The sequence below is a fragment of the Ovis aries genome, chromosome 18, assembly GCF_016772045.2.
Source record: "Ovis aries strain OAR_USU_Benz2616 breed Rambouillet chromosome 18, ARS-UI_Ramb_v3.0, whole genome shotgun sequence".
NCBI lineage: Eukaryota > Metazoa > Chordata > Mammalia > Artiodactyla > Bovidae > Ovis > Ovis aries.
In genome coordinates, this window is record NC_056071.1 from 31,314,608 (window position 1) to 31,456,316 (window position 141,709).

The 141,709-nt window shown below is 47.3% G+C and overlaps 6 protein-coding genes across 27 annotated transcripts in view; 3 read left to right on the forward strand and 3 right to left on the reverse strand.

The window, feature by feature from the left end:
• Window positions 1–14,994: 14,994 nt before the first annotated feature.
• PPCDC (phosphopantothenoylcysteine decarboxylase) lies at window positions 14,995–39,844 on the reverse strand. 21 transcript variants are annotated; one of them, XM_027957171.2, is made up of 6 exons: window positions 39,809–39,844; window positions 35,000–35,205; window positions 20,918–21,013; window positions 19,908–20,036; window positions 16,036–16,204; window positions 14,995–15,615 (listed from the first exon to the last, which is right to left on the reverse strand). In XM_027957171.2, exons 2-6 carry the CDS (start codon window positions 35,180–35,182, stop codon window positions 15,530–15,532), a joined length of 663 nt encoding a protein of 220 aa, XP_027812972.1. In that variant the 5' UTR covers window positions 35,183–35,205; window positions 39,809–39,844; the 3' UTR covers window positions 14,995–15,529. The 21 variants fall into 21 exon arrangements, 20 of the variants coding, with proteins under 20 accessions (XP_027812972.1, XP_042091165.1, XP_060257407.1 ...); XM_042235231.1 differs by having other exon boundaries at window positions 35,000–35,408; XM_060401424.1 differs by having other exon boundaries at window positions 39,783–39,844.
• Window positions 39,845–40,458: 614 nt separating this feature from the next.
• On the reverse strand, window positions 40,459–62,551 carry SCAMP5 (secretory carrier membrane protein 5). Its single transcript, XM_012098681.5, has 8 exons — window positions 62,449–62,551; window positions 60,895–60,953; window positions 48,853–48,907; window positions 47,976–48,104; window positions 45,398–45,554; window positions 44,253–44,354; window positions 43,712–43,829; window positions 40,459–43,447 (listed from the first exon to the last, which is right to left on the reverse strand). Exons 3-8 carry the CDS (start codon window positions 48,857–48,859, stop codon window positions 43,253–43,255), a joined length of 708 nt encoding a protein of 235 aa, XP_011954071.1. The 5' UTR covers window positions 48,860–48,907; window positions 60,895–60,953; window positions 62,449–62,551; the 3' UTR covers window positions 40,459–43,252.
• Window positions 62,552–99,546: 36,995 nt separating this feature from the next.
• On the forward strand, window positions 99,547–100,985 carry RPP25 (ribonuclease P and MRP subunit p25). Its single transcript, XM_004023408.6, has one exon. It carries the CDS (start codon window positions 99,704–99,706, stop codon window positions 100,334–100,336), a length of 633 nt encoding a protein of 210 aa, XP_004023457.4. The 5' UTR covers window positions 99,547–99,703; the 3' UTR covers window positions 100,337–100,985.
• A 13,075-nt stretch (window positions 100,986–114,060) lies between these two features.
• On the forward strand, window positions 114,061–124,686 carry COX5A (cytochrome oxidase subunit Va). Its single transcript, XM_027957175.2, has 5 exons — window positions 114,061–114,252; window positions 118,660–118,776; window positions 120,833–120,954; window positions 122,215–122,337; window positions 124,521–124,686. The coding sequence occupies exons 1-4, from the start codon at window positions 114,147–114,149 to the stop codon at window positions 122,326–122,328; spliced, it is 459 nt and encodes a 152-aa protein (XP_027812976.1). The 5' UTR covers window positions 114,061–114,146; the 3' UTR covers window positions 122,329–122,337; window positions 124,521–124,686.
• Window positions 124,687–134,613: 9,927 nt separating this feature from the next.
• Window positions 134,614–140,325, forward strand: FAM219B (family with sequence similarity 219 member B). Of its 2 annotated transcripts, none has more exons than XM_004017845.5 (5): window positions 134,614–134,828; window positions 135,033–135,120; window positions 135,824–135,901; window positions 136,339–136,387; window positions 138,209–140,325. In XM_004017845.5, exons 1-5 carry the CDS (start codon window positions 134,633–134,635, stop codon window positions 138,371–138,373), a joined length of 576 nt encoding a protein of 191 aa, XP_004017894.2. In that variant the 5' UTR covers window positions 134,614–134,632; the 3' UTR covers window positions 138,374–140,325. The 2 variants fall into 2 exon arrangements, with proteins under 2 accessions (XP_004017894.2, XP_011954076.2); XM_012098686.4 differs by having other exon boundaries at window positions 138,212–140,325.
• Window positions 140,326–140,768: 443 nt separating this feature from the next.
• The window catches only part of MPI (mannose phosphate isomerase), an 8,794-nt gene continuing 7,853 nt past the window's right edge, over window positions 140,769–141,709 (reverse strand). Inside the window, exon 8 of the mRNA XM_004017846.6 lies at window positions 140,769–141,709. This exon is cut by the window's right edge and continues 1,253 nt beyond it. The gene's annotated coding sequence lies outside the window, so the exon portion shown is untranslated.

Here is a 141,709-nt window from a genome sequence, read left to right on the forward strand (position 1 = left end):
AAAAGATAGAGAAGACAGGAACAGGATGATTTGAGGGACTCAGAACCCACCCAAGAGGAAGACCCTCAGTGACAACCGGCATCTGGACCTCAGAGAAGAAGACCTCAGAGAAGAGGTTCCTCTCTGCCGAGAGCAAAGAGGGAGTGAGTCTTCAAGTCTTCCAATAGACTGGAGACACGGTTTTTCAGGACAGCTGTTGAACTTCATGTACCACACCCCATCCCCACATTACCATGCCTCCCACTTCCCTCCAACTCCTTCCTGCTGCACCCATTTTGCTGCTCAAGCCCAGGCCATGGCTCTGTTTCCTGGAGGGCACCATCTCCCAAGGCCTTGAAGCAGGAGGAGACAGGGATCGGCTCCCTTAGGCCAGCAGCGGGGGTCTTGGCCTCCACCCGAGAATCTGTGTGTTCTCGCCTTCCGCAGAACATTCTGCACCAGGCGTCTGACTTCAAAGGCTCCCCGGGGCTGGGTCTGGCCTTCTTCCTTCAGCTATCTGATCCTGCCATGGTGGGTGCTCAAGCCTGAAGTCCCAGGGCCCAGGATGAGAGCTTGGCCAGCCCCATGCTGTAGCCAGTGCCCCCTAGAAAGGGCATTCCATACAGGGAGTTCTCCACACCTGAACCTTCTGCTGGGAATGTGTGCCTCCAGGCCTACACACAGCACACCGGGGCGGCTGGTCACCTGAGCAGAACCAGCACATTCGGTGCTCAGGGCTTTTCTTGCACTCCCGTGACCCCATCGTTCACCTGTCACCTCTCCCGCATTTCTGAGGGGGCAACTGAGCGTATACTCTAAGACACACCTGGGAAACTCGACACCCCTCCATCTAATGGGCCTCAAGGGGCACCTCCAATGGGCCTCACACCGTGCTAGGTCAGGCAGGGAGAAAAACAAACAGCTCCCAGAATGCTTCCCCCTCCTGCAGCTAGCTGGAATAAAAGGCAACAGCTGCCAAGTGTCCAATAATAAAGCTGTGGGAGTCTAGGGGATCGAGCCATTTTAAACGGATGGACCTGAAAATGTTCTCCAGCTTGATCAGGGTCGCATATTATATGCTCTAATTCAATTTAAAAAATCGTGACTGGCCCTAGCCCCTCAAACTCAGCAGAGACTAGACAAGCCAAGTGCAGAGTAGAAGACAGGTGAGAGAACCATTAACAGGGCCAGGTCTGGAGGCAGGTGGATGGCAGTGGGAAGCTGCAGCGGACGTGGGCTGGAGCCCTGGTCAAGAAAAAGGGCAAAGTCTGGGGACTACAGAATGTCAGAGACAGAGGGGGTCAAGAGTGAGCGTTGTGAGGCGTGAGAACCAGGGAAGCCCTCGCTTTAGGGAGATCAGGGTACTCTGGGAAGCCCTGGTGTCCACACAGGTGATGGCGATGGAGGGCAGCGGTTTGCTGGCTTCTCCTAGGTTCTGACTGGGTGAGGACTCCATGATGGGAAGCTGAGAGGTCCAGGGCACTAGAAAATATTCAGCTTTCTGAAAAAGGTGACCTCAGATAGTCCAGCAGCGGCCAGTTCACAGGTCCGAGACCTCCACTATTTCCAATGCCTGGTTTCCCCGAAGCAGTCTAAGCAGGACCGCAGAAGCAGCCTAGAGCCCAGCCCAGGCTAGGCAGGGTCAGCCTCATCATCTGTGTGGCCTAAAACCCTGTGTTTGCGGGACTTGTGTGGTGGAAAGGTGGACACGAAGTGCTCCGTCAATGTGAGGGCTGAATCTAGACCACCCGTCAGGCTAGGCAGGAGCCCTCTCCGCATTTCTGGTCCTCCAGCATCTGCTCCCAGCATAAGGGGCTCACTACCTCACATTTTTCACTCCATTTTTACAATTCCTAAGTTCCAGGATGTTTTTCCCTCTATGGGGTTGAACTCTGCCTCCGGGAGATTCCTCAGAGGCCTAGGATATACGGGTCTCCCCAGGCTGCTCCTCCCTGTATATCCAGTCTGGTACAGTGCGCGGGCTCGTCTATGGCTGTTAGGCAGGGGGGGCCCTGAAAGGATCCTAGCCCTTCGGGTACAGTCTCAGCAAGAAGGAGGAACAATCTCCTCCTTTGACCTGCATGCCATGCCACTATTAATTCAGCCCAAACTTTGGGGGAAGCCAAGTGTCTTGTTGTATGTTCACTTCAGCTCATAAGGGAGAAAGTTCTCATTTCACAGGCATGTGCCTTGGTTTCCCACAGCCAACTACTGTTGGCCCCAGGCCCTGTCCCGTTGGGCCTCTGCTCACGTTATTCCCTTCTACCCACTACCACCAGTGTTCACCTCCCCCAGCTTCAGTTTACTCACCACTAAGCCGGGGATGGTAGCAGTGCGCACCTCACAGGATGATGGATGAAGTGCAAGTCACGTGTGCAAAGGGCCTGCACACAGGGCTCAGCACAGGTGAGTCTCCTCACCTGGAAACTGGCGAGAGGGGCGTGTTCATGGCCCAAGACCGCTAACAGGCAGGTTCTCATCAGGAGGGGGCTCCTTGGCTGCAGGCAGAGCCGTGGCGGCAGGGAAGAGGTTTGGCTCTTACTGAAGGATTCCCTTGGGAATTCTCCGGTCTGGTCTAGTCCAGGACTATCTTTGCTCCCTGATGACCTCAGAGCCCCTTCATCCTCATTCTTCTTTCAGAGTCACGGGGAAAGGGCATACTCTACTGTCTGCGCTTTCTAACCAAGTGAGCAAGGCTCTGAGGCTCGGCTGCACGGGGCCTCCTCCCCTCCCAGGGGGCTCAGGCGCCGCCTCTTGAATGCTGCACACAGGGGTCCAGGTCCTTGCTCTCCCTGCGCCTTGGGCAGCCTGCTCTGTTAGGAAAGGCTTCCTTTCCCTCGTACCCCTCTTCCCTTGGAACTACCACCAGGGGTGAATAAATGGAGAAAGCCTGACATGATCCGAGAAGTCCTGCCGGGCCCCTGACTTGCCAGGTGGGCTTTCTCTGCTTCCTTGTGAGATGTGAGACTACTGGTCAAGGCTGTATCTGGGCGGAAGTGAAGCAGGGGTTAGCCGCGGGCCACCAGAAAAACCCATCCTGTTCTCAAGGGGCTGGAACTTAAGGCAACAGTGAAAGCCCCTGAAGCATCTTCAGGACACATGTAAAGCCACAAATTGCATAATCCAGTACCTGAAATTTCTAACTATTTCAAGGCCAGTGCTGGCCCCACCCACACTGGTAAGCCCCTCCCACCGACTCTGGCCTACTTGGACCCTTCCTCCTCAGACTAAACCGGTTAGCTTTGGGCTTTACCGAATCTGGGTCAAGTGCGCCTTCTGGCCCCAGGCCTTTGTACACACTGCACCCCAATCCTGCCATCCCTACTCTTTGCTACTGCCCACACCCTTAGAATTCAGCCCAGGTGGAATCTCCTCTGGGTTTCCCAAGTGGTTCAGATGGTTAAGAATCTGCCTGCAATGCAGGTTCAATTCCTGGGTTTGAGAAGATCCCCTGGCGGAGGGCATGGCAACCTGCTCCAGCATTCTTGCCTGGACAATCCCACGGACGGAGAAGCCTGGTAGGCTACACAGTCCATGGTGTTGCAGAGTCAGACACAATTGAGAGGCTAACACTTTGGGAACTTCCTCTGAGGTCCTTCCTCACTGCTCAGACCACCCCTGCTGGGTGGACTGTTCTGCTGGGCTCCCTTGGCACCCTAGGCCTACTTTCCTCCATCCCTTCCTCCCTCCCTGTTCCTGATGATAGGGCTAGGCCTTGGTCCAGGACAGTATGTGGAACACAGAATTTGAGAAGTGAATGAATATGGGGAGGTTGTGCATGAAGGAGAGGAAGGTGTATCGAAACTCTCTGCACTTTCCACTCACTTTCCCTGTAAACTTAAAACCGCTCTAAAAAATGAAGTCTATTAATTTTTTAAAGAGATTTATGAATGAAGAAACATGATCAGCCCTTGATTATGCAACATTAACTTGCAGAGGCCACAGGCTACTGTACTTGAGGGAAGTACCCCAGGCTGACTCGTCATCCCGTAGGGCAGGGACTTCTCTTTCCTTATCAGCCCTGCCAGCCCAGGTCTGAGAGCACACGGGTGGTGTGTTCTGACTGGCATGTCCAATTCCCTGCCCTTCCACCTGCGATGCAATGAGTTAAGGAGCCTGCAAAGTCATCTGAAGTTTGGACCGGGCCCTCCGTTGTCTATGTTATGGCTGCTGATCTGTTCCTGCAACGTCAGGCTGACTGGGAAACAGAGCAGGAACTAACCCCAAGGCTCACAAACCCTCCACATGTACGTGACCTTGCAGGCTTTCTGTCCCTGACCTAGAGTATTCCTGCATCCCAAACCCCCACAGTCTCTCCAGGAGCCCCAGGGGGACTGAGCTGGAAGGAAAAGGGGTCGAAGGACCAGAGGGGACAGTCCTGACTCCAGGACACCTACCATTCAATTTCTCAGTGTTCCTGTTCACCAGTCATAGACATGTGGCGACACAATGATTTTTTTTTTTCCTAGAAATTCCGGCTTTGGCCACTGCCCCCTGGAGGTGCAGGAAGATCAGGGCAGGCTGCAGAAGCCTCTGGGGCCTCCACCCTGCCCCAGCACCCCATCGTCCTCAGCCACTGCGCACGTGACGTCCTGGAAGAGGCCACACAGAGGCTGTCACGTGATCTGTCACACTCTGAGACTCAAGCCCTTTCCCTCTGCTTCTCCAGTTGGTCTCTTTCTCTGGTCTTCCTCCAAAGCCCTGAGCCTGGGAGGCAGCATGACTCACAGCAAGAACCAGGACTTGTAGCCAGCCAGATCTTCCCCACTTAAAAGCTGTGGGACCTTGAGAAAGTGAAGTGATGCTTTTGAGCCTCAGTCTGTTCATCTGTCAAACGGGATAATACACTGTCCCTTAGGGATTGCTATGAGGATTACATCCTAAAAGGTAGCTGTGATTTCACAGGGCATGGCTTCTGAACAGTGCTTCCCTCGGGTGCTCTGTGGTAGGGAGGCCACGCATCCTAGTTTTCCCAGGACAGTCCCACTTGATGCCTATTGTCCTGGCATATTTACTGCCCCTTTTCACTCTCAGAAGAGCCTGCCTTCAACAACAAGATTCATGGTCAGCCTACTTGCGCCTCTCTCCATTCCCAGCTCAGGTCCAGGCTATCTGAGCAGCTTCATAACACTTTCTCCTTTCCCTTCTAAGAGGCCATGGCTTGGTATGCAGTTGGGAGGATTTTTATTTCCTTCTCTCTGAGCTTCAGGTTATTATTATTTTTAATGGGGATAGCAATGCCTATCTTGAAGGCTGCTTAGAGGATGAAATGAGATATGGTAAGCAAAGAGAGCTAAAACTACCACACAACTGCACTCACCTCACACGCTAGTAAAGTAATGCTCAAAATTCTCCAAGCCAGGCTTCAGCAATACATGAACCGTGAACTTCCAGATGTTCAAGCTGGTTTTAGAAAAGGCAGAGGAACCAGAGGTCAAATTGCCAGCATCCACTGGATCATCGAAAAAGCAAAAGAGTTCCAGAAAAACATCTATTTCTGCTTTATTGACTACGCCAAAGCCTTTGACTGTGTGGACCACAACAAACTGTGGAAAATTCTTCGAGAGATGGGAATACCAGACCACCTGACCTGCCTCTTGAGAAACCTGAACTTGACCTGTATGCAGGTCAAGAAGCAACAGAGCTGGACATGGAACAACAGACTGGTTCCAAATAGGAAAAGGAGTACGTCAAGGCTGTATATTGTCACCCTGCTTATTTAACTTCTATGCAGAGTACATCATGAGAAATGCTGGGCTGGAAGAAGCACAAGCTGGAATCAAGATTGCTGGCAGAAATATCAATAACCTCAGATATGCAGATGACACTACCCTTATGGCAGAAAGTGAAGAGGAGCTAAAAAGTCTCTCGATGAGAGTGAAAGAGTGAAAAAGTTGGCTTAAAGCTCAACATTCAGAAAACAAAGATCATGGCATCTGGTCCCATCACTTCATGGCAAATAGATGGGGAAACAGTGAAAACAGTGACAGACTTTATTTTGAGGGGCTCCAAAATCACTGCAGATGGTGATTGCAGCCATGAAATTAAAAGACACTTACTCCTTGGAAGGAAAGTTATGACCAACCTAGATAGCATATTAGAAAGCAGAGACATTACTTTGCCAACAAAGGTCCGTCTAGTCAAGTCTATGGTTTTTCCAGTGGTCATGTATGGGTGTGAGCGTTGGACTGTGAAGAAAGCTGAACACCAAAGAATTGATGCTTTTGAACTGTGGTGTTGGAGAAGACTCTTGAGAGTCCCTTGGACTGTAAGGAGATCCAACCAGTCTATTCTAAAGGAGATCAGCCCTGGGTGTTCTTTGGAAGGAATGATGCTAAAGCTGAAACTCCAGTACTTTGGCCACCTCATAGGAAGAGTTGACTCATTGGAAAAGACTCTGATGCTGGGAGGGATTGGGGGCAGAAGGAAAAGGGGACGACAGAGGATGAGATGGCTGGATGGCATCACGGACTCGATGGACATGAGTCTGAGGGAACTCCGGGAGTTGGTGATGGACAGGGAGGCCTGGCATGCTACAATTCATGGGGTCGCAAAGAGTCGGACACGACTGAGTGACTGAACTGAACTGAACTGAAGCAAAGCATGTATCTGGCACAGGTCAGGTGCTAGATAAACAGGAGCACCCTTCCATGGCCTTCCCTCCCTGGTTCCCATCATGCCAGCTTCCTCTCCTCCCCCAACTGTGGGGCTCCAAAGCTCAACTTCTCCACTACCAAAGAGAGTGGATTTCAGAAGCTCCCAGTGACATATGAGCCCCCAAGCCCTGATCTCTCCCCAAAATAAGAAATGATCTTCACCTCCAACCCCAAGCTCCCTGCAGGCCCTAAGGAGCATTCTAGCCTCTCCTTCCTGCGTGCATCCACGTGTTTCTGTGGGTGGCTTCCAAGCCAATCGCTATAGCCGGAAACCCTTCAGCCCTCATCTACCTTGCCCACACAAACAGAAGGCACCTTTGAACTCTCCCCCACCCTTTTCTAGGAATCCAGAGGCTCCAAAAGGAGTCTGCAGGGCCTCCAGTCCCAGTGACCTGCTATCTGGGCCAGCAGGCAAACAGTAACCATGTCACTGTAGCAGATAAAGCTGCCATGAGGCCAGCCTGTTACAGCAAGTAACTGACATGCTCCTAGATCACACCTGGATTAGCAGCTGTCCTCCAAAGGCCGGAAGTTCTCATTTCCCATCTGGGCCTTGCCCTCACAGCCGCCTACTGTGATACCGCTGGCATTCTTTTGCTATTAGACAGCTAGCAGCTCTCCTGGCCTGCTCCTTCCCCTTGCCTTGCCCCAGGCAGCACCAAGCCTGCCTCAAATATTATGGAATATTTTGTTCTACCAGGAAGCTCTTGGTGTAAACAAGCTGTCAGTCACTGGGAGCTGACTCTAGGGCTCTTTGTTCAGAGGCAGTTGCGTGACATTTTGGATTTTTGTGCTGCCCAAGAAACCACAGTGTATGCATGAGGGAAGCTGCAGGATGGGAAATGTGAAGAAGCAGCTGCTAAATTGGGACTGAAAAAAGGTATCTGGTGGTGGTGGTGGTGTGTGGCGGAGGAGGTGTTTCTACAGGTCCCAGGGAGGTAATGCTAACGAGGATGGAAGGTTTGTTCTGCAGCAGCAGCAGTCTATTTGCCAGCAGCTTCAGGGCAGAAAGAAACTGGCTGGGTGAACTTCACTTTCCCATCTATAAAATGGAATTAAATATACTAGTTGATTCTATCATGAGGCTTTGTGTTTAGAGTGCAGTGAAACTCTCAGCAGTATAAGGACCACAAAACGCATACACATAACCCAGATATAATCCATGGCTTCATATGGCTTAGTCCTGCAATGCCAACACACCAGAGAAGCACACACTGGCAAAGAAATTTAAAAGACCTAGTATTCTAGTGATTTCCAGTGGGGAGAGGAAAGTGGGGACAGAAAAGATGGGATAGGGGAAGAGGAGGTGCAAACTGAAACTGTAACTCAGATTGGGACTTGGCTTCATGGTCTTTTAACTGAGATTGCTCCTGGTCTCAGGACTTAATGAAGTTCATGATGTCTCATCACAGAAAGGATTCAGTGAGAGACAAAGTGATAGGTGAGAAGTATTTAGAGAGAAACACACTCTACAGAGTGTAGGCCATCTCAGATGAGAGCAGCGCCAGGATATAGGGTTGTCAGTTTTTACAGGGGTGGGTAATTTTATAGGCTAATGAGTGGGAGGAATACTTGCGCTATTTTGGGGAAGGGTTAGGAGCTTCCAGGAGTTGGGCCACTGCCTACTTTTCACCTTTGTGGTTGGCCTTAGAACTGTAATGGCCCCTGTAGCTGTGTCATGTAGCATGCTGATGTGTTACAATGAGCTTATACCGAGGCTCAAGGTCTAGTGGAAGTTGAGCTTCCAGCACCTTGGACCTATTTGGTTTTAATCAGTTTATGTCGTATCCTTGAGCTATGTTATCCTTTTAAAAGTTGTGCCCTGCTCCCTTCCCTCCTGTTTCAAAACTATAGTGAAAGTTGCTAAGTCGTGTCCAACTCTTTGAGACCTCATGAACTATACAGTCCATGGAATTCTCCAGGCCAGAATACGGGAGTGGGTAGCCTTTCCCTTCTCCAGGGGATCTTCCCAACCCAGGGATCAAACTCAGGCCTCCCTCATTGGAGGCAGATTCTTTACTAGCTGAGTCACAAGGGAAGCCCAAGAATCCTGAAGTGGGTAGCCTATCCCTTCTCCAGCAGATCTTCCCGACCCAGGAATCAAACTGGGGTCTCCTGCACTGCAGGTGGATTCTTTATCAACTGAGCTATCAGGGAACCACAATGTATAAAATAAATAAGCCACAAGGATATATTGTACAGCACAGAGAATATAGTCATGTTACATAATAACTTTAAATGGCGTATAATCTATAAAAATACTGTGTTGTATCCCTGAAACCAATATTGTAAATCAACTATACTTCAATATAAATAAACCCAATCTTTACTTGAGTTTCTTGAAGAACATTAAAGTCTGTCAAACTCACAATCCTCAGCAACCTTCCTCAAAAATCCTTTTACTCCCCACTCCCACCTCCTTGCACCTCTTAGCAGTTCAGAAACTCTATTATGTCAGTTCCCAAACTGTAGCCCACCTTCTGGCCAGCCTGCATGGCTCTGCGGCTCTCCCTCCACTCGGCACCTCTCAGCTCTTCAGGATGAAGTTCCCCAAGTCTCTGCTCCACACTTTCCTTTTTTCTCCCTTTACCCATTACCAGAATTTGTCACAGTAAAGGAGACTCTGGGACCAACCCAAAACGTAAGATTCCTTCCTCTTTCCTCCCATCTCCTCAGTTCTATATCTCAATCCGTTTTTTCCCAAGTTCTACACCACAAAATGCTCAGGAACCATGAGGGCAGGCTGAACAATCCTGAGCGAAAACACTGTGATAAGCTGGTCTGGGGCTGGGTCTTCATTGGGGCGAGCAGGCTTTCTCTAGTTGTGACGTGCTGGCTTCTCCTGTTGCAGAGCAGGGGCTCTAGAGTGTGCGGGCTCAGGGCTCAGTGGTTGCGGCGTGTGGGTTCTCTCATTAAGGTGAGCAGGCTTAGTTGCCCTGCAGCGTGTGAGACCTTGGTTCCTCCATCAAGGATCGAACCAGCATCCCCTGTGTTGAAAGGAGGACTCTTAACCACTGGGTCACCAGGGAAGTCCCAGAGCAAAATTCTTTTTAGTGGGTGGGACTGGGAACCGTTAATAAGTCTTGCACCACCACGCGCACAAGTGTCATTAAGTTCTCCTTCCCCCTACTTGCCACAAGGACTGTGGTTTTAACACTTTCTGTGGTGGTGGTGGTGGAGTTGCTCAGTCGTGTCCGACTCTTGCGACACCATGGCCTATAGCCTACCAGGCTTCTCAGTCCATGGGATTCTCCAGGCAAGAATACTGGAGTGGGTCACCATTTCCTTCTCCAGGGGATCTTCCCGACCCAGAAATTGAACCCAGGTCTCCTGCACTGCAGGCAGATTCTTTACCAACTGAGCTACAAGGGAAGCCAACACTTCAGTCTTGCTGATTTTCCTTCAAATCATGAAGGAAAAAACTCTTTTGCATGCCCCCTTTCCAGAACCATGGGTGTGGCCGAGGCCTTCAGCTCAGCCTGGCTTCCCTGACTTAGCCTCTGGCTTCCTCCCCGACTCCAGTTTCTCAAGTCTCCAGTCTGTCCTGCATGTTCCACGCAGCAGATCTTTATCATACTCCATGCCCACCATGAGGCTGCCCTGCTGTACAGCTCCTGACCCCCAGCACACAGAGCCCAGGACCCCACCCAGGTACCTGCATCAACACGTGGCAGTGTGTCTCCACCCTCTGCCTCTGTTCTCACTACGCTGGCCCTCCAGGGAGCACCAGCCTGAGTGCCACTCCCTCCAAAAGGCATCGCCTGGCTGCTTCTCAGTTCTGAATCACGGCACTTAGAGTCTATGCCACACAGTTTCACTTTTTGTTTTCTCCATCACTTGATTGTTTTAACTGTTTTAAAGCCTTGAGTCTTCTTCCCATAAGACCATTAGCTCTTTGAGATCAGGGACCTCAAAAACTTATAAGGAGCACCCAGGGATACTCAGAAGTCATCTTCCTCTATTATTAGCTCATGACAAGAAAAACAGACCATTTCTACTCCAAAGGCCTTGATGGAAATCTCCAGATAACCCCTGCCAAGTCTTTTGCATCAATTCCCTATCAAGTCATTTTTAAGAACTTCTGGATAAAGGGCAGAGGGAACCCTTTTAAAAATATATGTATTTATGGCTTTTGTGGTGGATAATATATTCATCTGGCTCAAAACTTAAGTCAGCTGCCTACCTTTGTTTCTCAACCACTCAGCTCCCCTGCCGAGAGGCAAACAATGGACTGAATTCTTGTTTTTCAATAGGTATTCTAGCAAATAGATCCTCATTTTCGCTTTTTTTTAAATACACAAGCTAATGTGCAATATATATTGTTCTCCATCTTGTATTTTGTTTAATAATGTATCTCAGACATCTTCCCAGGTCAAACCTAGAGAGCTTCCTCACTGTGGCTGTGTCATGTTCCAGTGTAAGGATGACCCTGATTTATTTAACCAACCAACCTTTTAAAAATGTTTGTGTGTTTGGCAGTGTCAGGTCTTAGCTGCAGCACGCAGGATCTTTGCTGCCTCACGCAGGCATCTCGCGGTACCTGGACTCTCTTGGGGCGCGTGGGCTCAGGAGCCGGAGCACTCTGGCCTCAGTTGCTCCACGGCATGTGGGACCTCAGTTCCCTGACCAGGGATCGATAACCACGTCCCCTGCATTGTAAGGCAGGTTCTTAACCACTGGACCACATCAACCAAACTTTAGTTGTTAGACGGCAAGAGTGTTTCCAGTCCTTTACTACCATATGCAATGCTTCCATAATAGACTTGTTCAGACAAAATGTCACTGAAATGAGAGTTTTCAGAATTGAGAAGAAGCCAGGTGATGCCTTTTGGAGGGAGTGGCACTCAGGCTGGTGCTCCCTGGAGGGCCAGCGTAGTGAGAACAGATGCAGAGGGTGGAGACACGCTGCCACGTGCTACTGTGGGTACTTGGGTAGGGTCCTGGACTCTGCATGCTGCGGGGTCAGGAGCTGTATATCAGGGCAGCCTCATGGTGGGCATGGAGTGTAGTAAAGATCTGCTGCATGCAACATGCAGGACAGAATGGAGACTTGAGAAGCTGGAGTCGGGGAGGAAGCCAGAGGCTAAGTCAGGGAAGCCAGGCTGAGCTGAAGGCCTCGGCCACACCCGTGCTTCTGGAAAGGGAGGGGATTTCTAACTGAAATGAGGGTTTTCAACTTACTAGGTTGGTGAGGGTGAGGAAATGGCACGCTCATACTTTGCTGGTAGGCGTGTAAATTAATATAACCTCTTTGTAGATCTTCCCAACACAGGGATTGAACCCAGTCTCTTGTGTCTCCTACATTGGCAGGCGAATTCCTTACACTGTGCAACCTGGGAACCTTGCCTTTGGGCTACTGCTAGGTCGAACTGTTTTTCTGTAGTCAAATTTATCAGTTTTTGCTTTTATGGCTCCTAGGTTGGGTGCCAAAGGAGCAAGACAGCCCCTCCTTCATCCCCTCCAGCCCCCAACACACAGCTTCTAAAAATTCTGCCTGTACAAAAAGCTTGGAATGACTTGCCAGGTTTTGTGAGGAACAGGACAACTCCTACCTTCCAGGAGATCCCAGTTTCAGGGAGACACAGACTGCCTACTGCAATTCCATAGTATAATAAATAAGACGGGGCACAAGGGGAACCTGGGCTAGGACCGCCTGATCCTGCCTGAGTTGGCCGGGCAAGGCTCTCCAAAGGCAGTGGCATCCAGGTAAATCTGGAGGTGTGTGGGAAGCAGCCAGGAGAAGAATGGTCTTCCAGTGAAAGTGGAGAAGCACATGCAAAGGCAAGAAGCAACAGGCTCAGCCAAGGTTGTCCAGTCTGGCAAGGAGACAGGGAGCCCCGCAGGGCTGGTGTGTGGTAGGGGCGGAGCTAGGAAGTAGACAGCGCCCAGATCACAGAGGGCCAAGAAGACACTGCCTGGAGGTCAGGGGGAGGTGGCAGGGGGACACACCAGCCGTGTGGAGGAAGAGCTGGAGCCGGTCCAGAGTGTAGGCACGGCCTCAGAGGCTTCCGCCTCTTGCCCAGCAGCAGCCACGGCAGCCTAGAGAGACTCCAAACAGCAGCGAGAGTTTCAGACCAAACGTTCGATTCTGCCAAGCTTCCAGAATTCTGTGAAAATCATCAGCGAAGCTAGCACTTTCTCTGAGAAACATGCCTACCCAAGATGATGACAACTTCAAGAGCTTTTTCCTGGGGAAGGCGGTGGTTGTCACTCCCACCTCGGCACCCCGCTGGCAGATGGGGTCAATGCAGCCAGGGCCCTAACTGCCCCCTCCTCTGCTCCAGCGTGGCTCAGGGAACAGGTGGGCTCTCCAGCCCCTGCCCATTCATCCAGATCCTCCTTCCTTCAGAATGCAGGACTGCCACGATGGAGTGGTGGACTCCCAGCTGGTCCACGTCCCTGGGACATCTTCCCTTCTAGTCGACAAGGCTCAGTCCTGCTCTGAGCAGTCAGACAGGCCTACGAACTTCTCTACTCCTGCGACATTTTAAAACAGGCATCTTGTAGCAGGTTTCCTGAGCAACTGTCCTCCCTAAAGGGCTCAGCACAGAGCCTTGCACACAGCAAGCATTCTGCAGCACTTTCTGCTAAAACTGGAAGTCTCAGGGGACGTCCTTCGTGGTCTAGTGCTTAAGACTCCAAGCTTCCGACGCAGGGGGCATGGGTTCCATCCCAAGCAAACTAAGATTCCACATGCTGTATGCAGCGCGGACAAAAAGATCTTTTTAAAAACTGGAAGTCTCGCCATTCATTAGGAGATTGCTGAGGAAAAGGAAGGGTGATGTGGATAGAAGGAAGTTGGAATCCACTTAAACAGAGCTTTTGGACTGCCTCTGGATTTCAGTTATCCAGAGCCTCTCCATACCTGACCCCCAACCCAGCAAAAGAAGTTGGTTCTTTTCTTTAGGGCCCTAAAGCAATTTTATCCCAAAGGATCACTTGGTCAAGTGCTACAGAGATAAAGGCTCTTGGAGGCTGCTGGAGGCAGCCTTGGTTACCACCAGCAGGCCTCCTGTTGTTCAGTCGCTCAACTGTGTATGACTCTTTGCGACCCCATTGGCTGCAGCACACCAGGCTTCCCTGTCTGCCATCTCCCAGAGTCTCCCGGAGCTTGCTCAAACTCATGTCCATTGAGTCAGTGGTGCCATTCAACCACTTCATCCTCTGTCATCCCCTTCTCCTCCTGCCCGCAATCTTTCCCACCATCAGGGTCTTTTCCAATGAGTTGGCTCTTCGAATCAGGCAGTCAAAGTATTGGAGCTTCAGCTTCAATATCAGTCCTTTCAATGAATATTAATGGTTGATTTCCTTTAGGATTGACTGGTTTGATCTCCTTACAGTCCAAGGAACTCTCAAGAGTCTTCTCCAATATCACATTTTGAAAGCATCAATTTTTTGGTGCTCAGCCTTCTTTATGGTCCAACTTGGGGCCCTTCCAAGGCATTTCTACCCTTCAGTGGTCTGAGGGCATGCAGCAGGGGTAGCCACTCACACCAGCCTGGAAGGCAAGAGGGCCAGAAGCCAGCCCCAACTTCAGCTCCAGTCAAACAAGCTCCTCCCCACGCAGCCACCCGACAGCAGTGGGTCAAAGGCAGGGTAGCACAGGACTCCTAGGGCAGAGCTCGTTATCTCTGGAGTATGCTGCTGCGGAGGCAGGCACAGACACCGAGGCCCCATCTCAGGCACAGCAAAGCTCATGAGGACGACACCAGGAAGCAAGGGGCCTGCGTTTCAGGGCAGGGTCCAACCCTGCTGGCTGTGTGCCTGTCACTTATATAAAGTGCACATATGCTTGTGGTCTACGATTTTGTTTTTCCCAAAATGACACGGTCTGTTTCAATAAACGTTAGAAAAGCTCACTGGTATGAATACATATCTAGTTTTAACTTCCATTTTATTTGACATTTACTATGTGAGAGGCAGTGAAAGTATTAGTTGCTTTAGTCAGGTCCAACTCTTTGCAGCTCCATGGACTATAGCCTGCTAGGCTCCTCTGTCCAGAGGACTCTCCAGGCAAGAATACTAGAGTGGGTTGCCATGCCCTCCTCCAGAGGGAGAGACAGTAGGGTGGGCATTTTATACACAATATCTTATTAAGTCCTCTCAACAATTCCATGAGGCTAGGATAATACAGATGAGGGAAGTGAGGGTCAGAAAGGTTGAGCCCCAAGCCAAGGTCCCACTGCTAGCACGCAGCAGAGCTGGGATTGGAACGAGAGGCTGTCTGGCTTCAGAGTCCTTTGCCCCAAACCACCATATGATGCAAGGACTAAGGAGTGCTGGTCAGTTGCCAGCCTAGACCCTTCCCTAGCCTCTGACCTCCAAAACCACAGACAGGCTACAAAGGAAGGACAGTCTCTCAGAAGGTCACTTTTCTTTATTCTCTGTTACCCCAATCTCACAGCATGGTCTGTGGGAAATCTCAAGGTCTGGCCAACTCACAGGCTTCCCTGTGCCCACTGAGGAGCTGAAGCTCCACAGGCCCGGGGTCTCCAGTTGACGCTGTGGTGTCGTTAAGTTGCTCCTTCTAAAAGCAGGTCCCGGGCATGACGATGGATCAAGGTTTCTCGGTCACTCCTGGGTCCCCTTCCCAGAGCACAGGCACCTTCCGCAGCTTGTCCTCTGGCTTGCTGCGCCCATCCTAGGAAAAGGCGGGGAGGAGCTCGGGAAAGCGGGTGTCTCCTGGTTGGAAGAAGCTGGGACCTGGGCCTTTGGCCTACTTTGACCTGGGGCAGGTCATGGCCCTCGGGAGGCTCCACAGCAGGCCCAGGCCAGACCACTACTCAGCGGAAGCAGAAGTCTCACCACATCTTGGCAAAGTCCACTTTCTTCACTGACTTGGCCTAAAAACACCTCCTGAGTTCAGAGGGACGCGGGTGACAGAAATCCTGGGTTCAACTCCGCTGGGAGCTGCCATGCTGGGACAGGACTTCTTTCACTTTGTCCACAATGGTGCCCACCTCAGCCATGGCCCCCAGACCTAGGGAGCAGAGTTCTTCTGTGGCCCTGCAGATGGGCAGGGGACCATCCTCCACTCACCCCTGCCCAGCGCCCCCTGAGTGTGCCACCCAGAGCCCAGTGCTTGAGAAGGCCAGGACCAGGCCTGAGCCAGATCCGTTGAGTCCCATCAGAGACAACCCGCCCCCAGGACAGGCCCCAGGAATGGTTACAGCAACCACCTTGAACTGTTCGGGCTGCACGCCTGGGAGGATACTGGGCACATTACCGAACAACTCCAAGAGGGAGGAATTACCACTTCCATTTCCCAGGTGAGCCCGAACAACTCCAAGAGGGAGGAATTACCACTTCCATTTCCCAGGTGAGAGCGCTGAGCTGGAGGTCACAACGGGCTGGGATATGAGGCTGTGGGAATGAGCTGTGAGCCTGGCCGGACACCCACCTTGGTCTCCACAGACCAGCTTCTTGGCCACACAGGGGATCTCGATGTAGCCGAAGGCCTTGAGCTGGCCCACCTGCTGTTCGGTGATGGGGTGCTCCCACATGGCAGTGTTCATTGCCGGGCAGAAGAGCAGGGGTTTGCTGCGGTCCCAGGCCCGGATGACACAGGTCTGTGAAGAAGGACGGGCGTGCCTGCTGCTCTGCCTGCCACCCCTCCCCAGACTTCCCAACTGTTACCCACTGCTTCCAGGCTACAGCCAGCTGCGGGCCTGGAGTGACTGGGGGCCACTGTCTGCTGTCTCGTTACTTTGAGGATGTGTCTCTGGGTCCCTCCCACCTCCCCCTAGGCTCTGACATAGGGCCCAACATACAGGAGCTGCTCCACTAACGCTGGCCATGGCCCAGCCACCTCCAAGCATACCTCCACTTCTGTGTAGAAAGGGCTCCTGGTGCCCAAGCATCTGTCTTCCCTACAGCCAGCCATACCTCGCAGTGGCTCTTGCAAAGCTGAGGACCAGGCTGCCAGGCAGGTGGGCCCGTCTACCCCACACTAGCTCTTCTTGAGGCCAACTAAAGCATGGCCATGAGAACAGGTTCCACGGGACCAGACCCTCTCCCACGTGCTATCTCATGAGCCCGCCCTGTGACCCTGTAAAGAAGCTGCTGTCCCACGTCACCGAGGGGAAGCTGCACTTCCAGGAGGTGAGCTGCTACCCAGGGTGACACCCAGACAGTGATCTGGGGGAAGCTCTGCACAGCGCCCAAGTCCTCCACTGCCTCGTGTGGTTTCACTACCTCCCGCTGCCAGGCCCCTCCAAGTCACTACCTGAGCAGCTATGAAAAGGACAGACCAGCTCACGGATGGAGTCTTCAGCGCTGTGAGCTTTGCAATCACACGGACTTGGGTTCAAATCTTGCTGTGCTCTCTGCTGTGACTAGCCATGAGAACTTGAACAAGTCCTTTCATGACAGAAGTCTGAGGTTCCTCTCTGCAAAAGCCCTCTCCCTGGGTGGTCGTGCAGATGGAGGGTGAGCATGCTTATAAAGCTCTTTGCACAGGCCTGGCACAGATACAGGCTCCAGAAATAGTAGGTCCTGTTATTATTACAGACAGGCTCCCTGGGCCAGGGGCTGCCTTGGAGGGAAATAAGCTCAGGGGCCCACAGCAGTGCACTCCCCTAGGCTCTGACAGCTCCAGGCACCTCTGCCTGGGCTGTGGGCCCCTCAGGGAGCCAGTGGTGGGCACACTCCTTCCCTGAAGGGGAGCCTGTCCGGGAAAAGAGGGGGAGTCTAGAGAACAATGCCACGGATGGGCCAGGGAAAATGCCTGCCCTCCTCAGGGCCCCTGGCCTCTCCTGCGACAGGAAGGAAGCGGGTCAGCACACAGCTTCAGGCCCTGGCTGCTCGCGTCATCTCAGACACAGCGCTTGTCTCCCCACCAAGTCCTTGCGGTGGGGCAACCCGGCTGTGAGTGGACAGTTTCAGTCCACACTTCCTCTTGGCCCCGTGCCACCTGCTGCTTCTGCAGAAGCCATGAGCATACCTAGAAGAGTCCCCTGACTCCGTGTGAGGTGGGTGGTGGCAGGGCTGGAGTTTCTAAATGCCCTCAAAGCAAAGCACGCCCACCAGAGAGAAACTCAACCCCTCTGTGCCCCATACGTCTCCAGCTTTTCCCATCTCATCACGAAGCTCAGCGCTTCCTGGACAAACCACAGCTCCAGCAGGAACCTTCTGGCAGCAGAAAGACTGAAAGGAGGCATCAGTTCCCACGGTCATTTCTGTCTGGCCAATGCTGTATGTAGCACCTCAGGCTCTGCCCCTGGGAATCCGCTTGGGCTAAGAGAAGGCCTGGATCTGGGATAGGAGACCAGCTGCCAGCTAGACAGGTGACCCAGGGAAGTTATCTCCTCTTTCTGGATCTGCTTGGTTATTTAGCACAAAGAAGGGCCAGAGCCTGAGTGGGCCAGAGGATAGACAGAGATTCACGTCACCCAGGCCCAGGGCCCAGAGACTGGGAACATAGGTTCATACTTAGCACACGGCTCCAGTGCACCCCAAGATCTAGACAGTGTGCACCCCAATTTCAGGGAGAAGGTCTGGAGGAGAGAGGAAGCAGGGCAAGCTCCTTTGGGAGAATATAAGGAAAAAACATCTTTCGAGAGAAAACAGCCACAGACCATGATGACAACAGCTTAAACTTTGTAGGATTTGCGGTTCTTTGAAATACTTGCACCTTCAAGTGAAACCTTTGAGGCAAAGGGCCTCAGGCCTGGTCTTGGGAACATATTCTATTGCTCAGCCAACTCAGTAGAGGGGAACGCCAAAGATTCCAGGGAGCGCTGGCAGGTCTGAAGAAAAGAGGAAAGCAGAGCTTTCGGGAGTGAGCAAGGAGTTCTCAGAGAGTTGGCCCAGGGTGGGGCTTAGCTCCTAGAGGTCAGCGTGCCTTGTCACATCAGCTGGCTGAGGAAAGCCTGGACATTTGGTGAGATGGTGCTGGTTACACACAGTGCTGAGGCACTTAGATGAAAGTGACCAGGAGCCTGACCCGTTCTGATATCCTGTCAACCAGGTACCAGCCCCACCTGGAGGCATTCTTGACAACACGGCCCAAGCCCGCCCTCCTCTGCATTCCCCCACCCCTGTTCCTGCCACACGATCTGTGTCTTGCTCTTCTTCTGACCACCTGTGCTCTAATTCAAATGATGCTTAAATCACTAGCAGCTTCTTTGAGAAGCACATTAAGTACCCATCAACAAGCAAAGAGACTAACCCCCTATCTAAGCCCCCAAAACCTCGACCCAGCTTAGTCAGTCATTTCAGCATATTAAACTCTGAAAACCTTCTGCTGTTAGCGGAAGTAAAATTACTGATTACCTCATACATGTAATAAGCCTTTACTGAATGCCAACTGTATGCCCGATACCGTGCAACATGGTGATTCCATCGTCAAAGGACTGACATACCGCATACCAGAGCACAGGCCAAAAACCCTCTCCTTCCAGACTGTCAGCTCCCTGCGTCCTGTGTGTCTGTCCACACAGGGCCTGGTCCCTGGCAGGTAAAAAAGCTGGAAGAATGAGGGAAGGGGGGTGATACGAAAGAGGTGGGAAGGATAGGGAAAACACCCAGTCTTTCCAGGATGTTCATGTAAACAAAGGCTCCTTAAGGACAGCAGCTCCCTGGAGGTCCTTCAGGCCGAAGATGATCCCCACTCTACACCTGGACTTCTCTTCCTCTCCTCCACCTGGAGCCTCTTGCCCTGTCCCCTTTCTTCCCCTTTAATTTCCACAATTTCAGGGAAACTACCTCTCAGCTTTGTGGTTAAAAGTACAGGAGAGATAAGTGTGCCTGGGAAATGCATGAGGAGGTAAACACTCTTATCTGTTTGCCCCCATGATAGGCAGGTCCTAGTGGGAAGGCAGAGCTAAGGGGGACCGGCAACAGAGCTGGGCAGGGAGGCCAGCGGGAAAGCATGTGGAGGGCAGCCCATGGGCATGAGCACCCAGGGGCCTGAGGGGTGGACACCTCAGAGGGCACTCGCAAGTCAAGTCCGCCCATCAGGACCCAGGCCATCTGGCCACCTGCCAGAGCACAAGTAGGCCAAGTGGAGGGCGGTCCAGGGGACTGTGTTCTGAGCAAACCAGCCCACCATACAGGGATTCCCAGGTGAGAAGACTGTCCAGAAGAAGCCTGCAGCTACCCACTCCAGTGTTCTTGCCTGGAGAATCCCAGGGACGGGGGAGCCTAGTGGGCTGCCGTCTCTGGGGTTGCACAGAGTCGGACACGACTGAAGCGACTCAGTATTAGCAGTAGCAGCAGCAGCCCATGGTGAGCATGGCCCCAGGAGGGAGGCAGGCCCGGCGAGTCACTCACAAGCAAGTTGTCACAGATGCCACTGGCCACCTTCCCCAGAGTGTTGGCATCGAGGGGCGCCACCAGCATGAGGTCCGCCCACCTCCTCAGGTCAATGTGGAGAACTGGGTCGGATCGGCACTTCCACATCTGGCAGGGCGAAGGAAGTGGGGTCACTGGGCCGGCCACTCTCAGGGTGGAGGGAGGAGGGGCCGGAGCAGTTTGAGGGCCAACACAGACCTGGGGCAGTGAGTCAGGAACCCAAGGGAGACCACCCGAACGCCCCCCACCCCAGTTCACTGCCACCCCTTTGGCAGCTACGCTGGTGAACCCTGGCTGCGACACCAACGGCCTGAGAGAAACCAGGCCTGAGGAAACAAACGCCCCTTGTCTCTCTGAGCTATTCCCTTTATGGTTTGGTTTTCAAGAGGACTGACATCTGGCAGGGAAGTCCTGGCCTGTCTGCTTGAGGCGGATGCTTGGGTTGTCCAAGCCAGTGGAAAGGCTCTGGGCGCTGAGAAATGGAGGGGGCGGGGTGGGGGAGACGGGCCAGCCAGAAATGTTCTAGGCTGAGAATGTTTAAAAATGCCTGGCAGGGCACCCCTGTGGGGCCCACACTTGACGTCTGGCGAATCGACCAGAGCCTGCCCCAGCGCGGGAGAGCAGCAGGGCAGCCCGGCAGCCGTGGGAAGTGAGGCGTTCCCGGCGGCCCTGACGCTGGGGGCCACGTGGACGAGGGTGGTGGGAACAGGGCTCCTCTGTGGTTTCATCAGCCCAGATAAGTACAAGGACACTCAAGCCCAGGCACGGGGCCAATGCTGAGCTCTGCCTGGGGTGGGAGGAGACTGCGGGCCTCCTGCAGGCCAGAAGCTAGACAGATGTTTTCCTCATCGCCTCTGCCCAGAGGCCCTGACCGCGGACTTGAGCCTAGCCTGTCCGCTCTGGCCGCCAGGACCACAGGCTGCAGGGAGGACTGTCTTGTCCCGTTGATACAGACGTGAGGGAACCCAGCCCAGGGGCCCAGCACTGACCTCCCATTCATCAGCGTCGCTGTAGAGGGTGACAGGAACATCCCGGGGGCTGTAAAAATGTTTGGCTCTCTCAGTTGTGACCACGGCTACTTCCAGCTGTCACCAAGAGAAGTGTTGGGGCGGGGTTGGGGGGGAGAAGGGAAGAGAAACTGTTAGCAGAGCCCCCAGCCTGGAGGCCACATGGGGCCAGGCCAGGCCAGGTGAGAGCTTTCTTCACAGCCTGGCTGCAGAGAGGGCTTCTCCCTCGGAGGCAGTGAGCCCTGCGTTTGCACAGTTACTTCCGCTGTCACCCAAAGGTCAAGCCTCTCCAGGTGCAGCCGTTTCACTTCCCCATCGGAGGGGCTGCCGAGGAATGAGTCACACAACTGCCCAGCATATATAAAGCTGCAGGCTCCAGCCACTCGGGCAGGGACAGACCAGGGCAGGCAAGAGGGGGCCCCCCCAGGAGGTTCCCGGGTCCTGAGCTCTGGGCTACACCACAGGTCTGCCCTCTGCAGGCCAAGGCACTAGGGAGTCGGGCCCTGCACGTGGTGTCTGCAGCCACAGCCCAGCAAGCAGGCAAGCAGAGTCCCTCCCAGGACTTCTAGGAACAGGCTTCATGGGCTCTTGCTGCAGACAGGCTCCAGGAAAACCAAACCCTAGTGCCCAATACTCACAGGGCAAGAGTGATGGTTACCCTCGAGTTGTTCATTTAGTAGATAAATTAATAACGCAAACAAGGGGGATGGCTAACAGAACAGAAATAGCACATGACAGTGTGAACGACACCAGACCCATTTCCATGACTGGTAAACAGATGCCAGACTAACAAGCAGACAGAGGAAAGGGGCCCAGAAGAGGTGGCTAAGAGGGGAGGGGGGTAGGAAATTACATCTTTGGGGGACATTTATCCAGGAGGGGAAAAAGTCAAGGGTAACAAGGACAGAACCAACCAGGGGGATCACTGGGGACAGTGTCTGGGCCAGAGGTGCTATACTGCCTTGATGTTGCTATTCAGTCGCTAAGTCATGAACTGCAGCACTCCAGGCTTCCCTGTCCTCCACTGTCTCCCGGAGTTTGCTCGAGTTCATGTCTACTGAGTCAGTGCTGCTGCCCAACCATCTCACCCTCCACGGCCCCTTCTCCTCCTGCCCTCCATCTCTCCCAGCATCAGGTTTTTCCAATGAGCCGGCTGTTCACATCAGGTGCCCAAAGTATTGGAGCTTTAGCATCAGTCCTTCCAGTGAATATTCAGGGTTGATTTCCTTTAGGATTGACTGATTTGATGCCCCTGCAATCAAAGGGATTCTCAAAAGTCTTCTCCATGTGGCCTACACGGGGGTTATAAACATTTTTAAGCCAAAAAATATTAGGTTTGCCCAAAAGTTCGTTCGAGTTCTTCTGTAAGATGTTATGGGAGGTTTCACATAGAAAATCCAATGTTCTGGTTTCTCTCAAAAGCTCTGGCACTGCGGGGGCCACGCTGTTGCTTGAATTGAGTTGGTGGTGCTAAGCAATGGCTGCTTTCTTGGATGGGCTATGCCCATGCCTTCTCCACCTAGTCCCTGCCACTTCCTATCATCTTGCCAAGGCTCCCTCTCCTCATTTGTTTCCCACCTTCTGTGGGCTGTGGGACACCGCTCTGCACAGCATCTGAGAGTGAAGCTGGAAGCAGGGAGCAGAAGTCTCAGAGGCAGGCTGTGGAAGAGCTTCAGGTCTGGGCCTCCCAGCCGTGCAGCAGAGCTCGCAGACTCGCCCACCCTCCTGCTCCCTCCTGGGAACCTACCAGCCCCCAAACGTGCACAGAACCTCCTGCTCCTGCTGAGCAGCACGGTCCCTTCCAGGAGAGCCCTGAAGGAGCCTGGACCAGTTCCGAGCAAGGTGGCAAAGGAAAAGGGCTGCTGTCGCCCACAGAATCCAGCCCTGAAGATGTCACAGGACCAGCACAGGTGAAGAGAACGGAAAAAGGCAGGATGGTGCTGAGACTCTTAAGACCCAAGACAGTGATGAGGTAAGGTATGGGGCCAAATAAGTGAGAAGGAACCACAAGAAGAATATATAACTTTCAAACCAGCAGAAGAAAATTCAATCTACACAATAAAGGAACGAGAAAGGAAAAGAAACAAAAAAGCAGTGAGAATACATGATAAGTAGAAAGCATTAAATAAGATGGAAGAAGTAAGTCCTAATAGAATAGCAATTATAGTAATTATATAATTGGCTAAACTCCCTGATCAAGATTCAGACTCTTATATTGGATGTTTTAAAATCCATCAATCACATCAAAATGTCTTAAAAGACACACTTAAAAAGATATATAAAGCTTAAAAGAATAAACATGCAATTAGATACAGTGGATTAAACTGTTTCCTGTCAAAAAGCCCACTGAAACAAAAGCAAAGGGATTTTTTAAAGGTATGAAGACCCAGAACAAAGAGGACAAAAAGAAAAACCCAGCAGTTAAGATATGTTAACACATAATATATGGAAATGGAAAGAGGCATTAACAGATCAGATCAGACAGGACCAGATGCTCTTTTTTTTTTTTAATGAACATTCAGTGAACAAAAAAGAACTCTTGGAAATTAAAAGTACAAATAGTCAAAGAAAAAATTCAACGTAAGTTTAGAAGAAATTTTTCAAAAAGTAGAACATAAAGAGATGGATAATAGTATTAAAAAAAGAGAGAGAGAGAAAATCAGAAGACCAACTTAAGAGGTCCAAAATCTGACTAATGAGTTACTGAAGGGGAGATCAGTAAAATAAGAGGGGTGAAAATTACAAAAGAAATAAAATTAGATTTCCCCAAACTGAAGAACTCTCAGGCTGGAACCATCTGTTCTGCCCACGGGGCTCTGAGAAGGTGGCACGGGGTTAGGCTCAAGGAAACTGGAGTCTCACTTCCCGGCCCCCACCGAGGGTTGGTCAGAGGAGGCTGAGCCCACACCAGCTCTGGAAGCCACATCCTCCTGAATTGACGTATACAGTGTTTGCAATCAGCAAAACCTCAGGAGTTCTTCTCCCCCATGTTGCTGCTAAACCACAAGCCCCAAACTCTACCTGCACTGTTACTTTCCCAAAAGAAGTCCCTCACACTTCCCTGGTGGATTCCACCTTCCCAGAGCTGGCCCACTGTTTTTGCTCAGTCAGTGAAGAGCTAAAATGTCAAACCTGTTCCCCCCGGCCTGTTCTCTGCCAGTACCACCGTCAATAGTCCCAAGACACAAATCCAAATCACGAAAAGAACGAGGTCAAGAGCAGAGGCCTTCCCCAAGGTCCATATGGAGCTTGGCGTGGGAAAGAATCAAGAATGAACCCTGGGCTTCCCTGGAGGTGCAGTGGACAAGAATCTGCCTGCCAGTGCAGGGGACACGGGTTTGCTCCCCGCTCCAGGAAGATTCCGCATACCTTGGAGCAACGAAGCCCCTGCACCACAACTACTGAGCTCACGTGCTGCCACTACTCAAGCCGGTGTGCCTAAAGCCTGTGCTCCAGAGAAGACATGGCAAAAAATAAATAAAAAAGAGAGAGAGGCCAAGGCGATGAGAACTGCACCCTGCATGAGAAAGTGGCCCCTGCTTACCTCAACTGGAGAAAAGTTCACACACAGCAACCAAGACCCAGACCAGCCAAAAATAATAATAAAATAAATTAAATTTTAAAAAAAGAGAGAACGAACTTTTCCAAGTAGGACCTGTAGGTCACCAACCACAACCTCAGCACACCAGGACAAAGCTTGCCCAATTCAGGAGATGAATCACCAAAACTGGGTCAAGTCTCTTCTACCACCATTTATTCTTTTTCAAGTTCAAAAGAAAAAACTGGAAACAAAGTTAGGACTCAAGAATCCCCCACCCTACCCCACGTTATACCACTGGCCTCTGGGACCGGGCGTTGTTTCATTGTTTTTTCCAAATATGTGCATCAGTCATTTCCGTCATTCTGAGTTTTCACTGCAAGCTTCAGGTCACTGGTGACTTCTGGACCATATTCTTGCTTCATCTTTGGTTATTATGTCCTCCTTCCCATTTAACTGCTTTCCCAGTTCCTTCAACAGAGAGCTTCCCTGGTAGCTCTATCAGCTTCCGATCACTGCCTTCTTTTCCTTAAGGGATTACTTTCTTTTATTTCTAAGAACTTCCTGACTATCCTGGACAGTTTGCCCCTTAAGATCACCCCAATTCATTCTCTCTATTCTGAAACTTGAAAAGCTGCTTCCTGAAGAGCTAGTTGCCCTGCTCTCCCCTCTCTCCTAACTCTGCCCTGCTCTCCCCAGGCTCTCCAATCTGCCAGTTCTCAAAGTGAGGACTGTGCCTATGGCCAGCCTTCAGAAACATCCCCAGTCTGGTGATGGCCCTGTTAGGGGCTCCCTCCTCCCTGTCAGCTCTACCCTTCCCTTCCCTCTACGTGCCCTTCACCGTCTCCCCCGGCTCCTGGGGGAGTTCCAACCAGGGGTCCAGGCAGGCCTCCCACCCTGGTCCACTGCTGCTACTCGAGATCTTTCCCTTAAGCTCCTCTCTAGTCTCTCTGGCTACCCTCCCAGGTTACACAGTCATTGTTAGGGAGCTTCTTGGGGTCGATGTCTTTATACAGAGTTATGTGAAGAGTATGTGATGAGCCATCATTCCCAATGGCCCTCCCTTGACCCCTATAAAGCAGCCACATCTCCTTGGCAGTGACCCTGACCCCAGTGTTGTCTGGCAGGCCCAGGCTAGTTTTTCTGGTTTTAGAGGGATGTCACTTGATACGATTCTTCAGTCCCATAGGCTTTGTTCTTTCCTTTTCATTCACTCTGTAAAAAGGTTCTGGGAGCCAAGAGCTAGGCCCTGGGTTTCCATACACTTTTTTTTTTCTTCACAAAAAAGGCATGTCATGTTACCTTCTGAGATACTAAATAACTTGGACTATTCATTCACCCCGACCTTTCCCTTAGCAAATGCTAAGGAGCCTTGGCAGAGCAGAAAACTCCTGAGGACAGGAACCCTCCCTGGCTTCCTCTTACACCCTTCTGGGTCCAAAGAGAAGCAAGGCTGGACATTAAAACAGTTTCTCACACACTTCAGAGTTCCTGAAAGGCAGCTCTGTGCTTGGCCCCCTGGTGACAGCCCTGCCAACAGTTTCTGTCTTAATATTTTTAACCTGAGCCTCTGTGTGATGTGACCAAGGCATGGCCAGGCCCTATAGTATAAGCTGCCTACATTTTGCTTAGCATGTATGGAGATTCCTTTCTGAAACTAGTTGGAAAGTCTGGCGTTCTTTCTCTGTTGAAAACACATCAGCAATCCCATCTGGGGTCCTGGAGAGTCAGGGAGGGGAAATGGGAAACAGAATTTGGGGCAATTCCTCTACTTCTACGGTTAGGTCCCTGGCCTGGCCCAGGCTCCTTCTGGAGCAGGTATCAAAGGGACCTGTGGAAAAACATTTTCACAGCCACAGATGAGATCAATCCCATGGCTTGAATGTCCACCTCCGCTCTCATCTCTGGCCTCTACTCATTACAACCATGAGCTAGATGCACCCTTCCTCAAGTGTAACAATCAAAAATGACATTGTCCAGGGTTCCCTGGGAGGCAAAACTGCCCCGATGGAGAACCACCACTCTATAGAAATCAGCTAACACAATTCTCTGCAGCGAAGAAAACACGTCACATCTGTGCTGTCCAGTATGGTGGCCTCCAGCCACACATGGCTACTGAACACGTGAGGTGTGGTTGGTGTGACAAGGAGAACCGAACTTCTGGTTTTATTTCAATAATTTAAATTTGAATGCAGCTAGCGGCTACTGTATTATATACCACAGCTCTGGTATATATAAGTAGAGAACAGCCCCAGCCGGAACCCCTAGCTGAATGGTTAGAAAAGAGCAGGGATTCCTACAGGGCATGCGACTATGGCTCCACAGGAGACTGACAAGGACTCTCCGAGGAAGCACCAGCCATGACCTGACCTGGCACAAGGCGAGGAGTCCAGAGCTCTGGGGGCTTAGTCCTCTGGCTGTCTTGCAGCAGAAGACCATGACACTGGGCCTCCCAGTGTTGACACTGGCAGTGCCTGGGGCCTAGGGGCCAGCCAAGCAGCTGGCATGACCCTGAGTGTGGGGGTGGCGGGTATGCTGTAGACAAAAGAGCTCTGGGTGCAGTCAGCACATGGGGTTGGGGGGAAGCTATGGAGGAGGAAGCCTCATTAACAAATCCCCGAGGGAGTTCCGGTTGGCTGAGTGGGTGTCCCAGTGGCTCACCATGATATCTCTCCACTTGACAGACATTTACTGAGCCCACTACACACACAGCAGCCAGAGCTGGTAGGGGCTTAGGTGTCTGTCTATCAAGTGGATGGGTGATACATGACCCCTGACTACAAAGCAAGGTGGACCAGGCAGGAGTTCACACCTGCCTGGGGATTCTCATCCTCACGGCTGTGGTTAGGTGGAGTAGAGAATGCCCGTAATCTGAGCTCTCGAGTCCGCTTGCTGATGGTTGTCAAGAAACCTGGTCTTGAGCCCAGTTCTGCCAGCCCACTGGCTGGGGGATCTCGCACGAATGCTTTCTCTCTGGCCTGGTTTCCCTCCTGAGCCAGAAGCCATCTGGACCACAGGGCCTCCAAGAGCCCCTCCAGCTCACTATACCATCCTAACCTTCTTGTGACCCTTACCCTTTCCCACCAGGCTCTGCCATTCTCTCTTCTGCCTCCAAACTGGCCTCTGGGGGAGCTGCTATTCTCGGCACATGGCCCTTCCTGCCATTCAAGTAGGACCAGGCTGCCAGTCTCTCTGTGCATGCGTGCTAAGTCACTTCACTCATGTCGGACTCTTTGCAACGCTGTGGACTGCAGCCCGCCAGGTTCCTGTCCATGGGATTCTCCAGGCAAGAATACTGGAGTGGGTCGCCGTGCCTTCCTCCAGGGGAATCTTCCTGACCCAGGGATCGAACCTGTGTCTCTTAGGTTTCCTGCACTGGCAGGCAGGTTACCACTAGTGCCACCTGGAAAGCACTCAATCCCTCTGCGCACTTCCCTGACTAAAGAAATTTCTCAAGAATGAAGCTAGAGCAGCCAACTGCAGAGGCTCTCCCTCGGGACGCTGTTCTGGAGTATCAGAGAAGGACCCTGGTGCAGGAGCCCAGGGCTGGCTGCCTCTGTGGCCTGTAGAACTCACTCCCCGGGGGAGCAGGCCAGAGAAGGATGGGGCCAGCCAAGCCAGCGGAAGCCCAAATAAGTGCCTCAGAGTACAACAGCTGAACCAGTTTCCACAGCAGGACCACAGAGCAGGCAGGTGGTCCCTGCCTGGAAAGAAAGGAAAACCTCAAACCAGGCCATGTTTCTTCTGCTCTCCTTTCCTCAATGAGAAGTATTAAAAAAAACAAGCATAAAATCACAAAAAACACTCCATGATATCCCCAGCAAAAGCTCCACTGACTTTAAAAACTATAGTAAGTACACACAGAGCTTAGAAAATCAAAATAGAACAGAAAGACGTAAAATCCAAGTCTCTCGTCCTGCCCCCATCTAGCCACAAGGGTAACCACCTCCAGAGGGAAAATCGCAACCAGTTAACCTAGACATGTCAACACACAAAAGGAATACTATATGCCAGCAGCGGGCAAAATTTTTCTATATAACGGCCAGATACTATTTTAGGCTTTGTTACAACTACTCTACTCTGTAGTAGCAAGCCTGTAGCATTTAGTTGTTGCTGTTGGTCTAAGTTGGGTCTGACTCTGTGACCCCACAGACTGTAGCCCACCAGGCTCCTCTGTACTCCACTATCTCCCAGGGTTTGCTCAAATTCATGTTCACTGAATCGGTGATGCTATCTAACCATCTCATCCTCTGCTGCCCCCTTCTCCTTTGGCCTTCAATCTTTCCCAGCATCAGGGTCTTTTGCAAATGAGTAGACTCTTCACATCAGCCAAAGTATCAAAGCTTCGGCTTCAGCATCAGTCCTCCTAATGAATATTCAGCACTGATTTCCTTTAGGATTGACTGGTTTGATCTCCTTGCAATCCAAGGGACTCTCAAGAGTCTCCTCCAGCATCACAATTTGAAAGCATCAAGCTTTCATGGTCCAACTTTCAAATCCATACATGACTACTGGAAAAACCATAGCTCTGACTATATGGACGTTTGTTGGCAAAATGATGTCTCTGCTTTTTAATATGCTGTCTAGGTTTGTCAGAGTGAACAAGCGTCTTAATTTCATGGCTGCAGTCACCATCTGCAGTGATACTGGAGCCCAAGAAAATAAAATCTGTCACTGCTTCCATTTTTCCCCTTCTATTTGCCATGAAGTGATGGTCATAGGCAATACTTAAATGAGTGGGTATGGATGTGTCCCAGTAAAATGTTACAGACACTGAAATAAAATTTTATATAATTTTATGTGTCACAAAATAGTTTTCTTTTGATTTTTTTCAACCATCTTAAAAGGTAAATAGTTTATATTTGTATGGTTTACAGGCCATACAAAAACAGACCACAAGACTGTGGCCAATGGGCCACACTTTGCTAACCTCAGCACCTTGTTCATTTCACCTGTATCCTGAGGACTGCCCCACAGCAGCACATGAGATCCACCCAGGCTCCTAAATGGCTGCCTTGGATTCCATCAAGAGGTTGAACCATAACTGGCCCACAGTTCTACTGCTGGATATTTGGTTTGTTTCCATTTTAAAATTATAAACGGTGCTAAAATGAACATGCTTGTGCATTTAGTGAGCTTCCATATCCCTATAGGGTTCAATCCTATGGGTGAATCAAGGCCTGTGACCATTTTTGGTTTCTCCAGATATTGCCCAACAGTCCTCCAGAAAACCAGAAAAGATTTTATTCTGCACATATGCAGGCCCTCCTCCCTCACTTCTTAACAGTCCTGAACGTTCTGACAGGCATTCTGGAAACTCAACGTTCTCTAAGCCAAAGGTCTGCCAACTTCCTGGGTGGGAGATTTTCCCCACTTTCAGAAATCCTCTTCTGGCTTTCAGCCCTGCTGACACCTGCCCAGCAAAAGCAGACAGAGGTGTCTGTCTTCTCCACAGTGAGGAGGGTGTCAACCAAAGGGCACAAACTGACTGAGCTGACTGCTCAATTACAGGACAATTACAGAATGCAAAACAGCCACAGCCCCTACATCCCAGGACCTTCTCTCAGGCTGTCTTTGGGTCCTAGGCCTTTCTGCCCTCACATCTAGAATCTCCTAGCCCTGACGCCAGGAGAGGCCTTAGAAATCAATCAGTTGATTATCCAGCCCCCACTTTACTGCAGGGATAAGAAAACTGAGGCCATAAAAAAGATCTGACCTGCCCAGAGTCCCAGCGTGAGAAATCCTCTCTGCGTAGCAGCCTCTCTCGAGGGAGGGCTGGCCAGCCCCACCACATCCAACTCCTCCCACCTCTCATACAGGCTCCAAGGCTTCTCTGCAGGTGGCCACTCTGGATGATGGCTGGTGTGTGAGGCAGCAATCCAAATTCCTTCCTACCCCTCACTCCCTCAGTCTCCCTGGTCTGGCTCCAGGTCAGTGGTCCTCCTGGGAAGTCTGAACACACTGATGAATCAGCAGTTGTGAGCCAGGTCTGTAGAATCACCCAGTTCCTTGCCGCCCACAGCCCAGCTGCTTTTGCTAGCTGTTTGCTGGTCAAAATCTAGGGATCCCCAGGGAGCTCAGGAAAGCATGTGAACACATGACTTAGGCAAAGAGTTGAGGAGGACTGCTCCAAGGCACAAAGACTACTCCTGGGGGGTGACTCAGAAGGAGGGCACTGGGGAGATCAGTTCCATCAGGGAGTAGGGGGCAGGGTGGGGGCGAGGGAGGGAAGGCCACCACCCTGGGACCAACACAAGGCAAGCAGGGATCCCCCGAGGGTTACCCACTGGGCCACTCTAGGAGATGTCTACCCACAGGAAGGGAGGGCCGTGGGCCCCCCCACAGCAGCAGATAGACATGGTTCCCCGGCTCCTCTCATGTGGGCTGCCTCAACAACCCCAGCACCCCACACAAGTGGCTGCCCTAAAGGACACGACGACGAGGGAAGAGGAGAGGGTGAAGGGCAGGAAACACACACCGTTAAGTGCTTCCGTGTGCCAGGAGCTGTGCCCAGGCGTTGGCGCAAGACGACAAGTTGTTTCAGCTCTGCCCCCCTCCCCGAGCCTTGACGGCAGCCTGAGGGGATGGGTGACAGTCCTCATCTTTATTTTAAAATGACAAAGGCAGGCCCCCAGAGGCTAACTCCGGGAGTCCTCCCTGCTAGATCACTGCCCTTCTGGAGTTGTTCAGCTTCAACTCCAGCTGGAGAGGGGGCGCCAAGTCCTGTTCCAGATGTGGCCTGTCGGCAACAGAGGCTAGACTAAAAGGCCAGGGGCCGGCTGGAGAGCCTCCCTGCTCCAGGCAACCCTCTCCTCACACCCGGCTAAATGCTGGCCCAGTGGGATGGCAGGAAGCGGTAGAGCTGCCATTTCCCTCTGCTCTGAGGCTGCCCATCTGTTTCCTGGGATAGGACTCCCTGCCCCCATCCGGCCCCAGGCCGGAAATTCACTTGCTCTGGGGCTATGGGAAAAGGGAACTGCATGGCTCCCTCTCTCCCCAGAGGGCAGCGGCAGAGGCTGCCTCCCGCCCTCAAGGTTCTCACTGGGCCAGCTCCTACTGAGGGTTCTGGGCACACGAGGAGGGGGCAGGCCAAAGTGGTTCCTGCCCCACCAGCACCACTGCCCAGCCTCAGAGCAGCCACAACACCCTCCCCTCTTCTGGCCTGACTGGCATCCCTGGCTGCCTGGAGGGTGAGGTAAGGGGGTGACTTTCTGGGTATAAGTTTGTGGAAAGTTTAAAAAAAAAAAAAAAAAAGGTTTCCCGCCCCTGCCTGTGAGTCACGACATGGTCATCTGCAAGTGAGCACTGCCCCCTGCTGGACGCTTCGGGTACACCCACCTGTGTCACTCTGACTTAAGTGCTGAGCAGACATAAGCAAGGAAAAAGCACACTCTGCGCCCTAGCAGTTTCAGTTCAGTTCAGTTGCTCAGTCATGTCCAACTCTCTGCGACCCCATGAATCCCAGCACACCAGGGCTCCCTGTCCATCACCAACTCCCAGAGTTCACTCAAACTCACATCCATCGAGTCCGTGATGTCATCCAGCCATCTCATCCTCTGTCGTCCCCTTTTTCTCCTGCCCGCAATCCCCCCCAGCATCAGAGTCTTTTCCAGTGAGTCAACTCTTCGCATGAGGTGGCCAAAGGACTGGAGTTTCAGCTTTAGCATCATTCCCTCCAAAGAACACCCACAGCTGATCTCCTTTAGAATGAACTGGTTGAATCTCCTTGCAGTCCAAGGGACTCTCAAGAGTCTTCTCCAACACCACAGTTCAAAAGCATCAATTCTTTGGCGCTCAGCCTTCTTCACAGTCCAAATCTCACATCCATACATGACCACAGGAAAAACCATAGCCTTGACTAGATGGACCTTTGTTGGCAAAGTAATATCTCTGCTTTTGAATATGCTATCTAGGTTGGTCATAACTTTCCTTCCAAGGAGTAAGCGTCTTTTAATTTCATGGCTGAAATCACCATCTGCAGTGATTTTGGAGCCCCCCAAAATAAAGCGTGACACTGTTTCCACTGTTTCCTCATCTATTTGCCATGAAGTGATGGGACCAGATGCCATGATCTTCGTTTTCTGAATGTTGAGCTTTAAGCCAACTTTTTCACTCTCCTCTTTCATTTTCATCAAGAGGCTTTTTAGTTCCTCTTCACTTTCTGCCATAAGGGTGGTGTCATCTGCATATCTGAGGTTATTGATATTTCTCCCAGCAATCCTGATTCCAGCTTGTGCTTCTTCCAGCCCAGCGTTTCTCATGATGTACTCTGCATAGAAGTTAAATAAGGAGGGTGACAATATACAGTCTCGACGTACTCCTTTTCCTATTTGGAACCAGTCTGTTGTTCCATGTCCAGTTCTAACTGTTGCTTCCTGACCTGCATGTAGGTTTCTCAAGAAGCAGATCAGGTGGTCTGGTATTCCCATCTCTCAAAGAATTTTCCACAGTTTATTGTGATCCACACAGTCAAAGGCTTTGGCATAGTCAATAAAGCAGAAATACATGTTTTTCTGGGACTCTCTTGCTTTTTCCATGATCCAGTGGATGTTGGCAATTTGATCTCTGGTTCCTCTGCCTTTTCTAGAACCAGCTTGAACATCTGGAAGTTCACAGTTCAGGTACTGCTGAAGCCTAGTTTGCAGAATTTTGAGCATCACTTTACTAGCGTGTGAGATGAGTACAACTGTGTGGTAGTTTGCACTTTCTTTGGCATTGCCTTTCTTTGGGATTGGAATGAAAACTGAACTTTTCCAGTCCTGTGGCCACTGCTGAGTTTTCCAAATTTGCTAGTATATTGAGTGCAGGACTTCCACAGCATCATCTTTCAGGATCTGAAATAGCTCAACTGGAATTCCATCAGCTGCACTAGCTTTGTTCAACACCCACAAAACTAACATCACAAATTGCGTCAAAGGTCATGTGTGGTTCCCCAGCTTGGTCAAGATTCTCTTCTTAACCAAACATTAGTCAGTCTCTTTTGAGCCACTTTGCAACTAGGCCTGTCCCCAGGCTTCATCCTCCTGAGCACGATTCCTGCTGCTACACTGGTTTACTAGCCAGAATCTCACACCCTCGCTATGTGATCAGTCTGGATATCTCACCAGGCTCCTCATTCGCCAACACTCCCTAGACAATGTGTGATCACCTGGGCTGCCTTCAGAGAGAATCAGCCAGGACAGTATGCTAAAATCTCCCTTAGCCTGATGTTTCTTCTTAATTTTACATACATACATACACACACACACACACACACACCACTCCTTGGCTACAAAGCTTCACTTTTCCTTGCTGTATTCATAATTAAACCCAATTCTATACTGAGGTCTAATTTCCCTTATCACAATAGTTTTCCTGAATAAAATCCTACTTCTGGTCTTTCTTTAATACATCAACTGAACAAAACCACATGGGCTGAGGCAGGCTAGGAAGGCTTTTATGTGAAGTGTTTGTGAAGAAACTGAAAGGGCAAGGAAGAGTAGGGAAGGTGGCACAGCCTGGAAGGGGCTGGCCCAAAGGAAAGGCCATCAGGGGCTGCTAGGAGGAACAGACCAACAAAGGGCCTAGGATATATGAAGAAGTAGGGTTATCACTTGTTGGCTTTCACAGTTTTTAAAGCCTTCAACTTCTCCCACAAAAGAATCTGCCCTGGAACCCCATGCTGCTGCTAAGTCGCTTCAGTCGTGTCCGACTCTGTGCGACCCCAGAGACGGCAGCCCACCAGGCTCCCCCGTCCCTGGGATTCTCCAGGCAAGAACACTGGAGTGGGTTGCCATTTCCTTCTCCAATGCATGAAAGTGAAAAGCGAAAGTGAAGTCGCTCAGTCGTGTCCGACTCTTAACGACCCCATGGACTGCAGCCCACCAGGCTCCTCCATCCATGGGATTTTCCAGGCAAGAGTACTGGAGTGGGGTGCCATTGCCTTCTCCGGGAACCCCATACATAAAATTGATCAACGATGAGGTGACCTGACCAAAGGCAAGGGGCTAAGCCCACTACCTCTGGCACGCCGTCGTGGTCTCTGGGCATCTCTGGGCACCTAAAGGAGCAGAGTTTGAAACCAGAGCTGCAGGCAACAAGGAGTCGCTAAGGTTCCAGTGCATTTGGACTGACAGGACAGCCACAGTGTCCAACAAGGAAGGAGGACGGGGCAGAAATGTCCAGGATGGAGTGAAAGCGGGGAGCCCACAGCCACCAGGGGGCGCTGAGAACTTGCCACACTTCAGCTAGCCCTTTTCCACACCAGGACCTCAGGGAACGGAAGGTCAGTGTTTGGGAAGCCGAATCCTCCATTCACCAGTGTTCCTTTCCCAGTCTCCATTCATTCTGTGTCTATCTAATCTAGTTCCTGGTTATACTGTCCCACTCATCTCTGTCTGCTGCATCCCCCACATATCAATGCACACAGAGGACTTTCACAAACACCATGATTTAAGAAAAAGAAAACCCTGTGTACTGCACAAAAATGGGCTGGCCCCAGCACACCAGCTCTCTAATGTCAGAGGCTGTCTCGTAAGGATACTCACATCAGGAATGTCCAAAAGCTTTGACACCAGAAGAGGCAACTTCAGGGCTGCAACACTCCCAGTGACTCCCACGAGAACACGGAACTGTCTTCTCAAGGGTGCAGCAGCTGAACATGTGGCCCTTGGTTCCATGTGGGGTCCAGTGGCTTCGAGTCCTGGGAGCCTGCCAGAATTGGGCTCCATAAAGCTCTGTCAGGATTTAGGATCTAAAAGCAGAACAGGGCACCTGCTTCATTCATACATTCAACCAAAATGTATTGAACACCCTGTGTTAGATGCCAGGCCAGATGCTGGGGCTCCCCAGGGGTCAATAATCCCAGCTTCTGGGAGCAGTTTGATGAGGCCAGACGCCCCTACCGCACATCAGTCTGTCACACTGTAATATGGTCAGTGCCAAGTAGTCAGAAACCTAAAAAAAAAAGTAACATTCAGGTTGAGTTCTGTAGTACGAGGAAGTTTCTCAGAGAAGAAAACTTCACAAGAAGAGCAATCTTGCAAAAGTGAAGAGGCCTGAAGGAGGGTGGCAGGTTTGGGGAACAAAGAGTAGCTTAGCAGTGAGGTCAAAGTGTGACGAGGGGGCAGTGGGGTGGGCAGGAGGTCAGGGACTCCTGACAAAATCAGGTCAAGGACTAAGTGTCAAGGGCAGTGAGGGCCAGGGTGGGTTTTCATTTTAGAAAGACGGTACCAGTGCTGGTAAGAAGTCTGGAGGGCACCTTGGTGGTGAAGAGACTACAGGGGGCAGACGAAGAAGGAGCCGCTGCCATGGGCTGGGCTGACTGAAGACTGGCAGGGCAGGTTCCAGGGGTGCCTATGGGGTGGACCCCTGGGCAACAAAGGGGTTTGGGTGCTCCAGGGAGGGATTTGCCTCTCTGTCCCTTTCCCTGTGGATTAGGTACCACCCTACAATTCCACGGCCAAGAAGAGACAGCATAAAAAGGATAAAGGCCACCGCATGAGATTAGCTGCTTGGTTTCTCCCTCTAGTCCCCAGATGTTGTTAGAAGTGATTGTTTATGATTATATGGCTGATGGATGCATCAAATCCTACACTCTGGCAGGCTGCACCAGCAAAACATACTCATTCCATCAGCAACAATCACCAAGGGTGATCACACCAGGCAAAAGAATTTTGGAAGACACAGTTGCTGCCTTCAGGGAATCTGTGCATGGACTGAGAAGACAGAAGTCACACCTGAAATCATTTGAGATGGGTCCTTCTGTGGGATGGACCTTTCAGTGATCACTGATTCCATTTGGACATCAGTTTCCTTGCCTTTCCGTCACCACTTTCCCATCACCACCACCACCAGCAAGCTCCCTAAATGTCTGACCTGGTTTAAACACAAACCACTAGGCAGGTATCAGGCCTGTGGTAAGTCCTGAACATCTGCTGAATGGATAATCACCTGTACCCTCTGAAGCAGAGCTGGGCAGAGAACAGACACCTGGCCTATGAATAAGGAGCCCTGGGCTCTGTCCATGTGCTCTTGACCCACTGCGTAACCTTGGCTCAGGGTCACTCCCTCCCTGCACATGTCTCTTCATCGAATAACGCAAAGACAGGACCAGGTGATCTCTGAAGCTCCTCCCGTCAGTAACCTTCTGAGTCAATGCGTGAAAGACAAGAGGTAAAGCGGCGCTCTCTGTATCCCGGGACATGTACTCAAAAAGGGTAGAATCAACAAGGGGAAGGGACACCAAGGCAGACCCCGAGGAAGAAGTCCAGTGAGTCACTCAATGGCTACTTATCTGACTGCAACCCTTAAGGGCTCCCTCTTTACTCCGCAGGTCCCTTGGCTCCTTAGGGCCCCCTTGCCCATTATTTACCTTTAAGACTCAGACACATACCCATATGAGCTGAGGACCATGTTTGGGTCGATTATATCACTCTTATCTGGAAGGGTCTCCCAGGGGCCCAGACCCTTCTCAACAGAGGTTAAGCACAGGCCAGCTTCGTAGAACAAGACATCCCCCCAAAGTTCCATTTGTCAGCAATCTCAATCTCTGCTCCACATCAGAGCCTCAGCCAGGGCCATGTTTGCCCACAGCAGAATTGAGTCTACTCTAAGGCCTGGAGAGCTGTGTTGGCAGCTGACAAGGCTAGAGGGCCTATCAGCCAGCCTCTTCCCAGAACTAATCTGTGTGCTAATCAGCATCCAGGAGGCACATTCTCAACTCTCCAGAAAAACCCATCTGCCAAATCCCAAACCTTGACCCTTGACCCTAGCATACAACCAGGCCTAGGAAAAGAGAGATTCCTGCAAAATCAGAAACTGAATTTAAAATCTCCTCCTGGTGGCTCAACAGTAAAGAATCTGCCTGCAATACAGAAGATTGCCTGCAATGCAGGAAGCAGGTTCAATCCCTGGGTCAGGAAGACCACCTGGAGAAGGAAAATGGACAAAATCTCATGGACAGAGGAGCTTGGCAGGCTACAGTCCATGGGATTGCAAGAGTCGGACATGACTTAGCGACTAAACCACCAGCACCAGCACCACCACATCAAACTGATATAATTCCTAAGGAACAGGTTACTGAAAGCAACCAGTTAAATCTGGGGCAGGAATTCATGCTGGTGACTTCAACTGCTTCCCCACAGCAGGTGGTACAGCCCAAGATTTCCTATTAATACTTAGCCTGCTGAGCAATCTTTGTTAAGGACCAAACCCTAAATATCCTTCTAGAAAAGAAGAGGGAGGGGCGATATGTACTTTGGAGAGTAGATGATTTAACCAACATCTGAAAGCAAGGTCAAAATCAGCTCAAACTGCCAGTCCCATTGAGGGCAACAGTTGGCAGGAGTTCTCTATGTTTACTCTCAAAGCTATCTGTAGACAGCACCTCATCTTCCTGAGCTCTGCTGGACTCACAGGAACTCTTGAGCAGCAGAAACAGCTGGTAAGCAGAAAGGCCAAAGGGCTGAAAGCTGTGATTACTGAGCCTCAGGCTCCCGGGGTGCTAGCCATGCAGGCAGCAACATGCATGCAGCCACAGCCAGAAAAATGACAAGTTTCTCTGTCCTTTGAGAAAGACAAGGCCAGACAGATAAAGAGCCGCAACTTGTGGCAGCCTTGTGACGTGTAAGTCTCCTTTTCAAAGAGTTTAATTAGGGCAGAGTTAAGTAAGTTTCCGGAATGCTTGCCAATCACAATACGGGCAAGTGTGGAGCCAGGGCAGAACCAGGGCTTTAAAAAAAATCCAGATTGCGGTTTCAGGCCAGCCCAACCACAAACAGGAGCTGGGGCCCAGAAAAAAGAACTGAATTTGGGTGAGTGGGCAGGGAACCCAGGACTCTCTGGCCTGACATCAAAGTTCCTCACCCCTGGCCCCAAGATTATGCTCTTCACTTATCTCCCACCAGTCAATACAACTCTGCCCAAGTACCACCTGCAGCTCCTGGCAGTAGCACTCTTCCCCCAAACCCAGTCATTAAAAGCAGTGGCACAGCTGCAGGAGCACTTTAAATCCCTTCCTTCAAGGAAAGGCAAGGAACTCTTCAGGGAGAACTCAAGGTCTTGACATTCTGCTAAGACTGCTCTTCTCTCAAACCAGAAGCAGGCAGGCTTGATTCTGCAGCTCCTGGAACCCCGTTAGGCATCCTTCCTCAAGGCCACAAGTTGGGGACACGTTACATTCAGGCTTCCCAGGTGGTACTAGTGGTAAAGAACCCCCCTGCCCTTGCAGGAGACGTGAGACATGCAAGTTCAATTCCTGGGTGGGGCAGATCCCCTGGAGGAGGGCATGGCAACCTACTCCAGTATTCTTGCCTGGAGAATCCCATGGACAGAGAAGCCTGGTCCATAGGGTTGCACAGAGTCTAACAGGACTGAAGCAGCTTAGCACTCACACATTAATATTACATTCACACGCGGAGGCTACTAACAAGGGAGTGATTTGGGAACTGCTACCTCTCAGCCACTAGGAGAGATGAGGACAACTTCTGCTCCAAGGTACCCATCACTTCCCCAACTTGGGAATCTCTCCTGCCTATTACCTGGCACTGGCCTCCAATACTTCAAAGTGCAGCACTGAAGTTCTTCTCTGACAAAATTTGGCCTCACTCTCACTTTTTAACATCATTCAGCACTTTTAGAGTGCCAGAGGATAAGTGCAATATCCCAGGGCTTTCCTTTTTCTGTTGTATCAACTTGTAAAATGGTTTGTGCCTTGGGCCATCCCCTTTCCTTTTTGAAAGTAGGCTCGGGTTTTTTTTTTGTTTGTTTCTTTAAGGCAAGAGGTAAACGTAGGTAACCGATAGGGCTACCTTTTATAAAACTAGATTAAAGGGCCACCTTTTAAACTAAAGGGCCCTAGGCAACTGCAGAAGAGCATAACTCAAGGACGGGAGGGCACATACAGAAATGCACCACTTCATAGTATACCTGTAGCTGATTCATGCTGCTGTTTGGCAGAAACCAACACAATATCGTAAAGAAATTATCCTTCAATTAAAAATAAATTAATTTTAAAAAATAAATGCCCCACTTCAGGGTGGAGCTGGGAACAGGTCCATAGCGCTCCGGACCCATAGACTCCACAGCCCCTACACACACACTGCTACACACACACACACACACACACACACACACACACACACACACAGAAAACCGGAGATCGGCAGCAGACCCGCAGCGGCGAACAAAGATTCTTGGGCACCAATAGGAGAGGAAGGACACAAATGGACACACGCACCCACATACACGGAAACTGAGGTCACACAAAGAGGTCAAAGTCGCCAACGAAGCTTCCCCTGCCTCCTGCTTGCCCCACCACGAGACACCTGCCTCCTCGGTTCCCCCAGCCTCCTCACCCGCGCCAGGCGCGTCTCGGAGCAGCCCCAAATATCGCGGTATCCCGGTCGCCCCTCCCGCTGATTCTGCCTGGCATGCAACTTTACGGCTGCCGGAGGCTGCCTCCGCGACCGCGTAGCCTTCTGGGAGTTGTAGTCAACTTCTCAGCCTTCCAGGAACTGTAGTCCACTCGGGGAATCCCACCAAGAACACCGGTTCCCAAGTTCTTGGTATTTCCTGTGTTCATCTGGGCCTGCCAGTTGTCTGACCTCTTCATCCCCCCAGCCCCACCCACACTGCTTATCACTGCAGTACTTAATACTTTTACTGAGCCTATCTTCTATGTTTTTTGTTTTATTTATTCATTTATTTTTGGCTGTGCCAGGCCTTAACTGCTGCATGCGGAATCTTTTAGTTGCAGCATGGGGGATCTTTAGCTGCAGCAATGTGAACTCAACTCTTCCTCAGGAAACTCAGAACTCCTAACAGGCAGAAGGACTCTGTAGCAATTTCAAGGCTGCCTCAGAGAAAGAACTACACAGAAGTGTGTGACTTTTGAACTCTGGGAATGACAGGCTACAGGCCCATGGACCCACCCTACTTCCATGCCCCACAGCCCATGGCGAGGCTCCACACAGGCCCTCATGAAGACACACGACACAGCAGGACACAGAGGGCCAAATGTTCCCCTTTATTATGGTTCACTCAGTTTCCACAGACAGACACACTGGCTCAGGCAGCTCAACTGCCAGTTGGAGAATAGTCTGTGTTTCCCAGAAACAAGGAGGGGCAGAGGGCACCAGCAAAATGCAAAAGCAGGTCACTGGCCAAAGACCTGAGGATTCCCAGAACTAACCTCAGCCTTCCTGCACCCCACCCTCAAGCCAGACCATCCAGCAGAGATGAACCTGTGCCCAGCCCCCACTTCTGGTTCGGTTCCCTCCCCAGGAAAGTGCATAGATGCCTGGAGACGCAGCATCCCAGGGCCTGGACAAGCTGGGCCACACGCAGGTATAGCAGGTCTTCCGAAGGGCAGAGCCAGGGCGTGGCCATACAGGCCTGAGCCAGGAAAGAGCAAAGGCGGGTAGGACAGGAAGCTGACGGGAAGGAGCATCCAACAGGTCAAGGATGCTGTGCTGGCAGCGAGACCGCAGGCCTCCTGGAGTCACCAAAGAGAGAAAGGGAGAGGGAGCCAGAGGTCTGGGCAGGGAGAGAGGGAAGGGGAGAACCTAGACCTGGGGTCTCTTTTCGGGTACTAGGGGCTGTGACAACTGCTTTCCAAAGAGAAAGTGGTAGAGGAGAGTCAATCACGCTCTGGCCCGAGCCTAAGGGGCCATTAGGAAGATAACTTCCCAGAGGCCCTGGTTCCTCTTATAGGAAAATGAAGTACCTGGAGCTCAAAGCTCAGATAGCACTTGGAAAACCAGGTGCTGGGTTCTAAGCTGGAGCCACCCAGAGTGGCCAGGTGGAGTTTGTTTTTTCAAGCCAAATTGCCCAGGTGGGAGGAGGGGGCGATGAATGAGAAATGGGCAGCTGCTCCATGGGTAAGAACCCACTCCTCTACAGGCCTCCGAGAGAGCCAGGACCTCTACCAACAACATTCTCACAAGGCCTGGGACACAACAGGCCCACAGGCCTCTATCACTTTCCTGGAAAGGAAAGGAGGGGTTCTAATGGGGGTGAGGAAGGGCCAAGAATCAAGCCCAGTAGACAGAGGGGAGCAAGTAATCTCAATATGATAAAAAAAAAAAACCAACACCAGGAGCCAGAGAACTCCCCCCCCCCCACCCTCTAACCTGAAACCACATTCCAGCTATTGTGCCTGCTCATAGGGTTTGGCCCGTGCTTATTCCTAGACCTTGAGTTCAAGTGCCCAGAACTGCCCTTTGCTCAAGAGCAAGCTGGGGGTGGGGGGTGGGGGGGCGGGGCAGGGGGGATGCATGATCCCCTCTCAGTTGGTCCTGCCTACCTTTTCTTCTGAGAAGACTCATCCCTCCAGGACCAGTCCTCTGAGCATATCCCTTCTATCAGACCCAAACAGAACAGCTATTGCTCCCAAGAATCCAGTGGTCATTCAGAGACACCCAGCACCTGCCCAGTGGGCTTGGGTCAATCAGACATCACTCAGAGACCAGTAATTATTTATAGATCCTTTGTTCCAGCTGCACCTTTGGGCTTCCCAGGTGGCGCTAGTGGTAAAGAACCCGCCTGCCAATGCAGGAGACCTGAGTCAGGAAGATCCCCTGGAGTAGGAAATGGCCACCCACTCCAGTATTCTTGCCTGGAGAATCCCATGGACAGAGGAGCCTGGTGGGCTACAGTCCATAAGGTCGCAAAGAGTTGGACACAACTGAAGCGACTTAGCAAGCATACAGCTGCACCTTTACACCTGAAAACTGCCCAGACACCACCCAGCTCTTCAGGGAAAGCAGTGCAATCTGCCCCTGTAGATGGCAGACATCACCTAGCACACAGTAGGGGTAGGGCAGGAGAATCAGGCCACAGCAGCTGCAAGTGTGGGGAGGGACACAGGCAGAGGGGCTCGAGGGGGCTCTGGGAAGTAAAGGAGGAGAAGGCAAGGCAGGGAAGAAAGGACCCTGCCTTACATTTCCATCCCCTTCGGGTCAGGTACCCAGGAGGGCTCCACGTCTCTGGCTGTGTGTCCTCCCACATCAGGGCTCAGGCTCAGCTCCCCTGTCCTCTGTCTGCTTCCCGGATCTGAGAATGGGCTTCAGTCTCAGGAGCAGATACAAGTGGGACCCTCAGCCTGGAGGAAGACGAAGAAATGCCACATGGGGAAGAGAGGAGCCCTCGGGAGGCGAAGAGACCACAGGAAGCAGGAAGAGAGACAGCAGGAAGAGAGAAATGGAGGAGAAGGTTGTGGGAGGTGGGAGGTGGGAGGGGAAGGCAGAGACCCAGATCCAAAGGAGCAAGGGAAGATTCCCTGCAGGTCTCCAACCTCCCTACCAACATCCCCAGGAGTGCTAAATACTGCTGCTTCCCAGGAAGACCAAAACTGGAAACAGTTTCAGCTTATAACCTTGGGAGGGGGCCAGGCTCTCTGCTATGCCTCCGCTACCCCATGACGGGTGCCAGGGCCGAGGTCAGACGGAGCAGCCTGATGGGAGGGTGGAGGGCTGGTTTAGTTCTAAACGTACATCTAGCACCACAACAGAGACCTCCACTGCACACTATTCACAAGGGGACACAGACACAACTACCGCCGCACGGGGCAGCCCCGAGTGCAGCGCACAGCTCTCATGGTGCTGAGAGCAGAGTAAGGGTGCGGGGGAGGGGCAGTACATATACATACATACATATATATATATATAACTCTGATTCTTTGTACAAAGTGCGGGAGGAGAAAAAGGGAAGGGGAACCCTGCTTGGTCACCACAACAGACCCCGTGGTTTGAGCCCCCATCCCACCGGCCCCCAGCCAGCTCTCGGTCGGCTTGGCTGGTTCACATCTCATTGGAGTACGTGTAGCTGGGGGTGGCAGAATACTGAGTCTGCGGCTGATTCACGGCACCCTGCGCTGCCCCCATGGCTGCATTCTGGGCCGCCTGCTGCACGTGCGGGTTCTTCCACGCTCCTGTGGTCCACTCCTCCTGAGCTTTGCTGAAACTCCCCCCGCTGCCCCGGTAGAATTTATGGACCTGTAGGAGGAGGAGCACAAGGAAGGGTTAATCAAGGAGAAGAGGCAGCCCGTCCAGAAAAGACGTGGGAGCCAGAGGTAAGTCACCATAGAAGCCAGTCCCCCCTCCGACCCATGCCCTGTGCACTGGGAGCAAAGTCCATTGAGCCATCCCAGAGTGAGTCCCTGGGAAGACCACTGGGGCTTTCTGTAACTTGGGAGAAGGGTTGTTACAGACCACGGTCCCTCCCAACACCACTCTGTAGCTCTCGAGGTGGCCACATACCATGCTGAGGGCAATGAAGGAAAAGACGGCCATGACCGTGAACAGGACAGTGGGGACGAGCATCACCACTGCTGAGCCAACGTTTGTCCCGAAGAAGGAGATGGTGGCGATCCAGCCGCTGCAGAGACAGGCCAGCTGTGGGGCTGCTTGGCACAGTGACGGGTACCCAGGAGCCGCCCCACTAGAGTAAGGGACCTTCTCATTGTCACAGAGAGAGAGCATATCAATGGATGGACAGGGCCTGTGTCAGTGGTTTAGGAAGAACCCTTGGCTCAGGAAACAAGCTTCTCAGAACATAAGGCTTCCTTCTCTTGGGTTATCTCATGATGCTTGATATCTCTCATCACCCCTAAAAACCACTGTCTTATTCTCCTCTGATGCTATGCTGTATCTACTAAGTTATCCTGAATCCCTTCACACTTGCAATAACTCATGGTGTTCCCACAGGCCAGGCAGCTTAGCCCACAGAAGTAAGCAAAGGACACACCCCAGTTGCCACCCGGCTAGCCCTGGGTCAGTCCCAGACACCCCGGTCTCTTACCAGACACCCCAGCCTGGGATGCCCACAGCCTGGATGATGCTGATGACCAGCTGGGCCATGAAGGTGAAGAAGAACGCCATGAAGCTAAAGGAGCTGTCAGTCCTGCAACAGAGGAGATGGCTCCCGTCACCTGGGTAGAGGGACATGGCTTCCCTGCCTTTAAGACTTTCAAGTCCTTCCAAGTGTGAGTGAGTACACAGTGGATCTTAGTTAAGGGGTCAAAATGGGAGAGCATTTACCCATGGATCTTTGTAAGTTTCCATGTGTTAGACCTGTGTGTACCACATTGCATAGGGAAAGATCTCCTCATGAATGGACCACTCAGTGGTACATGGCTGGCTGGCACAGAAATAGATGGGTCTGTTGTGGCAGGAATAAACAACCCATGTCAAAGGGTTGGACAACCCTACTGGCACCAAGACAGGAAGCTACAGTGGTACACGAGTTGAGGCCCCACAAGATAGAAAGTGCTGTTGGCACAATAATGGATACATGACTGGCACCAAGATTATAACCTAATTGGCACATAAATGGATGGATCCAATTGGCAAACATTAATATTAGAGGCCCAATTGGCACTGAGAGGCCTCCATTGGCACAAAGATTGAAAATCCCACTTGACACAAGGCAGACACCCAGTGGCACTAAGACAGTTAGCCCTACTGATACATGGATGGGTAGTCCCTTTGGCACAGAGTCGGATGCCCTCATTAGCACATAAACAGTGTCAGTGGCACATGGATGGCTTGTCCCATTGGCATGTGGGTAGATGGTCTAGTTGGCACCAAGTTAGCCAGCCCCATGGGTACTGGGATGGGCAGCTAAACCATGACAGGTAGCCCCACTGGCAAAATTTATCATTCAGCTGGGGAATGGAAAACAAGAACAAGTCTGGTCTCTATGTTGTCCCACCCAAGGGTAGAGTGAAGAAGGAAGGACCTAAGAGGGAGGCTCTGACTCCCAGCCTTCTCATTCTGGCTGAGAGTTCCCAGGAAGCCTAAATCCTACCTGGCAGTCTGAGCTGAGGATAAAGGGAAAGTGGGGGACAGCAAAAAAAAAAAAAGTGAGAAAAATATGTAGATAAGAGACAGGGGAGATGGGCAAAGATACAGGGTTAGGAGCTGGGTTCAGCACCCGTCACTTACTTGAAGGCCTTGTAAATGGGCCGAAACCAGCAGACGTAGGAGCAGGGTGTGAAGAGGATGAGCCAGAGAAAGGCGAGGCCAAAGTTGGTGGCTCCCCCGCCTCCGATCAGCCACGCGAGACAGCCCACCAGGTTCACAGCCAGCGTGACGCTATTCACTGCAGACCCAGGAGCACGTAAACAGACACCAGACAGACAGCAGACACGCACACAAACACCAAGGCCCATGCAGAAATACACAAGCACCCATACACAGACATACACCCCCATAACTCAACACAGACCCACAATCAAACACAGGCAAACAGCACAAGCACAGAAAGATACAGACACACACAAACACACATGCAAACCACATTTATACAGATGCGTACCCGCAAGTCACATCAGCCAATACACACACAGAGATACATAAGATACACATATAACATACACACACAGAGGGGTTATAGACTGTAAGAAAGATAACTGGGAGCTCAGACCAACCCCCAACACACACACCCATTCCTGGGGATCTGAGAACTCCAGAGAACAGTCTCCCCCGATCAGGAACTCAGAGTCTCAGCCTAGCAAGTCCTGTTGAAGAGCCCCAAAGCCTCAACCTGGGAGAAATGCTCTTATAAGTATAGCCTCAGTCCCTGGCCTTCCCAGACCCACAGCAATCACCAAGCCCATGGCACAGGAAACCCATCTTCCATCTTCTCTTGCAAGGTAGGGCATGAAAAGCGGAAAGGAAAAGGAAACGTCTCTTTACGTTGTCATACCATCTGCCCCACACTTATATAGGACAGGCAGCAGAGGCTGGGATCTCAGCCTTTCTTTAATCCTATTACGCCACCTCCTCCAAGAAGTCTTTCATTACTGCAGTCTTATTCATCTCCCATCCCTCTGACCTCCTAACAACTTGGGTGCTCTCATGTTTCCCAAAGGACAAATCCCAGCCCATCAACCAAACTAGAGGTTCCCCAAGAGTGAGACCCAGGCTCCTTCTCTTCCACGCCTACATACTCTATAACTAAACCTGTGAATCACTGTATTCCTGAGTTACAGCCAGCAGAGACCTCAAGTCTCCCCATCTGATGCTTGCACTAATACACACCCAGCTCCCTTCCTCCAATGTTGTCAGCCCAAGGCCCTTTCCACTAAGACTTGCTGAACAAGGACGCCCCTGGTGGTCCAGTGGTTAAGACTCCACCTTCTAACACAAGGGACGGAGGTTCAATTCCTGGCCAGGGAACTAAGATCCGATGTACTACAGGGCAACTACTGAGCTCGTGCTCTCTAGAGCCCGTGCTCCACAACGAGAAGTCCTTACACCCCAACGGGGGAAAAAAAGCCCTGCATGCCGCAGACCCCTCATGCCACAGCGAAGATCCAGCACAGCCAGAAATAAAATAAATTTTAAAAAAAAAAAGACTTGCTGAATAAACAAAGGAAAGAAGGCTTAATCTTGGCCTCAAACAGCCAGGCGTCTATGGTCTTGGCTTCTGAATAGAACTCTTTAAGCATCTCAAGCGTTATATACATTTCCTTGGGAACAAAGCATCTGGCCAGCACCTAGTAAGGACTTAGGAAGATATTTATAGCCCTTAAATCCAGCTCCTGGATGAGATCTTCTCAGGGGCAGAGTTCCCAGAGCCCAGCGCCACCGCTCCCCAAGTCTGGCCTGACAATGCTGTCACCTGAGAGGTACACCCCTCTCAGGGCCCCTCACAGTGAGGGTAAGCATTTCTTTCTGTGAGTTTCAGCTGTGTTTCCCTCATCCCTATTTATTACCACCAGATTTCCTGGATTCATGGTGTTCTCACTGATTTTATTTGCTCTTTACATGGAACACTCATTAACCTGTTTTTATTTTGTTTTGTTTTCAGTTTTAGGGTTTTTTTAACCCTGTTTTTCTATCGGTTTACATCTCTCTTCACAGTCCCATCTCTCTCCAGCTCATTTGATCTAGTACCCTTGTTGTAATTATTCTAACATCACAGACCATCAGAAACCAGAGCCTTTAAAACTCTCAACCTCAAAATCTTAGAACCTGAGAACTTGAGCTCTTAACGCACATCCACATGGAAGCGCAGCGATCACTGAGCCAGTACCCTTTTTCCTACAAATGAGGAAGCTGCAGCTTGGGAAGTGGAGTGACCAGCCCAGCCTGGCCACTATATCCCAACTGAACATTCTTTTGGAGCAATCTTCCAGAGGAAGCAAGAAAAACGAGGCTTTGAGGGGAGGATTCCTCTCCAAATCCAGACTCCTGAGGTAATCACCAGAGGTTCCCTGGAAAAACACTCCCATGAGAAGATAAATGAGGAATTGCAATGTAGGCAGAGACCCCTCACACGCACCCAGCTGCTCTGTGATGGGGGCATGAGGAGAGGCTAGATGGGAGGTGATGGAAACTGAGGCCTAGCTGGGGAGTCGGCCCAGGAGAGGAGCCTGCAGGAGCCAGGCAGGGACAGACGCTGCAGGTGAGGCTGAAGGACCCGGGCCTGGGGGCACCCCGTCCCAGTGCCCAGCACCCGCCAGCACCCCCCTCCCCGCTCCCCCATTCTGGAACACCCCCACCCCACAGCACTCACGCATCCAGAGGTAGTAGAGGCGCTTGGTCATGCTGAGATGCTGAGGAGGGATATCGGCCTCGAAGTCTTGGTAGAAACATGGCTTTAGCGGGATGAATTTGGGCAGTGGTGGGAAGTTGTTCACTTTCTCTGCGGGTGAGGCGCATTACACAGTTTCACCCTGAATACTCCCCTCCCCAGTGACCTGATATGATCGCTCTCCCCCTGGCCTGGGCTGCCCTCTCAGCCCCTGCGGCCACAGGCCACTTCACCATCCCCAGCGGCTCTCCTGCTGCCTCAGCTCTCCAAAGTGGCCCTGAGGCAGCGCCACTGTCAGGAGAATAAAAACAGTAAACACCGTCCATCAGGCGTGGACACTGGGTCAAGGGTAGTTCTGGGCAGAAGCAGCAGGATGGTGAGTCTGGAGATGTGGGTTCCAGCCTCCACTGCAAGATTCAGTCATCACCGCTCTCTCCAGACCTCTGTTTATCCAGTGGGATGGGCATCAAACTAGATGGTCCCTACAGGTCTCTCCAGTTCTGAGCCTTTGGAAACCAGACAACCCAGAAACCAGAAGGAAAAGGTCTCAGAGTATTAGAGTGATGGTGACAGAAAGGATGGGGACTGAGCTACCCATGTCACTCATCGGTCAGATGGACAGGAGGGCCAGGGCGTCAGGATGGGCTGTCTCTGGTCCCCAGGTTCAGAGGTCTGACAGACAGCTAGACAGTGAGGGTCTTTGATAGCAAGTCTCGGTGGGGGACCAGGGGAAACCCAGGGGCAAGAGGACCAAAAGAATCTGATCTTCAAAAACTACGGGGTATAAATGGACCAGGAAAAGGGCCACCCACCCTACGTCACTGTCATGTCCTACCCAGTGGGTCCACCCTTCCTTTACCTGACATAATGGCACCCGCTGGCCCAGCGGCCTGTCCACGCTTCTTTGTCTCGAACTGAAAGGAAAGAGGAGTCAGCAAAGGTTGAGTGAGGATCATGGCTCACCCAGCCAAGTACTTCTTTCAGCCTCAGCTGGGCTGGAAACTCCCTGGAGCAGGACCCATCTCACAGAACCACCATTCCACCAGCTCTACCCTTCCAAGGACTCCTGCCCTTGACCTCCAGGCGTAAAATCTATTTTCAGAAAATCCCAGGAGAGGGTGGGAAAGGAACCTGGGAGGCCACCTCAAGCAGGTGCAAGTCAAGTGACAGAGAAAGCGTGAGGAAATTCTATTCTTGACCTTGAACACGGCAGAGCCCTGCCTGGCCTCAGTCACAGGCTGGGCTCTCCTCCCCCTGCCTTTGTCTCCAGTCATTCATTCACTTCTTGAGCATTTATAATCTGCCAGGCACTGGGGAGAGAGCATGAAGAAGTGGTCCCTGCCGTTGGCATGAAACAGTCAATAACCTCGGCCGTGAACAGTATAAAAGAGAAGGATGGCTATGAAACCATGCAGAGCATATATTAGGTGGTCTGGTCTGGGGAGTCAGGAAAGCCGTAAGGGGAGACCTGAAGAATACAGAGGAGTTGCCTGAGGCAGGGCAGCCTCTTGCACAGATCCTGATGTGGAAAGAGCTTCATGCTTCTGAATAAGGGAAAGAAGGCCACTGTGGCCAAAGCAGAGAGTGCGTGGAGAGGGAGCAGGAATGGAGGTGGGCAGGGTGGGATTCTTGAGGCACTTAGGAGGCCAATTAGAAGGGGCTCCAAGGTGGCTCTGGAGTGTGGGGGGAGGGAGGCCCTCATGAAGACTCTCTGCCAGCTTACACCACTGAGCAAACAGTGGGCTGTTTACTGAGAGCCCCGTCATGAGAAGAGCCGCAGGACTCCAGGGAAGAAGAGAAGCTTCATCGTGAACATACAGAGTCTGAGGTGCTGTGAGAACCTCCAGACAGGACAAAGCCTTGTAGGCTTTGGGAATATCTGGGTCATGAGCTTAGCAGGAGGCCTGTGCTGACAGACATCAGGTAATGGTTGGTGAGTGCAGGTGAAGGAAGCAAATGAGAGCATGTTACCAGAAGAGTAACTTTGATAGATAAACACAGATATACTGAAAAGCAGGAAATGGTCTATGGCCAAGCACTAAGGCAATGCAGCATCAAAATTTTGGCAGAGGGACTTGCCTGGTGGTCCCAGTGGCTAAGGCTCCGCACTCCCAATGCAGGGTACCTGGGTTCAATCCCCGGTCAAGGAACTAGATCTCACATGCCGCAACTAAGAGTTCTCTCTAAAAGATGCCACAGACTGCAAGGAAGACTGAAGACCCTGCCCGCTGCAACTAAGACTCGGCGCAGCCAAATAAATAGATAAATAAAAATAGTAAAAAGAAAAAAAAGTGGGCAGAGATTTCTAGAACGTTTAAATCAGGCAAAACGAATCTATGGTGTTAGGAGTCAGGAGAGTGAAGGGAACACAAGCATCAGGAGTGCTGGTCAAGGTCGGTTCCTGGACCTGGGTGTTGCTGACACAGAGGTGTTGATTTTGTAAAAATTGCTCAAGCATACGATTACAATTTGTGCACTTTTCTACCTGTTATACTTCAATTAAGAGTTTGTTTTAAAAGAAAAACAAAATCTGGCTCTATTGAAGTTTAGGCCATCATAATCTTTTGTGGTCCCTTTGTGATATGCAGAGACATTACTTTGCCGACTAAGGTCCGTCTAGTCAAGGCTATGGTTTTTCCTGTGGTCATGTATGGACATGAGAGTTGGACTGTGAAGAAGGCTGAGCACCGAAGAAATGATGCGTTTGAACTGTGGTGTTGGAGAAGACTCTTGAGAATCCCTTGGACCGCAAGGAGATCCAACGAGTCCATTCTGAAGGAGATCAACCCTGGGATTTCTTTGGAAGGACTGATGCTAAAGCTGAAACTCCAGTACTTTGGCCATCTCATGCAAAGAGTTGACTCATTGGAAAAGACTCTGATGCTGGGAGGGATTGGGGGCAGGAGGAGAAGGGAACGACAGAGGGTGAGATGGCTAGATGGCATCACGGACTCGATGGACGTGAGTCTGAGTGAACTCCGAGAGTTGGTGATGGACAGGGAGGCCTGGCGTGCTGCGATTCATGGGGTCGCAAAGAGTCGGACATGACTGAACTGAACTGAACTGAACTGTGATATGAAATCAAATACAGATGTAAAAACCTAACAACATCTACCACAAATGGAAAAGATAGACATGATAAAGACAAGCATGAAATGGTTCTTTTACACAGCTGCATTAACTGTAATACCAAAAGACTGGAAACAATTGACATGTCTATCAACAGCAGACTGGTTAAATAAATGGTACTGGCTGTTTCTCCATGGAGGAGGAAATGGAAGCCCATTCCAGTATTCTTGCCAGGAAAATTCCATGGACAGCAGAGCTTAGCATGCTGCAGTCCATGGGGTCGCAAAGAGGTGGACATGACTGAGTGACTGAGCATGCAGGCACAGTTACTTCTAAAAATACTGATATGGAAAGAGCTCCACAATTACAAGCAGTTGAAAAAATGCAATGCATAGAATAGTTTATGCTACCTTTCATGTTGAAAAAAAATAAAGCAGGGGAGAGGAGAATCAAAGTATTTTTTGCTTTTGTCCCCAGAATCCTACTCTAGTTATTTACCTGCAAATAAGAAACAACAAATACATGTTTTCAGGATGATGCTATTTTACAGTAGCAAAATGTTGGAAGCAACTGTTCGAATAAACGTTGTATATCATTCAATAGAGTAACATGTAGCTGTAAAAAAGAAGAAGATGGTATCTCTGAACTTCTATGGAATGATTTCCAGTATATACTGTTAAGTAGAAAAAGCAGGGAATTCTCTGGCAGCCCAGGGGTTAGGACTTGACGCTTCTGCTGTAGGGGGCATGGGTTTAACCCTGGTCAGGAAACAAAGATGCCAGGAAACAGATAGAGCCACCAGAAGTGGCCAAAAATAAAAATAAAAAGCAGAGTACAAATTATTGTAATTAGAATGCTACTTTTTATATAAAAGAAGGAGAAACAAGAACATGCATTTATAAGTTTGTTTCTGCAAGAGAAATACAGAAAGAATAAATAAGAAACTAACGAAATGGTCGTCCATATGATGGAAGGGCTAGGCTGAGTAGTGAGACTTCTCTGCGAAAAGATTTTTACATATTTTTTTACATACAATGTCTTACATATTCAAAAACTTACACCCAAAAGAAATGAAAGTCTAAAATTGAAATAAACACAGGGATTTTCCTGGTGGCCCAGTAGTTAAGACTCTGAGCTTCCACTGCCTAGGTCCCAGGTTCAGCTGGAACCCAGGACAGGGAACTAAGATCCTGCATTCTGGGCGATACAGCCAAAATATATATATATATATATATATATAGGAGAGAACCACTAAAATTGAAATAAACAAAAACAAATTAAGCTATCTGTACAGCAAATTGATAACACAATCACACAGGAAAAAGAACTGGCCAAGCGGCTTGATCCCAGTACTGTGTTCTCTTAAAAGGATCTATCTCAAGAGCAAAAACAACTAGAAAGAAATCTAAAATCTTAGCAGGTTTACTGTTGGTATTAGTGTGGTGACTGAAACTTTTTGTATGTACCATAGCACAGAACATATGACAGAATGTGTGTGTGTTGTTGGAACCTGGGTTCTCGATGTTAGATACGGAGACAGAATATGGAATATGCAAAGATAAGAAAGAGTCCTGTGATGCTGGGTTTAAATTGGAGGCATCAATATGAACTCATGTCTTTAAAAATATGTGGTTGGTCCCAAGCCAGGACAAAGAAATACAACATCAGCCTAGAACATCTTGTGGTGCCAGAAATAAGCAGGAATTCAATTAATTAGAACATGTCAAAAGGACACCAATTTGAAGGGGCTACCAATCAGACTCTGATGCTGGGAGGGATTGGGGGCAGGAGGAGAAGGGGATGACAGAGGATGAGATGGCTGGATGGCATCACCAACTCGATGGACGTGCGTTTGAGTGAACTCTGGGAGATGGTGATGGACAGGGAGGCCTGGCGTGCTGCAATTCATGGGGTCGCAAAGAGTTGGACACAACTGAGCGACTGAACTGAACTGAACTGAACTGAACCAATCAGCCAAATTTGGGATAATTTAGAGCATCAAAAATAATGACAGTAACATAACATGTTGAGTTTGAAAAATAATCCAAAGTGACACTCATTTTTTAAATGAGGGAGGAAGTAAGAAAGCAAGCTCTTCTTTGCAGAAGAATGCTAGCTATACATGTAGGAGTAACAGAATTAGAAAATCTTCTAATTTTGCAATCATGAATGTCATAGCTGATTCACACAAGGATCCGCAATGGCTGCTAAGTCTTTCACTAGGTGAAAGATTGTTGGGGAAGAAGACAGTCACAGAGTCTCAAAGATGACTTACTAATTACAAAGGAGAACAGGTACTTTTACTGCAAAGAAAGTTGGCAGACACCATCTCTGAAGTGATCAAACTCAAACTTACCAATAATGGGACAAACAGACATTACGGCTTCCCGGTGTGATATACCAGGAGGGGCAGAGCATCACTTATGTAGTATTCCTGCCCCCAAATATTTAGCTTGAATCTAGTCATAAAGAAACAATCAAATCCAAGTTGTGGAGCATTCTATAAACTAAACTGGCCAGGACACTGAAAAAATGCCAACATCCGGGACCTCCCTGGTGGTCCTGTGGTTAAGAATCCATTTGCCAATGCATGGGATATGGGCTCGACCCCTGGTCTGGGGAGATCCCACAATCTGCGGGGTAACTAAGCCCACGCACCACAACTACTGAAACCCATGCGCCTAGAGCCTGCGCACTGCCACAGGGGAAGACAAAGAGGAACACTACAACAAGGAGCAGCCTCCACTCTGCTCAGCTAGGGAAGGTCTGCACGCAGCAAAGAGCACCCAGCGCAGCCATGAACACATAAATAAGTTTTTTTTAATGCCAACATCCTAAAAGACAAAAAAAAAAAAAAAAAAGATAAGGGATTCTCTAACCTAACCGAGTCTAAAGCTATATGGCAACAAAAACTGAGTGTAAACGTTGATTGGATTCTGGTTCAAGGGGGAAACAATGGGATATCAGGAAACTTGAATAGAGACTCTAGATAATATTATTTGGGTCTATGTAACATTTCTTGGGTGTGATAGTGTTCTTGAGGTTATGCAGGAAAATGTTCTTTTTCTTAAGAAATATGTGCTCCAGTGCTTAGGGGTAAAGTGTTGTGATACGTGAATCTTCAAATAGTTTAAAAAATAAGGAATAATGAATAGATATAGACAGAATCCGGAGAAGGCAATGGCACCCCACTCCAGTCCTCTTGCCTGGAAAATCCCATGGACGGAGGAGCCTGGTAGGCTGCAGTCCATGAGGTCGCTAAGCGTTGGACAAGACTGAGAGACTTCAGTTTCACTTTTCACTTTCATGCATTGGAGAAGGAAATGGCAACCCACTCCAGTGTTCTTGCCTGGAGAATCCCAGGGATGGTGGGCTGCCGTCTATGGGGTCGCAGAGAGTCGGACACAACTGAAGCGACTTAGCAGCAGCAGCAGCAGCACAGACAGAATCAAAGCAAATGTTAACAACTGGTGAATCTCAGGGAAGTTACATGAGTGTCCCTTGTTTTATTCTTTCAACTTTAAAGTTTTCAAGATAAAAAGGAAAAATATGAATAATATCAGTTAGGAATGATAACACACTGAAAGAAAAGAATGTGAAACTTCACTATAACACACAAAAGAAAGGCAGATGGGAAGGAAAAGTTCTAAGACAGAAGGAATGATATAATTTTTAAAATCTTCATTTCGTAACCCCTATGTAGAACTGACACACACAGGCAAGGATTATCAATGGCTGCTTAAACCACTGGGTGGAAGACGGCTGGGGAAGAGGGGAGTCACACAGTCTGAGTGTCACCCCCCCCACACCACCACCACATTATTTATTAATCACAAGAGAGAAAAGTTACTTCTATAATGAAAGGATCTGGCAGGCCAAGTGACCAAACTTCTCACACTTGCCTGATTATGGGACAAAAGGACATTTTGTGCTTCCTGACGTGATTCACATAGAAGAACACAACATCACCTATGTAGTATTAGTGCCAAAATGTTTAATCTGAAAATAATTATTATAAAAAAGAATCTGACAAGTCCAGATTGTAGGAAATTCTCCCAGATAAATGTTAATGTCATGAAAGATAGAAATTGGTAGAGGGACTCAGAGAGGAGACTTGCAGGAGATTGCAACCAAGTGTAATGAGTGGTCTTGGATTTTTAAATCATAGCTATAAAGGACATTTTTAGGATGAGTAGAGAAATTTGAATACAGACTGGATAGAAGATATCACTGTTGCTGCTGCTGCTGCTCAGTCGCTTCAGTCGTGTCTGACTCTGTGCGACCCCGGAGACGGCAGCCCACCAGGCTCCCCCGTCCCTGGGATTCTCCAGGCAAAAACACTAGAGTGGGTTGCCATTTCCTTCTCCAATGCGTGAAAGTGAAAAGTGAAAGTGAAATCGCTCAGTCTTGTCCAACTCTTAGCAACCTCATGGACTGCAGCCTACCAGGCTCCTCCGTCCATGGGATTTTCCAGGCAAGTAACTGTTAAATTTCTTAAGTGTTGTGGTTACATAGGATAATACTTCGGTTCTCAGAAGATACATGCTGAAGTATTTAGAAATATTATGTCTTGTCTGCTACTTACTTTCAAATTGTTCTGTAAAAATGTCAGGAAATTTCCTGGTGATCCAGTGGTTAGAACTTATGGCAATCATTTCACAATATATACAAATTATCATTATGTTGTACACCTGAAAGTAATATATGTCAATTACACTTCATAAAAATAGATAAATATTTTAAGTCAAAGAATAAATATATAGTTGCATTTGGCTATATATACACAAAGAGTCAAGAATCTCTAGTAGGACATCAATAAAAAAATAATTGTGGTTCCTAGGGGACAGAGAAACTGCATAGACTTGGAGTAGATGGAAGGAATAATTTTTACTATGTATCTGTTTTTTTTTTTCTCCTTCTTCTATTTTTGGCCACACCATGATGCATGCAGGATCTTCCAGACCAGGGATCCAACCTGTGTCCCCTGCAGTGGAAGCACAGTGTCTTAACCACTGGATGGCCAGGGAAATCCCATTTACTATGTATCTTTATACCATCAAATCCAAGACACCATCAACTTTCAGATCATTATATTATTTACCAAAAGAAAGAAAATAAAACCCACCAAGTTATAAAGATAAGATGCCAAAATTTTAAAGACACAGACATTAAAATGTTTTCAGAAATATCAAAGTGTTTATTTTAGAATTGATGAAATTCAGGACATCTTTTTGAATTATGAATCGTGTAGATGTACTACCTGTTAAAATATATATATATGAAAAGAAAATTCAAGCAGAAGAGCTGGCAAAGAATGAACAGGAGCAGTTGATGAGGCAGGAGGAAAACCAGGGGAGTGTGAAGTCTCCAAAGCCAGGAGTAGAGAGTGGACAGGCGTGACAGCTGCCACTGAGAGGTCCGGCATCAAGTCCGGCTGGACTGAAAACTGTTCAGTACGCTCAGCAACAGGAAGTCACCTGTGACCCCAGCAAGGACTACTCTGGGGGTGGTAGGAGCTGGGCTGAGGGCTTGGGGGTGGTAGCAGCCAAACTATATGTTCATAGTTGAACATGTAAGCTGAGAGCAGGTATAGACAACAATTTGAAGAAGCCTGCCTTGTTAGAGAACAGAAATAGGTTAATACTTGGGTGAGACAAGTGGTTCAAGGAGGGACTATGGCTCAAGGTTGTTTGTTTAGGATGTAATAAGCTTGAGATGCGAAGTTCCAGGGAAGAGTTGCAACTACAATAGAGACAGAGGTTAGTTAATGGAGCAAGCCTTTGAAACAGGGAGAAGCATGGAGTCCAGTGCAAGGAGGTGGGAAGAAAAACATGATGCAAGCAGATGGGGGAGGTCTGAGGCCTTGGAAAGGACAGTGAGAGTCGCACATATCGGCTTCAATTTTCTCTGCAATATGCGAAGGAAGTTTGAGTCTAAAGGGAGAAGGTAAGAGTAGAGGATGTAACTAAGTCAATGGGCAATTATAACACAGTCTGAGAAGTGCTCCAGGAGAGCAAGTACACAAAGCTGTGGGAACCCAGAGGAGCACCTCCCTGGTCCATCCTGGAGGAGCCAGGGACGGCTTCACAGAGGAGGTGATATCAGAGCTGAATCCTGAAGGATAAATAAGAGTTGGCCAGGAAAAGAAAGAACCAGAAAAACATATGCAAAGGGAAGGTCAGAACTATGGCATGGCAAAATTAAGACACAGAAAGAAGCAGAGCACAGATAAAGCCTAAAGTGGAAGGAGTGAAAAAAAGGCAAAAATAGGGCCAAGAGATGGGAGGGGCCAGTCATCCTGGCCTTAAAAGGCCATGAGCAGAATTTGAGCTTTATCTTCTGAGTCTTGGGAGCAACTGAAGGATTCTATTCTTCTTTTAAAAAATTATAACCTCAAAGTTTTTTTTTTTTAAATAAAGTGAAATTATGTTGCTTTTTAGCAACATACATAAAAATATCTGCAAGTTAAAAAAAATCAAAGTCCATAAAGGAGAAAATACAAGTTCTTCCAAAATCCACCTTCTCAGAGGTCACCCCTTTAACAGTCTGACCTTTAGATTTCTGGTTTTTATGTATACATAAGCATATATGTGGAGAAGGAAATGGCAACCCACTCTAGTATTCTTGCCTGTCAAATCCCATGGACAGAGGAGCCTGGTGGGCTACAGTTCATGAGATCGCAAAGAGTCGGACACAACTGAACACACGCACACACACACACAAGCATATTTGGCAAAAATGAGATCATTTTATACATGCTAGTTTATAACCTGGTTTTCTCCACTCAACAATATCTCATGAAAATGTTTCACGTCAATGAATGCAGGTTATTTCAACCTTTTTAATGACTGGTCAACCAGGTCAACAATGTCCCTGGCCACGGAGCAGTCAGTTGTGACATGGGCTGATTCTGGAAATTAGAAGGTCACAGCTTCAGGGAGTGGTGGGGCAGAAGGCAGTTGCCAAGAAATGAGGGAATACAAGGAGAGGAAGAGGGATAAGTCTAGCAGACTAATTTTTTAAAACACTCAGCTGAGACTTTAATATAACACAGAGAATATTAGTGTCAAGAATGAAATACCATACATTAAAGGATTAATAACCATCTCTTGATAGTGAGATTATATTATTGTCTTTCTTTTATCTTTATTTTCTAAAATGTCTACAACAGTCTTATATCACTTTTCTATATCACTATTCACAAAGTCATAGGTTTAAAACAGCAGCAGCTAGAGGAAGACATACAGTGAGATAGGTTTTTCCAGATAGGAGACTTGAGCACATTAATAAGCAGGGAAGACAGTATTGTTAAGGAAAAACAGCAGAGTACTAAAGATACAGTAGAGGGGAAAAGAGCTGACAGACACCGCTATCTCAGGAGACAGGAAGGGCCAGCATCCATAGCACAGAATGGGTGAATTAGACTAGGAGCCCTAGGATTCAAGAAATAGAGAAACACAGGTATGGTTCCAACTTCTACACATACCACTCAACTAACCCTCTACATGAGTAAAGGGGCTTTGGCATAATGGTCCAAGTTTGGACTACTCTTCCCATGGAATAGGATGGGCAGCTGACGGGAAGAGGAAAGTGATGACAGTCCCGAGAAGTGATGAAGGGACAGCTGAGGCTGGAGACCCTCCATGGAAGCAGAATGAGACTATCCTGGTATGTGATGGCCACCAGAAGTTTTCCACATTCTTAGTGTAGAATCCAGAACTGGGGGGGCTGGGGGGTGGAGTGGTCTGCTCTGGGGTGGGACACATGGGCCAATGGCATGGTCACTGAGGGCAAGAGCCGGTTAAAATCCAGGACCATGGAGTCCAGGAAGGACATGGTAGGTGCCATGCTCATGAGATAGAGAAAATGGAAGTGTCAGAGAACTTGAGGTCTCCTTGAGGTCCCAAGGCAGGTAAAGCAGAAATTGGACTGTGGTCAGAGAACAATACTGGGGTTTCAGGTTTCAGAGGTGGCCACATGCCAGCAATGACCAGACTCAAGTGTAGCCGGCAGAAGGAGTAGCTGAAGGAGGCATCACCTCACATGAGACAATGGGATATGCAATGGGAGACTGCAGTCCAAGACTAACGTCCTCCAGGAGAACAAAGAAGAGAGGCAAAAGGATAGTGGGCAACAGCTAGATTGTAGAAGCCTCAAGGGAGGAGGCTGTAACCCTGGCTCCAACCTGACCCCCATCTGGTCCCAGGCTGTCTCCCAAAGGTGTTACAGAGAAGTCAGTGTAGCAAAGTACTGATGGTGGGAAAGCCAGCACTCAGGGCCAGAGCACAGGGCAAGGTTGCCTTGTTTGTAGATTGTTAGCCCAGAAAGAATTTAGGCTTGGGAGGGCTACAGAAGGCTGAGGTCACAAGAATGGAAGGTTCCAGGATCCTCTGCTCTTCTGTCATGGATTAGCCTTTATACTTGGGCAGGGGGAGAGGGGAGCAGCAATGACCGACCTCTGCGAACCAAAGCTCCTAAACTGCAAAAGGAGAGAAGTAGCAATTCATTCCTCAACTGAGAGTCTTTCATAATGTTGGGAGGCACTGGGAGTGCTACATATCCCCCTAAAGATGCAGGGCTAAGGGAACATTTCCTTAGTTATCAGTAAGATAACAAATACTAACTGAAGTTTATTCAAAAGACAGACTATAATTTATTCCATTTCTAACTGTGAAGTTGGGGGGGACAGAAGGTCCCACAGTAAAAAGAGTGAGGTCCACGCCAAAAAGAAGGGAGTCAAGTCTGGCCTCAGATCAGGACAGATACCTGTGGTTTGTTCCAGGGCTCCCTACTCACCAGCATGAGCCCCATGCTTGGCATAGAAATGGTCATTTTCTTCCTGCCCACCCAGAGCTTATCTGCTAAGATGGAAGTTTCCCCCTCCAGCTCTACCTCTGGTCTCCTTACCCCACACCCAATCCCATATCCCCAGTCCTGATGTCCCAGAACTATGACTCTTTCTCAGAAAACACTACTCTCCTGGCATTGCTCACTCTGTGATGACTCTCCAGTTGTTGAGTTGCTAAGTTGTGTCTGACTCTTTGTGACCACATGGACTACAGCAATCCAGGCTTCCCTATTCTTCACTGTCTCCTGGAGTTTGCTCAAACTCATGTCTACCGGGTTGGTGATGCCATCTAACCATCTCATCCTCTGTTGCCCCCTTCTCCTCCTGCCCTTAATCTTTCCCAGCATCAGGGCTTGAATCTTTCTCAGAAAACACTACTCTTCCGGCATGGCTATCACTGTCCTGTGATGACTCTCCAGTAGCCCCTACTGATCTTGTGCCTGGCAATCAAGGCCTTGTGTCAATCAGCTACAAAGCTCCCACCCACCACCTTCTGCTTCTCGTCCACACACTGACCCGCTTCCCAGCTTCATGCTGATCATATTGAGCCATCCTGTCTGCTTCCAGTGACCCTAAACCAGAGCCCTGCCAATTCGTCTCAGCCCTACTATTTTTCTCATATCCCACCTCTTCTGGAAGCCCTTCTAGACATCCCTGCTGTGCCTCCCACTATTTATATTCTGAACCAGTTATTGGGCAACGAATGCTCACTCATTCTCATCCAATCTCTTCCTGGTTCCATCATGGATGGGGCTTCCAGGAGGGACCCAGCACAGAACAGAGCACAGAGAACAAGTCAATCACGTTGTTGCTTAAGATGTGGACACAAAGCAGAGGAGCTTGGAACCTTCTATTCTTGTGACTTCCGCTTTCTGTAGCCCTCCCAAGCCCAGGGGTGGGAATGGAGCAACGGATGCCCTCCCCACAATCAGGCTAACCCCACAGTTCCAAGAACCCTGCTGTACCTCACTTCTTCCAGCATACCTCAGAAACTCCAGACTGTCAGCAAGAACGGAAGGGAAGTGCAGCCTGCAGAGGAACAGCTGGGGGGATGGGGGCAGGGACAGGAAGAGGAAGGCAGAGGGAGAGGGGAGAAAAGGAAGAGGGAGAAAAACTGAGAGTGAAGCTCTAAACTAGAACAAGCAGCTTCCTCAAGGGAGGTCACTACTTAGTCCTATTATTTTATCCCAAGAGAAACGTGCTGGCAAAGAAATGCCCAGAGAGGGGAATCAATTTGTTCAAAGGTGGCCAGCCAGCCAGAGAAAAAGTTAAAAAAGGAACAGAGCCCAAGGTTCCTATCCAGAGCTCCTCTCCCAGGATCCTGCTAACTCTCCATGGCTTTGCTAGACCTAGGAAGACCCTCTTTCTTGTGGCCCAGTGACCAGTCAGTCATCTCTCAGCAATTCAGGCTCACCAAACCCAGATCACATCTCAACTAGCAAGATCTGTGCAGCCCCAAACAAAATCTCCCCGCAAGAACCATTCCCCTCTTTCAGAGGCCTGCCCCTTGAAGACAGAACAGGTGGGGCATAGGCTATAAAATTTTCCAGACTTCCCCACTCCATGGGGGTCAGTCACATGGCTGGAATCACAGGCCAGGCTTCCCAACAGCTATGCTTGGTTCCCTCCTCTAGGCCTTAGTCCAGACCATTCCCGGAAGTGCCCTCTGTTACCTCTCTTGTCATCCAAATCTCACCTCCTGGAAGAGCAGACTCTTGTTCACTGGCTCTTGTCTCCCTTTCTCCTTGTGCTCCTGGTGTCCACAGGAAAGTCTGCCTGGCCCTCCCTAAACCCCTCATCCTGGATTTGGGGCATTACTGGTTTGAACCGCCTGAGATGGCAAATTCTCTGTCCAAGACTCTACTTGGTTCCCCCAGCCTCTAGACTGGGGGCTCCCAGAGGCAGGGACCGAGACGGGTTCCCAAGTATCTCCCTCCATCTTCATGACCGATTCCTGTCAGCGTTACAATGAGCTCCATCTGGGCCCTCCCCATACCACTCGGAAGCCCCGTTGGACCCCACGCTCAAACCAATGCACCCATCCGGAAAACCGGAGGCGGCTCAGACCAGCGGTCCAAAGGCCGGCCGCTTCGGATAGGTGGGGGCTGGCTGGGGAACACAACGGCTCCTCCTGCAGGCGCCTCTTGTCAGGAAGGACCCCCAAAGAGGCCACAGTCACCCGGCCGCGTGCGCCAGGAGGAGGGCCCCAGGAGGAGGACTGTTTGCTGGGAACGCCAGGTGGGCCCAAGGCCCAGGTTCCACAATCCAGGGGTCTGACGTCATCCAAGACCCGGGTTCCCTCTGCGGGAGCCGGGAATGGGGATGGTGAGGGCTGGGGGAAGCTTGGGGCACCCGAAGCATTCTTCCCCCGCCCTAACAGGGAAGGTCACCTCGACTCCACCTCTCCAGCTCGACCTGCCCTCTGCATCCAAAGGTGAAGCGTAGCAGGTACAAAACTGGAGATGGGGTGACCCTCCCTCCACCTGCGCCCAACCTCCCTGCAAAGCCCTTCTCTGGGCCCTTGGGCCCGGGACTCACCCGCCGCTGTCGTTCGGCTGCAGAAAGGCCACCGCGCTGCGCTGCACCCAGCGATGCGGCTCGCAGCCGGCCGCGAGCCGCTCCGGGGCTGGAGACGGGGTGCGCGCGCGCGCTCGCGCACGCGCGCGCCTCGAGCCAGTTCCTCGCGCGCCCGCGCCACCTCGGCCTGCAGCAGCTGCTCTCGCGAGATTCCCGAGCTTCCACTGGGCCGCGACTCCTGCACTCGCGAGAAGGAAGGCCTGGCCGCCCCTACACCTTGCAGGAGCTGTCCGAGGTGCTAAGTTCCAGACTCTGGGCCGGATCAGGTTGTGGGCAGGCACTACGCGCGGACAGGAGCAAGTCGAGAACGTGGAGGAAGAGATCCGGATATGGGAGTCTGGTACCAACAATCAGAGCCTCAGCTTCCAAATCTGTAAACTGGGAGAATAACCTCCCATGCCAGTTCCAGGAGCCTCTGGGTGTACCAGAAAGGAAGAGGGAGAGGGAGCTTCATAAGCCGGAGACTGACGAAAGTCCTTCGGATCTACAGGGCCAAAATTACAGAAAGGGGATAGAGGATGGAAGATTAAAGATGAAACATAAAGAGTCAGAAATGAGACATAGACAAGGAAACAGAAATCCGAAAAACCGACATAGAAAGACAAGAGAAGAGAGCCATGAACATAGAGGCACAGAAACATGAAGACAGAGTCATGGAGAGATTAAGATTTGGAGAGGAAAAAAAGACAAGGAAAGGTAAAGAAGAGAGCATGGTGAAGTGAGAAAGAGATAAGAAATAGGGACAGATAAGCTACATAGAAGAGCAGAAAGGGAGAGGCTTAGAAAGAAAAAAAAGAAAAAAGAAAGAAAGCAAAAAAGAGAAAGGGAGAGAGAAAAAATAAAAAAGAGACTATGAGTTTCCCTGGTGGTCCAGTGGTTAAGACTCTGTTCTCCCAATGCAGGGGGCCCGGGCTTGATCCCTGGTTAGGTAACTAGATCCCCCATGCTGAGACTAAGACCTGGTACAGCCAAATAAATAAATATTTAAAATACAGATTTAAATAAAAAGAGGCTGATATACAGAGATGAGCACTTAAAGTTAGTAGACACTAGGGTAAATGTTATAAAGCCCAGAATCAATGAGAGTTGCCAGAGACCCACTTGGAGAGATGAGACTGGGAGTGAAAGATAGACAGGCTTTCATTGTGAGTGATGTTTTCATATGTAAACCTTCTGTGGGATATCTACAATCAGGACCACCCTCTATCCTACCAGCCAATAAATAGCTCCTGCCCTTCATGGTGCCCTCCACCCACACCATCCTGGGCCTAGAAGGGGGCCTCAGTGGGTGGGAGACACTGTGGGGACTCTTTGCCCAGAATAAGGACCCCATTGTATGGTCTCAGCCTGCTGGGAATGGGGCCTCACTCCCACAGCTGGGTTAGAAAAGGGGTGGGAGTGAAGAAAGGCAGACAGGAGTTAGTGCAAGAGAGGCAAGAAAAGGGAGGGAGCCTCAGAGGCTATGGAGTATTGAGCAGGATGCATAATCTATGCAGGACAGAGGAGTCATGGGCTACAGAGCAAGACAAGGAGATTCTGCTTTTGAACCTGTCCCTGGTTCACTCTCATAATCACTGCCCTCTATCTTGCCATAAGACAAGCTTTAACTGATTTACAGAGTTATGAGAGGACCCAATGAAATGATGAATGTGACCCTGAGGAGGTTATCAAGCATGACTCCTACAGAGGAGATGTTGGGAGTCCATGTGGGCCTTAGGAAATATATAGGGGTTCACACGAACCTCCAGGAGAGGGGTCTGAGGTTGAGCTGAAATCTACAGTGGAGATATTTGGGATCCATGGGAAATTTACAGGAGATACTACGTGATCCATGTGGATCCTACAGAAGAATTGTTGGGTTTCCTATATGATAGCCATAGATGACCTTTCCCCGGTCAAGAGAATTAGAAAGACCTCCTATTTGGCTAACAACTGAGGCAGGAAAAGTGCCAAGGTCCAAAATCAGAAGCCCATCTTTGTCCCAGTAGATTGTACCTTCAGAATCTGGGTAAATAGAAGGAAACAGTGTTTCATGAATTACAATCATTTAAACAAACTTAGGAAGCATCACTATGAACAAAGCTAGTGGAGGTGATGGAATTCTAGTTGAATTATTTCAAATCCTAAAAGATGATGCTGTGAAAGTGCTGCACTCAATATGCCAGAAAATCTGGAAAACTCAGCAGTGGCCACAGGACTGGAAAAGGTCAGTTTTCATTCCAATCCCAAAGAAAGGCAATGCCAAAGAATACTCAAACTACTGCACAATTGCACTCATCTCACATGCTAGTAAAGTAATGCTCAAAATTCTCCAAGCCCGGCTTCAGCAATACATGAACCGTGAACTTCCAGATGTTCAAGCTGGTTTTAGAAAAGGCAGAGGAACCAGAGATCAAATTTCCAACATCTGTTGGATCATCAAAAAAGCAAGAGAGTTTCAGAAAAGCATCTATTTCTGTTTTATTGACTATGCCAAAGCCTTTGACTGTGTGGATCACAATAAACTGTGGAAAATTCTGAAAGAGATGGGAATACCAGACCATCTGACCTGCCTCTTGAAAAATCTGTATGCCAGTCAGGAAGCAACAGTTAGAACTGGACATGGAACAAGAGACTGGTTCCAAATAGGAAAAGGAGTACATCAAGGCTGTATACTGCTTATTTAACTTCTATGCAGAGTACATTATGAGAAACGCTGGGCTGGATGACACACAAGCTGGAATCAAGACTACAGGGAAAAATATCAATAACCTCAGATATGCAGATGACACCACCCTTAAGGCAGAAAGCGAAGAAGAACCAAAGAGCCTCTTGATGAAAGTGAAAGAGGAGAGTGAAAAAGTTGCCTTAAAACCCAACATTCAGAAAACGAAGATCATGGCATCTGCTCCCATCACTTCATGGAAAATAGATGGGGAAACAGTGGAAACAGTGTCAGACTTTATTTTTTTGGGCTCCAAAATCACTGCAGATGGTGACTGCAGCCATGAAATTAAAAGATGCTTACTCCTTGGAAGAAAAGTTATGACCAAACTAGATAGCATATTGAAAAGCAGAGACATTACTTTGCCAACAAAAGTCCATCTAGTCAAAGCTATGGTTTTTCCAGTGGTCATGTATGGATGTGAGAGTTGGACTATCATGAAAGCTGAGTGCCAAAGAATTGATGCTTTTGAACTGTGGTGTTGGAGAAGACTCTTGAGAATCCCTTGGACTGCAAGGAGATCCAACCAGTCTATCCTAAAGGAAATCAGTCCTGAATATCCATTAGAAGGACTGATGTTGAAGCTGAAATTCCAATACTTTGGCCACCTGATATGAAGAACTGACTCATTGGGAAAGACCCTGATGCTGGGAAAGATTGAGGGCAGGAGGAGAAGGGGACAACAGAGGATGATGGTTGGATGGCATCACTGACTCAATGGACATGAGTTTGAGTAAGCTCAGGCAGTTGGTGATGGACAGGGAGGCCTGGCGTGCTGCAATTCATGGGGTCGCAAAGAGTCGGACACGACTAAGTGACTGAACTGAACTGAAACAAACTTTTACTTGACAAGCGTCTGCTGATCAGCTGTGAGAAACAGCATAGTGCAGTGGTTAAGAATATGGGCCTAGAAGGCAGACTGCCTCCCCCTTCCCAATTGTGTACATTTGTGCAAGGCAGTCACCCTTACTGAATCTTAGTTTTCCAAATATGTAAAATAAGGATGATAATAACAGTACCTATGTCTTAGAGTTCCTATGAGAATGAAATGAATTATTAATAACACGTGTAGACATATGTAACAATTGAGACAATGCCTGGTACACAGTAAGTGTCTAATGAGTGCCAGGCTCTGGGGACACCTCTTTCTCATGGTAGAGGGCAGGAGTAAAAAAAAGAGCCAGGGCCAAACCATGCAATAGCGGTTAAAGCTTCTTCTCAGATGTGGTAAATGTCACATCAGCTAACATGCCACTCACCAAAGCATGTCCTATGGCTAAAGCATGGGCAACAGGGAGACTTGCTCCCTCTAGAGCAGGGGTCCTCAATCCCCAGGCTACACAACAGGAGGTGAGCGTTGGGTGAGCCAGCTAAGCGTCATCAGCATTTACAGTCACTCCCCATCACTTGACTTACCACCTGAGCTCAGGAAAATAAGCTCATGGCTCCCACAGATTCTGCATAATGGTGAGCTGTATAATTACTTCACAGTGCAACAAAGATAGAAATAAAGTGCACACTAATTGTGATGTGCTTGAATCATCCCCAAACCATCCCCCATCCCAGTCCATGGAAAAATTGTCTCCAACAAAACCAGTCCCTGGGGTTGGGGACCACTGCTCTAGAGAAAGCAAAACGTGACAAACAGTGGGGATGTTTAATCCAACAGCAGAGAGGCAGGAAGTGACTGGGAATAGTAATCCAGTAACCTATGGGGCCAGCTCCAGGCTGCTTATCATTCCTGCTCAACTATGGCTTAATGAGGCATATCCCCCCAACAATCTCTGTGAGAAAAATCTGTTTACAGGACAATAAACAACTGGGAAGAAAAGAGGACTAGCATTTACTGAGCTCTAAATATACCTGAGTGAGATGATAAACCTCCTGACTACCCTATGAAGTGAATGCTTTTATCCTCATTTTGTAGATAAGGAAAGTGAGCTTCAGAGAGGTAAGATGATCTGCCCAAGAAAATAGGATGGCTGTATCTAAGAAGTGGAAGAACCAGTATCTTTAGGTTGGATTTCCCCAGAAGCAGACACTAGTCTACTTGAGAGACGATCTCAGAAAGCACTAGTAGAGGAGTGGATGAAGTAGAAACAAAGAAATGAAAGGAACTCAATTCAGGGTGCTATAATGAACAATGGGGGTCTCGATTCTGCTGGGGACCTCCAAGACACAGTGAAGGATACCATTGTGTTGTATTGTTGTACTACCAAAGAATGAAGAAACTAGGGTTGAGGGCTGCTCCTGAATTTTCAGACTTTTCTGTGTCTTGTGTGCCTTCTGAGCAGAGAAAATCCTTAAGCAGAAAACCCCGGGAGTTCACATATTGTAAGAATAAAAGAATCTACAAGGACTTCCCTGGTGATCCAGTGAGTGAGGCACCATACTTCTATTGCAAGAGGGTGTGTTCGATCCCTGGTTGGGGAGCTAAGATCTCACATGCTGTGCAGGGTTGCTAAAAATTTATATTTAAACTATATATATATATATATATTTAACCTATACTTACATTTAAATATATATGCAGTAAGAATATTAGAATGAGGATATAGGAAGCTATCAGGAATGGCTAAAGGAGCACTAGTCGTCGTGTCAGCTATAACCAAGATCTGAATCCAAGCCTGACTGACTCTTAAGGCCACATCATGCTGCTTCCAAGGTCACCAATTAGTCCTGTGGAAGTTTGCAAAGTGGAGTCTCCTTTTTTAAGAAAGAGACTTCCCACTCATGCTCCTGGTCTTACAAGATGCCAAGTCCCTGACACTTAATGTAAGGATATATGCCTGATGGCACAGCACTGAGTACGCAGCAACACACATTCTTGCTGCAGAGCCAGGGCAATGTCAGAGCAGTCCAGCCCATCCAGTCTCTACCTAGGTGGGGAACCTGAAGCTCAGAGAATTCACCCTAGGTCTCCCCTAGTGCCTCTCCTCTCTACATCTCCTTCCCATCTCCTCACTCTCCACGTTTGCCTTCTTTCCCCACCCAGACTGGAACCGTCCCAACCCAACCTGCAGAATGGGAAAAAATATTTTTGAATCATATATCTGATAAGAGACGTGCATCTAGAATATATGAAGAATTCTTACAACTCAATAATAAAAAAGACAAACAATCCGCTATAAAATATAAAAAGAATTTGAATAGAAATTTCTCCAGAGAAGATACACAGATGGCCAATAAGCACTTGAAAACATGCTCAATATCATTAGTCATCAGGGAAATGCAAGTCAGAATCATCATGAGACACCATTTCACACCCACTAGAATGGCTATAATAAAAAAGGCAAATAATAACAAGTACAACAGGGATGGGGAGAAATTGGAACCTTTATACATGGCTGGAAAGACTGTAAATGGTGTACCGCTTTGGAACACATTTTGGCAGTTCCTCAAGGAGTTAAACTGAGAGTTACCATTTAATCTATCAGTTCTATTCCTATGTATATACCCAAGAAAAATAAAAACATATATTCACAAGAGACTTGCAAATTCATTGCAACTTTATTTGTCGTAATTAAAACCCGGAAGCAGCCATCAACAAGAAAATGTATAAATAAATGATTGTATGTTCAAACAATGGAATCAGAAATACAAATGAATGAGCAATTAATAACTACAACATAAGTGAATCTCAAAAACATTATGTTGAGCAAAATAAGGCAGATCAAAAAAATACATACTAGGGGGCATTCCCTGGTGGCCCAGTGGTTAGGACTCAGCGCTTCCGCTGAAGTTATCCCGGGTTCAATGGAGAAACTAAGATCCTGCATACTGCGAAAGCAGCCAAAAGAAAAAACAAAGAAATACTATATGATACCACTGATAGGAAGTTCAAAAACAGGACAATTAATGTGACAGCAGAAAAGTGGTTCCTGGTTGGGGATGGGGGTAGACTGACAGGAGAGGGATGCAAAAGAAATTCTGGGTGGTGGAAATATTCTAGATTTCGTTTGGGGTGATAGTTATCAGTTCAGTCGCTCAGTTGGGTCCGACTCTTTGAGACCCCATGAATCGCAGCATGCCAGGCCTCCCTGTCCATCACAAACTCCCGGAGTTCACGCAAACTCACGTCCACTGAGTCGGTGATGCCATCCATCCTCTGCCGTCCCCTTCTCCTCCTGCCCCCAATCCCTCCCAGCATCACAGTCTTTTCCAATGAGTCAACTCTTTGCATGAGGTGGCCAAAGTACTGGAGTTTCAGCTTTAGCATCATTCACACAGCTGATCTCCTTCAGAATGGACTGGTTGGATCTCCTTGCAGTCCAAGGGACTCTCAAGAGTCTTCTCCAACACCACAGTTCAAAAGCATCAATTCTTCAGTGCTCAGCTTTCTTCACAGTCCAAATATCACATCCATACATGACTACTGGAAAAACAATAGCCTTGACTAGAGGGACCTTTGTTGGCAAAGTAATGTCTCTGCTTTTCAATATGCTATCTAGGTTGGTCATAACTTTTCTTCCAAGGAGTAAGCATCTTTTAATTTCATGGCTGCAGTCACCATCTGCAGTGATTTTGGAGCCCAAAAAAATAAAGTCTGACACTGTTTCCCCATCTATTTGCCATGAAGTGATGGGACCAGATGCCATGATCTTCGTTTTCTGAATGTTGAGCTCTAAGCCAACTTTTTCACTTTCCACTTTCACTTTCATCAAGAGGCTTTTTAGTTCCTCTTCACTTTCTGCCATAAGGGTGGTGTCATCTGCATATTTGAGGTTATTGATGTTTCTCCCAGCAATCTTGATTCCAGCTTGTGTTTCTTCCAGTCCAGCGTTTCTCATGATGTATTCTGCATATAAGTTAAATAAGCAGGGTGACAATATACAGCCTTGATGTACTCCTTTTCCTATTTGGAACCAGTCTGTTGTTCCATGTCTGGTTCTAACTGTTGCTTCCTGACCTGCATATAGGTATCTCAAGAGGCAGGTCAGGTGGTCTGGTATTCCCATCTCTCTCAGAATTTTCCACAGTTTATTGTGATCCACACAGTCAAAGGCTTTGGCATAGTCAATAAAGCAGAAATAGATGTTTTCCTGGAACTCTCTTGCTTTTTCGATGATCCAGCGGATGTTGGCAATTTGATCTCTGGTTCCTCTGCCTTTTCTAAAACCAGCTTGAACATCTGGAAGTTCACAGTTCACGTACTGCCGAAGCCTGGCTTGCAGAATTTTGAGCATCACTTTACTAGCGTGTGAGATGAGTGCAATTGTGCAGTAGTTTGAGCATTCTTTGGCACTGACTTTCTTTGGGATTGGAATGAAAACTGACCTTTTCCAGTCCTGTGACCACTGATGAGTTTTCCAAATTTACTGGCATATTGAGTGCAGGACTTCCACAGAATCATCTTTCAGGATTTGAAATAGCTCAACTGGAATTCCATCACCTCTACTAGCTTTGTTCGTAGTGATGCTTTCTAAGGCCCACTTGGCTTCACATTCCAGGATGTCTGGCTCTAGGTGAGTGATCACACCATCCTGATTATCTTGGTCGTGAAGATCTTTTTTGTACAGTTCTTCTGTGTATTCTTGCCACCTCTTCTTAATATCTTCTGCTTCTGTTAGGTCCATACCATTTCTGTCCTTTATCGAGCCCATCTTTGCATGAAATGTTCCCTTGTGCTGGGGGCCAGCGTGAGGAATTCCCCCCATGGCAAAGGTCATGAGGAAGGAGGCTTGGCATACGCAAAGGCGTGATCAAGCCTCAGGAAACCCCCTGTTCCCAAGCATCTACCCCCAAAATCAGAGTCTATCTACTTTACTGTTTCATGCTCTCGCCTACACCTCTGATGCTATGGGGAGCTGTTCCCCACCGGTTCTCTCAGAGAAGGAGTTAGCTTACAGCTCCAAGTCAATAAAAATTCCTGGGCATGACAAGAGTGTTTCAGCTTACAGACTCCTCTGAAGGTTATCTAGGTTCGTCCGGTCACATGTGATTGTTTACAGCCTCCCAACCTGAGAGGCATGAGATGTTTTAGACTTGAGCAACTAAACTAAGAGGCAAATTCTTTTGGGAAATTGTCAGTATAGTGGGTTGGTTAGGAATTATATTGGTGAAAGGTTTTTCATTTGTTGTGCCAATAATTGCTGCTAATTCCCTGCCCTGGGTGTGACAAGGGTGTCTCAGGTCAAACCTCTCTGCTGACAGACTAGCTTGTGTGACAGGATTATCCATACTCCTGCCACTATGCACATGATTGTTTACTGCCTCTCAACCATAAACAGCACAGAGAGTTTGGGAGTATTTTGAGAGTCTTAATTAGCATAGGGCTTTTCTCATTGTTGAGTCAATGATTGCTGCCAGGCCTCCATATCCTTAGGCACCTGGGAATATATTAATCAATGTATTTGGAATATAGAAAAGGAAATATAGTAGTTTTTAAGGTTAGCAATACCAGACTTTTTGAGTTAATGAATTTTCTCTTTTGTAATAGATCACTGTACTTTGTTATAAATCACTGTGTCTTGCTATGTAAAAATGTAACTTTATCACTATCTTAAGACTAAATAGATCTTAAGGGGAGCATTGGTGAAAGGATTTTCATTTGTTGGGCTGATGTTTGCTGCTAAATCTCCATATTCCCTGCCCTTATAATGAATATAACTAGCATATAGGAGAAATAAGTATTAACCTTTAAGATTAATCATGTTAACCTTGGGTTAAATAAATTCCTTTCTTGATTGTAACTCACTACACCCTCACCCTCTAGGAATGCAACTTTATTTGGAGGGTGGTGCCTGGTTTAAGAAAAAAACACCCTTGGAAAAAATAAGTTTTTTGATTATCAGAAAGAAAGGGTCATAAAATGCAGCAGGCCTCATGGCCACAAGATGATGTAAAACCCCCAAGATCTTTTTTTATGTAAGGCACCTGATTTTGATAAAGGTCAGGACTGCTGACCCCCGCGTGACTCTGTATTCATCCCTATGTGTAACAAAAGGTACATAAGCAAACCCAAAAATAAAGAAATCGGATCAGATTCTGGAAAGACTGATTCCCTCATATCATTCTTTCCTGCTCCCCGTTTTTCTGGCTGAATTCCCATCTGGAGCATGGGTGCTCACCACGTCTACTTACTTGCCCCAGTTTTCAAGCCCACGCAAGAAGGAGCCCAAGGAGGGGCACCTTCAGATATTCAAGCAGCACTGGTGGCCCAATGTAGATGGTGCAAATTCCTTGTCTTGGAATTTTATTGGTATCCCACGTAAACCAAGTTATTCAGCCTCTTTTTCTCTCCTACTATTTTCTGGCCGAATTCCCATCTGGTACATGGGTACCCACCAAGCCTACTAATTTTGCCTGGGCTTCTAAGATCGGACCAGGGGGTGCCTCAGTGCCTCCTTTCCTTCGGGAGAACGGGAAGATGCCTGCGGCCCAGATAGGTGGTGATTGGTATTCCATGCAAACCAAGTTATTCAGCCTCTTTTTCTCTGCTAATTTTCTAATCCCTCTCTATCTGTAATTAAATAAGTTATTTCCAAGGATGCCAACTCCATCCCCACCTTCGAATCACCCTGGATCCACCGGGGCTGGACCCCGGCACCCTTGGTGTCTCTAATTGAAGAGATCTCTAGACTTTCCCTTTCTGTTGTTTTCCCCTATTTCTTTGCATTGATGGCTGAGGAAGGCTTTCTAATCTCTTCTTGCTATTCTTTGGAACTCTGCATTCAGATGCTTGTATCTTTCCTTTTCTCCTTTGCTTTTCGCTCCTCTTCTTTTCACAGCTATTTATAAGGCCTCCTCAGACAGCCATTTTGATTTTTTGCATTTCTTTTCCATGGGGATGGTCTTGATCCCTGTCTCTTGTACAATGTCACGAACCTCATTCCATAGTTCATCAGGCACTCTGTCTATCAGATCTAGGCCCTTAAATCTATTTCTCACTTCCACTGTATAATCATAAGGGATTTGATTTAGGTCATACCTGAATGGTCTAGTGGTTTTCCCTACTTTCTTCAATTTAAGTCTGAATTTGGCAATAAGGGGTTCATGATTTGAGCCACAGTCAGCTCCTGGTCTTGTTTTTGTTGACTGTATAGAGCTTCTCCATCTTTAGCTGCAAAGAATACAATCAATCTGATTTTAGTGTTGACCATCTGGTGATATCCATGTGTAGAGTCTTCTCTTGTGTTGTTGGAAGAGGGTGTTTGCTATGACCAGTGCATTTTCTTTGCAAAACTCTAGTAGTCTTTGCCCTGCTTCATTCTGTATTCCAAGGCCAAATTTGCCTGTTAGTCCAGGTGTTTCTTGACTTCCTACTTTTGCATTCCAGTCCCCTATAATGAAAAGGACATCTTTTTGGGTGTTAGTTCTAAAAGGTCTTGTAGGTCTATCCTGTGATAGTTATAAGGTATATAAAAGTACCAAAACTTACCAAACTAAAAATTTACTGAATATAACTCAGTACAGAGTCGGACACGACTGAGCGACTGAACTGAACTGAACTGAAAGGACTGTTCGTGTTAAAAAAAAAAAAAAAAAATAGGGATCCCAGAGGCAGCCTGAATCTGGCGAACAAAGGTGATTCCGCACCTCCAACCTCTTGCCTACATGTGAAACCCAGGTCAAGGACCACCCCTCATTGTTTCTCTTCTACAGGCAGTGCCTCCAATAGACCACTTGGGGGCGGCCACGGCTGCACTTCCACTTGGCATCCACCAACACTTCTAGGGCTAATTCTCCATCAGCTAGGTTGCTTTGCTGGCAGCTAAAAGTGCTGGGTGTTGGGTAGCCTGCTGGCCTATACACAGCTGATTTTCATCACCACCACCCCTTGCAGCCTTGCCAGCAGCTCTGAATATGCACACCCACTGCTCACACTCATCGAATTAGAACAGGAGTGCTCCTCCCAGCATGCTTCAGCTAACTGTCCAGAGAGAAAGTACTCTTCACAAATACCAGCCTGGGCCTGGCCTGGTAAGCGCTGGCTGTGGTCACTGGCTGAGTCCCTAGATCCCAAATCCACAGGCCACATTCCAGTATTCATCTGCCTGAAAAGCTAGATATTAATATATTGCAATCCAGTCTGGCTTTTACCTCCATGGTCTCCCTTCCCCCTCCTCAGCCTGATACCTTATTCCCTGGCAACCTTGCCCCCTGCAAAGTCCTCTGCTACGTCTTCAGTGCCCTAGGCTCCCAGAGCTCTGTCTCTGGTCTAAATTCTCTTCTGCATTCCAGTCCCATCCCAAGCTGGAACCGCAGATATTTTCCCCTCTATTTGTGCGTCCTCCTGTGATCCTGCCTCCAAAATTGGCACTATCATCAGTGATAAGACACACTGACATTGTGTACCTTCTGATATGCTTCACTGACTGCAATATTCTTACCTCCAAAAATGCGTAGCCTCAATTTAATCACAAGGAAAACATCAGACAAATCCAATTTGAAGAATATTCTACACAATAATTGGTGGGTACTCTTTAAAAAATGATTATGTCAGACCTCAGTTAACCAAGCCAGACCCTGAAAATTAAGTCCCATCAATTCTGCTTTCCCATACCCACTACCCTCTTACATCACCTCTGCGATAGTCTCCTCAAAGACATTATGTTCTTTACCGCTTCCCCACCTGACACTCTCTCAAACCATTCTCCTCCAAGCAGTTGCAGGGATCTCAGCTGCACCACTCTCCTGCTGAGAACCCTGCCGAGGCTCTCCACCGCTGCTGGCACCCACCACTGCCTGCAGCTCTAAGAATTCAGATTCCCCTTACCTCTTTGCCTTTGCACATGCTGGTCCATCCTCTCTCCCCCTCACCTGACTCCCATCCCCACCCCTTTGCCCAGAAATTCTACTCTTTCAAGGACTGGGGTCCAGAGGACCCTCACTAGTAGAAGCTGCCCTTTCTCCACCCTCTGGGTACCACGAGGCCAGGTGGAGCACCCCAGAGCCTGCTGGTTTCTCTCTGGCAGATGCACCATGCCCTGCGTCCCTCAACTTCCTGCCTTCTGTCCTTCATTTCTTCTGTCAACAACTGGGTTTAGCTCGTGTGGTCCGTCTGGCTGGCTGATTCCTATTCGTCCTTTGAGTGCCCACATGAGTCTCATGCCTCTGGATGGCTGCCTAGACTAGATACCTCATCTTGCTGCTTCTCTCTCTGCCACTCAGTGCTGTGTTGTTACCTAGATGTCTTGACTCCTCATGAGCCTGTGAGTTCTGGTGCTGTGGGGCAGGAGCAGAGCCCCATACGAATTGCTCACCATCACCCCAGTGCCAGGCTCAGGGAGAGGAGACCTTAGTTCAGAGGTACATTTGCTAAATGTTAACAACTGGCTCTTTATGAGAAATATACTAATAAATACACACATATATTTATTATGTTTTACTGATATGTATGTGACATAAACAACACATAATAAAATATACAGTACTCATTGTAAATTTCATATAGCCAATTGATTCCCACAGAATGCTTTCTTTGGTTTTTCTTTAACTTGTGTATCTACAGCCAACCTACAGCTGCAATTGATGAGTGAGTGCAAATAATCAACAAAACAATAAATCAAGCTCTGCAACTGTAGAATTTCAAATTCTTGTGATGTAAATATTTCCATCATGGCTGATTTTGAGTTATCAGTGTTATGTCACTGGAGATAGAGTTGAGCAAAGATGCACCATAGCACACCATTGTATAGTATTTCCACCACACAGAGATAAGAAACAAATGATTTTAAGAACATGAGCAGTAAAATGTCATAAAGTTATTAAAAAGTGATTAGTTTTAAATATTTATTACCTTTGTTTCAATATAGTTGACTTCATTACAGGCAATATAATTAAATTTTTAATAATGGCTGTGTTTAACAACCAGATCATAAAACTGAAAATTTAACATTTGGCTCTCATGAGCCAGTACAAGCTGCTTCCAGCACATCACTGGCCCCTAATTTCTCCTCCAGGCCCAATCTTGCTGCCAGTGTAGAAGACTTTCTAGTTCATTGGATGACCCACCTACCCTGGCCTTGTCGCTATAGTTGACCTCCTCACTCCAGTGACCTTTGTGTCTCCTTCAGCCACCACCCTGTTCCCATGGCTTCACCATAGGACTTTTCATCCATCACCAGGAACAATTTTGCCCAAGAATCTCATTCTCCCCTCTTGCCTCTTGAACTACAGCCTTCTCTTCTTCCAGTCCTCTCAGCACTACCAAACAGATCCTTCAGTCTTGAAGGACGTTATTCCCAGAGCCCTGTTTATCAGCCTCTTCATGATGCCTGAAATATCCCTCCTCTCTGCTCATAATTCTGCTGAAGCTATACTCAAGCCTTTTACACTGGGCATATAATTATTGCGCAATAAAACAATTCACATATACTATCATTATTTCAGTAGAAGCCCTCTTATCTGATGCAACTGAAACCAGGACTTTCTCAGTTCAACAACAAAGCTCTGAGCGATCGAGCCTCATCTCTGGCCCCTGATTGAATTCTTCTCCTCCAGAGGCCAAGAATCCTGCCGTCTTTCATGGTTCAGCAACTGAAGGAGGAAACAGACAGACCAGGCTCCATCTTGAAAGCAGGACTCCATCTTGGGCCAGACTGTGGACTTTGAGCTCTATGCCCAGTATCTATGGACACAACATGCCACCTGGAAAATCAGACCCTCCAGATGGAAGAGCTCCAGAGCTCATACCTAGACTCTCCATAGCCTAAAAGAATACCCTAATTATATGTGTAACTGAATAGAATCATAAATTCTATTATGCTTATTGGAGTATGACCACAGGCCTATTGATAATTGTCCACTGTTAACTACCTCGGCTTAAGGCATATGAATCACAGGTTAACTTTGATTGTATCTTTCTTTTCCTTTGTTCAGACTAGCTTCAGGGAATTTGGCGAGGTGGGTTTGGGCACATACACTTAGGGTATATAAGGTTTTCACAAAAACTGGGCGGGGTCCTTGGCTAAGAGGAGACTCTGCCTTGGGCCTGCTGGTGTAATAAATGGCACTCTACTATCTGCATCGTCCTTCTGAGTGAGTTTGTTTCCCGGAACACGTGGCTACAACATAACAACCTTTCAGAGTGAGTTGTTAGAGAAAATGAAGAGGGAGCCAGGTGAGTCTAGGAGAAACATCAGACCACACTGCAAGTCTGAGCCAGAGTGCAGAGAGAGGGAAGAAGGAAGATGGGTGGAAGCATCCCAGACTTCAGTACAGTTCTAAGGAAAGTTCAGCAACACTACTGGGGAGTTTTCCAGCCAAAGCCAGCCATTATCCATCTGTCTTCAAGGAATGGGCCTGCCTTAATACTCCATCTGTGCTCATTCATTAGCCAGGCGCAGCCCACGGGAAATTCGGCCCTGGCGCGAGTGCAGTGATGGGTTTCAGAATGCAGCAGCTAGGTCCCGTGGTCAGTTGTGCTCCCTGTCACCAAAGATGTAAGAAGTCACTCTCACGGCCACCACAGATAACAAGCACATGATTCTTGGTGTATCATGTATAGACTTAGCTTGGCTGCATGTAACAGAAAACTCAAATAACAGTGATTGCAACAAGATAGGTCTTTTCCTTACAGAATGAGAAATCTAGGAACAATTGAGTTGGCTCAGCGACTTGAAGATTCAGGGTAGACAAAGTGGGTATAGAGGGAACATATTTCAACATAATAAAAGCTATTTATGACAAAACCATAGCCAATATAATACTCAGCGGTGAAAAGCTAGAAGCCTTCCTACTAAAATCTGAAATAAGACAAGGATGCCTACTCTCATCATTTCTATTCAACATAGTATTGGGAGTCTAGTCATAGCTATCAGACAAGAAAAAGAAACAAAGTGATTCCAAACTGGAAGATAAGAGGTAAAATTGTCCTTATATGCAGATGACATGATAATATATATAGAAAACCCTAACGACTCCACAGAAAAACTACTAGAACTGATAAATGAATTTAGCAAGGTAGCAGGATTCAAGATCAACATATAGAAATCAGTTGCATTTCTTTATACTAATAATGAAACATCAGAAAAGGAATGCAAAAAGACAATCCCTTTTAAAACCACACCCCACCCCCACAAAAAAAAAGTGCTTAGAAATAGAACTGACTAAGGAAGCAAAAAATTTTTGGCTGAGAACTACAAAACATTAATAAAGGAAATTAATTGCTCTTAGATTGGAAGAGTTAATTTTATTAAAAACAGCCATACTACTCAAAGCAATATACAGATTTAATGTGATCCCTATCAAATAACCCATGATATTCTTCACAGAAATAGGACAAAAAATATTGAAATTTATGGCCAACCATAAAAGACCCAGAATTTCCAAAGCAATCCTGAGGGTGAAAAAAAAATGAAGTAGGAGGCATAACCCTCCCAGACTTCAGACAATACTACAAAGCTACAATAATCGAAATTGTATGGCACTGGCACAAAAACAGACATATGGATCAATGGAACAGAATAGAGAACCCAGAAATAAACCCACATACCTATGGTCAATTAATCTTAGATAAAAGAGACAAGAACATACATTGGGGAAAAGACAGTCTCTTTATCAAATGGTGTTGGGAAAGCTGGACAGCTGCATGTAAATCAATGAAGTTAGAACACACCTTCATACCATACACAAAAATAAACTGAAAATGGCTTAAAGACTTAAATATGACATGACACCATAAAATTCTTAGAAGAGAACACAAGCAAAGTATTCTCTGACATAAATCATACCAATGTTTTCTTAGACCAGTCCTCCAAGGCAATAGAAATAAAAGCCAAAAATAAATACATGGGACCTAATCTAACTTAGCTTTTGTATAGCAAAGGAAACCATAAACAAAAAGGAAAAACAACCTATAGAATAGGAGAAAATATTTGCAACAAAGTGGCTGACAAGGGCCTAATTTCCGAAATATGCAAAGAACTCATTAGGCTCAACAACAATGAAAACAAAGATGGTCAATAGGCAAATGAAAAGTTGCTCAACATCATTAATTATTAGAGAAATTTAAATCAAAACTACAATGAGATACCACTTCACACTGATCAGAATGACCATCATTAAGAAGTCTACAAATAACAAATGCTAGAGAAGGTGTGGAGAAAAGAGAATCCTCCCACACTGTTTGGCGGTAGGAATGTAAGTTAGTGCAGCCATTATGGAAAACAGTATGGAAGTTCCTCAAAAAACTAAAAATAGAGTTGCCATATGATCCAGCAATCCCACTCCTGGGGACGTATCCAGAATAAACTGTAATTCAAAGAGATACATGCTGTCCTGTGTTCACAGTAGCACTATTCACAATAGCTAAAACATGAAAACCACCTAAATGTCCATTGACAGATGAATGGATAAAGAAGACGTGGTGCATACATACAATGGAAAACTGCTGCTGCTAAGTCACTTCAGTCATGTCCAACTCTGTGTGACCCCATAGACAGCAGCCCACCAGGCTCCCCCGTCCCTGGGATTCTCCAGGCAAGAACACTGCAGTGGGTTGCCATTTCCTTCTCCAATGCATGAAAGTAAAAAGTGAAAGGGAAGTCGCTCAGCCGTGTCTGACTCTTAGCGACCCCATGGACTGCAGCCTTCCAGGCTCCTCCATCCCTGGGATTTTCCAGGCAAGGGTACTGGAGTGGGTTGCCGTTGCCTTCTCCAAACAATGGAATACTACTCAGCCATAAAAAGGAACAAAAGAATGCTATTTGCAGCAACACAGAGAGACCTAGAGACTATCATACTAAGTGAAGTAAGTCAGAAAGAGAAAGACAGAGACTTCCCTGGTGGTCCAGTTGTTAAAACTCCATGCTTTCACTGCAGGGGGAATGGGCTCGATCCCTGGTCAGGGAACAAAGATCCCACATAGCACAGGGCACAGCCAAAGAGAAAAGAGGAAGAGAAAGACAAATATCATGTGATATCACTTATATGTGGAATCCAAAATATGACTCAAATGAACTTATTTGTGAAACGGAAACAGACTCAACAGACAAAGAAAACAGACATGTGGTTGCCAAGGGGGTGAATGAGGGATGGATTAGGAATTTGAATGAGCAGCTGCAAACCAGTATATATGGAATGGATAAGTAACAAGGTCCTACTGTATAGCACAGGGAACTATATTCAATATCCCATAACAAACCATAATGAAGAAGAACCTGAAAAAGAATGTGTAGGGAGTTCCCCTGTTGCCTAGTGGTTAGGATTCTAGGCTTTCACTGCCATGGCCCAGGTTCAATCCTTGATCAGATAACTGAGATCCCACAAACCTAGCGGCAAGGCCAAAAAAAAAAAGAATGTATACGTGTATAAGTAAGTGTTAGTTGTTCAGTCATGTCTGGTTTTTTGTGACCCCGTGGATTATAGCCACCAGGATCCTCTGTTCATGGAATTTTCCAGCAAAGTATACTGGATTAGGTAGCCATTCCCTTCTTCAGGGGATCTTCCCAACCCAGAGATCAAACCCAGGTTTTCTGCATTGCAGGTGGATTCTTTACCACCTGAGACAACAGGGAAGCCCCATATACGTATAACTGAGTCACTTGATTGTACAGCAGAAATTAACACAGTATTGTAAATCAACTATACTTCAATTTGGAAAAAATAAAAATAAAAAGATTCAGGGTAGAAATCTCTGCAAATCTCTTGGCCATTTCCTCAGACTTTTGCAATGTCTCCCCAACCTCAGCCATCATGGTTGCACTGCAGACAGCTGAAAGGTAGAAGGGCACGGAGCAAAGGGCATGCCAGCTGAGTCTGCACGCCCATTTAATGAGCTTTCCAGAAAGCCCTACCCAACAATTTCCATTTATCTCTCTTTGTCCTAAACTGTCACATTCAGTTCAGTTCAGTTCAGTCGCTCAGTCGTGTCCGACTCTTTGCGACCCCATAAATCACAGCATGCCAGGCCTCCCTGTCCATCACCATCTCCTGGAGTTCACTCAAACCCACGTCCATCGAGTCGGTGATGCCATTCAGCCATCTCATCCTCAGTCGTCCCCTTCTCCTCCTGCCCCCAATCCCTCCCAGCATCAGAGTCTTTTCCAATGAGTCAACTCTTTGCATGAGGTGGCCAAAGTACTGGAGTTTCAGCTTTAGCATCATTCCTTCCAAAGAAATCCCACGGCTCATCTCCTTCAGAATGGACTGGTTGGATCTCCTTGCAGTCCAAGGGACTCTCAAGAGTCTTCTCCAACACCACAGTTCAAAAGCATCAATTCTTCGGTGCTCAGCTTTCTTTACAGTCCAACTCTCGCATCCATACATGACTACTGGAAAAACCATAGCCTTGACCTTAGTTGGCAAAGTAATGTCTCTGCTTTAGAGTATGCTATCTAGGTTGCTCATAACTTTTCTTCCAAGGAGTAAGCATCTCTTAATTTCATGGCTGCAGTCACTATCTGTCACATAATCACTCCTATTTCGCACAGAAGTGGCTATGTGACACATTTTGGCTTTTTAACTGGTCACCTTGTATCTGCCAGTAAAACCAAGGTTGTATTAGTAAGGAAGACTGGGAGAACAGATACTGAGGAGGGTACCAGCACTGTCTTCCCCACTAGAGAGTGGCCTGTTGTCAACTAGGCGCCTCAGGGGGCCATGCGCTTCATTCTGTGTGCTGACGCCATGGGGTTCGGCTCATTTGCTGACTCAGTGCCATGGAGGTGGTGATGACCACATTTACTGGGCTATTTTTATTTCACTAGAATGCTAGCTCCACTGAGCAAGGACAGCTCTTGTGTTGTTCATTGCCATATACCCAGCACCAGCATCAGTGTCTGTCACATAGCAGAAACTCCATACATATTTGGAATTAATGAATGATCAATAATAGTGTTTCTTTCTTTCCTAGGTCTCCTCTCAATAAACTCCTATCAGCTGATATCCTCGAAAGTGGAACCTGCAAAAGCCCGTTGGGGATGTGCATGCTAAGTCGCTAAGTGCTAAGTGGCATCTGACTCTTTGCATCCCTATGGACTGTAGCCTGCCAGGCTCCTCAGTCCATGCGGATTCTCCAGGCAAGAATACTCGAATGGGTTGCCATGCCCTCCTCCACTACTGGGGATAATTCCTCCCAATAGTGCCCACTCTGTTTAGTCCCAGCAGTTAACCTCTACTCTTTCAGGGGGATAAGTTAACTAAGATGCCCCTCTATCCTTTTCTCTTTCCTACTTGTTCCCAGAGGAAGAGATGCTGCTATAGGCTGAATATTGGGGCCCCCTTCAAATCGATATATTGAATCCTGATCCATGATGTGATATTATTGGGAGGTGAGGTTTGGGGGAAGAAACCAGGGATTAGTGATCTTATGAAAGAGACCCCCAAAGAGCTCCCTAGTCCCTTCCACCATTGTAAGGATACAATAAACATCTGCCTCCCAGAAGAAGACCCACACACACACCCAACTGTGTGTGACCTTGGACCTCCAGCTTCCAGAAAAGTGAGAAATAAATTTTTGTTGTTTATAAGCTTCTGAGTCTGTGGTATTTTGTTATAGCAAAACTAAGGGACTGAGACAGATGTCTCCCCATCCTCTCTGGGCTAAGGCCAACCCCCTCTCCCCAACTTTACTCTGATTTCCACCCTTTTTATTGCCTCAGGGATTTTTTTTTTTTTTTTTTTTTTTTTGCCACTCTACACAGCTTGCAGGATCTTTTCCCAACCAAGAATCGAACTGGTGCCCCCTGCCGTAGAAGCTTGGAGTCTTAAACCACTGGACCACCAGGAAGTCCCTCCTCAGGGATTTTAATCCATCAATTGTCCTCTTTCTTCAGTGCTCTCAACTTCTTTCTTATATTTATCCTTCAAACATCTCCCTAAAGAAAAAGCAAAACTGTTATTCCTCTGTCTATAGTCCACTTAAACTATTGTTAAACTCGTATTCCTAGGTGATTTCAGCCACTCCCAAGGCAGTAAATATCTCCTGCGTGTTGAAGATTCCTTGATCAAACAGTCAGCATTGATTCCTTGATCAGTCTTGAAGATTACAAGACAACCAAGGGCTCTTGGCTGTCAACTGAAGAAGCCAACTCTGGCTAATGTGAGCAGAAAAGGTATTCATTGGAAATGTATCAGATAAGTCATAAGACAAACTCCTTTCTCTGACTCAAGACCCATCAACTATAACAGCGGTCATTACCCAGCCTCCCGTGGGCATTTTCAATGAGTGTGATTATTAGAGGATGTGACTGCCAGATCCTCGACAATTTGTGTCTGATTTATTCATCTGTCTCTTGTGAGCTAGTTTGTTATCAAGTCAGCCTTCCTTTAGTGAATTGACCATTTTATGGCTGCTCATTATATAATCAGACATATATTATTACTTTCCTTGCTTGGTTTTTAATTTTAGAAACTGAAGCTAATTTGAACCAGTGTTTTACTCTTTGATTTCAAAGATCTGGCTGCTTTATTCTTTTGTTATGTATGTAAATGACTATGAAAACAAAAATATTTTATGTGTATTTCTCCAAACAAATTAAACCTTTTGGACCAACAATAAACAGTCAATATCATATGTGACTATCCCTAGAATACTTTTGGAGAAGGAAATGGCAACTCACTCCAGTATTCTTGCCTGGAGAATCCCATGGACAGAGGAGCCTGGTGGGCTACAGTCTATGGGGTCGCAAGAGTTGGACACAGCTAAGCACACAGTACACGGAATACTTTTGGTCATTCCTGAACTCAGACCCTGTTGCCTTGGCCTTGTTCAAACTCCGTGGGTGCATGGGTCACTGTGATGCTCAGCTCTTTTGCATACATTAACTCTTGCCTGAATCCAAACCCCTTACCTCCTCCCAACCCTCCTCTCTCTGTAGAACTGCTGCTGATCGGCTCCACAATCTCTAGTTCTGCAGTACGGAAAACAATTTCGCTTCTCTGCTTCCTACCCTCTTGAACATTTTAGTCTCAGAACCACTTTACATTCTTATAAATTATTAATCTCATAGAACTTTGAAAATGTGGATCATTTATCAATATTTACTGTTATAACGTAAACATTTAAAAATATTTATGTGTTCATCCATTCAAGATAATGAAAATAAACTGCATGTTAACATAAAAAAACACAATTTTATTTAAGTTAATTATATTTTCCAAAACACACATTAAAAAAATAGTGAGAAGGGTGGTATTGTGTATTACTTGTTTTGTTTTGGCTTAAACAACAGATTTACTTCTCACAGTTCTGGAGACTGGGAAGTCTGAGATCAGGGTGCCAGTACGGTCACGTTCTGGTGCGGACCCACTTCCTGGTTGTAGACAGCAGCTTTCTCACTGTGTCCCCACTCGGTGAAGAGCAGAAGGCATTGTTTGGCAATTCTGCAGGCCTCTTTAGTGTCTGGCTAAATAGAAGGCAGCTGGAGTCCCATGTCTACTTCTGCATTTAATTGCAGCAATATCACGCCATTCAATCTTTGGAAAATTCCACTGTATATTCATGAGAGAATAAGAATGAAAAAGGCAAATAATATCTCAGTAGTGTTACAAACATGTTCCACCTCACAGATCCTCCCTCCCGGCAATCTCCCACCAAGATCCAAGGACCTCCAAAGATGCCTGGATCACAGTATAGGAACCACTGTTTTAGACCACATCCTGGGAGTGAGCTGCTTTCTTCATGTCCAAAGAACCCTATCACTCTACAAATACTGACCACCATCTGAGTATCAAATACTGTTCTGGGTGCTAGAGATGCAGATGAGAATAAAACAATGTCCCTATCCTCTCAGAGCCTGCATTCTAGTGGGAGGAGACAGGTAATAGACAATTCTAAAAATATAATTATGTTAGGCAATAAATGCCATAAAAAAAAAATTAAAGCCAAACAATGGAATAGAGATTGAAATAGGGGGACTAGTGTTTGTTGGCTTGTTTGTTTGTTTTATTAGGATGGTCAGGGAAGCCTCTCAGAGGTGACATTTGAGCAGGGACTGAAGGATAAGAGGGAGAGACCTAGGGGATATCAGAGGGACAGCATCCCATGCAGAAGGAGCAGCAAGTACAGAGGCCCTGACATGGAAGTGTGTTCATTGTGTCTGAGGGAAAGCAAGGAAGCTGGTGAACTTCCCTATAGCTCAGATGGTAAAGAATCTGCCTGCAGTGCAGGAGATCAGGATTTGATCCCTGGGTTAGGAAGATGCCCTGGAGAAGAAAATGGCAATCCACTCCAGTGTTCTTGCCTGGTGAATCCCATGGACAGAGGAACCTGGTGGGCTACAGTTCATAGGGTCACAAGGAGTCAGACACGACTAAGTGACTAACACACACACACAAGGAAGCTGGTGAGGCTTGAATGGAATGAGTGAGAGGGAGAGACAAGTCAGAGGAGGCAGAAGAGCAGATTTTGGGTGTAATGGTGATTTCACCAAATTAATGTCTCTTCAAGGCCACGGAAGATTATATTCTCTAAAAACAGCCACAGTGATATTTCCAGTCCAACATACTCTTCCAGAACTTTGCCGTTCCCCATGTAGAAATGGAGTCTACTTCCTTTGCCCACAAGCCTGGGAAAAGGCTTAGTGACTTCCTTGATAAACAGAATGTGGCAAAAGTGACCCTTTATGACACCCAAGTTCATAAAAAGCAATATGGTTTATGCCTGGCTCTCTCTGTCATTGGACGCTAACCTTAGAATCCAGCCCTCATGCCGTGAGGAAGCTCAAACAAACCCAGGCAGAAAGACCACATAGAAATCTGAAGCTTTCATTTGACAGCCTGCGAGAACCAACAACAACCAAAAGAACCAATAGACATGCAAGTAAACAAGCTTTCAGATTATTCCAGCCAGAGCATTCATATAAGTCTTCTAGCTGAAACCACAGACATGGTAAAAAAGAGACAAACCATCCTCACTGTGCCCTGCCTAAATTCCTGTCCTACTGAATCTGTGAGCATAATAAATTGTTGCTTTACAGAACTCAATTGTGGATAATTTGTCAGTTGGTAACTGGAACAGAAGGCTCTTAGCATCCTAAGTGAGCATTTCCAAGTCCTAATCTAATCAAAATGTGCGTGTGTCCATGCATGCTAAGTCGCTTCAGTCATGTCCAACTCTGTGACACTATGGACTGTAGTCCACCAGGCTCCTCTGTCCATGGGATTCTCCAGGCCAGAATACTGAAGTGGGTTGCCATGCCCTCCTTCAGGAGATCTTCCCCACCCAGGGATCGAACCCATGCCTCTTACATCTCCTGCACTGGCAGGCGGGTTCTTACCACTAGCACCACCTGGGAACCCCCAGCCTAATCAGAACAGGTCTGATTAAAACCCTACAATGATTTCTTAGGCTAAAGCTGATGCACCCACTAGAGTATTAAAAGAAATCTCATCAATCATCTGGTCTTCTTCCATCCAGGTTATAAATGGGCAGCTTTGGGATTCAAGCTCATGGATGGAAGTAGTCCCAAAGGAGGTTAATATGAAAGAAGTAATTATAGACATGGGCAGTACCTAGCTTCTGACTTCTTTTCCTCCAGTGAACAAAGGTCTCAGGAACACCAGAAGAAGCCTGAGTCTCCTTCTCTTCATACACCCCTTGCTGGGAGTAGCAAGTATAAAAAGACCCATGGTCATGGAGGATTTCCAGGTGAATTTCTTAAAAGTTTCAAGTAGAAGTTACATCTACAGGCCACTATGACCTGCAGATACGTGTGTGTGAAATCAGTTTTTAATGGAGTATAGCAAACTTACAAGGTTGTATTGGTTTCTGCTGTAAAGTGAATCAGTTATGTGTACGCATACAGATATGTGTACACAGCCAGAGAGATGGCTCCCATGCCTGTATACACATGCTAGACTTTCCACCAGTTTCTTTTCCTGCACCTTGAATCTGGGCTAGATATGCCTCTTGGTTTGACCAGTTGAATTCAGAAGAAGTAATAATGGGTAATTTCTGGGCCTATACCCTAAGAGTCTTTGAAGATCCCATTTTCACCTTTTTAGGATCAAGCCACTCAAAAAATAAGCTTGGGGTAGAGACCATGTGGAGAGAGACCCAGCCAGCATCGCCAGCCATTCCAGCCATCACATCTGAGGCACCAGACATGCGAGCGAAAGCATCCAGCCCCGCTGAATGCCTTCAAGTGAGTGACCCCAGCTGACGCCATATGGAGCAGAACTGCCAGCTGCACCCAGCCAAAACACAGAAGCATTAGAAACAATAAATCACTGCTAAATTTAACCACTAAACTTCAAGGCGATTTGTTAACAAGCAACTATTAACTGTTAATTCCAGCTGACCTATTTCAAATCCTAAAAGATGATGCTGTGAAAGTGCTGCACTCAATATGCCAGCAAATTTGGAAAACTCAGCAGTGGCCACAGGACTGGAAAAGGTCAGTTTTCACTCCAATCCCAAAGAAAGGCAATGCCAAAGAATGATCTAACTACCACACAGTTGCACTCATCTCACATGCTGGCAAAGTAATGCTCAAAATTCTCCAAGCCAGGTTTCAACAGTATATGAACCGAGAAATTCCAGATGTTCAAGCTGGATTTAGAAAAGGCAGAGGAACCAAAGATCAAATTGCCAACATCTGATGGATCATAGAGAAAGTAAGAGAGTTCCAGAAAAACATCTACTTCTGCTTCATTGACTACACTAAAGCCTTTGATTGTGTGGATCACAACAAACTGTGGAAAATTCTTCAAGAGGTGGAAATACCAGACCACATTCCCTGCCTCCAGAGAAATCTGTATGCAGGTCAAGAAGCAACGGTTAGAACCAGACATGTAACAACGGACTGGTTCCAAATTGGGGAAGGAGTATGTCAAGGCTGTATATTGTCACCTGGCTTATTTTAACTTATACACAGAGTACATCATGAGAAATGCCAGGCTGGATGAAGCCCAAGCTGGAATCAAGATTGCCGGGAGAAATATCAATAACCTCAGATATGCAGATGACACCACCCTTATGGCAGAAAGCGAAGAAGACCCTCTTGATGAAAGTGAAAGAGGAGAGTGAAAAAAGTTGGCTTAAAACTCAACATTCAGAAAACGAAGATCATGGCATCTGGTCCCATCACTTCATGGCAAATAAATGAGGAAACAATGGAAACAGTGGCAGACATTATTTTCTTGGGCTTCAAAATCACTGCAGATGGTGACTGCAGCCATGAAATTAAAAGATGCTTGCTCCTTGAAAGAAAAGGTATGACCAACCTAGACAGAGACATTACTTTGCCAACAAAGGTCCATCTAGTCAAAGCTATGGTTTTTCTAGCAGTCATGTATGGATGTGAGAGTTGGACTATAAAGAAAGCTGAGCACCAAAGAATTGATGCTTTTGAACTGTGGTGTTGGAGAAGACTCTTGAGAGTCCCTTGGTCTGCAAGGAGATCCAACCAGGCCTTCCTAAAGGAAATCAGTCCTGAATTATTCATTGGAAGGACTGCTGCTGAAGCTGAAACTCCATACTTTGGCCACCTGATGTGAAGAACTGACTCATTGGAAAACACCCTGATGCTGGGAAAAATTGAAGGCAGAAGGAGATGGAGACAACAGAGGATGAGATGGTTAGATGGCATCACTGACTTGATGGACACGAGTTTGAGCAAGCTCCAGGAGTTGGTGATAGACAGGGAAGCCTGGCGTGCTGCCTGCAATCCATGCAGTCACAAAGAGTCTGACAGAACTGAGCAACTGAAGTGAACTGTTAACTGAAACATTTGGCAACATTTAAAAACCTAAACTGGCCTTCCCTGGTGGTCCATTGGTTAAGACTCTGCACCTCCAAAACAAGAGACACACATCCAATCCCTGGTCAGGGAACTAAGAGACCACATGCCACACAGCACAGCCAGAGAATTTTTAAAAAATGAAAATAAATAAATACCGATTATCATACAAAAATATGAAATTTGGGGCCTGTTTTTGGAAAACACTGGACCTGTGTTGCTCACTTGAACTTTAGGGCAGAATCTGAAAGGGGTGCCCATATTTCAGAGTGAAGATACGTGTGTACAACAAGACAACTGCTTCAGGGAGGAGAGGAGCTCTGCCTGTTACCATGACTTCCCTGGAGGCAGAAATGATGGGAGACAGTGACACCCAATCACAACTATTATCTTTCCCCAAGCAGGTACACTGGTCAGGTCATTAATCAGCAAGCATGCAGCCCACTCCAGTGTTTTTGCCTGGAGAATCCCAGGGACAGGGGAGCCTGGTGGGCTGCTGTCTATGGGGTTGCACAGAGTCAGACATGACTGAAGCGACTTAGCAGCAGTAGCAGCAGCATGCATGATTTCTGGGCAGAGACACAGTTCTCCCAGGAATTCAGCAAACAAAATATACTCTTAACCCTTGTTGAAATATGTAAAATTTATCTTCTGGGACAGTATGCACAGGGCGCCCTGTGATTTACTTCAGAACAATAGAGGGCAAGCACACTTGGCTAACTGCCTCTTTTACTCAAGAGAAAGGAAGACAATTAATTACCTGGTGGTGACAGGAGAGCCTGTGGACATAAACAGGATTTGACCAAGCAGTTTCCTGCACTGGGATGAGCCCCAATTCACCCAGCTTGATTTGGGGCTCTGTTCTGGACCAGTAGGCTAGGGGTTGGGGGGGACAGGGGCATTATATGAAAAAGCTATTTCTACTCTCTCCACCATCAGGAGGTGGGGAAGAAACAATTGCCAGGAAGAGAGTCCAGGGGAGAAGAAACTATTTTCTGGCTTCTCCCCTGTGTTCCAATCCTAGGGGCCTCTACAGCAACAAAATTACACTGTTTATTATAAGCCTGACTCCGACAGGATGTGATGGAGGAAGGAATCTATGTATGCAACATTCAGAAAAGCTGATACAGACACTCTTCATTGAAATGAAGCAGAAAATGTTCAATCACACAAAAGCAAAACAAAACCACTGGCTCTGCATTCCTGCTTGTCAACAAACAGCTGGGGCCCAGCAGCTCTGGCCGCCCCATGAGGGCTGATCCTGCCCTTCCTCTCTCTCTCTTTTTTTTTAACCCCACCCTCCAGGTTTGCCTACAAGCCTCAGTGCTCAGTAGCTGAGTCTCTGGGGAAGAGAGTTAGCCTATATCTGCAAAGCGAGAGATGATGATCCCATGGAAGTACTAGGGGAGATAAGAAGAGACAATTCCAAAAAGTCCTATTACCATTCTCACAGATTCCATTTTACAGTAGAGGAAATTGAGGCCCAAAGAGATTCCCATAGCTTCACCAAGGGCACAGCTCACAAGTCGCAGAGCTGAGATTCAAACCCAGGGAGCTGGGCTCCAGAGTCCATGCTCTTAACCACTCCACTGGCTGCTCCTGGCTATTAGATAGAAAAGCATTTTGTAAGCTATAGAGAAACTCAGTGCATCCCTGAAGGATAGTTAAAATTCTGGGATAGCATAAACCAAGCACCCTAGCTGTGCCCCAGGTCTGAGTGGGAGGAGAAAGAGTGGCCCCGGTGCCCCCACTCTCACCCCTATCCCAGGCAAGCACCTGACAGAGCAGAATTCTACCCTGGAGTTTCAGAACCTTCACTGTGGTACCTGAGGAGGCCTAGAGCTGGGGGCTTTCCATCCTGCTTCCTCTTTCTCCTGCTGATGGTCTAGTTCCATGATTAAGAACAGACTCTGGGGGCTTTCCTGGTGGCTCAGTAGGAAGGAAACCACCTGCCAATGCAGGAGACACAGGTTTGATCCCTGATCCAGGAAGATCCCGCCTGCTGTGGAGCATCTATCGAATCTGTGCTCTGGAGCCCGGAACTGCAACTCCTGAGCCCACCCGCTGCAGCTACTGAAGATTCCAGGCCCTGGAGCCTGTGCTCTGAGACAAGAGATGCCGCCATGATGAGAAGCCTTCACACTGCATCTAGAGAGGAGTCCTCACTCGCCACAATTAGAGAAAAGCCCCTGCTGCAATGAAGACCCAGCGCAACCAAAATTAATTGATTAAATTATTTTTAAAAAGCAGACTCTAGAGCCAGACTGAGGATTGACCTGGCTCTACCTCACTTATGAAGTGGTTAGTGGCTTCATTGTTGTATGAAATTAGTTAATATATGTGTCTGGCACCTAGTAAGTGGCTAAGTAAACATCAGCTATAATTGCTAACTATTGCCAAACCTTATCAGCTCTATACCTTCCTCCTATGCCAAGGTTCTCAAATATCCTGACTCATTTTTGTTTTAATCAATCCCCACTTTGAAATTAGCAGTATAACCTTATTTTCAGAAGGCAAAACTAATCTAAAGGTGGAAGCAGTCATGGGGGATTTCAGGCATCCCAGCAGGCTCTTAGGAAGACTTTTGGGGACAAGAACTCCTGGGAACCTCACTTTGCCCAGATAGGTGGCTTTTGCTATACGGAATCTGGAACGAAGATGGAGGACCGACTAGTGGTAGCACCCACTCCTGGAGAGAGAAAGAAGAAACTCCAGTGGTTTCAATAATTCTAAGTCCCACATATCCCCTTTCGCCTCTCCCTCCCAGGACTCAGGTGACTCAGCCTGTGGGCTAGAAAAGCAGGTGAATTGCATGCAAGGTTAATGGCTCTCGTCTCCAAGGGAATCCCTCACTGGATCTGCAAGGCAAACCCTTTATTCCCTATCCATGGGATCAGAGCCAACACAGCAGGAGTGGGCTGCAGGCGGACACTTTGCAGTGTTGGGACTCCTGGGTCTTATCCTGGCTGGCCCAAGGGAAAAAGCAATGATGAAGGTGAAACATGGTAAGGAGGCTGGACTAGGATGGAAAGAGAGATGGGGAGCTAGAATCAGAGCACTGCCCCAGGCCCTAGGACGCAGTCCAAGGGAAGGGCACCTGGCCTGGGTGGGGACTCTGATATAGCAGAGCTCTCTCCCAGGCTACATTCACCTCCAGGCATCATTGTCTAGCAGTGTTAAATTTACAAAGAGCTCTGACAGCCATAATCTTACTCAGCCTCCAGGAGAGCCCTGTAAAGTGGTGACTGCTCTTACATCCATGACCAAAGATTTGAAAACAGTCTTAGAAAAGTTGCCCCTCTTGCCTCCATTTCAGTTCAGTTCAGTTGCTCAGTCATGTCTGACTCTTTGCGACCCCATGGACTGCAGCATGGCAGACCTCCCTGTCCATCACCAACTCCCGGAGCTTGCTCAAACTCATGTCCATCAAGTCAGTGATGCCATCTAACCATCTCATCCTCTGTTGTCTCCATCTCCTTCTGCCTTCCATCTTTCCCAGCATCAGAGTCTTTTCCAATGAGTCAGTTCTTCACATCAGGTGGCCAAAGTATTGGAGTTTCAGCTTCAGCATCAGTCCTTCCAATGAATAATTCAGGACTGATTTCCTTTAGGAAGGCCTGGTTGGATCTCCTTGCAGTCAAGGGACTCTCAAGAGTCTTCTCCAACACCACAGTTCAAAAGCATCAATTCTTTGGTGCTCAGCTTTCTTTATAGTCCAACTCTCACATCCACACATGGCTATCGGAAAAATCATAGCATTGACTAGACAGACCTTTGTTGGCAAAGTAATGTCTCTGCTTTTTAATATGCTGTCTAGGTTGGTCATACCTTTTCTTTCAAGGAGCAAGCATCTTTTAATTTCATGGCTTCAGTCACCATCTGCAGTGATTTTGGAGCCCAAGAAAATAAAGAAAATATTTACAGATGGTCTATTTCCCCATCTATTTCCCATAAAGTGATGGGACCAGTTGAGCTATTTCAAATCCCGGAAGATGATGCTGTGGAAGTGCTGCACTCAATATGCCAGCAAATTTGGAAAACTCAGCAGTGGCCACAGGACTGGAAAAGGTCAGTTTTCATTCCAATCCCAAAGAAAGGCAATGCCAAAGAATGCTCAAACTACCACACAGTTGCACTCATCTCACACGCTAGTAAAGTAATGCTCAAAATTCTCCAAGCCAGGCTTCAGCAATACATGAACCGTGAACTTCCAGATGTTCAAGCTGGTTTTAGAAAAGGCAGAGGAAGCAGAGATCAAATTGCCAACATCTGCTGGATCATTGAAAAAGCAAGAGAGTCCAGAAAAACATCTATTTCTGCTTTATTGACTATGCCAAAGCCTTTGACTGTGTGGCTCACAATAAACTGTGGAAAATTCTTCGAGAGATGGGAATACCAGACCACCTGACCTGCCTCTTGAGAAACCTATATACAAGTCAGGAAGAAACAGTTAGAACTCCTCATGGAACAACAGACTGATTCCAAATAGGAAAAGGAATACATCAAGGCTGTATATTGTCACCCTGCTTATTTAACTTCTATGCAGAGTACATCATGAGAAATGTTGGACTGGAAGAAGACTGCTGGGAGAAATATCAATAACCTCAGATATGCAGATGACACCACCCTTATGGCAGAGAGTGAAGAGGAGCTAAAAGCCTCTTGATGAAAGTGAGAGAGGAGAGTAAAAAAGTTGGCTTAAAGCTCAACATTCAGAAAACGAAGATCATGGCATCTGGTCCCATCACTTCATGGGAAATAGACGGGGAAACAGTGTCAGACTTTATTTTGGGGGACTCCAAAATCACTGCAGATGGTGATTGCAGCCATGAAATTAAAAGACGCTTACTCCTTGGAAGGAAAGTTATGACTAACCTAGATAGCATATTCAAAAGCAGAGACATTACTTTGCCAACTAAGGTCCGTCTAGTCAAGGCTATGGTTTTTCCAGTGGTCGTGTATGGATATGAAAGTTGGACTGTGAAGAAAGCTGAGCACCGAGGAACTGATGCTTTTGAACTGAGGTGTTGGAGAAGACTCTTGAGAGTCCCTTGGACTGCAAGGAGATCCAACCAGTCCATTCTAAAAGAGATCAGTTCTGGGTGTTCTTTGGAAGGACTGATGCTAAAGCTGAAACTCCAGTCCTTTGGCCACCTCATGCGAAGAGTTGACTCATTGGAAAAGATTCTGATGCTGGGAGGGATTGGGGGCAGGAAGAAAAGGGGACGACAGAGGATGAGATGGCTGGATGGCATCACCGACTCGATGGACATGAGTCTGAGTGAACTCCGGGAGCTGGTGATGGACAGGGAGGCCTGGCATGCTGCAGTTCATGGGGCCGCAGAGAGTCGGACACAACTGAGCGACTGAAGTGAACTGAACTGAACTGAACTGATGGGACCAGATGCCATGATCTTAGTTTTCTGAATGTTGAGTTTTAAGCCAACTTTTTCACTCTCCTCTTTCACTTTCATCAAGAGGGTCTTCTTCGCTTTCTGCCATAAGGGTGGTGTCATCTGCATATCTGAGGTTATTGATATTTCTCCCGGCAATCTTGATTCCAGCTTGGGCTTCATCCAGCCTGGCATTTCTCATGATGTACTCTGTGTATAAGTTAAATAAGCCAGGTGACAATATACAGCCTTGACGTACTCCTTTTCCTATTTGGAACCAGTCCGTTGTTACATGTCTGGTTCTAACTGTTGCTTCTTGACCTGCATACAGATTTCTCTGGAGGCAGGGAATGTGGTCTGGTATTTCCACCTCTTGAAGAATTTTCCACAGTTTGTTGTGATCCACACAATCAAAGGCTTTGGTGTAGTCAATGAAGCAGAAGTAGATGTTTTTCTGGAACTCTCTTGCTTTCTCTATGATCTTTGGTTCCTCTGCCTTTTCTAAATCCAGCTTGAACATCTGGAATTTCTTGGTTCACATACTGTTGAAACCTGGCTTGGAGAATTTTGAGCATTACTTTGCCAGCATGTGAGATGAGTGCAACTGTGTGGTAGTTAGATCATTCTTTGGCATTGCCTTTCTTTGGGATTGGAATGAAAACTGACCTTTTCCAGTCCTGTGGCCACTGCTGAGTTTTCCAAATTTGCTGGCATATTGAGTACAGCACTTCCACGGCCTCATCTTTTAGTATGATGCATCAACTTAACAACAAACAAATAAATCCAGCTCTTCTGATCCAAAGTCTTTCGATCTATGTCTTTAATATAGTGAGTCCTGATTCCTTCTCTTGAATTTGCCTCCCAAACACACCCCTTCTGCTGTGGTTTTGAAATGCCTACACATTCTTTGATACTACTCACTTCAAGAAATTAAACCAAATTCCCCTTCTGAGGAGGTGGAGCCATAAAAGACATTGTGGCTTCCTGCTTGTCTTCTCTCTCTCTCTCTCTCTCTCTCATTTCTCTCCCTACTCCCACCCCCCTGTCCCATCTTAGCCAGCTGCTTGTCATGAGGAGATCTATGGAGCAATCCATACTATAAGAAACTGAAGCCTCTGACCAAAATGTGAATAAGTTTGAGAGCAGATGCTCTAGACCTATGAGAGGCACTGAGCTAGAACCACCCCTATAAGCTGCTCTTGGATTTGTAACCGTAAGAAACTGGGTAAGATAATGAATGTTTTTAAGTTACTGAGTTTGGGGGTGACTTTTTATGCAGCAATGAATAATCAACACCTCTTCCCCATTGTAGGAATTGCTTCTCTTGCCCAAAACCAACTCACACCTTTGCTGGAGATCTCAAATCATTGGGAAGTTTCCTTTTCTCTTATACTCAGGTGAAGTTGGCTCAAACAGTAAAAAATCTGCCTGCAATGCAGGAGACATGGGTTTGATCCCTGGGTGGGAAAATCATCTGGAGAAGTCAATGGCTACTCACTCCAGTATTCTTGCCTGGAGAATCGCATGGACAGAGAAATGTGGTGGACTATAGTCCATGGGGTCACAAAGAGTTAGACAAGACTGAGCGACTAATGCTCACACTGCACAGGTGAGATCGAACACCTGTGTTGAAATACCTGTGGTTGCTGCTTTCTAGCTGTGGTATTAAATATATTGGGCTGGATACTTAATCTCTCTGTGCCTCAGTTTCCACATCTGTCAAACAATGATAAAAAGGAAGATTTTAAAGATTAAATCAGGGAATAGATGTGAGAGTGCCTGGCCCAATGCTGGGCACTGTGGTGGGTGCCTGATAAATGTGACCTCCTTCTGGCTCTGACTTTCTAGTTCCTGTCTCCCAAGCCCCTGCCTGAACAGACTGGGACTAGGACCAGGGGTTTTAGGGGCACCTCATCCTCTTTCTGCCACTGGAGACAGAGGAGGAAGAGATCTGCCCTGCAGCAGGGGTTTTCTTCCTCCCACGGTTGGGTAAGAAGTAACTTGTCCATGAGAGGCAGGTGTACTGCTACAATGGTCTTGCAGATGAGGGACTGGAGCTGCACTGGCAAGGCTTGGCCTCCAGCCTGGTCACCCCTCCAACTCCTTGGAAGGTGAAAAGAGTCTACTTTGCCACTCACTAATCCTCTACATATTAGGAAAACCGCTATTTCCAAGGCTTTGCCCATTTCTTTCCCTTTCTTCCTCCCCTCTCCCTCTATAAATTGTTTAAATTTATTTTAATCACAAATAATATGTGAAAAATAACATCAGCCAACATTTCCTGAGAACTTACCAGCCGAGGTTTTAAGACTGTTAGGTGCCTCACAACTGCTTTATGAGGCATGTTCCTGTATTAGTTCCACTTTACAGCTGAGAAAACCAAGGCACAGGGTCTAATGGCCCAAAGTCACAAAGAGGCAAAAAGAAGCTAATGAAGCTCAGACTTCAAGGTCAGGACCTCATTACACAGTCTGTTCCAAGCCTCCAGGCTTAAACTTTGTATTCTGAAGGCACAAACGGAGGCTTCAGAGTGTGTGTACTAGAAAACACCACACACTACAAAAAAATAAAAATAATTTTAAAATGCATTTACATCTATAAACATGAACACATTTTAAAAAAAAACACTTGTGGTCCTACTGTGAGGCTTTTTTAACAGAAAGTCTTGACTCTTTCCACGTTTCTGTCGTGGAGTGTGCGCCACAAATGCTCAACTTAGGCACCTTCCCAAGAGTTGAGCCCTCTACTCTCCTCCCAGCTGCGTCTGCCGGGTCCCCCTGTCCCCCTCCCCCGTTCCTCCCTGCCTCCCCCGGCGTGTCCTTCCTGGGCCTCGCTTCTCTCCCCGTTTCCTCTCCCACAGCGCTCCCCTCCCCTGCTATCCTTGCTCCTTCCCCTTCGTCTCTCTTGCTAACTGTCTAATGCATCTCTGCCTCTCCCTGCCCCACCCCCGCGCTTGGCCATCCAGCTCACAGGCCCCTCTCCCGCCCTTGGCTGCCCTCTGCCAACCTCGCTACCCTCGTTTACAGTGCCCCCGCCTCCCCGCCCCGCTTTCAATCTTTCCGCTCCCCTCCCCGTCCTCGTTCCCCGCTAAGCCCCGCCACTCCGCGGCCCGGCAGGAGAGCACAGCCGGCGGGCTGCGACGCGCGCTGACAGGGTAATGAATGGCTTCAGCGGTAATTAGCGACCCGGCGGCTAATCATGATGTACATTTACATTTTAAGTGCTGCAGAGGGAGCTGGAGAAGGGGAGGGGAGCGACGGGAGGGGACGCGGGCCGTTTCCGCAGCCTCCCTTCACCGATTGGGGAGCGAAGTGAACCGAGTCTTCTCCAGCTGGCGGCAGTGGAGGGGGATGGCGGTGCGAGGCTTTCCAGGCCAACCCGGGCGAATGCAGAACTGCCTCATCCTCAACAGACGTAAACGCGGAGCTCCCAGACCCCTTCCTCCAAACTGAAGACCCCCGATTAATCCCCTCCAAGTGAACGTTCAGCCTAGGCTTACATACCCCAGTGGATGGAGAGCTCTCTTCTTCCGTAACCAACCGGTTCGGACTTAGATTCCAGCGGTCTGGGGACTTCTCAGGCCTAACGAAACTGATGCCCGTTAAGGCCCACAACTGCCCCAGTTTTACAGAACCTGAGTACCCCTGAGCCTCGCCAAGTGCTGCAAATTCTTGTGTCTTCACCAGACTGCTGCCCTTCGACTCCTACGGCTGTTCCTCGGGGGGTAGGGGGTGGGGCCGCGGGAGCTGCGACAGGCCAGAAACACAGATTCCGAGCCGAAAGCGCCCTCCAGAGCCTCTCTCCCCAGCGTGCGAGCAGGAGATCCCAGAAGAGGATGGTCATTCATGTACTGGGGCTCAAAAGTCCACCTGCTCTCCAGTCACTCCCAAAGGGCCGTAGTGGAGTCAGTCCCGGGTTCCAAACAGCAGGGCCGAGCGCTAGGAGATACGAGTTACTGAGAAGGCGAAAGCAGCCTGGAGGAGAGGAGGGGGACCCCAGCAGCCCCGTCTCAAGACTCGGCACCAGCTCTCCCAGGCACTGGGATGACCCCAGCACTTCAAGGGCTTCCTGTCCGCCGCAGCTATCAGGGCTCCACCCCGCCACGCCCCATCGTAGTCACCCCTACCCGGATCAGGTCTGGCCCACCTTCAGTTCTGTGTGTCCCGCGAGGGGTGGAAGGATGAAGGACGAGGCCCTGGGGCAGTTCTAGGAAGAATACAGCTGTATTCTTCACAAACCCGCTCTCTCTCATCAGCAGTCCTTTAAAGCCCAATCTCATCTCTCCCTTCACTGTCCATCTCTCCTGGAAAGAGATCCCGGGCCACTCCCTCGGTCTTGCGGAGTTCCAGGGGAGGGGCACCCGGTAACTGTCCCTGAGATTTCCGTTTCCCAGCTACCTCCCTTCTCCCTCAAAACCTGCTTTTACCCAGCCTCTTTTCTGAAAAGGACCCCACTGGGTCCCAGGGGGCCCGGTTGACTAACAACAAATTCCACCTGAGAAGAAAGGGGATCCACGTGAGCAGAGGACAATATCTGGCTTACTCTAGGGCATGCAGTTCTAATACTCGACTTTCAGGCATGGATGGAGGGAGCTTAACTCCTCTTGAGAAGGGAGTCTCATTGTTCTCGTCCCATTCATCCCAGGGCACAGCCTGGCCCAGAGCCTCGGTTCGCAGAGCAGGGGTGTCTGGGAGCCTTCAGCTCCGGTCAGGCGCGGCAAGCCTGAGACCTCAGTTCTCCGGTTGTCCTGCGAGGACCATGCCGAGACATAGTCGTCGAGGGCAGACGCGGAGCGGAGACGGCGCCTACTACACTCTGCTGACAGCGTGCAGGCTGTCCTTCAGGCGAGAAGAGAGGCTCGGGAGCGAAGGGATGGGGTGGGGGTGGGGGTGTCGTTCCTCTAGGAGTGGGAGAAAGAGGTCCCAGTCCCCAGAAGGCCGCTTTGAAATCTCTCATTGGGAGCGGGCAAGGGGTGGGTGGCCTTCAGCTGAACCGCGGAAGGGCTCGGGGACCCGGCTTGAAGCTGAGTTTGCCCAGCAAATGCAGTTTTTATTTAGGTTGCAGGTTTATGAAGGTAGGCTCAGGGAGGGCTGATGGTGATTATAGGGAAACTTCAGCTGGCAGGTCACTCCTGGCACTGCCATGGCATCCCGCGATGCGCGCACCTCCCAAACCCGGATATCAGAGGACCAGAGTGGATGCGGGCGAATTGCTGGTGAGGCTGGGCGCGAGCTGGCAGGGCTGGGTAAGGGGCGGGGCCCGGCGGCAGGGGCGGGGCTCCCAGGCTCTGAGGCGGGGCCTCAGCTAAAGGCGCGTAGCACAGGGCGCCGAGATCGCCGAGTAGAGCAGCGCCCAGTGGAGAGAAGTGGAAGGCTAGGATCGCACCGTCCCAATCGGCCAGCCAGCGTCCACGCCGCTCCCGCACCCTTAACCCTGCCGGCCCTTGCGGGACGCGACCCACCGACATGCATTCCCGGGGCTGAGGCGGCCCGATGGCGAAGCCCGCGTCCCCGCAACGACGGCGCATGGAGAACTTCCGTAAGGTGCGCTCCGAGGAGGCGCCGGTGGGGAGCGGGGAAAAGGAGGGCGGCCCAGGCTCAGGCCCCTTCGCCGACCTGGCGCCGGGCGCCGTGCATATGCGGGTCAAGGAGGGCAGCAAGATCCGGAACCTGCTGGCCTTCGCCACTGCCAGCATGGCGCAGCCAGCCACGCGCGCCATCGTCTTCAGCGGCTGCGGTCGAGCCACCACCAAAACCGTCACGTGTGCCGAGATCCTTAAGCGCCGCCTGGCGGGTCTGCATCAGGTCACGCGGCTGCGCTACCAGAGCGTGCGCGAGCTGTGGCAGAGCCTCCCTCCGGAGCCCACACCGGGGCAGAAGCCTGGCGAGCCAGCCGCCAGTCTCAGTGTACTTAAGAACGTGCCCAGCCTCGCCATCCTACTTTCCAAGGATGCCCTGGATCCGCGCCAACCCGGGTACCAGCCGCCGAACCCCCATCCCGGCCCCTCGTCCCAGCCAACTGCTCCGACGTCCAAGAGGAGTCTAGGGGAACCTACTGCTGGAGAGAGCTCCGCGAAGAGGTCACAACCCGAGCCAGGTGCTGCTGAAGAGGACCAGACCGCCTGAGAACTCCGGCCTCTGGGCCACCTGGACGGGCTGAATCCTACGCTCGAGCTTCGACCTTGAGATGCATCTCTAGCCTTTCACGCCTTGGTACTCTGGAACCTACAACGTGGAAGCATAGACCCCAAGGCGACAAGGGGGGACCCCAGGGAAGCTTCGTGGTGGGGTTGCTCCTCCAGCTGTGTTGCCTGACGACACTTTCAGCTTTTCTGAACCATACGGGGACCTTCTTCAGGGAGGGAATGGTGGGCAATGGGATTCTTGAGCCTTTAACCCCAAGGGTTAAAGGTTCATGTAGGATTCTTGAAGTGGGCTACGAAGGTGGAAGCTGAGGAGAGCTCTTGAAACCACCCCACCATTGTCAGCAGAGGGCAAAGGGTTGGAAACCACTGCTTGAGGGCGGGGGATTTTGAGTGGCAAGGGGTAAGGGGCTATTCTGCTCCTCACCCCAGGACAGTTTCTAGTTTTCCTTTCCCTGCTTTTAAGGAGCATCCTGAGATCATGGTGGCAGGGGCGTCTCCATAGGCTCTTTTAACATCCCACTTTCCCCATGCTGGCCCAGAGGGAGAGACCCAGGACAGAACTCTCCATGCCGCCTCCCCTGAGCCCCACAGCTGGAGTCTTGCTTCCAATAAAACAAACACAAAAAAGGCTCTGTCCCTGGGTTTTTTCCTAACCACTAGCCTGTGTAGAGACTGCTCTGGTCTGCCCCCTTGTGTCTCAGTCCCCTCCAGCCTGGAATCCTTAGCTTTTGGAGTCTTATGGGTCAGGCACAGAAACTGGACAGCTTTGAAATGGTGCTGGGAGCACCTTACCCAGTGCCTGGTTCCTCCCTCTTTCTCAGCCCTCCCTGGCTAGCTCCAGTAGCTTCAGGGCTTGTGGACAGAAGGGGACCTTGGTCACCTTATGTGCTACCACTAAGGGAAAGGGAGCAGCATACTGCTTTTCTGGAAGGGGGAGGAAGGGAAGCATCAATGAACTATCCTGGGGGTCACTGCCAAGGGTGGCAGATCCAACTGGGCTCCCTAAGCCTGCAGCCTCCTGCCAATAAACAGCCCTACCAGACGGCTGGCCCAGAGCCCCCCAGCCCCATGGATAGAATCTACCCTTCACTGCTCGCTCGCTCTCTCTGAGAAAGGACAGCACACCCTTGGGAGAGGGGGAGGAGAGACTGAGCACAAATCCACTGCTGGAAATTACTATTCAGCAGAGAAGCTGGGACTTGGGCTGTGAATCACTGCAGGCTCCCTGATAAGCTGCTGCCTCTGGCCCTGCACAGCTGTCTGTTGAGAGATAACAGCCTTATAAGCCTTTCTGCCCAACTCCAAGTCAGGTGGGAGGGTGGAAGGAGTGCTGTGTACTGGAAGAACTCTAGCAAATATGAGGGGGAGGGGCATGTAGCTCCAAGATCATAGAAGCAGACCCTGTCCCCTTGCAACTTAACAGCATCCTTGGAAAGGAGGAGATGGGGAAATATGTAAGTCACTTTGTAGGCTAAAAGCTGAAATAAATCCTTCTGCTGGTAACAAGAGGTAGGTTTCTGCAGTTGATATAAGGGGCTCTTCAGGGAGTTCACCCTCACCCCCAGCTCTGCTTGAGCTTTGGATAGGTGGGCCTTGTCAAAGAGACTCTGGCACTGGCTGCTCTCCCTAATGGCTTGTTCTTGATGAGTCCCTAGGGAGAGCCAAGGGATTGGGGTGTGTGAGTCTGACTCTCTCAGGAGCAGCCCAGGAAGTGTGGAGAGAATGTAAACTGTCCTGACAACAAGGTTGCCCTGGGCTGGCACTGGGCATCCGCATCTGAATTTAAATGATCCAGCGCAGAAGAGGTCCTGCCTGGTAGAGTCTTAGGAGAGACTGCTCTTGGTTCTGGAAGAGGGTCAATTTTCCAAGATCGCTAGTGTCTAAAGTCCTGATTGCTGGGTCACCAGGACAATGCAAGCTTTCTCATTGAAGATGTCTTGGGTCAGGTGAGTCGCCTTCCAGCCTAGAAACTCACCCTGTGGTGTGGAGAGGAGAGGGGCATGTTCTTTCCCCACCTTCAGAGTGTTACCCTGCTCACATGGTGGACTGCGTTTCTGCCTCCCATGCTAGAAAGTGGGTTATGAAACTGGCTGTCTTTTCTGCACCTTTACTCCATCCCAGCAGCTTCAGTTCCCAGGATTTTGATAGGTGCTCACGGGTGCCAGTGGAACCCAGCATCCATGAATGAGCTCCCCACCCCTGCTTTACTAGATCTTCTTGCCCTTCTGACCCAAGTGGTGACAGATACCCTTATCCACCCTCAACTCCAAGGCTGAGGTGGGAACCTGAGAAGCACTGAAATAAGGCAGGGAGTGGCCACGGGAGCAACTCAGAGACAGCTCACTTCAAGAACTGACTCGTGGCAGAATGGGAGGGAGTGGGGAGTGCCTTGCCCCACTGTGAGACACCATCTTTCCAGTAGGACCTCTATCCAAGAGCTTTCTGGGCCCTCCTTTGGGGACACTTCCAGCTAGGGGTGGCAGTGAAGACTCACACCCCCAAAACTATCTGGTCACACAATCAGAATCCACTTGGGAACATAAATAAATATAATCTAAGGCCAGAGCATGTGGTTAAATGGGCAGTGGACCACCAACTGGGACTTCACTGTTGTGCCAGGTTCCAGTCTAAGCACAGAGTTGGGTGGGGAGTCGGGGGGAGAATCACAGTATAATCAGACACAGTTTCTGCTGCAAGGATATCCCGGTCTAGGGGAGAGGGAAAAGAAAGTCATGGCACAATGCAATAATAGTGGGAGAAGGGAGTTCTGAGAAGAGGCACTTAATTCACTCAGAGGTACTGATGGAGCTGGCTCTGCGGTGACCAGACAGAGTTAGCCAGCGGACGGGACTAGACAAGGAATTCCAGGCAGAGAGGTGATGGTGCATCTGGTGTTGAGGCAGCCACAAGTGTCTGAACAAAGCTCAGCCAAAGCAGGTGGGACTGGAATACCAGGTGGGAGCTGGGAGCCAGGTCACAAGGAGCCTCCCTGAAGAAAGTGGGGGAGGCAATGGTCTCTTTTCTCTTCATTATATTCCATTGGTCTTTTTTGGTATTGGTCTGTTTTCTTTTCATTATATTCCATTGTTATTTTTAAAAATATTTATTTACTTATTTGGCTTCCCAGGTGGCACTAGTGGTAAAGAACCCGCCTGCCAGTGCAGGAGGCATAAGAGACTCTGGTTTGGTCCCTGGGTTGGGAAGATCCCCTGGAGGAGGGCACAGCAACCCACTCCGGTATTCTTGCCTGGAGAATCCCATAGACAGAGGAACCTGATGGGCTACAGTCCATGGAGTTGCAGAGTCAGACACAACTGATTCGACTTAGCACAGCACAAAGCATTTACTTATTTAGGCTGCACTGGGCCTTAGTTGCAACACTTGAGCGAGATCTTTAGTTGTGGTGTGTAGGATCCAGTTCCCTGACCAGGGCTGGAACTTGGGGCCCCTGATTGGGAGTGAGAGTCTTAGCCACTGGACCACCAAGCGAGTCTCACCTTGGTCTGATTGATGTGTGATAAGGATCCTTCTGGCACCAGTGTAGGTGGAAGGTGAATTGGAAGGGGCCTGACTGCATTTGCTATACTGCAGGGAGGTAGGAGATGGAGCCCTGGTAGTGGGGCCAGAGATGGAGACAGATTTGAGAGCTACCCAGGCTAGGTAGGATTTCATTGCCATTACAGCCAGGATGGAGGAGGGTTGCTCTTTGTGGCTTAACCCTAGCTTGGCCAGAACTTACCCTGCCTTCCTGGCATCACAGGATGGACAAAACAATAGATGGATTTTGGGAGGGAAGAGGGGTGAGTTAGAGGGATCCACAGCTTCAAATTGGTAAAAGCTTTAAAGCTCTTGTCCACTGTCCATGAATCTCCCAGAGCATGTTCATTGTACAGTTAAAGGAAGACCTGGGGGAGGTGGGGGGGGGGTTCATGTTTGGGAACACATGAAAGAATTAAAGATTTTAAAATTAAAAAAATGAAAAACTAAAAAAAAAAAAAAAAAAGGAAGACCTGGGTGAGACACACTCCCACCTGGCCAGTGCATCTCCCCTACTAGCGCCCTTCATCTCCCAGCCCCCACTCGATTTGTTCTAGTTTGGATCACTGCTATGCCCATATTGGCCACTAGGGACGCTCTAGTCCCCTCCGTTTCACTGAGATGTTGAAATACCTACAGGTTTCCCAGGGAAAAGGGTAATTGAAGAAAGGGAAGGACGAAATACAGTCACAGGAAGGTCTCCTTGGTGATATCGGGTTTCTTCCTGTCAGAGTTTATCTTAGTTTGTAGTTGTGCCCTCATTAGTGTGAACCTCTGGTTGTCAGTCACCCCAGTAAACCAGAAGCTGTGATTAAATGGATCCTGCCCGCCTTGCTCCCTACCTAGCTCTTGGAATGCAGGAATCCCACTGAGAGCAGTTGATAAGCTGTTGAGTGAATAAGAACTGGCTGAATGAGATTTCTGAACTGTTCTGACACCACATCAAAGCCCTTAACTGTCCATCCCCAGAAAGTGGCCAAAGCTTCCCCCATCCCCACCATATGGACCCTTGGGTTCTATCTTCTTTTTGAAAAAGCTAAGGGTCACCATGTTTATGCCTAACTGGAGGATTCTGGTGGTGCTTTTGACTCCTGTTGATTATCATAGATGCTGTGAGTTGAATTGTGTCCCTCCAAAAGGTATTTTGAAGCCTTAACCCCTGGTACCTGTAAATGTGACCTTATTTGGAAACAGGATCTTTGCAGGTGTAATTAATATGTAAGATGAGGTCATGCTGAAATAGGAAGAGTCCTTAATCCAATATGTCCTTATAGGAAGAGGAGAAGATACAGACTGACACATAGAGGGAAGAACAGCATGTGAAGATGGAGGCAAAGACTGGAGTTACGCAGCTGCAAGCCAAGTAATGCCAAAGATTGCCAGTGAACAACAGAAGCTAAGAAAAAGGTATAGAACGGGGTCCTCCCTGGAGCCATCAGAGACAGCATGGTCCTGCAGACATCCTGATTTTGGATACCTAGCTTCTAGAACCGTGAGAAAATAAATTTCTGCTGTCTTAAATCATCCAGCCTGTGGTACTTTATGAAAGCAGCCATAAGAAACTAATACAATATTCTTACCACCTTCAGTAGGAATAGGGAAAAGGAATATGGGGTGTTTGCTAAGGTCTAGTCTTGCATGGTGAGAGGCTCTTTTCAGAGTTCTGCTAGCAAATGTGAACAGATCATATTGAACAGTGTCATATCGAACAGATGATAGGCTTTGCAGGAAATGAGGCTGATTCTGATCTAGAGCAAGTTATTCTTCTCTGAGCCTCAGCTCTCTCATCTGCAAAATGGGCCAGATTGCTGTGGGGATAATACCAGCCTTCCCAATCTTTACTCATCGGAATCACCTAGGGCACTTCTCAAAAATAGAGATTGCTGTTATAAATTAATTGGTATAAACTGATTGATGTCTAAATAAAGTAGACCTTGCATTACAACTGAAAAAAATGTGATTACATGTTATATGTTAATTACCCCACAATTTTTTAAAAATACAGATTGCTGGGGTTGAACTTCAAAACAACAGGGTCAGAATCTCCCAGGAAGGACCTGGAAATGGGTATTTCAATAAGATCCTTGAGTGATTTTGATGGTTAATCAAGGTTGACTAGTCAGTGAGATCATTTTTAGAAGGAGCGGCACACTCATTCTTAAGAGAGACCCAAAGTTAAATCCCCATCACAGGAAAAAAATCTTTAGGAGAGCAGCTAGTGGACTCAGAATACAAAGCACCCCAACCCTGGGCTCTGTTTCTTGACAGGAAACTGTGGGTGTGAGGTCCAGTTCAGACAACTACAAAAACCCAGCTTTCTTTGCTTAAAAAAATTATAAGGATGCAGAAAACATGGAACCTGCATACATTGCTGATGGGAATGTTGATGCAGGCTACCTTGGGACAGCTTGGCAGTTCCTCAAAAAGTTAAACATAGACTTACCTTATGACCCATATATTATCACTAGATATAATAATGGAAATAATGGAACACATGTGTCCACATGAAAATATGCCCGCAGATGTTCATAGAAGCCTTGTTCATAATAGCCAAAAAGTGGAAAAAATTCAAATGTCCATTAACTGATGAATGAGTAAACAAAATGTGGAATATCCATATAATGGAGTTTAACTGCCGCAAAAAGAAATGAAGAGCTGATTACAACATGGATGAATCTTGTAAACATTATACTAACTGCAAGAAAGTTGCCTGGCTCTTTGCAACCCCATGGACTGTAGCCCTCCAGGCTCCTCTCTCTGTCCATGTGATTCTCCAGGCAAGAATACTGGAGTGGGTAGCTGTTCCCGTATCAGGGGATCTTCACAATCCAGAGATCGAATCCAGGTCTCCCGCATTGCAGGCAGATTCTTTACCATCTGAGCCACCAGCGAGGCCCTAGGATACTGAAGTGGGTACCCTATCCCTTCTCCAGCGGATCTTCCCAGTCCAGGAATTGAACCAGGGTCTCCTGCATTGCAGGCGGATTCTTCACCAGCTGAGCTGCCAGGGAAGTCCTGCGAAAGAAACCAGACCCCAAAGGACATTCATATTTATGTGAAATTTCTAGTGAAGCAAATCCATAAATACAGAAAGTAGATTTGTAGTTGCCTAGGGCTGGTGGGGTTCAGGGGATGAAGAGTGACTGCCATTGGGTATGGAGTTTCTCTTTGGGATGATGAAAATGTTCTGGAACTAGATAGTGATAATGTTTATACAACATAGCAAATAAAAGAATGCTGAATTATAGACTTTAAAAGGATGAATTTTCTGGTTTGTAAATTTTATTTGAATCAAAAATTATATCCTTTAATGATGTTATGATCATAAAAGTAATAACAGGAAATTGCATAATAAGTATTAATTAATTATGAAAAAGTACTATTGGAGCTCTCCTACCTATATTCAATGGGCTTTCTAGGTGGCACTAGTGGTAAAGAACCCACCTGCCAATGCAGGAGACATAAGAGACATGGGTTCAATCCCTGGATTGGGAGGATACCTCTGGAGGAGGGCATGCAATCCACTCCAGTGTTCTTTTCCAGAGAATCCCTTGGACAGAGGAGCGGGGCGGGCTGCAGTCTATGGGGTTGCCAAGAGTTGGACACTACTGAAGTGACTGAGCATGCATGCACGCACTTGTATTGGATGGTGGCCCCCAGCAGGATCACCTTTGAAGGCTACCTCCTCCTGCCACCTTTTCTCCCTGATTCCCAGGTGATCCATGTGATGTGTTTATCCCCTCCACCTCCATGCCTTGTCCCTAGTCGCACAACCTGCCATGCCCTGGGAAAAGAACTTTCTACAATTTACAACAGAAAAATGCAACGCTCACCATTTATTGAGTTCTATTTATTGAAGTATGTCCAGGCAGGACATAGTATTTTACATGTACTATGTTATATAATTTTCTCAATAACAAATTAGTAGGTTCCATCATTATTATCATTCTATAGATGAATTAACTGTGGTTCAGGAAATTGGAATACCTTGCCTAAGGCCCTACAGCAAAGCTGTAATTTAATAGTAGCAAGAATGTCATTCTCTCAGGTGCCCTCTCACATTCATCTCCTTTTCTGAAGCAGGCTAGTGTTGGGATTCCCATCACTGTAAGTCCCCAAGTGGGGACTTGGAAATGGAAGCAACATAGGATCAGTCAGACTAAGAGCCACAAGCTACTTCCAGCCTTGAAATGACAGGATTCATTTTTTCCCCCAAAGCATGCTTAATTCCCACCAGAGAAGATAAGAACTTTTCTTGCATGTGAACTTCACTTTACGAGAAAGTCACATGATGGAACAATGTCTGTGTCTGTACAAGCTCCTTGATAATCCCTCCCCTCTGCACACATCAGAGGAAATGCCTCATCACAACTCTTTCAGGAGGAAGACTCTGCTGCAGCAGGAAGCTGATAGGCTGATCAACCGATAATGATGATATCCCTGAGGCATCAAAGTCCAACTGCTGCTTCTCCACTGGGATAGCAAAGGATTTCAGGGCTGAAGATACAGTCAAAAGACCCTAACAGCCCTGAGCAGGAATCAAGATGTCTGGTCTAAACCTTTCCCAGAGGAAGTAGACAGAATGGGCTGCAGGGGCACAACTGGAGAAGAACTTGGGAATAAGCAGAGGCTTCCTGACCTAAGTGAGGTAATAGGCTGAATTCAAAGATGGCCCCCAGGGTTCATGTCCCCTAGTGTACATGCCTTGTATAAACAGAGCTGAATTTGTGAAAGTGATGGGATATCATTCCCAAGGTTAGTACTAATCCATTTACTTTGAGTTAATCAAAAGAGAGATTATGCCGGATGTGCCTGGAGCCTAATCAGATGAGGCCTAAAACAACACAATGGGAAAGACTAGAGATCTCTTCAAGAAAATTAGAGATACCAAGGGAACATTTCATGCAAAGATTGGCTCAATAAAGGACAGAAATGGTATGGACCTAACAGAAGCAGAAGATACTAAGAAGAAGTGGCAAGAATACACAGAAGAACTGTATAAAAAAGATCTCCATGACCCAGATAATCACGATGGTGTGATCACTCATCTAGAGCCAGACATCCTGGAATGTGAAGTCAAGTGGGCCTTAGAAAGCATCACTACAAACAAAGTTAGTGGAGGTGATGGAATTCCAGTTGAGCTATTTCAAATCCTGAAGGATGATGCTGTGAAAGTGCTGCACTCAATATGCCAGCTGCCGGCGACGGAATGAAACACCAACACTGCAGAGTGGTTTAAATCTTTATATTTTAACACTTGCTTCTTACAGCTGCTTTATTTTATATCCCTTGCACAACAACCTACAGGGCAAGCTGCCAAGCACTATGATTCAGAGACCATACAGTGCGCAGGCGCAGGGTAAGATAACCTTTACCTTGGCTTATTTACTGCAGCTAAGACTTTGTTTGGGGGAACTTCCTTATCAACTTAGAATCTGTTTTGTCCCAAGGTCTGTTCCTTTTGAGGAATCAGAGAAACATCCTTGTGTGCAAGCAATGTTCTTTTCCCATGGGAACAAATAGGATTTTTAGCTGAACATCTCGTTTGCAAGAATGTTCAGCCCTGGTTGAAAGTCTCGTTTGCAAGCACTTCTCAACCTTTTTTAAACCTAGTTCCCTACACTGGGCAGAACATCTCGTTTGCAAGAATGTTCAGCCCTGGTTGAGAGTCTCGTTTGTGAGCACTTCTCAACCTTCTTTATACCTTGTTCCCTACACCAGCAAATTTGGAAAACTCAGCAGTGGCCGCAGGACTGGAAAAGGTCAGTTTTCATTCCAATCCCAAAGAAAGGCAATGCCAAAGAAAGCTCAAACTGCCGCACAATTGCACCCATCTCACACACTAGTAATGTTCAAAATTCTCCAAGTCAGGCTTCAGCAATACGTGAACCGTGAACTTCCAGATGTTCAAGCTGGTTTTAGAAAAGGCAGAGGAACCAGAGATCAAATTGCCAACATCTGATGGATCATTGAAAAAGCAAGAGAGTTCCAGAAAAACATCTATTTCTGCTTTATTGACTATGCCAAAGCCTTAGACTGTATGGATCACAATAAACTGTGGAAAATTCTGAAAGAGACAGGAATACCAGACCACCTGACCTGCCTCTTGAGAAATCTGTATGCAGGTCAGGAAGCAACAGTTAGAACTGAACATGGAACAAGAGACTGGTTCCAAATAGGAAAAGGAGTACATCAAGGCTGTATATTGTCACTCTGCTTATTTAACTTATATGCAGAGTACATCATGAGAAATGCTGGACTGGAAGAAACACAAGCTGGAATCAAGATTGCCGGGAGAAATATCAATAACCTCAGATATGCAGATGACACCACCCTTATGGTAGAGAGTGAAGAGGAGCTAAAAAGCCTCTTGATGAAAGTGAGAGAGGAGAGTGAAAAGTTGGCTTAAAGCTCAACATTCAGAAAACGAAGATCATGGCATCCGGTCCCATCACTTCATGGGAAATAGATGGGGAAACAGTGGAAACCGTGTCAGACTTTATTTTTTTGGGCTCCAAAATCACTGCAGATGGTGATTGCAGCCATGAAATTAAAAGATGCTTACTCCTTGGAAGAAAAGTTATGACCAACCTAGATAGAATATTCAAAAGCAGAGACATTACTTTGCCAACTAAGGTCCATCTAGTCAAGGCTATGGTTTTTCCAGTAGTCATGTATGGATGTGAGAGTTGGACTGTGAAGAAGGCTGAGCGCCGAAGAATTGATGCTTTTGAACTGTGGTGTTGGAGAAGACTCTTGAGAGTCCCTTGGACTGCAAGGGGATCCAACCAGTCCATTCTGAAGGAGATCGGCCCTGGGATTTCTTTAGAAGGAATGATGCTAAAGCTGAAGCTCCAGTACTTTGGCCACCTCATGTGAAGAGTTGACTCATTGGAAAAGACTCTGATGCTGGGAGGGATTGGGGGCAGGAGGAGAAGGGGACAACCGAGGATGAGATGGCTGGATGGCATCACGGACTCGATGGATGTGAGTCTGAGTGAACTCTGGGAGTTGGTGATGGACAGGGAGGCCTGGCGTGCTGTGATTCATGGGGACGCAGAGTCGGACATGACTGAGCGACTGAACTGAACTGAACTGTCAGAGACACTTTCCTGTTGGTTTGAAGAAATAAATGGTGGTACTGTGAGGGGACTTATAGAGGATCCATGTGGTAAGGCCCTGAGGGTGGCCTCTAGGAGCTGAGGGTGATCCTTGGCTGAGAGCAAGAAAAAAACGGGGACTTGGTCCTACAACTGCAAGAAACTGAATTCTGCCAACAACGTAAACAAGCCTGGAAGAGGACTCTGAGCTTCAAGCGAGACCGCAGACCTGGCTGACATCTTGATTTCAGTCTTGTAAGACCCTGAGAAGAAAAATCAGTTATGCTATGAATGCATAACTGACCTACAGAAATGAGAAATAATAAATGGGTATTGTTTTAAACTTAGTTTGTGGTAAATTATCATTCAGCAATAATAAAGCTAATACAGGGACTTCCCTGGTGATACAGTGGATGGGAATCCGCCTGCCAGTGCAGGGGACAAAGGTTTGATCCCTGGTCTGGGAAGATTTCACATACCTTGGGTAACTAAAGCCCACTGAGCCCTGGTGCCACAACTACTGAAGCCCATGTGTCCTAGAGCCTGTGCTCCACGAGAGAACCCACCACAATGAGAAACCTGTGCACCACAACACAGAATAGGCCCTGCTCACCGCAACTAGAGAAAGCCCGCACACAGCAATGAAGATCCAGCACAACCAAAACAACAGCTAATACAGGTAATAAGGACTTAGAACTACCCTCAAAGTAGCAGGCGGTTCAGAATTTGCTGAGAAGCCAGCAAAGTCTACCTTTACCGGGAGTGGGGAAAGAAAATTTCTGCAGTCAGACAAACCTGAGCTCAAATCTAAGCACTATTCTTAATATTCATCAGTTGTGTGATTCTTGGGCAAGTGTCCTTTGAGTCTATTCCTTCATCCATAAAATAGGGGTAAATACTCATCTCACAACACTGTTATGAGGCTTAGATGGGATAATAAATAGTTTGTAGCTTGCAGTGGCACAAAATTATGATCATAATTGCTTTTGAAAACAACAACGAAAACATACAATATTGCGGTAGCCAATCTAAGGTACTGCAGGCAAAGACAAGTACAGTACCTTACAATCTGGGACTGGGATTGAAGTGCCATATAGCCAGCACTTTTTGTTTTTTTTTTTTCTTTTTAGCCGAGCAAGGCTTGAGGGATCTTAATTCCCTGACCAGGGACTGAACCCAGGCCACAGCAGTGAAAGCGGTGAATCTTAACCACTGGACTGCCAGGGAACTCCCAATGCATTCTTTCTTCCTCAAGTTTTTATCTTTTTTTTTTTAAATTTTAATTGGAGTATAGTTGATTTACAATGTTGTGTTAACTTCTGCTACACAGCAAAGTGAATCAGTTACACATATACATATACCCACCTCTTTCTAGATTTTTTCCAGTTCTTTTTCTTCCTTTTTAAAATGTATTTATTTATTTATATTTTTGCCTGCACTGGGTCTTCATTGTCACCCACCAGCTTTCTCTAGTTGAGGCAAATGGGGGCTACTTTTCCTTGTGGTGCTTGAGCTTCTTATTGCAGTGGCTTCTCTTGTTGCAGAGCACTAGCTCTAGGCACTGCGGTCCCAGTAGTTGTGGCCCACTGGCTTAGTTGCTCCTCAGCATGTGGGATCTTCCCAGAGGAGGGATCAAACCCATATCCCCTGAATTGGCAGGCGGATTCTTAACCATTGGACCACCAGGGAAGTCCCTTCCAGTGCTTTCTTAATCATGAGAGCCCTGCCATCTCCTGGGCTTCCAGTGCTTGGCAATTTAATGACTATTAATTGAAATCAAAGAGGTCATATCTTCCCCAGGTGTCTTTTCAACATTTTGGTGGGAGAAAATGAAGACAGTGCTTTCAAAAAAGATTTTTTATCATTTTCCCAGCCAGGTTCATACCCCTTAAAGCCATACTGCTAGGGAGGAGGCAGAAAAGGGTTATCTGCTGAAACCCTAGAGACAGGGCCTAGAGTCAGGAAGCAAAGCCTGAATCCCCACCTTTTCTTTCCTCAGTAGTTCCAGGGATAGAGAATGAGGGATAACAAGACAAGAGACTTGTCTCATTAACATTGCATGGCAGCTAGGTAATTCACGCCTGGGGAAAGTGGTCCAGCTGCTGAGGAACTCAAGGTCAGAATGCAGTTAATGAGGCCAAATTAGATGTTAAAAGTCTTGGCACCGGGGACTTCCCTGATGGCCCAGTGGTTAAGAAGCCCCTTGCAGAGGATGAGGGTTCAATCCTTGGTTGGGGAGCTACGATACCACATGCTGCAGAGCAACTAAGTCCCCAGCGGCCACAACTACTGAGCCCACGAACCCTGGAGACGGGAGTGCCTACCTGGCCAACAAAAAAGATCCTGCATGAGGAAACGGAAGACCCCACGTGACACAACTGAGACCAGAAGCACCCCCCCCCCCCCCCCAAAAAAAATCTTGCAACTTAATCAACAACCCCTCCTGTAGAGACTGGAGGAGGGTATGTCAGGGTCAGGCCGCGCTGACCCTGCAGCCACCTGACTAGCAGTGGCCACCGCAGGCCAGCAGAAATATCCAGGTGAGTGCTGGGAGCTGGGAATTCGGTGAAAAGAGCCTCGACTGCCGGCAAGAAATCTAATTTGAGAGCCCATTTGTTCTCTGTAAAGTCAAGTGATTGGACTCTTTTGAATGCTTGCGGGTTTCTAGTATAAGAAAAGTTACCAATAAGGTCCTTTATACGAAGGCAGTTGTTCTGTCCCACTCTCTTATTTTAGGCTCAAACCTGGGAAGGAAAGAGCAAAGAAGGTATTTTTTAAATTATAATTTGTAGTGTTATTTTCGCATGTTGAGGTGCAGGAGTCGTCTCCCGAGCCGGATCTGAACCGCGCTGTCTACTGACGGCTCTTCCCCTTCCTTCTATTCCTTGCTCCACGACGGCCCCTGCCGTCCAAGGGACCAGTAAGCCGTGGGGAAGCGACGCCGAAATAGTTTGTCCTCAGCGCGCCGCCGTAGCCTGCCGTTGGCCCAGTGATGCCCTCTTTCCGCCGAGGCGCGAGGGCCGCAGTGGGCGGACCCTTATGCTCCGCCCACCGTGCGTCGGTGCGTGAGTACGGCCCCCACGAGCTCCCGAGCGGTCGTGGGCTCACACCCGGCTTCTCTTCAGCCTTAACCTGTGCGCCGCCATCGCCGTCATGCTAGGCGCCGCTGTCCGCCGCTGCTCTGTAGCTGCAGCCGCAGTCGCCCGGGCCAGCCCTCGAAGCCTCCTGCACCCCACTCCGGCCCCCGGCCAAGCCGCCGGTAAGGCTCCCGCCTGCCGCTGTCCGCGCCCGCGTGTCCTTGCGGTGACCTGGGCCCCCGCCGCCACGCGATGGCAGGCTCTCCCAGAGGCCTAGCTCCTACCTTGCGGGCCGGCGGCTGAACCTGGTGACCGCTTGCCGTTCTCGCCGCCGCCTCGAGTTGTGAAAGACTCGAGGGCGCGCCCCCGAGGCCCCCCTCGGCGCGACTTCCTGGTGCGGGCACCGCGGACCGATCAAATGTGGACCTGCTGTGGGCGCCAAGGAGGGGGCGCAGCGCACCTCCCGTGCCCACCGGACCCCTTCGGTCCCCAGGCCGTGACCGTGCCCCGGCGCTGACCCTGCGGCCACCTGACTAGGAGTGGCCACCGCCGGCCTGCAGCGCTTCGGCGAAGGTGACATTGAGCTCAGGGTAGGGGCGGGGGTGATCCCTCCGGGGTCCCCGGCACCGCCGCCCCCAGCGTCTTCCAAGAACACGTTATACTTACGTGTGCGACACTTAACAGTCTTTTCATCAGACGTATCTCGGTTAGCGTTTTGTCCATCACTTAACCAGACCACTCTAGTATTTTTAGAGACTGCCTTGTCACATTGTAATTCTTAAACTTTTATGATAGATCGACGTGTGTAACTATTTCCTGAGGCCTGGAAGAGGGACTGACTTGATAGATCTTATGATAAAACTCTTATTTCAGGAATTGGATATCACAGACCCAGAAATAGGGGGTTCTGCCTATATGGGGAAGCTTTATGTTTTTGCTTCCGGTTAGAAGCCTGATTGCGGAGTGTAAGATGTTCTGTTGATTCCTGTCTCTTGTTCTGCCTTCCGGTTATATCTGTTCCTGGAGACTTTGTGTCTAGCACTTTTAATTATTTTAACTGCACTTTGGTTTCGGCCCATAATGGTAGTATATGCTACATAATGAAATTTGGCCCCTAAGCATGCATATTTAAACGTATGAACTCAAACTTTTGCTAAGATTAGACAGTGATTTATGTCCAATCATTCTAGCCGCCCACTTAAGCATAATTCATATACAAAAAACTGTATTTTAGGTGTTGTCCCATAAACCTAAATATTTGCCACAAGGAGGCAGTCATGGTTACATTCATGTCAACTACTTTCTAGCTGTGTGACCTTGGACATGTTAGTTAAACCCTAAGACTCAGTTGCCTAAGTCTAAAATTGGGATACTATTTAGTAGTTGTGAGGTTTAAATGAGATAATGTTAACTCTCAGCACCTTTCCTGGCACAAATGCTCGAAACATTTGCTTTATTTTTATAGTGCCTTTCATTTTTGCATATTATAGGTGAGGTTTATTATCATTATGAGACTGAAGAAATTTCATGCAAATAAAAGTCAGAAAGGCTTAAGATTCTTGGATGAGGCTATCCAAGAATGAAAGAGCTCTGGAGGGGTTAACCTGGGGAGCTTCAGGTTTGCTGTAAGTAAGTAGCAACCCAAACTGCCTATTTTGTCCCACTTCAGACTCCACCTTGTAACAGAATTGTTTTCCAATAACTACTGAATTAGATAATTAAATATTTTGAATAATTGCTAAATTCTCCAGCCAACCCTTAAAAGTTACACAGTCCTCACCCCTATTCCTTACCCTGATAGGCTATGAGAAGGTGGGAAGAGTTTCTGCTTTCTCTTTCTTGGTGGAGGGCTAAATTTAAGTAGCATTTTTAATTACCTTCCAACCTTTTCTGCACCACTCCCACATTTATAGATTTCTACCTTTTGGGCCCCTAAACCTTGTACTTCCGTATAGCTGTGTTTGAGCTTGTTTATATACCCTTTACATTAGTCAGTTCTTTCCATTATGCCTTAGAATCACCACCACCAAAATGCCTGTTCTTTGAGCTTTGTCTGACCTGTTTAGTTATTGAAGGGAATTAATGAGCCACTTAATTTTTCTAAATATGTTTGCTTAACAGAAAGGCAAAAAGCAGTGTTAGATTTTTAGATTGTAGCCCTAGAAATGTCCCAGTTTTTTTTTTTACAGATGGTTCCCTTTTTCTACTCTGAAACCTTTATATAAAAACACCGAGTAATTGTTTTCCAAAATAGTTTACCATACAAGCCTCAAAACTAGGTGGAAATGCTGTACATTGGGGTGGTGTGAGGGATATAATTTACCTAAAAATCAGAATGTTAAGCATGTCCATAACTAGAAGACTAGATCCTGCTTTGCTTATGACTGGAATAAGGAATATAATGTAAACCATTGGGAAAGTGTGTTTTCCTCAACCTGAGATCTGTGTGTGTTCCCAGTGCTTGCTTGGTTTTCTAAATAGCTGTCTCATGCATTGTCTTTGTTTTTTAATAAAACCAGTTTGTAATTTGGGACTCTCAGAAGGAAGGTGAACAAATCATTGAAGGAGATCCATTGATCTCCCTGACTAAGATTTGCATTTGTTGGTCATCTTTTTCACAGTTAGAAAACAAAACCACAGTCATCTAGTGAAATCCATGCCCAGCAGTGAGCAAAAGAAATTCGTTATCACGAAACAATTTACTGGATGATTGGGAAGGTACACTTAATAGTTGCCTCTAGGGAGAGAATTATATACTTCATTTTTCTTGAGTAAATACTTAGAAGTGGAATTACTGTGTTTGGTAGGTGTATATTTAACTTGATAAGGAACTGCTTAACAGTTTATACTTCAATTATATACTTGCACTTTATTCAGTTAAGGATAACTTATTTTTGAAAAAGATGGTTTACAAATTTTGGGTGATGGTGGGCTGAAAGGTTGTTTTTGATATGTTAAGCCTTTAAAAATAACTAGAAATTATACCAAGCTCTTATAATTCATACAATAAGAGGTGCAATTTGAAGAATGTTTTATTTCTATGAATTATGATTTCTATAAATAAATCAATTAAGGCACTTCTAGATAAGGATTAATTTAAAGCTACAATGAGTACATACCTACAAGGTTACTAAGCCCTAGGCAAAATGTTAACCTGGCTTTCATTTTTAATCATCATACTCTGCTAAGGTAGTGGTATCTGCATTTTACAGATAAGGAATATAAAACCTGAGTTAATTAACAACAAGAGAGTGAAGAGCCTAGAAGTATCTGACCACTAGGCTCTACTGCCTCCTAAAACCCAAAGATAAAAATTCCTTCTCCCACCTCCTGCCCCATTCAGAGGCTATTCAGAAGGAATTTAGATCTCTTAACTCCCAATTCACTGTCCAGTTACAAGCAGAAACTGAAAATGAAAGGCTTTTCATATGGTACTGGAAAAGGGTATATTGATTGGAAGCAGACTGCTAAGGGTGTCCTGTTTTCTTGATAGTGTTATATTTAAAAATCTCACTCCTTAGAAATCTAATAAAACTTTTTTTCATTGAGTATAAGTGAACTTTTTTTGTTGTTGTTAGCTGCTCTGGGTCTTCATTGCTTCTAGCTGTCTTTTTCTAGTTGTGTGAGTGGGGGCTACTCTTCACTTGTGGTGGTGCATTGCTTCTCATTGTGACTTTTTAAATTAAGAAAATATGTTAGAAATTTGCTTAATAACTAGAATGCAGGGAAATCCCTGGCAGTCCAGTGGTTAGGGCTCTGTGATTCCACTGAAGGAGGCACAGGTTCCTCCTTGATCTGGAAACTAAGATGCCACATGGCACAGCCAAAAAAAACATAAAATGGACATCATTTTACTTACTTCTTGGCTGTGCAACTTAAGGGATCTTAGTTCCCCAGTCAGGACCTGAACCCAGGCCCTGGGCAGTTGAAGTACAAAGTCATAAGCATTGGACTACCAGGGCATTCCCAAGAATGAACGTTATTTTAAATTAGGAATTAATACTGTTTATCATAAAAATAAGTATATAAAGAAAATTTTTCTTTCCAAAGATAACTGCTGTTAACAGTTACACACCAGCATTACACATAAATGAGAAAAGCATAAACATACATCTGTAGTACTTTTTGTTTTACTTTTCTGTGCTTATTTTTTTATTTGGGGGCTGTGCTGGGTCTTAGTTGCAGTACGCAGGATCTTCATTGCAGCATGCAGGTTCTTAGTTGTGGCATGTGGGATCTAGTTCCCTGACCAGAGATCAAACCCAGGCCCCCTGCACTGGGAGCTCAGAGCCTTAACCACTGGACCCCCAGGGAAGTCCCTCTGTGCTTAAGTTTTTTAAGATGTTTTTTTCAAATCAGTACATAAGATTTATTTCATTTGACCTGGTGAATAATTTTTCTACCATGACATGCATAGCTGATTCAAAACCTAAGCATTGAGTGAATGTAATACCACTGAACTGTACATTTAGAAATGGTTAAGATAGTAGATTTTGTGTTGTGTATATTTTAAGACAAACCCAAAAAAGGAAAAAACCAGTCAAGTCCTGCTTCTGTACATTGAAGTTACTGTTCTTCCTCCCCTGTAGCTGTCCAGTCACTTCGCTGCTACTCCCATGGGTCACATGAGACAGACGAGGAGTTTGATGCTCGCTGGGTGACATACTTCAATAAGCCAGATATTGATGCTTGGGAGTTGCGTAAAGGTAATTGGAACACAGGCATATGTGTCTATTTTAATACAGAATTATGAACTGCTGTGCAGTCTTCCACTACTCTGTTAAAAGTAACTACAGTTAACCCTTCAAAAACTTGGGGGTTAGGGACATTGATGCCCACTTGCACATAGAACATCCATATACAACTTTATGGTCGGCCCTCCTGATCCACAGTTCTGAGTCCAAGGTTCTCCATATATGGATTCAGATCATGTAGTATTTATGAAAAAAATCTCTGTGTAAGTGGACACATAGAGGTCAAATCCATGTTCAAGGGTCAGCTGTATTTTGAAAACATGTATCATGTAGACTGGGTATTGTCATGCATCTTGCAATTAGGAAAGTTTATAGTTTCCAGAGTAAGTGTTTCCTGTAAAGTAGTGTTTTGAAGGAGGCACAGTTGATGTTTTGGGCCAGACAGACAGTTCTTTGTTGCAGGGGCTGTCCTTTGCATTGTAGGATGTTTAGCAGCATCCTTGGTTTCTACCCACTAGATGCTAACACCCCCACAAACCCCCAGTTGTGACAACCAGAAATGTCTCCTAAGGGACAAAATCATCACTGCTCTAGAGATAGGCCAAGGTGAGCAAGATTTAGCAATTTTGTAACTTTTAATAAATAGATAATTTATGTAAGTAGTCATTTGGTTTTCTTCCCCTCTTGGTAATTGTTTTGGATTTTTGTTATTTTTATTCTCGGTTATGATTTATCTGTCTTGTCCTGAGTAAGTGTCCTATCAGAGTAAGCTAGAACTTGTTTATCCTAAATTTGTAAATGTGCATTTAACATGAGTAAATAGCATTAATAACCAAGCTAGTAGACTGATAGATAATTTTAAGTGTAGGCGGTTTATCTCAAATGAAGAATTCATTCTATGACTATATTCTAGCATTGCAGTCACTGCTGTCCTTTGTTTTAATATTTTAAAATTAATAAAAGCCAGAAACCTAAGTGCTTCATACTTCTCCACAGGCATGTAATGACTCCATTTTGCTGCAACTAGGGAAATTCTTATTGGATAATCTTGAGTAGAAGTAATGAAAAGAACAGTTCTGCATTCCCATTAGAGAATCTTAAATTTTATGATGTGTCATTTTGTGCAGAGCCAAAAGTAATCATGCTCAGTATTTTCTGGTTGAATGTTTCTGACTCTGCACTAATGGTCCTCTATATCGCCTTAAAGTCCTCATTTGGGCTTCATTACTTTCTCCTTAAGCATTTCCCTGGTTGTTTTTAGATTATTTTTCAGTCAGACCTATTTTAAAGCAGTCAAAGTACATACATTGTACTAAGAGTTAAAGATATGAGTTGAAAATGACCGTCTTGTTTGAAAAGAAACCAGCTAATTTTGAAAATAGTGTTTGCACTTAAGATCACTCTCAAGGTTATTATTTTTTTGGTCATACTACGTGGTTTGTAGGATCTTTGTTCTCCAATTAAGGATCAAACCTAGGCCCCACGCAGTGGAAATGCCAAGTTCTAACCACTGGACCACTAGGGAATTCCCAGCTATCTCATTTTAGAGATAATAGAAGGCAATGGCAACCCACTCCAGTATTCTTGCCTAGAGAATCCCGTGGACAGAGGAGCCTGGTGGGCTGCTGTTGATGGGGTTGCACAGAGTCAGACATGACTGAAGCGACTTAGCATGCCTGCATGCATTGGAGAAGGAAATGGCAACCCACTCCATTATTCTTGCCTGGAGAATCCCAGGGACAGAGGAGTCTGGTGGGCTGCCATCTATGAGGTTGCACAGTCGGACAGGACTAAAGCGACTTAGCAGCAGTAGCAGAGATAATAGGGGCCCGGGGACTTACTTGGTGGTCCAGTGGTTAAGACTCCACGCTTCCACTGAAAGAAGCATAGGTTTGATCCATGGAAGGGAAGTTCTGCGTGCCATGTGGTAAAGCAAAAAAAAAAAAAATAGTGGATCAAACAGACAAGATCACATGTCTATAGTTCAATAAAAAAATAATGGATAAGTAAATTGAAGTTTAAGTGAGGATATTCCAGATTGATATGACCCCTCTTTTTAATTTGACAGGGATGAACACACTTGTTGGCTATGACCTGGTTCCAGAGCCCAAAATCATTGATGCTGCTTTGCGGGCATGCAGACGTTTAAATGATTTTGCTAGTGCAGTTCGCATCCTAGAGGTTGTTAAGGTCAGTGAAATAACAATGCTAAGGTTGTTCTGGAAGTAGGTGGGCTATTGATTAGGTATTAGCGTATTCTGTATTTTTGAATTTGTTAAAATGCCTGAAATTAGTTTTTGTATAGTTAGAGGGAATGTACATTGTGGTTATATTCTCTTTGGAGAGTATTTGGGAGAATTTATTCAGGAATTTATCTTGTTAAAATTTCAGCAATCCCATTTGAGAATTTATCTTAAGGAAATAATTAAGAATTGCAAAAAAAAAAATTGCAGTTTATCTTTGTGCTGCTTGTGATATGAAATTAAGTATTGCCAGTGGCTTCTTAAAATGGGACTTCCCAGAGGAGATTATTATTAATGCTGTAGAAGTATATTTAACATTTAAGATATATATTAATTGAAGGAAATTGTGAAATAATTTTTTGTAGTATATCCCCTTTTTATTAAAAAGTATAGAGAGAATGATCAAAATGTAAGGATATATACTTTCCTCTCACTTATTTGATTATAGTTTTTAATTTTTCTATAATGAACAACACATTGAATTTTAAATAAGAATTTGATAATTAAAAAAATACACTTAAGGAGACCTAGAATTTGTTAGAAGAATAATATAATAACTTGACACTTAGTCTATTTGACCTTCTAATATTTGTCTTTGAAGAATGTTGTGACAATATAGGTATAATTGTATATTATGGTAAGTATTCCTCAAAGCTCTCTTGCCTTGGAAATAAGTATTCTCTACGTGTAGCTCTCCATGAAAAGACTTTTATATTCTATAGGAAAGAAACGCAAGGTCTGTAAGAGGGAAAGTATGATAATACTTTATCTAAAATGGTTAAGATAATTAAGGGTTCTGTGGGCTATCAATCCATTCAGCACCAGTAGTTAATTCAGTTAGGGTCTCAAATTGAGGCAAATTAAGAAACTTTTTTCGTGTTAACTTAATTATTCCTGTTGCCTGCTGGGCACATTTAATTGCCATCACAAAATTCTGTCATCACCACCTTCTTTTCCAGTAACTCAAGGCTTTAAAATTTCTTTCCCCCTGGATTTAGTAGTCTTAGTCTCCAAGTGTCTTAGCAGTCTACCTTGAATAGTGCCTATGTAAGTTGCTCTCTCTTTTGAATGAATATGTTAACTTAAAAGTGGGTGGTTTGTATTCTCTGGTACTAGCCTCTGCATATGACTGACAGCATTTTCAGCTTCATTTTGTTAATAGAGACAGCTTTTCGGAGCTAAATGTGACTATTTTCTTTGCCATCAGGACAAAGCAGGACCTCATAAGGAAATCTATCCCTATGTCATCCAGGAACTTAGACCAACTTTGAATGAACTGGGAATCTCCACTCCAGAGGAACTGGGCCTTGACAAAGTGTAAACCTCATGGGTAAGGTATACCTGAATAAGGCAAGAAAGGATCCAGGGAGGGGTGAGTGAGTGGCATTACAGTATTCTCAGAGAAAGACCTTTTCATGGCTTTGTTAGAGGCTGTGAGCTTAGAGAGTACCTGTGATGATTAATTTAAAGAGCTAGAGTTGTTGTTTCTAGTTGTTATAATTGTTCTTTTATTGGTGTAAAGGCAAGTTAAAAAATCTACTTTAAAATTTATATAATATAAAATATTTCAAGGGTAAAGAATAGCATAGGGAATAAATGTAACCATACCCAAATTTTGAGATATTATTTTTGCCATATTTGCTTTAGTTTCTCCCTCTCCCCCAAGAAATGAGAGGTTTCACATAGAGTTGAAGCCCTCTCCATACCTTTTTCCTAATTCCAGCTCTTTAACCTCTCCTTAGTTAAGGCAATCTATTACATACCAGGTATTCATCATGCATGCTTTTATACATCTTTATTTTTAACATCAGGGTTTCATTAATTTGATGCTTCTGTTTTTGTATGCCCAAGTTGAAATATAATAGGTAATATTCATTGATAATACATACAAACTTGATACCTTGTGGAAAATACAGACTAGGTAATAAAACCAGTCACAAGATTGCTGAGTAGTGAGCAGTACGCAGAAAATCCTTTGTAAAACAGAAAAAAATACATAAGTAATAACGCTTATATTTATTTTATTTATCAAACACATATAGTGTATATAACTCTTATGTATGAGGTACTGTTTTATGTGCTTTACAAACTCATTTAATCCTCATGAACAGTCCTGTGAAGTACTTACTGTTATTACACTTATTCCCATTTTAGTATTTTACTAATGAGGAAAATTGAGGCACTTTATCCGAAGTCATACAAGTAGTAGAGGAACCCACATTTAGACCAAGGCAGTCTGGCTCCAGAGTCCATTGTTTTTACTATGCCACACATCCTTTGTAGGCATTGCAGTACTAAAGCATTTACTAAGGCCATAGTCTTATTTCTCAGATGTAAATAATGAGGCTTAAATAGAAGGTTTGCTTCCCAAGAGTAAGAAGTTTATTTTTAAAAGGTAGAACTAAGCTATCTTATAAAAGTTTCAGTAAAAGTGGACCCAAGATTATTTAAAAAGCTAGTATCAGATCCTCATAAGATAAAGAACCAGTGAGCATGGTTAGAGTACCGTTCAGTTCAGTCACTCAGTCGTGTCCGACTCTTTGCAACCCCGTAAATCGCAGCACGCCAGGCCTCCCTGTCCATCATCAACTCCCGGAGTTTACTCAAACTCACGTCCATCGAGTTGGTGATGCCATCCAGCCATCTCATCCTCTGTCATCCTGTTTTCCTCCTGCCCCTAATCCCTCCCAGCATCAGAGTCTTTTCCAGTGAGTCAACTCTTCCCATGAGGTGGCCAAAGTACTGGAGTTTCAGCTTCAGCATCATTCCCGCCAAAGAAATCCCAGGCTGATCTCCTTCAGAATGGACTGGTTGGATCTCCTTGCAGTCCAAGGGACTCTCAAGAGTCTTCTCCAACACTACAGTTCAAAAGCATCAATTCTTCGGTGCTCAGCTTTCTTCACAGTCCAACTCTCACATCCATACATGACCACAGGAAAAAACATAGCTTTGACTAGACGGACCTTTGTTGGCAAAGTAATTAGTGAACACCTAATTCCACACTCTAAAAATCTTAAACTCAAAGAATACCTACATTCAATCTTCCTGCCACAAACTGAGCAGAAAATGCCTGAGGTTTTGAATTCAATTTTGAGATCTCTTTTTACAGCTTGCTTTGAAACAAGAGTCTTAATTTTATCTTTGTCCATCTCTATATCACCACTGTCTTCCTCCTCCCTGAAGCCAGATAGCACATCTTTGTGAAATGTGAAAAGGATATTTTCTAGCTGCAGTAACACTGCATTTCTTTTACTTAAAAATTTTTAAGAGGGCAGCTCCCCAGTACTTTTATGATTAGAAAAGAATGCTACATCAATAATTACCAGGTGGATAAACAACAAAAAAGCCAAATAGCTTGTACCTGGTGTGTTGATTTCAGGCTAGATTAAGAAAGAGCAGAAGAGACTACACAGAGGCAGTGATTTCCTTGGGCTGTTGCTCTAGAGGTTATTTTTAGTAAGATTTCTATCTTTTCTTTATTTCCCAGCTAATTTTTCATGTTTTCTCTTACAGATGGGCTTCCCAAGGACTTATTGATAATGCTACTTGATTATAAAGAGTCACCTGGAAATACTGATGATAACATATTACCTTATTCAAACAAGTTTTCCTTTGTTGAGTACCAAACCATGTATTGTAACTTGGACTTTAATAAAAGGGAAATGAGTTTGAACTGAAATTAGGTATTTCATGTGTTTGCATTGAAAGGCAGGGGGGAAAAACTATTATAGGGTCATTGGTTTCACTGTTTGGTTGCCACATTATATGTTGAGAGAACTGCTTCAGTTCTCTGGAAACCATCCAACATGAGTCAGCTACATTAACGTATTTGGGTGCACTTGCTGGTAAATTAGCTAAAAAAATTTTTTTAAGTAACTATATAGAATTTTCTTTTTTAAAAGTTATTTGGGTGTGTAAGGTCTTCGTTGCTGCATGCGGGATTTCTCTAGTTACAGCAAGCAGAGGCTTTCTCTTGTTGTGGAGCACAGGCTTTAGTAGTTGCAGCATGCTGGCTCAGTAGTTGTGGTGCATGGGCTTAATTGCTCCACAGCATGTATGGTGGTCCCAGACCAGGGATCGAACCTGTGTCCCCTACCCTGGCAGGGAGATTCTTAACCACTGAACCACTGGGGAAGTCCAATGTAGAATTTTCTTGTTGACAGGGCCAGCAAGTACTCTGGGCTTAGAGGGTTAGTTGTCTGTGGGTACAGATCAAATTGTGTACCTTTCCAAAAATGGGTGAAATTAAGTTTTTAAAGTAGTCATTGAGATAATCTTTAGGATGTGCTCTGTAGAAGCCAGCCCCTTAGTGCTTCTCGTCTTCCCTACCTGTTCTTCCCTAGCAGTACAGTATTAGCCTTGGACATCAAAGAATTTGCTGTGGTAGATTTGGAGGCTTTCTGCTTAAAGAACTGAGTAAACGGGTTTACTTCTTGAGAGAATACAATACACAATCCTGTCTTGGTTGTTGTTTAGTCACTCAGTTGTGTCTGACTCTCTTGTGACCCCGTGGACTGTAGTTCACCAGGCTCCTCTGTCCATGGGATTTCCTAGGCCAGAATACTGGAGTGGGTTGCCATTTCCTTCTCTAGGGTATCTTCCTGGAAGTGTCCTGCATTGGCAGGCAGATTCTTTATCACTGACCCACCAGGGACGCTTTGTCTTACTTCAGAGGCCCCATAATACTGGAAGCCAGCTGCTGGATAAAGAGGTTATAGGTTTGAGTGACTTCTAGTACAGCCAGTTTGACTGCTTCATCAGGTGAACTGTACTAATATTAGGTTGAATTTTGATGTCTTCTCTCCTAAAGCCATGTAAGAAAACGTTAGTAAAATCAGTTTTGAGGAACTTCCCTGGTGGTCCAGCAGTTAAGACTCTGCTTCCACTGCAGGGGGCACAGATTCAATCTCTGGTCTCCTCAGTCAAGGAACTAAGGTCCTGCATGCTGTGCAGTGCAGCCAAAAAGAAGGAAAAAAGTAGAATCAGTTTTGATGAGGTTTAATACAAAAGATCCTTCTTTCCCCCTTTTTTTTAAGAAGTAGAGATGTGAAATAAACTAACAGTATTTATGGCCATCTTTTAGATGGTGCTAGAATAGGAGAGACACAACTCGATGACAGGTAGGGCTTCTATCCTAACAGAATGGGATCACTAGCTTTTTCTTTCCCTACTTTCTGTTTTGAAAATTTTCAAAGCAGTTAATGGTTTGCTACATTTGTTTTTATGGACACTTTTCCCTCAGTCATTTGAAAGTGAGTTGCACATATAACACTTTAACCCTGAATACTTAAGCAACATCTAAGAGAAATTTCTCCTAAGTAACCACAGTACCATTAATATGCTTCAATAACTTTGGCATAAAATACATACAATTCATTTTTCTGAAGAGTCCAGGCCAGTTGGGGTAGAATAGAATGTCCTGCATCTGCATCTTCCTGGTTGTTCATTAAAATCTAGTTAAACAGGACTTCCTAGTGGTCCAGTGGTTAAGAATCCACCTTGTAATCAGTGCAAGGGACGTAGGTTCGATAACTGGTTGGGAGTTCAGATCCAGCACGACATGGAGCAACTAGACTTAAGTTGAGCCCTGTGGACTCCTGGGCCACAGCGAAAGATCCCCTGTGACACAGCAAAAGATCCCACATGCTGCTGCTAAGACCCGATGCAGCCAATTAAAATGTTTCTTTTTTAAACCCAGTTAAACATTTTTGACAAGAATACAGTAGTATCCCCCACCCCGCCCTTTATATGCAGTTTTGCTTTCTGTACTTTGTTACTCATTGTCAACTACAGCCTGAAAATATTAAATGGAACATTTCAGAAATAACGTGTTTTAAATTGAACACTGTTCTGAGTAGTGTGATGAAATCTCTCACCTTCCCTGTCCATCCCATTAGTCACTTAGAAGCTGTCTTAGTTGTCAGATTGATGGTCATGGTATCATGGTGCCTGTGTTCAAGAAATTTTACTTATAATAATATCACCAAAGTGCAAGAGTAGTAATACTGCCAATTTGCATATGTCAAAGAGAACCTATAAAGTGCTTCCTTTTAAGGAAAGAAAAAAATGTCCTGTGCTGAGGTAGCCAAGATCTAGACTAAGAACTCTTCAATCCGTGATACTGTGAAGAAGGAAAAAATTGGGTGCTAGTTTTGCTGTTGAACCTTAAACTGCAAAAGTTTAAGCCACAGTGAGTGATTAGTGCTTAGTTACGATGGAAAAGGCATTAAATTAGTACAGTCAGATATTTTAAGGGAGAGGGAGACCATGTTCACATAACTTATAGTATATTGTTAGTATGCCTAATTTATAAATTAAACTTTATCATAGGTATGTATAGGAAAAAACATAGTTTTACAGGGTGTGGTACTATCCGCAGTTTCAGGAATCCACTAGGGGTCCTGGAATGAATCCCCCCCCATGGATAAGGGAGTACTATATAGATGATGTGAAATTCCAGTTGTATCCCCCCAAGAAGGATATGTTTGTATGTTCTAGCATTTTTTCAAAAATTACATTTACCCATCAGCTGATGGAAGGTAATACAATGTAGCAATAGGGTGGGTTTATATTCAGACCTATGTTCAAATCTGATTCTACTATATAGCAGTTATATGATTATGGATAAGTTATGGATAAGCACCTTCCTGTGCTTCTGTTTTATGATCTGAAAATGGGAGCAACTTTGCAGGCTTATAAGGAAAGCTTAGTAAGATTAGGTCTTATTACAGTCATTTTTATAATCATAATACTTGGGAAAATGGTTTAAGCCTAGCCATCCTTCCCTAAGTTTTGCTAGCTACCAGTGCAGTTTCTCCTGTTTGTTCAGATGCCAGGGCGCTTGTCCTTAGCAGCAAGTGGAGTCCATCTTTGTGTTTTGAAAAGGCAAGTTCATTTGGCCCAATTTCACATCATTTTCCTACGTTTAGAAAGTTTGTTCAGAACAAAAGTGATGATAATTCTGCCAGCCTTAGCTCTCCACAGTGGTGGTCATGCTTTTATTTGTGACTAGCTTTCTGCCCAGCATTTTAATTCTAAAACTATCATGTTAGTGGAACTTCTGGTGGTCTGGTGGCTAAGCTTCTGAGCTCCCAATTCAGGGGGTCCAGGTTTGATCCCTGGTCAGGGAACTAGACCCCATATGCAACTAACAGTTTGCATGCCACAACTAAAAATCCAGCATGCCACAACGAATATTAAAGATCCTGTGTGCTGCAACTAAGAACCAGTGCAGCCAAATAAATAAGTCAGTAAATGTTTTTAAGAAAACAAAGCAGTGTCCCTGGTGGTCCGCTAGTTTTAAGAATCCGCCTTGCAACGCAGGGGACACAAGTTCGATCTCTGGTCTGGAAGGACCCCACTTGCTGTGGGGCAGCTGGGCCTGTGTGCCACAGCTATTGAGCCCCACGCTCTGGAGCCCACAGGCTGCAGCTGCTGAGCCCTTGTGCTGCAACTGCTGAAGACCATGTGCCCTAGAGCCTGTGCTCTACTACAAGAGAAGCCACCACAGTAAGCCCATGCTCCACAGCTAAAGAGTAGCCCCTGCTCTCTGCAAATAGAGAAAACCTGCACACAGCAACCAAGACCCAGTGCAGCCAAAAAAAAAAAAAATTAAAAGTAAATATGTTAGAGCAAGTATTAAGCTCTGGAAGTAGATTCTGAAAATTTGGAGAATGTCATTTGTACCAGTGTGCTAGGGCTGCCAAATCATAATACCACAGGCTTAACAGAAGTTTGAGAGCCCCCTGGTGGTCTAGTGGTTGAGATTCACCACTTTCACTGCTGTGACAGAGGTTCAGTCCCTGGTTGGAAAACAGATACCATAAGCTGCATGGCTGAAAAACAAAAACAAAATTTACTTTCTCAGTTCTGGAGGCTGGAATTCCAAGATCAGGGTGCCAACAGTGTTGGTTTCTGATGAGTTCCGTCTTCCTGGCTTGCAGATAACTACCTTCTCTCAGGGTCCTCAAAAGCTCTTCTTTGTGTGTATACACTGGTGTCTCTTTCTAACCATGCTGCGCAGCATGCAAGATCTTAGTTCTCTGACTAGGGATTGACCCATACCCCCTTCAGTGGAAACACAGAGTCCTGACCACTAGACTGCCAGGGAATTCCCTGGTGTCTCTTTTCTTATAATGACATCAGGATTACAGCTCAACCCATATGACCTCATTTAACCTTAATCACCCCCCTTTTAAGCTTTAGCTCCAAAATAAAGGCACGTTAGGGTTTAGGGCTTCAACATACAAATTTGGGTGGTTGGGGGCACAGTTCAGTCCATAACATTAAAGACATACATCTGACCAATATAAAAAGAGGTCAGAAAAAAAAAAAATAAAAATTTAAAAAAATAAAGAGGTCAGGCTTTTGAGGCAGATAAGGATTCATCAAAAAAGCAAGAGCATTCCAGAAAAACTTCTATTTCTGCTTTATTGACTATGCCAAAGCCTTTGTGTGGATCACAATAAACTGGAAAATTCTGAAAGAGATTGGAATACAGACCACCTGACCTGCTTCTTGAGAAACCTATATGCAGGTCAGGAAGCAACAGTTAGAACTGGACATGGAACAACAGACTGGTTCCAAATAGGAAAAGGAGTACGTCAAAGCTGTATATTGTCACCCTGCTTATTTAACTTCTATGCAGAGTACATCATGAGAAATGCTGGACTGGAAGAAATACAAGCTGGAATCAAGATTGCCGGGAGAAATATCAATAACCTCAGATATGCAGATGACACCACCCTTATGGCAGAAAGTGAAGAGGAGCTAAAAGCCTCTTGATGAAAGTGAAAGAGGAGAGTGAAAGAGTTGGCTTAAAGCTTAACATTCAGAAAACGAAGATCATGGCATCCGGTCCCATCACTTCATGGGAAATAGATGGGGAAACAGTGGAAACAGTGTCAGACTTTATTTGGGCTCCAATACTTTGGCCACCTCATGCGAAGAGTTGACTCATTGGAAAAGACTGTGATGCTGGGAGGGATTGGGGGCAGGAGGAGAAGGGGACGACAGAGGATGAGATGGCTGGATGGCATCACCGACTCAATACACATGAGTTTGGGTGAACTCCGGCAGTTTTTGGTGATAGACAGGGAGGCCTGGGGTGCTGCGGTTCATGGGGTCACAAAGAGTTGGACACAACTGAGCAACTGAACTGAACTGAACTGAGCTGAATGGCAGAAAATATTTGCAAATCACTTTTCTGGTAAGGAGTAATATCCAAAATAAATTCCAATTTAAACATGGGCAGAAGATCTCAATGGATATTTTTTCAAAGAAAGCATACTTAAAGATGACTGACAAGCACAAGAAAAATGATCAAAATCACTAATCATCAAGACAATGCAAATTAAAACCACAATAAAATAATCACCTTACCCGTCAAATTGGTTACTGTCAAAATGACCAGATATTGGCACGATGTAGAGCCAAGGGAGCCCTTGTGCACTGTGGGAATGTAAACTGGCACAGGTGCTATGGTAAATAGTATAGAGGTTCCTCAAAAAATTAAAAATAGAACTACAATATTATTCAATAATTCCAGTTCTTGGATTTAACTGAAGACAACAAAAACACTCATTTGAAAAGATAAATGCACCCAAATGTTAGTAGCAGCACTATTTACAAAAGCCAAGAAATGGAAACAACCTAAGTTCCATTGGTGGATGAATGGATAAAGAGTGTGGTAGATACACACAGTGGAATATTATTCAGTCACAAAAATGGAGATCCTGCCATTTGCAACAACATGGACCTCAAGGGAATTATACCAAGTGAAATAAGGGACAGAAAAACAAACACTGTATCAGCGAGTGAGTGATAGTTGCTCAGTCATGTCTAACTCTTTGTGACCCCATGGACTGTTAGCCTGCCAGGCTCCTCTGTCCATGGAATTCTCCAGGCAAGTATACTGGAGTGGGTTGCCATTTCTTCTTTCATTTATATTTGGAATCTAAGAAACAGAAAAAATCAAGCTCACAGATAGAACAAAGACTAGATCAGTGGTTGCCAGGGTGGGTAGTTGAGGGGTGGGCAAAATGGGTGAAAGGGATCAAAAGGTGCAGAATTACAGTTATAAAACATCATGATGAGGTAATGTACTGCATGGTGACTATAGTTAATACTGTATTGCATATTTGAAAGCTGCTAAGATGAAAGTGAAAGAGGAACGTGAAAAAGTTGTCTTAAAGCTCAACATTCAGAAAACGAAGATCATGGCATCTGGTCCCATCACTTCATGGGAAATAGATGGGGAAACAGTGGAAACAGTGTCAGACTTTATTTTGGGGGGGCTCCAAAATCACTGCGGATGGTGACTGCAGCCATGTAATTAAAGGATGCTTGCTCTTTGGAAAAAAAGTTATGACCAACCTAGATAGCATATTCAAAAGCAGAGACATTACTTTGCCAACTAAGGTCCGTCTAGTCAAGGCTATGGTTTTTCCAGTGGCCATGTATGGAAGTGACAGTTGGACTGTGAAGAAGGCTGAGTGCCGAAGAATTGATGCTTTTGAACTGTGGTGTTGGAGAAGACTCTTGAGAGTCCCTTGGACTGCAAGGAGATCCAACCAGTCCATTCTGAAGGATTAGCCCTGGGATTTCTTTGGAAGGACTGATGCTAAAGCTGAAACTCCAGTACTTTGGCCACCTCCTGCGAAGAGTTGACTCATTGGAAAAGACTCTGATGCTGGGAGGGATTGGGGGCAGGAGGAAAAGGGGACGATAGAGGATGAGATGGCTGGATGGCATCACTGACCCGATGGACGTGAGTCTGAGTGAACTCCGGGAGTTGATGATGGACAGGGAAGCCTGGCGTGCTGCAATTCATGGGGTCGCAAAGAGTCGGACACGACCGAGCGACTGAACTGAACAGAACTGAAGATGCTAAAATAATAGACCTTAGAAGTCTTAATCACAAGAAAAAAGACAATATAGCTAGACTAACTGCAGTTATCATAATGTATACACTCACAATGTGTACAAATAAGTCATTATGTTGTACACTTGAAAGCAACATAATGTTAGAGGTCAATTATACCTCAATAAAAAAATTAATTCACCACTGGCTCCCATTCTTTTCTATACCTAATCCGAGATTCTTATCTAGATGAGGGACTTAAAATTAACCGGACAGCAGAACTAGAATTCTCAACTGATCATAAAGATTCATCTGTCCCAGGACCAGACAACTTGGGGGACAGGTAGGATTCCCATGATTTGGAGTCAAAAATAAAGAATGTGACTTGGGCTTAACTCAGTGGTACTGTTCATACTTCAGAGCCCCCTGTGGACTCCATCTAAGACCACCTCTTTGCTTTACAAATAAAACTTCTATGAACATTTAAAAAAAACATAAATGTGACTGCTCCTTGGGGCATGAATGAGGGTAGGAGTCTTAACTCCTAATAGTCAAGAATCTCCCCCAACCCACAACAAAGAATAAAAGACTGTGAATCAGAGACTAGGAGGTCCCTTTTTTGTCCTGTTCATCATTAGATCTTCAGGGTTCAGCATAGCACCTGACATGTAGACGAATAAAGCTTTTTTTTTTTTTTCTCGAATAAAGCTTTGCTAACGGAAGAACTGCAGATCTGCAGCCCAGCAGGCAAGCCAGCACAGACATTCTGGGTTAAAGTCTGAGCAGCTGGGGTGAGGAAGACAGGCTTCGTGCCCTGTGTGCTGCAGCAGTTCTTGCCCTGGAGACTTACCCCCTTACAACCTAGGTTTTAATCTTTGCTATTCGCTTTGGGCAATGGGAAGTTATTTATTTTTCTTAGCTTCCTAGTGAATACAGTATATTAAGTGGGAAAAGTGAACTGCCACACCCAGATCCAGGCAGTTGGGTAATCACAATTTCTTCATAATAAAATGAATTTAGACTATATAATCTGTAAGATTCCTGCCAGCCCCAAAGTTCTATGATTAAATAGACTAAAAGTTAAGAAGGGAAATAGGACATTCATTAAACAAATATGTACTACTATGACTTTGTGCTGAAAACAAGGGATAAAAATATCATTAAGGTGGTCTGTCCTGGAAGCGTGTAAAGCCAACTGAGAAAATAAACACTAAATCCTTAAAACACTGTGTAAACTTCATGAGGTAACATTTCTTGAGCACTTACTATATGCTAATACCGTCCCAAGCACTTTACAATTTAACCTCATAATTCTATTAGATAGGTACTATTATTATCCCCATTCCTCAGTTAAAGAAACTGACATAAAGAGTTAAATAACTTACCAGTAAATGGCAGAGCAAGTTATCTGTATTCAGGGCCCATATTCAACCACATGGCAATTAGTTGGATTCCCAGGATAGGAGACCCAGGAGTGTCATGGATGAGGGCACTCTGACTCTTTCCCTACAAGTTCCTCAGATTTTGTGACATCAAGAGGGTTTTGATCACATTTTCTTTGGCCCCTTGGTGAGGTCTCCATCAACTTAACAGACAACTATGAGAAAAACCATCTCTTCAGAGTCCACAGAGAGCTGGGTTCAAATTCTAGGGTTACCACTTTACTGGTGAACTTGACCAAATCTAATTCTCATTTGCTTAATGGGAGTAACAGTGCTTTACTGGGAGGTCAGGAGGATTAAATATTAAGTCAAACCATATGAAATGGTTGTTTCTGGAAGTTAAAAACAGCGGTGGAATCTATCAAAATAGTTAGCTTTCCTTTGTGCTTCTCCACTCTTCGGGTGGCCCTGGGGATTCGTTAAGTTGCGCACTGCTGACCTACCCTGTGAAAGCTAGTAAATTAGCCTTGGGACAGCCTCATGAGATTTGGCAATTACTACAAGGATCTAGAACTACTTTCCAGCCAGCCAAAAGTACATCCCTTGGGGACCAGAGGAGTCAAGAGCCACGAAAGTCCTGTGCCCCGACACAAACTCAGCGCGCTTTCGCTTTTCTTCCCAAGTCCTATTTTGTCTTTGTTATCGCTATAAGACAGGTACTGATGTTGGTTGCATTTTGAAACGTGGAAACTGAGGCTTAGAGAGGGTCAGGCCTCATCCAAGGTCTCGGGCATTGCGCAGTGCTGGCAATAACGAGGGTCTGGTGTTATATCTATCAGGCAAGGAACTGCCTCTGGTTGTGTGCCCTCCACAAGGTCCTTGAACCTTTCTCTCCGACCTGTTTCATCTTCTGGAGAAGGGCGTTATTAACTCCCTTTCTCCTACCGCTCGCTTTCCGATTCAATCCAGCCTCTCTCCGGCCCGCCCTTGGGGTGCTCCGGCTGTGGCGAGAGGACCAGTGCGGAGACACTGCGGAGAAAGCGCAGGCATCAGGGCTTTGAGTGTGCTGGCGCACAGCCGCAGCTCCCCGGAAATACTGATATTTACTTTCGACCAGCGATAGAACTTGGCTTGACATCACCAGGTTCAGGCCGACTGCCAGAAACAATCAAGCGCCATAACGGAGGAACTGAAACAACCTAACCCCCGGAAAGGCGGGACAGTTGTGCCAATCCCACAGCAGGCGGGGCCAGAAAGCTCGGGTGGGCACGGCCCGCGCCTGCGCGCCGCCATCTTGCTCCAGGAGGGACCGCCTCCCTGCCGTCTGGCGGCTGGTTAGCCAGAAGGCGGGGCTTCGCGACTCGGCGGGGCGTGGCCGGGCGATGGCGACCGCGGATCCCGACGGGCAGGCTGCGCCCTCTATCCCGGGACCCCGGCCCAGCGGGACAGAAGCTGCGGGGCTGCTCTCCGGGCGAAGCGGCATTGGAGCCCCCCGGTTGGGGGAGCGGATCCCGGCGGCTGTGGAGAAGCGGGGCCCGTACATGGTGGCGCGCGCGCCTTCCATTCAGGCCAAGCTGCGTGAGTGCGGCCGGATGAGGGGTCTCTGCTTGGGCGGGCTGCCGCGTTCCCGGGCTGGCTCCGGAGCGCCGCTGGGGCGACCCCGGAGGGGCAAATGCAGCCCGCTCCCGCACCCGAAAATCTGTTCGGAGAGCGGGCCCCTGGCGTTTGGGAGACACGGCGGAGTAGAGAGGAGCCCGCTGATCTGGGCCCTTTGACTTCCAGAGAAGCACCGGGACCTGGCCAAGGCGGTTCTGCGGAGAAAAGGCATGCTGGGGGCCGCGCCGAACCGCCCCGACTCTTCAGGGAAAAGGTCTCAGCAGGCGCCACCTCCTCTGTGCAAGCGTTTTCACAGTAGGCCCTAGTGCTCAGGCTGGGAGACCGAGTACCCACGTTTAAAGCCGAGTTAGTCATTCCCCTGACGCCGGCCTGTCGGGTTCACTGTTTAAAAATGGAAAGAGGAACGACCTTTTCTTTCCTTTCCAGGGTGTGATGGTGTCGAGGAAAGAGCTTTGTTATGAGTTTTGTCAGTTCTTAGGGTCAATCACTGTCTAAATTAGGGAGGAGCATAGTGGCTGGGGTCCCCAGGATTGAGGATGGAGAGCAGCGTGGGAACAGCTAGGACTGTGATTTTTTCCTTAACAGAATGGTAAGCGCTGAGGGCTGGATAGGATCTTCACCAGGGCTTGAGCGAAGGCAGTTGAAGGAATTTGCCTAAGGACTTTGATTTTTCTGTTCTCAGGTTAAATAAGGTGGGGAGATGGGGCTTTTCCTGATTCTTAGAAGAGGAGGTGTGCTTATCCTCAGAAGTAGCAGGGGGAGCGGTGTGGGGAAGTGCACATACTAAGGAGCTGTAGCGGGATACACGGCAGGCAATGGTGGCTGTCCAGGTAGCAGATAAGCCAGGAGCAGTGCAGTCAGTTTTTTTGTTTTCCCCATAAGGGCGAGGACGCTGGCTTTCCCTGTGAAATGCTGGCATTGCATCTATGCTTGGTCTTTCCCCCATCTCCCCTCAGGTCAGTGAAGTTTAACAAGGGCTACACTGCTCTTAGTCAGAGTCCAGATGAAAACCTGGTGTCCCTCGACTCTGACAGGTAAGTGCTGTCCTTGGAAATACCCCTTGGGGAGTGCCTTGGATAACATTGCAGACGACTTGCTTCGCTTTTTCCCTGTCTCTTCCAAGACCTTTTGTGCATGTTCCAGGGCTGCTGCTTCAGAGCACTGTCTCTTCCGGGATGGCTTGCTTAGAGGACTCATAGGTGACCTTGCTGCTCTTGGATGTGAAGCACCAACCTTGTCTGGGGGAGTCATCCTGCCCTATTATGTCTGCATTATTAGTGACAGTGACTCTGTCCCTGATGGAGCCAAGAAGGAGCCATGGATACTCATGGCGGATTATGGGTTTGAGCTCTGTGGTGTGTGGTCTTTGCTTCACAAGTCCTCCAGACTCCCTTGCATGTTGTGCACCTTGCCACTTGTAGCTGTGCTCCGCAGGCATCTCCCTGAACTGACTGTCTTCCTCTTGTCCTAGTGATGGAGAGCTGGAATCCAGATACTCCTCCGGGTATTCCTCTGCAGAGGCAAGTCCAGAGTACTTTTCTGTGGCGGGGCCAGGCTGCAGGCAGTGTCATAGCCACTGCCAGACGCTTGTCTAGTTCCTGCCGTACACATGGCACTGTATCAGACTTCCCGCGTGTTCTCCAGTCTTCTGCTCTGCCCTATTCCCCTAGCAGAAGTTTAGGCGTCTGAAGAGGACTGTTGAAAGTCCAGGAGACTATGTGTGCGCTGCATGCTAAGTCTCTTCAATCGTGTCTTGACTCTTTGCGACCCTATGGATTACAGCCCACTGGGCTCCTCTGTCCATGGGATTCTCCAGGCAAGAATACTGCAGTGGGTTGCCATGCCCTCCTCCAGGGGAATCTTCCCAACCCAGGGATTGAACCAGAATCTCTTATGTCTCCTGCACTGGCAGGCGGGTTCTTTACCACTGGTGTCACCGAGGAGACTACAGACCTTTTTTTTTGGCTTATAGGATTTTCAATCCCTAACCAGGGATCAAACTCACACCCCCTGCATTGGAAGTATAGAGTCTTAACCACTGGACTGACCACCAGGGAAATCCCCAGACTCTTAGGGCTGGAAATGACCTCACAAGTCTTCTAATCCAAGCCACCACTTAGAAAAGGAATCCTCTCAATGAATCTCAGCTAAATGCTTATTTGAATGCTTCTTGTAATTGGGTACTCACTACCTCCAAGAAACCTTGCTGCCTGTCTTCCCCTGCAACACACACAATTCAGGTAGCTCATAGAGAAGTCTTCCTTGTTAACTGGAAAAGTCTCCTGCAGGTTGGACTTGGTGGTCTTAGTCCTGTCTCCAGTGACAGAGTAATTCTACTCTGCCTTCTTTTGATCATCTTTTACCTGAGATCAGCATTCCTGTCCCTCCCCTTTCCATCCTCCAAGCTTGCTTACTTCCAGGCCAGATAAATTCTGTTCCTCCTGTGTTCCATCTGTGGGAACTGTGACTGAGATAGATACTCCTGGGCTGGCCTTTTAGACAAGTGACTGTCCCAGAGTAAAACAGGGACCGAAGGTTCTGGCATCTGTGGCTTACTGCTTTTGACAGAGGTGAAGTGCTGGGGACCTGACTGTATACCACTGGTATTTCTTCCTCATGCTCCTGGAAACCCTTGGCCACCCCGAGTTTCTGCCAGAGAATACAGTTTGCAAATTGTATCCTCCTTGAATATCTAGGTGCCTAAGATTGTTAGAACAAAGAAAAGAAAAATAAGCCAAGAGCCAGAGAAGTCCTACACCCCCCAGTCTCATGTGCCTTCTGCTCAGTGGAACTGGTGAAGCCAGGCTGACAGGTTCTGCTTTGCAAGGAATGAGCTCTGTTGGCATCAAAGAGAAACATTGGCAGTGCAGAAGCAGCTCTTCCCCACCCTATTCTACTCTAACCCATTTTCCTCCACGGTTCTACTCCATTGTTCTGGTACCATTGTTCCATACTCTTCAGCCTTCATAGGAACCAATCTGGGTTCACAGTGGTAATGGTCAGGGCTTGACTTTCAGACATAACCTCGAATCTCACATTTATATCACCTGCCTTGGGATTCTTTAGTGAGGGCAGCTTCCTTGGGGCACGTGACAGTGCAGCCTGGACAGTCCTGGCTCAGGTCCCCGGATGTCCCCCACCCCCTGCTGGGTGAGACACAGGTAGGAAAAGGTAGCACTTCTTCCTGTAGTCCAGGGATGTGCAGGCCTGGCCTGAGGGTGGAGCACGGACAGGAGGAAATGGACAGTAAGCTCCAATGAGGCAATGTGGGTCTGCTTTTGGGGCAGCAGTCATTTCTGCCTTGTGGCCTGGCTTATAGTTCTCTCCTCTCCTGCTCTTAGCAGGTGAACCAGGATGTGAGCCGGCAGCTGCTCCAGGACGGGTATCACTTGGATGAGATTCCAGATGATGAGGACTTGGACCTAATTCCCCCCAAGCCTATGACCTCAACGTGCTCCTGCTGCTGGTGCTGTCTTGGGGCCTCTTCGTCCTGTACCCTCCAGTAGACATAACCCTCTAGGACAGGTCCTGCTCACCATGCCTGCAGAGTCCTATTGACCCTGTGTCGGTCACAAGAGTGCGGTGGGAACCCACTGCTGTCAACCCCAGGATCACTGGAGACACTGACCCTCTGGGAAAGGCAGTGACTGCAGTTACCCCAAACCTGGTGCTTCTCAGGCCAGAGGCCCCCATCTGGGTTATAGGGTGACAGGGGGAGTCCTGCAATTCTCCTCTGCTGTTGGAGTAGCATTTGGAGAAACCGCTTTAATAAGGGCAGGAACATAGGAATTCTGTTTCTTATGCTGAGTGACAAAACTGGCGAGGAGAGAAACTTACAGACGTCTTGATTGGTATTTGTCATGATGCCCTGTGGAGGGAAAAAGGGAGCTTCTGTGCCCAGGCTGTGCTGGCTGGTGTTGCATGGAGGCAGAAAATAGCACTTTATGGCTTGCAGCTGGGAGTCTGAAAAAGAATTTAACTATTTGGGGCCAGTTCAGCTCAGGAAATTCCATATTCTCTTCAGGCTCCAAGATGGGTTACATGTTTGCCGGTTGTTCCTGTATGACTGTGGCAAAAGTACGGCAAGTTGCTCGCTGGCACAGCCTGATCAAGGCTTCCAGAATCCTTGGAAGCTGAGCATTCCCAACTGGTCCACGTGTCTGCGTGAGCTTAGTAACTTGGTTAGTCCACTCCTAGTTAGAGAAAACTAACTGCTCCACCAGGTAGACAAAATTTCTTCCCTTGGTTGCCCTTCTTCACCTTGGTCTCAGCTAGTATCTTCCTCCAGTCTTTGATCTAAGGCTGAACGGAGGTTCTGGCGCTGGCCACAGAAGCCTGCAGTTTCTGGTTACCAGCAGAGGGAGCTGCAGGAGCAGTTAGGTGCCTTCCTGTTTGGATTTTTGTTTTTTTTTTTTCTGGTTTGTGAGATCTTAGTGCCCCAACCAGGGAGGGGTGGAACTCAGGCCCCTCAAGTGGAAGTTCAGAATCCTAACCACTGAACTACCAGGGAATTCCCTCATTTGTTTAACATTTTACACTTGGGCAGCAGCAGTGGGTGAACTGTATACTGCACAGCTGTGTGGGCCCTGACATAGGCTGACAGGATGAGGAGGGACCTGTGAAAGCTCCCAGCTATCCCTCCCACCCCAACCTAAGGAGATAATCTTACCATTGCAGAGGGCTTCCCTCCACCCTAGTGAGAGCCATTCTGTTGCATCCAGATTCCTCTGACTACAGTGGATACTCAAGATTGGGCTTCACCTTCAGCCCCCACTTTGAACATAGCAAAGACAGGCATAATCTCCCGTGACCCCTACTAGATTGCATCTCTTGCTGTACCAGGTGTCTCTGTGGAGTTTTTCAGTGGTTCTTTTTTTTTTTTTTTTTTTTTGCCTTACCTAAAACCAGATGGAGCTGAATGGGAGTGGACAGGGGTAGGGTGGTCAGGATTGAGGTGTGGTCCCGACTTGGGAACTTGCCCAGCCTCTTGCTTCATTTTGTTAGGACAGAGTGTTTGACAGCTGCTGGGGGTGAGGATGGCAGTGGGCCCCCAATACCAAGGCCCTCCTCCAGTGGCTGTTGTTATAAAGCCACACTGGTATATTTGGCTACCCCTCTCCCTGGAATGTTTCAGGGCCGGTTGACCCTGAGTGAGAGGCATTACCTTTGTAGAAAAAGTTGCAGGAACGTCATATAGCAAGGCAGGGTAGAAATGGTCAATTGCTTGGGGCTAAGAAGCCATGGGCTAGAAAGTCACCAATAAAAGCACCAAGGTGTCTAGAACCAAACTGCCTTAATAGTAAGAGTGCTGGGGTGTTGTGCAGGTGGCGGCACTCTGGGGAGACGCCTTATCTCATGGATAGGAGTGGTACTGTATGGCGTTTACAGAACTCTTGGCTTAGGCTTCTACAGCTTTGTAAGTTTGTAGAAATAAATACAGTCATGCTGTTGAGCTGTCTCTGTGTTGCCACAGGATTTTTAAGAAAAGCCTAGACCATGGCCATTGCCCCTTCTGAATTCTGAAATGAAGAAGTAGCCTAACAGCCCTAACTGACCATTCTGCCAAGGGCCACCCCTCCTTTCTCCTGTTCCCAGTGGGTGCCATTTTCAGTCCTCATTGGAAACCATGGAAGTCATGTCTGTTTTGTGACCCCATGGACAGTAGCCCACCAGGCTGATCTGTCCATGGAATTTCCCAGGCAAGAACACTGGAGTGGTTTGCCATTTCCTTCTCCAGTGGATCTTCCCAACCCAGGGATCAAACCCATGTCTCCTGCATTGGCAGGTGCGTTCTTTATCACTGAGCTACCTTATCACTTCTCTTTAGAATGAGTTCCCTTTGGCAGACCCTTCTCAGGTTTTTTTGTTTTTGGCTTATGGGAGGTATTTTTGTTTGCTTGATTTTTTTCAGCTGAAGAAAATTTATTGGCGGCAAACCCCAAAACAGAGGGGCTAAAATTTTTTGCAGGTAGTTTCCTGGAACTCTATTGTACAGGTCTAATGTGGACATACTCTTGCCTAGAGAATCCTATGGACAGAGGAGCCTGGTGGGCTGCTGTCCATGGGGTCGCACAGAGTCGGACACGACTGAAGCGACTTAGCATGCATGCATGCATTGGAGAAGGAAATGGCAACCCACTCCATTATTCTTGCCTGGAGAATCCCAGGGACAGAGGAGCCTGGTTGGCTGCCGTCTATGGGGTCGCACAGAGTCGGACACGACTGAAGCGACTTAGCAGTAGCAGCAATGTGGACAATGGCCCAGAAAGATGCTTTTGTGTGAGAATAATCCCTTATCAACAGGAAGGAGCCACTAGCCTGGGTGTCTGCTTAGTCTGGGATGACAGGAGCTAAAGACTGCCAGTCAGAAACCACAGTGGCAAAACACAGCTATACAACCTCCTGCAGAGGGTGTCCCACCTCTAGAGGGTAAGCACAGGGACAGTAGATGCCCGTGTAGGTTCTTCCTGCCATTGAAGGAAAAAAGGAACTAGGTTTCTCTTCACAAGTTGGATTGTCCTGTCCTTCAGTCCCCACTTCTGCAGTGACTGAATGTGCTCTAAAGAAGTGGTTGACAACTTTTCTCTGTGAAGGACCAGTGAGTACTTTTGGCTTTGCACCGACTCAGCTTTGCCATTGTAGCCTGAAAAGCAGCTGAATGCAAAGAAAGGGCGTGGCTAGATCCAGGCTTCTGATCTTAGTGCACGATCCTGCCCTATGCTATGCTTAGTCGCTCACTCATGTCTGACTGCGACCCATGGACTGCAGCCTGCTAGATTCTTCTATCCATGGGGATACTCCAGGCAATACTGGAGTGGGTTGTCATGCCCTCCTCCAAGAGA

Excerpts from the sequence above, each read along its gene's own strand:
- SCAMP5 (XM_012098681.5), bottom strand. Across the intron at positions 45,555-47,975 it reads CCTCTACTACCTCTGGATGC|TGAATAGCGTCACGCTGGCT; the intron begins GTGAGTGCTGTG and ends CTGGGTCTGCAG. Across the intron at positions 44,355-45,397 it reads CCCATTTACAAGGCCTTCAA|GACTGACAGCTCCTTTAGCT; the intron begins GTAAGTGACGGG and ends CCTCTGTTGCAG.
- COX5A (XM_027957175.2), top strand. The coding sequence starts at position 114,147 with ATGCTAGGCGCCGCTGTCCGCCGCTGCTCTGTAGCTGCAGCCGCAGTC. Across the intron at positions 118,777-120,832 it reads TGCTTGGGAGTTGCGTAAAG|GGATGAACACACTTGTTGGC; the intron begins GTAATTGGAACA and ends TTAATTTGACAG. Across the intron at positions 120,955-122,214 it reads GCATCCTAGAGGTTGTTAAG|GACAAAGCAGGACCTCATAA; the intron begins GTCAGTGAAATA and ends CTTTGCCATCAG.
- PPCDC (XM_042235224.2), bottom strand. The coding sequence starts at position 35,182 with ATGGAGCCCAATTCTGGCAGGCTCCCAGGACTCGAAGCCACTGGACCC. Across the intron at positions 20,037-20,917 it reads GCGACGCTGATGAATGGGAG|ATGTGGAAGTGCCGATCCGA; the intron begins GTCAGTGCTGGG and ends TCGCCCTGCCAG. Across the intron at positions 16,205-19,907 it reads GCATCTGTGACAACTTGCTT|ACCTGTGTCATCCGGGCCTG; the intron begins GTGAGTGACTCG and ends CCTTCTTCACAG.
- RPP25 (XM_004023408.6), top strand. The coding sequence starts at position 99,704 with ATGGCGAAGCCCGCGTCCCCGCAACGACGGCGCATGGAGAACTTCCGT.
- FAM219B (XM_004017845.5), top strand. The coding sequence starts at position 134,633 with ATGGCGACCGCGGATCCCGACGGGCAGGCTGCGCCCTCTATCCCGGGA. Across the intron at positions 135,121-135,823 it reads CCCGACTCTTCAGGGAAAAG|GTCAGTGAAGTTTAACAAGG; the intron begins GTCTCAGCAGGC and ends ATCTCCCCTCAG. Across the intron at positions 136,388-138,208 it reads CCGGGTATTCCTCTGCAGAG|CAGGTGAACCAGGATGTGAG; the intron begins GCAAGTCCAGAG and ends TCCTGCTCTTAG.